Raw genomic sequence first — 123,334 nt, forward strand, 5'->3', positions numbered from 1 at the left:
TTTGCTTCCGGACAAGGTCTTCTGGTTTTAAGGAATACATCCAAATTAAAAAGCATATTGAAAAGTCGTTGGTTGCTAGACTTTTTCTTTGGAGTACATGGGTTATTGTCAATAGGTTGCGCCAGAGGGAAGAGGATCCTCTTCTGAGCATAAAATGGGGATCCTCTTGACCACGAAATCAGGGCCGTTTAATTTTAATCCAATGGTTGCAATTATTATAATTTTTTAGGAGATCCCCTGTTTAGAGCCGTTGGATTAAAATTAAACGGTCCGGATTTCGTGATCAGGAGGATCCTCTTCCGTGCCAGAGGACCCACAAATTCAGGATTGAAAAAGTAAGGCTTAAGACGTATACGACAAATAACTTCACGTACAACTTACTTACAATGTACATGACTATTGAAGGGTTAAATAATACCACGTTTTAAGTGAAGGTAACAATACCATCGTGATGTTGACATGACTTGCTTTTAACTCTTTACTCCACTATTTATTGTAAGAAAAGTTTCTTACGTGATAGTAGGGTTAAGGGTGATTTTCAGACGGATCGGAATAAAGTTCTAATTTTCATTCCAAAACTTGTGGATCTGATCGAAAGTTTTGAATTATTCAAACAACAAAAATTTATTAGGTGTTAAACTATCCAAACTAATTATTCATTACATGACCACTTGTGATTGCGCATGTCAATCTGGAGGAGTTGTGTTAGAACCAAGAAATTTGCAAAGAACTTCTGTAAAGCAAGGTTCGAAAGCTCATGTAAACAAGGGAGAATTCTTATTAAATGAAAAACAACTACTATGGCTATTAAATAGCCTTACACTTGAACTAGAAGAAAGAGCAACTGCCCACGATTTTACAAGTCTTATAATCGTGGTAAAGACTACGTCAAAAACAGAAAATGCAAGCTTTTCCCTCAAGTATAGGGATTATTGGACTCCTACGTGACTAACAACCCTAAAAACTAGGAACCTTGGCAGTAACGGCTAGAAATCCTAACAACTTCAACATCCTCCCTTAAACTGAATACCACAGATATTCAGTCTACTCCTGGAAACTTGCAAACACCCAGTAAACCTCACATCTTCAAAAAAAATCAACCTTCAATGGTTTTGTTAAGACATCTGCAATTTGTTATTGAGTTGAACACTGCACCAGCTCCAAAACTCCACTTTTGACCAAAGCTCGAAGAAAATGAAACCTTACATCAATATGCTTGTTACGACCATGCATCACAGGATTCCTTGAGAGTTTGATCATCGAAACATTATCACAATATACCAAGGTTGTACTACACTACCCCTGATTAAGACTCTTCAAGATCCTTCTTAACCATACAACTTGGCATGCACTCGATGATGCTGCTATGAATTCCACTTTAGTGGCGGATAAAGTAACAACTGGTCGTTTCTTTCAGGACCAAGAAACAACACCTGAACTCATTATAAACACGTAACCCGAGGTACTTTTCCTGTCATCTTGATCACTAACATAGTCACTATCCGTATATCCAATAAGCTCCTCAGTTCCTCCCTTCTTGTAGAACATCCCCAAGTCAACAGTCCATTTAACGTGCGGTTGTTAGATACATAAGGCTTCCCACCATTTGTTTGTAAACAGTGCTATCAAGTTCGACTCCTTGTGAGTTTAAAACTAGGGACCACATGATTGAGAATTGAGTTACAATGATCCATGTTAAATCTCTCCAAGACCCCTTGTGCATACTTTTGTTGACTAATAAAGATCCCATCAGAACTTTGTATCACTTCAATACCAAGGAAATATCTCATTTTTCCAGAGTCAATCATGTCGAACTCTACCATCATAGACTTCTTAAATTGTTCGAACATTGTTTCATCATTGCTAGTAAAAATGAGATCATCAACATATAGACACACTATTAAAATTTTACCTCATTCTGCTATCTTAATGAACAAGGTATGCTCATAAGGACACTTGTTGAATCCCTCCTTAATGAAGTAGGACTCTATATGACTATACCAGGCTCGGGGAGCATGTTTAAGTCCATATAAAGCCTTTTTAAGTCGACATACCTTAGACTCATGCCCCTTCTGTTCATATCTAGGTGGCTAATCGACAAACACCTCTTTATTGATCTCCCTATGCAGAAATACAGATTTGACATCAAGCTGGTAGATCACCCAATTCTTTTGAGCAGCAAAGGAAATGACAATTCGAATGGTGTCTAGACGAGCCACCGGTGCGAATACCTCTGTATAATTGATCCCATATTGTTGACAGAATCCCTTAGCAACTAGTTTTGTTTTGTACTTGTCCATTTCCCCATTCTCATTGAGCTTTGTCTTAAACACCCACTTTACTCCAATTGTTTTCCCTTATGGTGGCAACTCCATCAATTCCCATGTATTGTTCTTATCTATGGCTTGTATCTCTCGATCCATAGCTTACCTCCATTTTTCAAATTTCACATCTTCTTCAAAGGTTGTGGGATCTTGATTAGTAAATAACGCCAAGTGAGCCATGCTAGTATTCTCCTCATCAGATAAACCCTGACCTGTTTCATAATCTCTCATCCAAATTGGTGGTCTTCGAGTTCATCCTATACGAGGTGAGATCTCATCATTTTGAATGTCGAATTCAACTAATAAGTCACTTTAATCAAACTTGGATTCAATCTCTCCCACAACTTCATCAATTTCAGACTCGGGGTCACTTTCATCCCTTAATGTGCTATTTTCTTCATCAGTATCCCACTCGAGATATGCCAATATAGCCTCCTTGTGACTGTCATCCCAACTCTATTGTTGATCCTCTTCAAACACAATATCTCAGCTTATAACTATTTTCTGTAAAACAAGATCAAATAGTCAATAAGTCTTAGATTCCTCACTTACCACAAGCAATATGCACTTACAATTCTTGGCATCGAGCTTCACCCTTTTGTTGTCAGGTACATGAACATGAGCAATGCAACCAAAAATCCTGAAATGATCCATAGATGATTTGTGTCCATTCCAAGCCTCCTTAGGTGTCTTGTTCTTCACAACAAGAGTAGGGCATCGATTCAACACATGCATTGTCCAATTCACTGCTTCAGGCCTGAAAGTTTTGGGAATTTGCTTGGCTGACAACATGATTCGCACCATATTATGGTGCGATTCTTTCTTTCTACAACATCGTTCTGTTGGGAGTGTAAGTTGCAGTTAGCTGCCTATGAATCTCATTCTCATGATAGAAATTTGTAAACTCATGTGAGGTGAACTCTTTTTCTCGATCTGTCCTCAAACTTCTTATAAATGCCCCAATTTCTTTTTCAACCCGTGCTTTGAAGGATTTTAATGTGCCAAATGCTTTTGACTTCTCCACTAAGAAATAGACCCATGTTTTTCTGCTGAAATCATCAATAAAGGTGATGAGATACCTTTTGTTGCTGTTCGAGGTAAGGTTAATTGGTCCGCATATATCAGCATGCACCAACTGAAGAATCTTGGAGGCTCTCCATAAGCTTTCTTTGGGAAATGGATCTTGGTAATGTTTTCCTACCAAGCAATCTTCACACACCTTTTGAGAGGCTATGAACTGAGGAAATCCTTCCACCATTTGCTTATGTTGAAGCACTTTAAGCCTATTCCAGCTAAGATACCCATAGCGACAGTGCCAAAGTTTTGCTTTATCTATAGGTCAACAAGGAGAAACACTTTTGTTCCTTTGGTGGACAATGAGCCAGCATTGCAAACATTCTATTATGGCTCATCTTGGTCTCCATGATTAAACCTCTCTCAGAGTGAAAGATCTTGCATCTTCCATGTTGGATGAGTACTATAAGCCCATTCTCTTCCGACTGACCAATGCTTAACAAATTATTTTTCAAATCTGGCACGTAGAAAACACCTGTGATCACATGTACAATGTCATTCAACTTCATTCGCACATTTCCCTTGCCTTGCACAGTCAAACTCGAATCATTTCCCAGCTTCACTGATTCTCTGAAATTGCTATCAAGCTCACAAAACATGTCTTTCTTGCCACATATATGATTGCTGCACCCAGAATCAAGAAACCATATGTGCTCCATTGTTGCCTCCTTAAACTCCACAAGTGCCATCAACAACATCTCTTCCTTTGTCTACACATAGTTTGCTTTGTCTTCCTTAGGTTTCTTAGGACACTTCCACTGAAAGTGCCATAGTTCATGGCAGTTATAGCATTCTAGGGTTGACTTGTCGAACCCTAGATTACCCTATCCTCTTCCTCTGCCTCGATAAGTTCCTTGACCTCGTCTTCCTTGCTAGACTCCATGACTGACTTGGAGTGCTTGTTTATCCAACACATGTCGACTTATCCTTTGCTCATGGACCAAAAGGCTACTCTGAAGTTCATCTATGGACAGGGTGTCCAGATCATTAGATTCCTCAATTGAACAGACAACATAATCATATTTCGAAGTCATGGACCTCAAAATTTTCTCAATGATCACCACATCATCCATCTTCTCCCTATGAGTTCTCATATTGTTGGCTATGGCAAGTGTTCTCTCAAAATAATCATTGACTGTTTCTCCATTCTTCATGTGCTGCTCCTCGAACTCCTTGCGAAGAGCCTGCAATTGAGCACGCTTTACACGTGCAGTCCCTTGATATTTTTGTTTCAAGGAATCCCATATATCCTTCGCAATATCTTTCTTCAGAATGGTCTCCAATATTGGCCGATCAATGGCTTGGAACAAATAGTTCTTAGCCTACAAAACCTTCAGGTTTAGTTCATCCAAAGTCTTCTTCTGTACTTCACTGGAATTCGATCCCCCTGCTGCAGCTGTGATCCCCATCTCCACCAAGTTCCAATACTCTTTAGAACGAAGAAAATTCTCCATTAGCATGCTCCAGTGGTCGTAGTGTCCATCAAACCTTGGAATGGATGGTTGCACGAAATTGTTCTTAGACGCCATGTCTTGTTTCTTCACTCTAGCACCTAGGTTGCAAGCTTTTTAATTAGGCTCGTAGCAGGGTTCTAATACCAGATGTTAGAACCAAGAAATTTGCAAAGAACTTATGTAAATCAAGGTTTGAAAGCTCACGTAAACAAGGGAGAATTCTTATAAATGAAAAACAACTACTATGGCTATTAAATAGCATTACGCTTGAACTAGAAGAAAGAGCAACTGCCCTCGATTTTACAGGTCCTATAATTGTGGCAAAGACTATGTTAAAAACAGGAAATGCAAGCTTGTCCCACAAGTACAGGGATTATTGAACTCCTATGTGACTAACAACCCTTAAAACTAGGAACCCTAGCAGTACGGCTAGAAATCCTAACAACTTCAACAAGCTGTACTAGACCGTCTAGACTCATGAGTCATGAGGCAGAGAAAAATATAAGAAAGAACGATCAGAGAAACGATAGAAACGAAACATAAAGTCATCTGTATGTATATTGAGCATTGAACACTCAACCTTCCTTAATTACGTCTTCAGTCATCTAAGTATTGAGTATCATATTTGACAGCTAACCCCTGTATTTTTTAAATACGTCAAACTATTCATTTTATAAATAAAATCTAATGGGCCTTAGAAGAAGCAACTTGGAAAATATATTATGCGTGTTGATTTGGCGCACTCTGATCTGATCTACATAAAATCTTCTATATATATTTGGGTAAAGAATATGTTTTCTTAATGTGAGCAAATGTCTAAGCCTGTTTTTTAATGTAAATAAGAAATCGTTCAAATTGGTGTAAGCCTAAAACTAGGATTAAGGCTTTTGTTTTCTTTTCATTGAGAAATTTATTAAGATCACCACAGTGGTGGAAATGTATAGAGTTATTGCGTGACGGGGTGGGTTAGAATTGATGAGTAGATTTTTCATTACATATTTTACCCTAATCTTAGTTTATTTTGGTTATTATTTTAGAAGAAATTTGATGCTTTAAAATGTATTTTCAATATATGACTTCCGACTTCTTCTGGGGAAAAACGTGACCAAATGGATGAATTTTAGAGTAATTCTAGTTGGAGGACGTTCGTGAGTCACTTAGCTTGATCGTGTCAAAATATCAAATTTTTCCACCAAGCGATTATTTTTTGGCAATAGAATAAAAGAACAGTGCACGATGCTTGAAAAGTGACGTTTTGGGCTTGATTACGAGCTTTGGAGCTCAAGATGACCTATTTTGGAGTCGACCCCTTCTGAAGATCTTTTCAGAATGTTCTGATCTTTGAAAAGAGCTGTCATGGGCTGGATTTGGATGAGATTTGAGGCTAAAACATAGCTAGACAGTTTTCTTGCAGATTCTCCTAGCTTAATTAGGATTTTATTCTCTATAATATTTTATTTTTATTTGGTTTCCTAGTTTGATAAAAGGACTTTATTAGGGATTATGCGATAGCTGATGAGAGGGATATAAGGCTTTGGCTGGCCTTAGTCTTTTGACGACTTCTTCTTTTAGACGACTTTGGAGATAGGAAATTGGCCAAGGTTCTTGAAGATTTTTAGACTTTTACTTTAAGGTGTTTTCAATCATTTTTTTTTATAAGAATATTTTTAATTATGAATATGTGTAACTAATTCATTTTGTTAGGGCGAAGCCTTGAGCCACAACATGAATATATAATTTTTATTTAATTGCTTATGATTGATTGCCTGCATGCTTTGAATTATTGATTACCATTTTAAACTATCTAATTGTCTTAATACTTGATCACCAATACACGCAACTAGGAATTTTTCACCGGGTGGGCTAACTTAAAGATTTAAATCTTTATAAACAAAAAAACATGATACGGTATTTTTACAATATCAGCTAGCTAAACAAAATTTTGACAAGGTGAGCCATGAATTTTTGTAATTAAACAAATTAATATTTGTTTAAATTCAAATAATTCCAAACTTGTACATATACAAAAATTAATGAGAAAAAAAAAAGAATGTAAGAAAAAGAGATGGTTTGTAAATTGTATTATATTATTTTATATAATCAAACCAAGAGAATTTGGATTAGTGACTAAATTTATGGTAGGCTACATTCGAAAATCAATAAAAATTGCATGTCAAATTTTATTTTTCACCAAAAGCTACCTGGGCTATAGCCCAAGGTAGCCCTTAAAGTGGCTCCGCCAATGACCAATAAGATCTTTAGAAAAGTAATTTGATGCAATTTTGGTCGGAAGGTTTCCTGAAATTGACGCTGGCTTCTTGTGGTTAGTAATTGTAATTTCACTTAGGATGAACACCACGTCTTAAGGGTTCCATGGTTTTTCAAAAGGTTTTCATAAAACTTAATGAATCTTTCATGTTCATATTTGATCCGAACGTCTGAACGCGTTGCATGTTAGATATATGTTCAATGTTGGAGATTTCAAGTAGGATATATATTAGGAAAACCTAACCTTCAAAATATGCATGGGTAATTCATAAAATGATTGGAAAAACTATGTAGGATTGTTAAAGTGACAGCGAAACTCTATTGTCTCTTTAAATTGATTTTCTTTAAATTGTTTTCTAGTCAATTTATTTCACTATTTTTATTTTAAATTCGTTTTTAATATTTTAAATTCCAAAATCAACATTTTTCAAACTTTGTTTTAAATAATTAATTAAGAGTAGGTTTTAAATACAAATTATTCATTCAATTCATGTGGAAAACGATCTTACTTGAGCTATTATAATATGACAACCTTGTACTCTTGCAAGTATTTTAAAATGTTTTTATCCCTACTTTTGTAAGTGGTAAAAATCATATCAAAAGTCTTGTCGTTAGCTAATCTAACACCTAATCTAACATAATTTATAAATAAATTAGCATGTGGAGCAATAGAATCGGAATCGTTTCACTTCAAAAAAAAAAAAAAAAACTAAATTGAAATAAGCTAAGATATCAAAAAGCATGCGGAGCTAATGAAAAGAAAAAAAAGGTAAATTACAATTTACCATCTCAGGTTTTAGGTCAATTGCAATCTCATATAATATTTTTAAAATATTTCAATTTCATACATTCACTACTATTTCATTTCAATTTCATACAACCGTTACTTAATCTGTTAAATTGACCGTTAAAATAGTGATGTGGCAAATACATGGTCCACGTTTTTATGGCGTGTCAAATAAAAATAATTGAATATTATTTAAAAATAAACCTAAATTAAAATAAAGTGGACCCCACCCCACCCAGAAATTTGTTCTTGTCGGCCACCGCCATCGCCGATTAGAGCCTTGCACCCTGTACTCCTCATCCTCAGATTCCACGGCCTCGCCACGGCAGCTCCGGCGATGTGACCTATGGCGCTATCAGCTGCATAGCCGTTTGACGGCGGAGCTCGTCGACATTAGTGGGAACCATTCTTCCATATCCACGCCGCCAGCTTCGTTGAGCCATCCTTCCTCGTTAATACTTCGATTCCTCCCACCCCCGTCTATCTGTAACCCCACCCATCCTCGTTAGAAATCAAACAGCTAAAATCACTTTTCTCCCAACTAACCTAAACCCTCGCCTTCGCCCTTTGAAAACTCGTCAGCAAAACCCAGATGCAAATCTGCTTCCCAAATCCCAATCTTAAAATCCTCACTTCCCTAATCCCAAAACATGTTGAAAACCACGATGAACCCAACGCCCCTCACTTCCCAAATCTCACACACCACATACAACCACCATCACATCCACTTTATCCATCAACAATCCCTCATCCTTATTCGTCGGATTTGAATCGGACCTCGAGCAGAGTGGTGGATGTGGTCCGGGGAACCAGCTGGAGGACAGCGTGAAGAAGCTCAAGAGCCCCAAACTTTACCTGGGTAGGGGAATTTGGAAGCCGCCACCGAAGCCGCATCCACACCTTCGTGCACCTCCGCCTCTTCAGCTGGGTTGAGTGGTCCGGGTTGTTCAAGCACGACCGGGAGAAGGGGATTTTTGGGGGTGGGTGATGGGGTATGGGAGAAAGGGGTGGACTCCGGTGAGATTTTTGGGGGTGGGTGATGGGTGGGGAAGACGAAGGGGATTTCTGGATTTTTTTTTTTAATTTTTTTTATTAATTTTCTTTAATTAATTCTTTTAATATTTTAAATTTTTTATTAAGTGTTTAGTTACGTGGCACAAATATGATAGCCACGTCAACACAAATGGGAATCTTATATTTGTCATGTTATCATTTAACAGGTTGCTTAATAGATTTTCTAACGAATGTATAAAATTGAAATAAAATGATAAATAAATGTATGAAATTAAAATGTTTTAAAGATATTGTAAAAAGTTAAAATCGATCAAAGATAAAATATAATTTACTCAAAAAAAAAATTAACAAAACCGAAAGTTAAAAAGCACATCCATACATTTATTTGTCATCATGTGCTCATAGTATCAATCGTCCATGACACGGACCCTACCTACTTATCTCTCCATGATCATGTCCCTCTTGTTATTTGACTTTTGGATCATTACTAACAAGGCGCAATCTCTTCGAAAATATCAATTAACTTTAACAAGGCTAATTTTTTTAAAATTTGTTATTCATTGGGATTACGAAGGAGATCATATATTTGTACCATTTATGTGAAGTGATGCATATAATTAATTGATGTAACATGTACAAATGATATATTAATATGGTACATGTGATCTCCTTAGCGTTGAATATGCAATCCCTCATTAGTCTCAATGTGGTCGTGAAAAAAAAACTGTATGTATGAACTTATGGATATCCTTAACCAAATTAAGATGTGTTATTTGGTCATTTGCTAACTATTTTGTTTTGTTTTGTTTTATTTTATTTTTTTTGAAAATTGAAAACTTGTTTAGTAATTAATTTTAGTAGTAAAAAAAATATAAAAATCAAAATTGAAAGTTACTTTTATGAGATTTCAAATTTTGACTTGGCTTTTAATGTCATTTAGTACTATGGTCTAACAATATTATTCTTTTTCTGTAAGTGAGAGGTCTTAGACTCGGATCTCCTTGATAGTGAGTTCGAAACCAATTTATCTCATCACTAAGTGTAAATATATATAGTGTGTTTTCTTTTACAAATGATAGCGTTAGTGAATTAAGTTGTTGAAAGGAGAAAAACTAGTGGAGGTTGAACCCGTACCATGATGCATAAGCATGATTGATTTTTGTCATAGTGGTAAAACACGGTATGTGTAAATATTTTCGTTATTTAAAAAAAACAAAAAATTTGGCAGGCAATATTCAAAGTAGTAACTAAACAATTTTTCGTTTTAAAAACTAAAATAATTATCAAATAGACCCTAAAAAAACATTTCATTAAAAAAAAAAAAAAAAAACCCTCATTAAGAGGCAGCTGGAAACGCCTCATGCGTTGTGTCATTTCAATAAGGTATCCCAAGGCACAAATTTGTTCTTCGAAAAAAAAAAAATTTCTTTTCTTTTGTCTTTCCTGTAGCGGATTGGGAAATCGACCTTGGAAATACCGCCCCTTATGTTAGACATAAATCGTCAACATACTTAACTTCATCGTTATATATATTATCCCCCTGACCTTTTTTTTCCAAAAACAAGCCATTTGCTTATTCATTTCATTTTTGTAAATTCCAGCATGGGTGTCTTCACTCGTACAGATGAGTACACTTCCCCAATCCCTCCGGACAGGTTGTTCAAGGCCTTGGTTCTTGATGCTCACATCCTGATTCCAGAGCTCATGCCAGAGGCTATTAAGAGCATTGACAACCTCAAGGGTGACGGAAGAGCAGGAAGCATTAAGAAGATCAACTACGCTGAAGGCATGTAAATAATACCTAACTACCATATAACACTGCGAGTGAAATATTCTCGTACTAGACTATCAATCCAAAGATTCTATACCACTATTTGAGTAGACACTTTCATTTTTTTTTTTTCATAAAAGAGAAGATTAGGCGATATTAGCTCGTTGAATCAGGATGATGCAAAGCATCCACTCTTAGACTAGCTAAGGTGAAGGATGTTTTGGTTCCCCTTGTCCGTCCCTCTAAATAAATATACACTTGAATATGTGGTATCAGATTGATAGTTTGGCCGGCAACATAATATATATGCCGGAGAACACACCCCACATGTTGATCATTTTATAATGTACAAAGTTGTTGAATACACGTAATAATTTTTTCATGTAGGTAGCCAGCTCAAATCTGTGATAAACCGGGTTGACGACGTCGACGAAGAGAACTTTGTATATGCTTACACTTTGGTTGAAGGAGAACCATTAGTAGTGGAGAAACTTGAATACATCACTTATAAGGCTAAGTTTGAAGCTGCATCAGATGGGGGTAGTAAGAACCGGTTGGTAAGCAATTACTACACCAAGGGTGACGTTGTGCTGAAAGAGGAAGAAATAAAAGCCGGCAGGGAAAGGGCCTTGGGGATGTACAGAGTTGTGGAAGCCTATCTCCTCCAAAATCCTGATGCCTATGCTTAAATCTTATGTAGAAAGAGGCCCTAAAGAATTTTCTTTTACGGGTGGGGTGGGGGTTTTGCCTTCACTAGCTTGTGGGGATTGATAAATGGAAATATGCTTGACAATGCCTGTAACTATGGCCATTGGAATATACCTTCTCCATGTATTGACTTCAATAAAAATAATTTTTCCATGATTTTGACACACTCATTTTCATCTCTTACAAACTTTCTGTTAATTTCCGTCTTTTGACCCTCCTCCTTCAACAATTTAATAGTCATAAATAAATAAAAATGTATAGAGAATAACATGGGTGCGGGAAAATTATTACCGTTTTCTTCTTATTTATTTATTATTTATAAAGCCTATAACCAAGGTTTAGAATGGGCTCAGCTTGAAAGGAACATAAACTATGGGGCCACAATCTCCCAATAACCAATCCATGACTGATGGGGTCAGGAATGGCCATTTGACCCATGGGTACTTGTATCCATGGATTTTTTTTTTCTTTTTTATTCTAATAGGATCATAAATAAATGAATTAGATGGGTTTGGGTATTTTGTTGAGATCAAATCTTCTGCATCCAAAATGAGTATGGTTTTTTTGTGATTTTAATAAGTGTTCGACATATTAAATTTATGACAATAAAATTAAAAAAATTTAAGATAATAAATACGTGTCAATCATTTATTAAAGTCACAAAAAGATCATACCTATTTTGAGTGCACAAAATTGTCTCCTTTTTGTTGGGGTCTATTACACCCATTCATTAGATAATAAACACTCCTCTCATGGTTTCTCCTCCATGTCTGCTTCCTCTTTTCTTCATCGTCGTCTCTGTCTGTCTCCTTCACCGACACCGGCAAACCTTCCATAGCTGGCGTCTCATATCCACCTCCTCCTTTGCCCTTTTCTGTACCTTTCTCTGTCTCTTTCTCTTTTGTTTTTTGGTTTTTCGGTTTTTGCTTTTTTTTTTTTGTTTTTTTGTTTTGTGTCTTGCTCTCTCTAGCATTTCAGATCCGCAAGGAAGGGATTAATGTCAACCAAAATTTTAGGTCATCTTTTGTAGACCACATGGCTGTTGATGATTAGGTTCTTTTTTTAATGATTTAAAAAAATAATCTAACCATCAATCGCCACATCATGTGATACACCAAGTGTTATAATATTAGTAGTTGGAAATTATTTTTTACACAGTATTTTATAATGTTAGCACTGGAATAAGAGAAATGCTAAGGGATACTCTCAAAAATATTAGTAGTTGGAAATTATTTTTTACACAGTATTTTATAATGTTAGCACTGGAATAAGAGAAATGCTAAGGGATACTCTCAAAAGTGAGACTCTCCATGTACTCTCTACCACCTCATGTACTCTCTAGCACTGGAATAGGAGAAATGCTAAGGCTGAAAACCATGTGTTGAGGGATCATTGATACAATTTTTCTTATTTGATTTTTTTATATGTGTCCTTTAATTTAGCCTCATATGCATGACACATGACTCATTTTAACATAAATTCTAATGAAGTTGATGAAATGACCATAGCTACCCGTTTTGATGAGTTGAGGGACCAATGGTAATGAATTTTTAGTTGAAAGGCCATTACTCCAATTTGATTAAAGTTGAGGGACCATTGCTCCAATTTGATTAAAGTTGAAGCACTATTACTACAATTTACTTAATAATAATAATTGTACTGTAAGCTCTTATTATAGGTCAATATTGTTTTTATTTTATCTTTTGGTCAAGGTCAATATTGTTATAGTGAGCGAAACAAAAAGCTAAATCATATATGATTTGATCTTATAATTCATGTAATGAGGTTCGAATGTTTTTTTGGTTAATAAATAAGATTTAAACATATTCATTTTCGATCTTTACAGTAATGAAAGGGTATAAAAGTATTTTGATCTAATATTTACAGTGGAAGAATACAGTTGATCTCCTTCCACGTATTTTTGTTTGAGCTATTTTGATCTTATAGGCTTGCACGTACAGTGCTTGATGGCATTTAAGTTATGGTTTTGACACTAATCAATCTTAGTACTAATTTTTGGTGTTGCTCTCTATTTAAAATAGTTTAGGCTATCTTATTTGAGCGACTCAATCTGAAATAATAGTCAATCAATTGCGCCATAACATTCAAGCTTCCTCCCTGTGAAAAAAGGAATAGAATTTTATTCAAATCTTGCCTATTTAAGACATAGTAACCTGCCTCGTAAAATTCCTAGTTCCACCCTTATAAATGGAGGTAAATGGTAATAATATAGATTGTTGCATCACAACAGGTGTTACAAAATTTGAAGAGGTGATGGTGGTGACTTAACATCAGTAGGGAAACATAATTGGTCAGTGGTGGTCGGTACCAAATTGTTTCCAAAGCTTGAACAAACTCTACTAGCACCAAAACTTGAACATTGCATGGAAATTCATTTAGTCTTGACAAAGTTAGATTTGATTATTGCTTAATATAGGGATAATTTGATATAGATCCAATTTTGTGAGCCATTACTATAATTAGTTCACTGCATTGAAATAGGTCCAATAATTGATATTCTACGTAAGCTTATTTATAATTTGTACCATATTTATCCCTTAGACTTATAAATTGTAGTAAATATTCAAAATTTCTTAATTATATGATTATTTGTGGTTTAACTAATCCCTTAATTGTAGGATTAGTTATAGCAATAAAATTTCAACCCCCAGTCTGTTTTATCCCTCCTTTTTTTTCCTTCTTCTAAACAATTCCCCTTGTTAGATCATGGAATCAATCATTGTCACATCCCGGCCCGAGGCGGATCACTTCCCGGGCCCGCTCCACCACCTTAGCACGATATTGTCCGCTTTGGGCTTACCATTCCCTCACGGTTTTGTTTTTGGGAACTCACGAGCAACTTCCCAGTGGGTCACCCATCATAGGATTGCTCTAGCCCCCTTCTCGCTTAACTTCGGAGTTCCTACGGAACCCGAAGCCAGTGAGCTCCCAAAAGGCCTCGTGCTAGGTAGGGATGAGAATATACATATAAGGATCACACCCCTGGGCAATGTGGGATGTCACAATCATCCTCTTTCTTCTCTCATCTTTCATGAGTGATATTTTGTGTTCCTCCCTCCAAATTCCTTCATGACAATTTCAGTTTTTACATAGCTTTCACAATTTTTTTACATATTCGTTCGGCAATACAGTATCAATTGCAAGCAATAATACAGTATCATGCATTTATATTTGCTCTATTATATTTTTGTGCGTATCAAAAGGGTAAACTGAAACTTAGTATTTGTTCCTTTTTTTTGTTTAGTATTTGTTCCTTTAATGGAGGTATATTATATCATATTTCTATTCTAATGTTATGCCATGAAGGTTCAGCATTTTTCTTCCTATACAATAGGTAGTTTATTTTTATTTTGTTGGTAGATTATATCTATTTTGTAGGTATAAAGCATTTTTCTTCCTATACAATAGGTAGTTTATTTTTGTTTTGCAGTAGATTACATATGTTTTGTTGGTATAAAGTATTTTTCTTCCTATACAATAGGTAGATACTAAATTATATCGGTTTTGTAGGTAAACATCATTAGGTGGTTACTAGATAATATTTTAGTTAGTATTTAAATATTCAAAATTAAAAACTGAATAAATGATACAAAAATTAAAGAATTTAAATATTTTTATCTAAAAGGGCAAAATTGGTATAAAAATATGTAATTGGATAACTGGACTTAGTTAAAAAACTACCTATGTTTTTGGACTTAGATTGAAAAGCCCCCTTAATATAAGATGAGTTAGATCTTCTCCCAGAGCATGAAAATTTCCTGTGTCACCACAAGTCTAACATTTCAAGCAACTTTGAAAATTCCATGTCACTAGAAGCCTAACATTTCAAGCAATCTTCCTCCTAAATATAAAACATACCATGTACCTTTCAGAGCAAGAAGATTTCATGTGACTACAAGTCATCCAGTTTGTCATTTTTCAAAAGGGACCATCGGATTCCCTCCCCTTGTTGAAAAGTCCACATTAGGATACAGTTAGTCCAACTTGTACATCGCATTCCATTACATATTGCATATTGAATTTATTTGCTTTAAAAAAAAATATTATGCATACCAACAACTTCCCAGCAAAGCAGCAGCAGCCCACCACCTAAAGTTCGGTCTTCATCATCCACATTCAAAAATAATTAATCGGATAACCTTTGCTCCTCCCTCCCTCTTGATATTTTCACAAATCAAAACCTTTTTTTTCTTTGATCCCAACTCCCAAGTGTTGTTCATCAAGCAAAGCAAGCATGGGTGTCACCAAGATCAGCCAGAAGTTTGTGACTCAGGTGACGCCACAGAGGATGTTCAACGCCTTGATCTTGGATGCCCACAACATCTGCCCCAAGCTCATGTTCTCATCAATTAAAAGTATTGAATTCCTTAGCGGTTCAGGAGAAGTTGGAACCATCAAACAGATCAACTTCACTGAAGGTAAATTGTTAGGCAAATTAAAAGTCAACCCTCTTTTTCTTGGAAAATTGGATAATAAATCAAATCTCAATTGTTGAACCGATCAAAATCAAACCAAAGATTAACGATGTAGCAATCAGATAAAGATAATATACTGAAAAACAAAATCATTTTGGTCAATTTTCCATTTTTCTTTCTCTATGTTTTTACATGAAATTCCATATCTAATTTTTGTGTTGGTTTTGTTGGGGATGTGCAGCTAGTCCTATGAAATATGCTAAGCACAGGATTGATGCTTTGGACAAGGAGGCACTCAGCTGCACCTACACCTTCATCGAAAGCGATGCAACGGATCACTTGTTGGACAAGCTTGAATACATAACATATGAAGTCAAGTTTGAGGGGTATGGAAGAGGAGGATGCATCTGTCATTTGACCAGCACATACAAAACCAAAGATGATATGCAGATCAAAGAAGAAGACATTGAGCTTGGCAAGGATAGAGCTATTGGGATGTATGAAGTTTTGGAAGCCTACCTCATGGCGCACCCTCGCGCCTACGTCTGAAAATTTTTAAGAAAACTTTCAGTAGTCGTATAAATTTTGGGGAATTCTGCTGTGTACAATATATCTAACATATTGTTCATGTTGTTTTCCTTTTTTTCCATAAGTCCTTTTCTTCTTGTTCTTTCCTAAACTTTCTTCTTGTTGTACAAGATTGTGATTAAGAAATATTTAGTTTCGGTTCTAATTTACTTAATCAGGGGATCTGTTGTGTAGAAGTAGTTTATCCAATTTTTTTTTATCAGATAGTTCCTCCAAATATCTCAGCAGCATCCATCTTAAGTAAAGTGGAAGGGCAAATCTCAGATGATTAACAGATTGAAATTCTAGCCGGAAATTCTTAATTGGCCTCTGTCAACTGTTTTATTTTAGTAAATCACTTCTTTTGATTCACTGGAGTGGAAATGATTTAAACTCCCGCAAAATAAGAAACTAGTTGCAGAAACACCATAAATTTGCAGCTGATTTAAGAATTACGAAAGAGATGAAATTGAATACAAAGCGGTATCAGAACCGATATGAGACGAGGCCTAGAAACACTTGGTAAATTGTCATAAAAAAGGACCTGATACAGTCTTGAGCGCCATGAAACACACTAAAGTCCCAACTCAAGGCTACTTCCGAGATTAGCGAGGCAGTCCATGACCACTTTACACTCTCTATAAATATGACAATTGCCTCAGGTGTAACATTTTTCAATTGTGTGTTGTGTGTATTTTCTGTACTACAATTCTGCCTTGTCCAAACCCAAAACATGTTTTCTACCAAACACCAATTGATCATCCAAGTTAATCAACCACAACATGGGAAAGAATTAACACGGCCCATATATATGCTTAAACTTTGTTCTAACATATAAAAGTTACAAAGCACAGAGACCTTGGACCTTGTAAGGATCCAAAGGATGCTACAGTTATTGACAAATTTTGTAAGCGCCCACCCATATGTTTAAGACAATAAATCTGTAGTGACGGGAATCCAGGAACGAATTGGGATCCCTATCAATATAAAAGCTAAAGGAAATTTTTTTTTTAGGCCCAACATATATTTTATCTGTTGAATAGGTGAAGTTTGAAACCCAAGAACCAAAAGTCTTTTTTTTTTATTGACAATAGAAATGTTTAAGTACGTTTAATATGCAAAAGACAAAAGAATCAAAATGATTGATCATTAACAATTTCAAGAATCATTTTTATTGATTTTAAATCACAAAAACCAAAGTTAGGTGCTATAACAATCTCATAACCATTTTGGCTAAAAAGTCCTTTTTTATTAAGGAAAACTAATGAAAATGACTTGAAAACTTTGAGTTTTAATGGTAAGGACAAAATAAAGGATAAAGTGAATAGTATCAGGATTGACTTTTTAATGTAAAAATATGGTTTTTAGTTAAAGTGAAAAGTACTATGAACATTTCGTTAAAATTCTCTTTTTATTTATAATATGTTTAATGTGCAAAGGGCGTGGATCATTTTCTATTCGGACCGCATGAATAAGTAGGAATTAATTTTTTAAATCATATTTGTTTAATCATTGTAAAATGTCAATTAAATGGTAACAAGTAACAATATATTGTACAAACTACCTTCTAAACCAATCTGATCGTCCAATCGGTAGCCCAAAACCAATCTGATACATCAAACAAGCTGATTGTCCTCAAAACCCGTCCATGTTCAACATACATAATCACCCAACCATGTGTTTTACTTGGTCTGACATAAAACAGATACCCGATAAAAAGAAAAATATATATATAATACTATCTACATTTAATTAATATTCCTATACTAAAGTATTAAAAGATGTTAGTTGGACGGCGGACAAAGGTCTAACGTGTAGACGTTTATGCGGATTTTTTAATTTTATTTAACTTTATTCTATAACATATATAATTATACTATAATACATAAATTTTACATGTAAAATATATGAAGTACTATAATATATTGAAAACTTGGAAACTTGGTTACAAGCACATAATGATTGTTCATCCAAGTTTTTTTTTTATTTTACATAGCTAACACATTTTTAGATGGATGAATCCTTTTTTATGTTATGTAAAAAATTTCACAATCAATAGTCTACGATACCTTTTTTAAAAAAAAATAAAATAAAGGGTATTGATAGCTATAATTAAACGATATTTTTGTAATGTAATCACGTATTATACTTTGATAGTTTAATATGATGTCCACAACGTAAATATCATCATTATACAGTATTAAGGAGCCCAAAAGTTGAATTTTAACGTCATGTTGTAACTGTTGGATGTTAGACCCTAATCCAATCGTTAAATAGGTCACTACAGTTAATAAGGATTGGTTTGGAATGTAAGTAGGGTTAGGGTTTAGTTAACATGCTATAACTTGGACTCCAAGTAAAGTTAATATTCCAGTTAATCTGGGAGAATAAGGGTTCTTGATTCTATCTTATTTGGACGGTATTTGGAGATTAATATCTTTTACAATAAGAAACCTTACTGTCATCATTATGGGAAGATACATTAGAGTTAAGTTAGTATAAATACTAAGCAAAAGTCCCTGCACATACTGTTGAAACAAACTCCAAAGAATTCCCTTAGGTTCGAGTTCTATAGTGGTGGTGAGTGTGCTGAAAGCCATTGCTAAAGTTCTAGGTGCTGCTCGAAGTTGTTGTGTGCTCGTGATTGCTACGCTGCTAAGAATGACTTCTCAAGGTCAGTGTCTTATGGTGTTTTAATCTCCATGAACTTGCAAGGTTGAAAGTAACACCAGTAAAACATAAAAGTAAGGAACCTAAACAGCCCACCGACATTGTAAGGTTGTCTTTATGTCGAATATAATACTCAGCATTTCTTCCTTCTCTTGTATTATTAACCTTCAATTCTTGCACATCTCCATTGGATTTCTGAATTGATTGGTGGTCTTAGACAATAGAAATGAAAATATTATTTATTATTTTGTTTTTGGAAAATTAAAATATTAATAAGTTAGCCCACCAGTAGAAATAAGTTGATTTTTCTTTTCTAATCAAGTTCTAGAATTTTATTGGTGGCTTTCTTTGACTAATATATTTATGCATTGATTTTTATTTTTTATTTTTTTATGCCATGCAATTGAAAATTAATATTTTATTTTCATTTCACATGGACAGCATCCATTGAAAACTTCAAATTTTGTCCCCACTCCAGATATAGGGGGTTATTTTATTCATGTACCCTCCCTCCCGAATCTATAAATAACACCCTCTGGAGAGAGCATTTTCTCACATCAACACCGATCATCCTCTTTGCCTTCTCGTTTCATTCTTAATTTCCTTGATCATTTTCTAAGCTCTTAAAAATCATCATCATGGGTGTCCTCACATACGAAACCGAATACGCATCTGTCATTCCCCCTGCTAGGTTGTACAATGCCCTTGTTCTTGATGCTGACAACCTCATTCCCAAGATTGCTCCACAAGCGGTTAAAACTGTTGAAATTCTCGAGGGAGATGGCGGTGTTGGAACCATCAAGAAAGTTAGCTTTGGCGAAGGTTTGTTTAGTTTCCACCATTTTTCTCCATTAACTTGTTAATTTTACTTATTTAATATATATGGAATAAGGCTTTGTTGTTGGTGGTGGTGTAATATATATCTCGAAAACACTAGCTAATATCTTAATTTTTGTTTCATTTTTCCATTTGACAGGGAGTGAATACAGCTATGTGAAGCACAAGGTTGAGGGAATTGACAAAGATAACTTTGTGTACAGCTACAGTTTGATTGAAGGAGATGCCATTTCTGACAAAATTGAGAAGATCTCTTATGAGATTAAGTTGGTGGCTTCTGGCAGTGGTTCCATCATCAAGAACATCAGTCATTACCACACCAAGGGAGATGTTGAGATCAAGGAAGAGCATGTTAAGGCTGGCAAAGAAAGGGCACATGGTCTGTTCAAGCTCATTGAGAACCACCTTGTGGCCAATCCTGATGCCTACAACTAAAACCTTCCATATGGGAACAATCTTATCTCTTGCTTTCTCTGTTTATTCAGTTGTGTGGTTCAATTTATTATCGTACCAAAGCAATTCTTTGACTTGCACTTTGGATATGATTAAGGAGTAATATGTTATATTTGATTTTCAATCTCAATAAATAAAACGTATACTAGTTATACGTAAATTATCCCATGATATTTAACTTGAAGTATTATTTTTCCCTTCCAATTTTGTGAATTTCACATCCGATCTGTTACGAGGTAAACTCAATTACACATAGAAAGGAAAAGAAAAGCTATTCCACTAAAGTTAGACCAATTAACTCAAAAGTTAACTTTGGGTTGTTGTTGGGATGGAAGATTCTTATGACGAAAAGATGAAAGACCTTAAATTCCTTGTAAAAAAAATAAAATAAAATAAATAAATAAATAAACTTGCTGCCATTGCGTACTGGTAACCATTATATCCATCTTCACATCCCACAAATTACCATTTCAGTTGGGCTATTCTTCCAGCTCATGAACAAAATACCTTGGCTAGGGGGCAATTTGTCATGTTTGAATTTCAGAAAGAAATAAAAAATTCCAAAAGCTTATTCAAATTGCCATGGCTTATTGAAGGGGAAGAATAGCGCCACACCACCACCCTAGTGAGTAGTGAAAGTGTTTAGTGTCCATCCAAATTTATATGAATAAAATATCTTCTTAAGAAAAACACTCCCTCTCCAACCACAAACCCCAAACTCTACAAAATTTTCAACCATCGGTCCCTTGCTTTGGCTTGGGGCCGACGGTAGCCTCTCCCGCCTCTTTCGAGTGTCCCCTCCTCCTAGCCTTTCCAATCCTCACTCCTTAACCCTTCCCCCCTCCGTTCCTCCCGCGACCCTCACTTTCCTTTACTGTCCTTCTGTGATCCCTCCCCCCTCCCCCTTCACACTTTTCACTCTAGTACTTGGTGCTGCCTAGCACCTTCTTCCCCCACTTTTCTGTGGGCAACCAATTTGCCCGACTCTGTTGCAGTCCTCATACCGATTCTCGAGATCTATTGCCATACAGGGATTCCTCCCTTGTTTGGGGCTAGATCTGCAAGTTTGGGTTGTTGTTTGTTTGGTTGATTGGTGGGTCGGACCCTCCTTCTATGGCTTGCACTTTCGGGTTTTGTGGCTCTCGTTGACTATGTTGTGGTGGCACTGCCTTGCGATAAAGTTGCTAATGGTGAGGGTAATGCGATGGAGTCATGCTAATGGCAAGGTTTAGAGCAGTTCCAACATGGGAACCCTTCAGGCAATACACTATGCTATTCATCCAGTGAACAGTAACTGTCCTTAATGAACAGTAATCGCCTTTTGCATCTCCACTGTTGCACTTCAATAACCCTAGCAATAGGCAATAAAATATTAGTATTTTTTATTTATAAAATAATACAAAATAATTTTATTTGTAATTTCGGATAAGATTTTTAATCGTTCTCGTTGCGCCACATGTCATTATCCGAAAAGTTATAAAATAATACAAAATAATTTTATTTGTAATTTCGGATAAGATTTTTAATCGTTCTCGTTGAGAAAATAGGAATGTGATTGAAGGTAGTTGAGAAAATATGAAATTATGGTGTAAGGTAGATGATAATGAGAAGGTATTTATAGAAAAGTAAAACAATTTTTTTTTTTTTAAATTTCAAATTTTTTATTGGATTTTTATTCATTTTTTACAATTTTTTAAATTTTTTTATTCAACTAATTAAGCTGTTGGATTTTAAAAAAAATTGAATTCCAACACTCCAGATTGTGTTATGTGGCACAACGGTAACATTTTTGAATTTAAAACTATTTTTTTTATTTATAAAGGAGTATCAACCGTTGATCTTAGATCCAACAGTTGATATTAAATAAGATTTTTTTTTTTTTTTTTTACCGTTGCAAATCGGACGGTCCACATTATATAGCCGTTGACGGACCATGGGAAGCCATGTGGAGCTGAAACCGTGTCGGGTGACGTGCCCCCACGCTCCTGACAGAAAAAAATAAAAAATTGGGCTGACGCTCCACTTCGGGCTCGTGGGCTAGCAATTCCTCATAGGCCTAGTGTTCGGGCCTCCACTATCCCTCGGGCTCCACACGCTTGAGCAATCACGCCGGGCTCTCGGGCTCTTTTTCCTGGCTTGTCCCCCGAGCAAACTCCAACGCTGGAGTTGCTCTTATGGATTGTGGTGGCATTTTGATGACGATGGCAGTTCTAACTAGATATCCCCTCCCGCCCCACCCTTCTAAATGTCATCACGGCTACAGCTAGCGTCTCATGCCTCCTGCCAATTATGCATTTGCTTCTCCATTGTGGACATGTCGGTTCTTTAGCCTAGGCCCTTTTGTTTTTTTTGTTTTTAGTTTTTTGTTTTTTTTTGTCTGTATTGCTTCGTCAAGTTGTGCCGCTACGGCATTTTTGTAGCCTCACTGGTTGCGATGGCTTTTGTGAGGGTTTAGGTGCTTGGTATGTCACGTCTCATCTATGTGGCATATCTACCTCAAACTCTTTGTTCTAGTGGTGTAGTTTGTGGGGTGGCCGCTTAGGAGTTTTAATTATTTGCTTTGGTGCTAATTACCTCTAGATCAAGAAATTGATCACTAGAGCATATGTACCCATCTGGCACCCTTGTAATATATATATATATATATATATATATATATATATGAATTGTAGAGAGAGAAAAAAAGGATGGGAGCAGTTGACAAAGTTGGTGGGAGAAGGTATGGTCATCCGAGTTAGAGCCAGGGTCGGCCCTGAGAATTTGGGGGCCCTAAGCGAGCTTTCGCAATGAGGCCTAGAGTTCTCTGACCTCTAAAAATATCATTAAAAATTTAATATCGAAATAAAAAAGATATACACAAATTACTTAAATGTTACACATCGCATTTTTAGATGCAAATATCATTATCCGAGAGGCATTCTTTCCTTGTTTGATACTTAGCATCAAGTTTTCTTTCTTTTTTGGTCCAAGACTGAATAATACTCAGCATTTGGACCTCAGATTTTTTTCATTGCACATGTATTGGGAACTTTCCATCAGATTTTCGGACATAATTGGTGTGCTATTCAATATTTATTTCAAAACTGACATGTGCATTCCACATAATTACTTGGCATTCAGAATAATTAGTTGAATTTTTCTAAACGAATTATATTCTACTGGTGGCCTAATTTCTTTGACCAATATACATTGTTGTACGGAATTTGAATATTATACGTTTCCCTTTTCACATGGACAACAAATATTGAAAAATTGAAAATTTGTCTGAACTCCTTTTGTTATAGGGCCCACTTTCCACATTTACCCTTTGGCTCTAATCTATAAGGATTTTTAACCAAAATGGTCCCTAAGATTTGCATAACACTTCACTTTGGTCCTTGAGATTGAAAATAAATAGAAATGGTCCCTAAGATTGTCCACCATCCATTATTTTGGTCATTCCGTTAAAAAGTATGATTTTTGTTTTTGAATCACTCGATTTCGTTGAGTATTGAAGATGTTATGAATGTTTAAAGTTTACTCAGCTTCCGGCGAGTTTTCCAATTTTCTCGTAGACCGGTCACCTTTCAAGCTATTTTCCAGTCATCTCCGGCAACCATTGAGCTTCCAAATAAGTATAATATTGTTCTACACTTTCCTATCTTCATTTTGATATACTATGAGTCGAATTTGGTTAATAAACGATTGAGTTACGAAGCTTTGAAAATTGCCCAAACTTCCGACCAAGAGCTCTGGGACACTTAACAGAGTTTTTAACGGAATAACCAAAATAATGAATGGTGGACAATCTCAGGGACCATTTCTATTAATTTTCATTCTCAGGGACCAAAGTGATGTGTTATGCAAATCTCATGGACCATTTTGGCTAAAAAGCCAATCTATAAATACCGTCTCTGATGATCACATTTTGCACACCAATATCAATCTTCCTCTTTGCTTCCCCTCATTTCATTCTTAATTTTTCATAATTTTTTTGGATCATTTTTCTAAGCTCATAGAAATCATCACCATGGGTGTCTTCACATACGAAACCAAATATGCCTCTGTCATCCCTCCTACTAGGTTGTACAATGCCCTTGTTCTTGATGCTGACAATCTCATTCCAAAAATTGCTCCACAAGCAATCAAAACTGCTGAAATTCTTGAAGATGGAGGTGTTGCAACGATGAAGAAGATTAGCTTTGATGAAGGAAGTGAATACAGCTATGCGAAGCACAAGTTGGATGGGATTGACAAATATAACTTTGTCTACAACTACAGTTTGACTGAAGGAGATGCTATTTTTGAGACAATTGTAATTATTTTTAATTCTTATTTTGAATTAAAAATAATTATATACAGAATTTGACAACTTATACTATTAGCATATAATTGAAAAAGTACAGAATTATTAAATAATATTTACTATACATAGTTAATCGCATTTTGATTGTGAACACATTGACACTTATGTTCATGCGAGTTTCAAATTGTTTTCAAAATTGCCACCATTGGAAAGAACAAAATAATACTAACCAATTACAAATTTCATGTAAATAAGTATCTTTTTATACTTAAAAAATATATAATTTCATCATAAACTACAAAATAAAATGACATATATATATAAGTATTAGACATAATGAAAATAAGGGAAACAAGCATATAATGTGTGTCAATTCAAGTATTCAACAAGTTTTTACAATTTATTGAAAAATAAATAAAATGAAAAATGAAAGTTATCTATTTTCTATCTAAGTAAGTTGCAACCTAGTCGATGCCTAGACGGGTCTAGGCGGGTAGGTAGGTTCCTAGGTGGTTTAGGCGGGTGCCTTAGCAGGTCTAGGCGCCCTTTCTTAATTTTCAAATACCTAGCCATTAATCGGGGTAGTGGTCAGCCGCCTAGCGCCTAGGCCGAGCCTAGGCGGAGATTTTTAGAACAGTGCAATGAAGACGTGTGGTTGAAGGAAGTTAATGTTCCACCTCAAATGTGGAATAAGGTTGGGATATGCAAAAGTCCCTTGAGTTTTCAATGTGCGGCAAAATTCTGCATCTTTACAAGCACCCTCACATGTGAAGATACTCAAATAAAACACGTAGACAACACATATCAAATAAACATGTGTGGTCGTTATACTTTTATACATAAGCCAAATATGTTTGAATTTACAAATGATAATACAATTGACACATGAATCTAGCATCAAACATACCATATTCAGATCCATGAAGATTAAGAAATTAAGAAATAAATAAAGTAGTTAGGTTTTAAAAGAAAACATGCAAACACAACACACACACACTACAAGAAAAAGGCCCATTTTGCGACAGATAACATAGCCGTCGCAAATAAAAGAAAATTTGAACTCTAAATGTTAGCTCAAAAGTATCCCCGATTCTTAAATAAATAACATCGCAAATAATATCGTAAATAACAATATAAGCGACGCTGAGTAAAGATTGTGACACCCATAAACAGACAAAATAAAATTTAGCGCCTAAATTTGTTAATTTTTCAATTAGGCGATTTATTTTCAGATGAAAACAATCCAAAGCGCCTTCATTTTCATTCTCTAGAATCATCCTTCTCTTCCTGCACCTTTTCCACTTTCCTATTCGACTGAAAAATAAGAGGCTTAATCTATCCAATCAGAGATTTTGGGGAATCATCGGAAACTTTGGAGCAAAATTGGAGATCCTGAAGCACAATCGGAGATTTTGTAAGACACTACAACCATCTTCCCTCTTTTCTGATTCAGTAAGTTAAGTAATTTTTAGGGTTTTCTTTTTTAATTGATTATTATGCTCGCTGAATCGGGCTGACACTCAGCCATCCAAGCTTGAGCGCCGTTGTTGGTGTGCAAGGCTTGGTTCGAGGCGCAGCAGCAGCTGAGGCATGTGATGATGTACATGCGGTGGAGGAAGCGGCTCAAGCACAACCGCAGATGAGTCAGTCCGAATACGGACAAGGCGCTCGACGTGTTTCTGAGGGGTACGGCTTCTGGGTCCCCCATGGCTATGGTGGACGCCAGGCTCATATACTGGGGATGGTTCTCAAGGAGAAGATCATCGCTTTGTATCAGAAAGTTGCGAAATTGGGAGATCATGCTAGGCAGTGGAATTTGAGAATTTTCTATTTGCAAGGTATTAATTTTACCAATTATCTTCGATTTTAGTATTTAAATTATGAAAATATGTGATAGAATTTGATTATTATGGAACTGAAATTTGCCAGTATAATCTGTTTGCGATTGTACTTCTTTCAATCAGTGCATTAGTTCGATTATACTGAGAAAACTAGTTGTCCTTAAGTTGGGTAGAACGGCAAAATAGGGTCAATATTAGTGTACTACTGTTTGGGATTAGGAAAATTGATTTTGAACTATTAGAACATTTGGACCAGAAAGAAGTTCGGGGGAAATTGAATTCTCCATTTAATTAGTGCTTGGGTAGAATTCTCTTTTCTTCATTGTGAAAATATGATCAATTTTTGGTCCCTGAGTTAGATGAAATGTGCAATTTCAACTAGGTTTCCAATTCATTCAGGGTATGGTGGAGAGTTTGGTTAATCACTCTGCTTTGAGGATGTCCCTGTGTAGGTAAACACTATTATATGTGAGCATGCCTCTGTATAGTACTGTCCAAGGTCCCAAAGATGAATTATATTCAAAACATTTGAATATTCTTATATTTGGATATGTTTTTTTTTCTTGTGTTGTGGTGATGGTATTGAAAGTTGAGCTCCCAAATCATTACCTTCGAGCATGAGGGAAACTGGAGTAAGGCCCTTGAGTACTATGGATTTTGGTTCCAGAAGTTTGTCGGTGTGAAGAGACTCAATCAACATATCGTTTATCCACACCCACATTGGAAAATGCAATGAGGCAGAGGAAACCATATAAAGGTTTGATTGGGTCATTGCAGCAAACTGGTTGTATGCATGTTCTGGATTTGTATTGCCAAGGATTGCCAAGGATTTATATGCAATGGACATGTTTGACATTCTGGTTAGCCATTTTTCTTGCTAGTTTAATTCTACAAGTACCAGTTTTCCTGATATATCTGATATACTATTTGCAATAGGAATATCCCATATAGGTGAAGAAATCGTAATATATGTTGGTCTTTAAGTATATTAGAAAATGTTGTGTTTCCTCTTGTAAAAATTCAGTTGTTTGAGGGCACTTAAAGAGGGAGATTACAATGAATTCCATGGAAATCTGAAATATTCAAAGCAGGTGATATGAGTGTCAACTTTGTCTCCCCTACAAGTTGGACATGTATAATTTTACTTATGCTATGAGTTCATATGTTTCAGGAGCTTCGCGATCTGTTTCTAGTTTTGTGTGTTCATATGTGTTAGGAGCTTCGCTATCTATTTCTAGCGATGTAGTTCATGTGTCAAGAGCTTCGCAATTTGTTTCAAAAATGTCACTTGTTGCAGGTTCTAGATAAAGACATGATGCTGTTAGTGAATAATACTATAATCGATACGACCATTCAACTAACTTTAAGTACAAGTGTAGTGTTGATTTCATACTTTTGTTGGTACTTCTATATGATAATACATTGTATTATAATTTACCTAATTTATAGTTCATTATTAATAACAATTCATATGTAGTTTATAGAAATTTAGGGGGTGTGTTCAATTAGGATTTTGAGGGATTTTAATTCTTTTAATGAATCTAGGGGTATTCAATTAGGATTTTAAGTGATTCTCTGAAATTCAATGTGTATTCAATCAGGATTTTAAGATAGTTTATTAAAATCCTTATAAATCCGGTTGCATTCAATTAGAATTTTAAAAAAGTTTATAAGAACATGTTTGGTACTCTACTTGAATCCAATTTTTTTAACTCAAAAACAATTTTCAAGTTTTAGGCCTTAAAAATTTGTTTGGTAGGACTATTTTCAAAAACTGAACTCAAGACTAACTTAAAAATATAATATATTCTCTAAAAACACAAAAAGTGAGTTTTTAGAGTTTATAAACATTAAACTCACTCCTTTCTTTTTTCTCCTTCCTCCCCACTCACTCCAAATATATTTCTCTTTTATTCTTTCTCTCGCCCTTCTCTTTCTTTCTTTTTTACCTTTTTCGTCTTTCCTCCAATCCGCTCTCTTCATTCTCTCATTTCTTTTTCTCACTCCTCTGATCCTTTCACTTCTTTTTCTTTCCTCCAATCATCTCTTACTTTCTTTCCTCCTAATCCTCTTTCTCTCTCAAACCCCCTCTTTTTGGATCTCTTTGTCCAGTTTAAGTTTTAAGATTTAGAATTTTTAAATCGCATACCAAAAAAGTTTTTGAGTTTTAAAGAAAATTATTTTTAAGAAAAATTCTTAAGAAATGTTATGAGAAATTATAAAAAAATTTACATAGGATACCAAACAAGCTCTAACATTTCAGGTGTATTCAATTAGAATTAGAATTTAGATAATTTGGAAAAGTTGAGGAATTAGAGGGAATTTGATAGATTTTGTAGTGTATTTTAAGCATCCACAAATCTCACCTCTTCCCATGACATTTCGAAGGAATTGAATCAAAATTTTACATGGAATCTATAGAAAGCAGTTAAACTCCATAAAAATCTATTAGGGCCTATTTGGTATTCTATTTGAAATTTTTTATCATTTCTTAAAACATTTTTTAAGAACATTTCTTGAAAATAATTTTCTTTAAGACTCAAAAACTTGATTGGTTTGCGATTTAAAAATTTTAAATCTTACGACTTAAACTAGACAAAGAGATCTAAAAAAATGGAATCACATGAGAGGGGGAAAGAGAAGAGAGGAGGAAAGAGAAAGAAGGGAGAGGATCCGAAGATAAAGAGGAAGATGAGTGAGAAAAAGAATCCAAAGAATGAAGAGGATTGGAGGAGAGACGAAAAAGGTAAAAGGAAAAAAAAAAAAGGGAAAGAGAAAGAAGAAAGGAGTCAAATATAGATTTGGAGTGAGAAGGGAGGATGGAGAAAAAAAGGAAAAGAGTGAGTTTAATTTTACAAACTCAACAAACTTACTTTTTATGTTTTTAGAGAATAAGCTATATTTTTTAGTTAGTCTTAAGTTCAATTTTTTAAAATAGTCCTACCAAACAAGTTTTTAAGGTTTAAAACTTGAAAATTGTTTTTTAGTTTAAAAAGTTGGATTTAAGTAGAGTATCAAATAAGCCTTTAAAATCTTTTAAATTCTAATTGAATACACCCCGCCTTCCATAATTTATTTTAATTTGGAAACTGTAGTAAATTTCACATAAAATAATTTTAGTGAAGTTGTTAAAATAATGTCATTGTTGCGTCCCATTTGACGCCCGATTTTTTTTAAAACCCGAGGTCATTTATTTGCAACGCGTAGGTAGCAGTTGCAAGCCTGTAGTAAATGGTACTTGCGACGTGCTCAAAACGTCTTATATAATAGACCAAACATTTACGACACCATTGATGATGCGTTATTGGCCGTTGCAAATCCATTACAATGCTTTCGCGACGCGTTTTGACCGTCCCAAAAGGCCCATTTTTTTTGTAGTGACACCAAAACTGAAAAGCAATGCATCTGCAAGTGCAGGGAGAATCAGTCATGACTAGGAAATGTGAGAGCAAACAATATAGGCCAAGGAAGCCTTACCCTGATAACTGGCCCCCGCCAAGGAGACGTGTCGAGAGGGGGAAGCGGGTTGAGAATACGGTAACTGGTGGGAAAGTAAAAGCTGGACACAGAGAGCAACAGCGCAGCACAGCAGAGAATTACACCTGTTAACTCAACGGAGGTAAAAAAAATTAATAACTCAACGAAGCAGCTTTTTGAGTAAAGAAACAAAAACTCATTGAACGGGGAATCATGTTCGCCTTTGCACTAATGGATTTGGACCTCATTTTCGTTTGTTTTTTTTTTTTTGCTTTTTTTTTTCTGGCTTTTTTTTCCTTAATATTGAAAATTTTCTAGACAGAATTGTTCGATCATGTCATTTATTGAGCATAGTTTCAAAATGTATAGAATTTCGTGTAATTTATAATAATCTGACTTCATATTACGTAGAATTAGTGTGAGAATTGACCTACTTAGTCTGCTAATCGAAATTTTATCATGAATTAAAATTATTTTTTTTAATTGGCATTATAAAATTTGCAAGTTGATTGTATGACTACTATTGGTGAATTGAAAGTGGAAAACCTAAACCACCCCTACAATGTATGGAAGTAGTTGTTTACTTTGGCAACATGGTTTCCAAGTTTTGGACAAACGAATATTATGTTGGTGTAAAACATTAATCGATCAAAAGAGCAAAAGTTATCCTCTACCATCGTCATGAAAACGGTTTTTTGTTTTTGTACTTATATATGTACTTAAGGTTGTCTTAGGTGTACCGATGCTTATTCATGATTCCATTTTCAAGAATTTATCTAGTTGAACATGTGTTTTACATTTTTGACGTTGTAGTTATTTTCATAATCGTAAAACTTTCCCGTATAGTCAACATTTTCGAAAAAAAAAGAAGTTTGTTTGTATTTTAACTTTTGTTTCCTTTTCTAATGATAGAGTGCTAGTGACCCAAATTGAATCTCCTACAAGTAAATGAAACACACAATAAACTCAAAGGTAAATCAAAATTTGGACAACTTTATTATTTTTCTAACTTTAATATTTTTCTTTAACTAAGAATCATTGGTTGCATGATTAAATTAGTAAAGAAGTATGATTCTCTTCCCTTAAAATGTCTTTCCTTTCTAATCTGTTCTTATTTGAACGGTTATAATAAAATGATTTGACTTCATGTTCAAAATTTATTTTCTGCCTTTTTGCGTCTTCATGTTCAAAATTAATAAAAATTTGAACAATTTTTTTTTTTAATTTTAGATTAAATGATTTGACTTTGATTCAAACATTAGATAATTTGAAAGGTCAAACCGCAGGAAACAGATAAAACGGGAAGGTGAATAGCAGAGTTAAAAAGGAAAATATTATACAAAATTACAAGCAGTAAATTAAGGAAGGACCTTGTTAGTTAATCAAGTTAATTTTTTTTATTTATTTTTATTTGTATATGAGCTGGATCCACTCTTCCAGGAGTGACCCACCTCTGAATAAAATATTCAATTATTAAAAAAAGGTGACAAATAAATAATTAAATTCATAAAATAAACCCAAACACAGACAATTAGAGCTTGGAAGTAGACATACACGTCCAAGCTCTTTCAACCTCAATCCGAAGAATATATGTACACACACACACACATAATAAAAAAAATTCTCAGCAGAAAATCAATTATCTTTTTCGATTCTGTTGCTTTTGCTCAACTGGGTTCTTTGAGTTTTGAATTGGGTATGAATCAAAACCGGAGCTTAAGCATGTAATTCGGGTTATCTGGTAGGGGATTTTTATATATAAGTATATATAGATAGAGAGATATCTTGCAGTTTATTCGGTTTCCGAGATTTAGGTTTTTTGAAGCTATGCATATGAGCAACGGCATGGGATCGATGTCAACAGCTAGTTCGAGTGGAGCTTGGAAATCGGGGGATGTGGTCACTGACCAGTTTCCTGCGGGACTAAGAGTCCTTGTGGTCGACGATGATCCTACTTGCCTTATGATCTTGGAGAGGATGCTCAGAACTTGCCTCTATGAAGGTACTCTTTTCTGAGTGTCTCTCTCCCTCTCTCTCCCTCTCTAGAGACTTTGTTTCATGGGTTTTCTTCAATCCTTCTGTAGATGTCAATTACCTGTCTCCCAACATGGATTTATCTTTCTTGTGGGTGATTTACTGCAAGTTTTAGCACTTGGGTTATAATTACATGTGTTTTTCATGCTGTTGTTTAAGGGATTTGGAGCCTGTGGTAGAAGTTAAGAATTGGATAATTTGATATCTTTTACTGCTTAAGTTGTGATTTTGTTTAGATTTGAATCATGGGTTGTGTTAAATTTTGTTACTTGCTCTACATGGTTTGAAATTGTACAGTGTTAATTTTTTGTTTTTAAAATGGTTAATCGTCTTGTTCCAGAAGTAAGATTTGAGTTTTGGTTTGTGTCTTTGTAGATTCACAGCCCTGTTTTATTAATTTTGTTCTATAGTTTGTTTATTTACTAAATTTGTGTATTGATTGAGTTGGTTTGTTTGGGATTTTTTAGTGACAAAATGTAATCGTGCGGAGATCGCACTTTCGCTGCTTCGAGAGAACCAGAACGGATTCGATATTGTTATCAGTGATGTGCACATGCCAGACATGGATGGATTCAAACTCCTAGAGCACGTTGGACTGGAGATGGACCTGCCTGTTATCAGTGAGTTCCTCGTTTGACTAATTTTGTGTAGATTTAACTGTTGTTAACCGAAATCGTATGTGTTGATTTGGAGCTGACACCTGATATGTGTAATTCCACAGTGATGTCTGCCGATGATGGAAAAAGTGTTGTTATGAAGGGTGTGACTCATGGTGCTTGTGATTACCTAATCAAACCGGTTCGCATTGAGGCGCTGAAGAACATATGGCAGCATGTAGTGCGGAAGAAAAAGAATGAGTGGAAGGATGTGGAGCAATCTGGAAGTGTGGAAGAAGCGGGGATCGGCAGCAGAAACCATCCGAAGATTCAGATTACTCGTCCTCGGCAAATGAAGGGACTTGGAAGAACTCAAAGAGGAGGAAGGATGAGGATGAAGAGACGGATGAGAGGGATGAATTCGAATTTTTTTCTGCGGTCTCGCATATAAAAGAAGAAAAACCGCCACTATTAAGTTGAGCTAATGTCAATGAAGCAAGTCTCTAAAAGGCGTTAAGCGCTAGTCGGGTCGGACTAGACAAATTTAAATAAATCTATTATATTTTGTATAAATAAGTGTCTGTTTATATTAAAAATATATATAATTTTATCATATAAACTATAAAATAGAATGACATATATATTATGAAGTATTAGACATAATGAAAACATAGGGAACAAACATATAATGTGTGTTCATTTAAGTATTCAATAAGTTTTTACAGTTTATTGAAAACAAAAATAAAGGGAATTGTTATTAACACTTTAAAAATCTCATTCTACGCTTCAAACTTTTTATATTAGGAAAGAAAAATACACTTGTGAGAAATGTAGAATGAAATTTTTGGAGTGCCAATAACACTTCTAAAATAAAATGCAAAATGAAAGCTACAATTAAACTTGATTTCTTATTTTAGGGTACCATAGAATTTTCCATCAGTTAATATCTTTCATTCTTGGAAACAAAGTGAGAGAATAAACTTCATGTATTTTTTTATTGATATGCATTAAAAATTTAAAAAAAAGTTACACCTAATTTGTCTTCAGAGACGAAGTTCTTGCATGATATACCGTATATACTGTACGTATTGATCATGATACTTCTGTTCTGTATTTCTCCCCCCCACCCATGCCATTATCCAAATTATGATTTGTAAGCATCCTATCATTAAACAGCCCACCGACATTGTAAAGGTGTCTTTTATGCCGAAGATAATACGACTTAGCATCTTCTTCCTTCCCTCGTATGATTAACCCTCACTCCTTGCACATTTCCATCGGATTGATGAATGAATTGGTGGTGTTAGTCAATAGAAATGAAGATATCATTGAGTTTGCCTTTGGACAAATAAAATATTAATAAGTTAGCCCACCAGTAGAAATAAGTTGATTTTTTTCTGGTTTTCTAATCAAGTTCTAGAATTTTATAGGTGGCTTTCTTTGACTAATATATTAATGCACTGATTTTATTTTATTTTTTTAATTTTATGCCATGCAATTGAAAATTAGTATTTCATTTTCCTTTCACATGGACAGCATCCATTGAAAACTTCAAATTTTGTCCCAACTCCTTTAGATATAGGGGGTTATTTTACACATGTACCCTCCCTCCCAAATCTATAAATAACACCCTCTGGAGAGAACATTTTCTCACATCAACATTGATCATCCTCTTTGCTTCCTCATTTCATTCTTAATTTCCTTGATCACTTTCTAAGCTCTTAAAAATCATCATCATGGGTGTCCTCACATACGAAACTGAATACGCCTCCGTCATCCCCCCAGCTAGGTTGTACAATGCTCTTGTCCTTGATGCTGACAACCTCATCCCCAAGATTGCTCCACAAGCAGTCAAAACTGTTGAAATTCTAGAGGGAGATGGCGGTGTTGGAACCATCAAGAAAGTTAGCTTTGGCGAAGGTTTGTTTAGTTTCAACTATTTTCTCCATTAACTTGTTAATTTTACCTATTTAATATATATACACACACATATATCTCGACAGCACTAGCTAGTATCTTAATTTCTATTTCATTTTTCTATTTGACAGGGAGTGAATATAGCTATGTGAAGCACAAGGTTGAGGGAATTGACAAAGATAACTTTGTGTACAGCTACAGTTTGATTGAAGGAGATGCCATTTCTGACAAAATTGAGAAGATCTCTTATGAGATTAAGTTGGTGGCATCTGGTAGTGGTTCCATCATCAAGAACATCAGCCATTACCACACCAAAGGAGATGTTGAGATCAAGGAAGAACATATCAAGGCTGGCAAAGAAAGGGCCCATGGTTTGTTCAAGCTTATTGAGAACCACCTTGTGGCCAATCCTGATGCCTACAACTAAAACCACCGCTTTGGCAACAATCTTGTGCCTTGCTTTTTCTGTTTACTCAGTTGTGTGGTTCAATTTACTATGGTACCAAAACAATTCTTTGACTTGCACTTCGGACATGATTAAAGAATAATGTTGTATTTGATTTTTAATCTGAATAATAAAACATATACTAGTTATATGTAAATCATTTGATGGCACATTTAACTTGGAGTAATATTTTTCCCTTGCAATATCATGAATTTCACATTCAATCTGTTACTGGGTAAACTCAATTACACATCGAAAGGAAAAGAAAAGTTACACGACTAACATTAGACCAATTAACTCAAAAGTCAACTGTTTGGGTTGTTGGGATGCAAGGTTCTTATGACAAAAGAATAAAAGACCACCAAATTCCTTGGATTAAAAAAATAATAATAATAAATAAATAAAAAACCCCTCAAATTAACAAATGAGCAAATGTGGTCTCTTATATGTATGAGTGTGTAAACTTGACTTCAACTTGTTAAGAACAAGAACTTTGGTCAAATGACTAAGAGAAGAAAAGATAAAAAGTCTAATTTTGGATAACCATATACTTGATATAACATGAATAAACTTAAATATTAATGCCGAGAAATTTTGAATTTTTCTCTTCCCTTCTTTACCATTATTATAAGTGTAGCAAATTAAAAATAAGTAAGTAGTCCTTTAACACAGTGGTGGAAAGAAGTTGAACTCTTGCATGACGGCGTGAGCTCAAATATCGTATGTGGCTAATCTAACAAAATCTACCATTTAACAAAAAAATAAACAAATTAATAATTAAAATATAATTAAAATGGGCCCGCCCGCCTATCTCTCTCTACCACCTTTTAATTTGTGCTATTGTCATTTTACACTATTAAAAAAAAAATTAATGGGTCACACGGCTTTACCAAAAATAATAGGACAAAAAATCTGTAACTGCCGGAAATTGATCATTAATAGATCCAATGGTATTTTGTGATAAAACATATAATAAAAATTAATAATAAGCAATAAAATAAAAAGAAGAAAAAAAGAAATTAACTTTCAAAGAAAAGAAAACGTGCAACTAGAGTCCAAACTAAAGAAGTCTTGTGAAACGAGAGATAATCGCAAACGTGGATTCAAACCTAGGATAAAAAAAATCCACTTTCTATAAACGTTGATTCAAATCCTTTCACATATTTCGTTCCTCGAAATACTGGTATGGAAACTCATAGCACGATCAATTGTGACAAGAAACTGATGGCGTGTTTGTGAATGTAGGGAAGAGGAATTCTCGGAATTTGATTTTGCGTGGGCGAAGTGTGGGCTTTGAGAGCAAGCCGAAACTAGCAAGTGATTTGATGGAATCGGAGAAGGAACTTCCGAAGTTGAACCGGGACTTGTTATTTAATAAATCTATACCTGTTTCAATTATATGATAAATAGTATAAGTTGTAATATTATATTTATAATTATTTGTAATTCAGTTTGTATTGTGATTACTCCAAATATTTCTTTTTTGAGTACAATATTCGTTAATAATAGAGGAATACGTACAAACAAAGAAAACGGTGCGTATAAAGGGTCTTGATAAAAGCCTTGTTAAAGATTTCAATCCGGTCTAAGGAAAAAAAATATATAAAAAAAAAGTCTCACCATTTCATGGTTGTATGATGTATCAAAAATATTAGCATTTTTCTCTTTCTGCTTTTTTGTCCGAGACTGAATGATAGTGAGCATTTGGACCTCACATTTTTTTCATTATCAGACTTTTGGACATAATTGGTATGCAACTCAATATTCATTTGAAAATGACATATGCAATCCACATATTACTTGGCATTCAGAATAACTAGTTGAATTTTTATATGTTCTACTGGTGGCTGAATTTCTTTGACTAATAAATTGTTGTACGGAATTTGAAAATTATGTTTCCCTTTTCACGTGGACAGAAAAATTGGAAATTTGTCCGAACTCCTTTGTTACAGGGGCCACTTTAGTTTCCACACATACCCTTCAGCCTAATCTGTAAATACCGTCTGTGGTGCTCACATTTTGTCACACCAATATCAATCTTCCTCTTTGCTTCCCCTCATTTCATTCTTAATTTTTTGGATCATTTTTCTAAGCTCTTAGAAATCATCACCATGGCTGTCTTCACATACGAAACCTAATACGCCTCTGTCATCCCTCCTGCTAGGTTGTACAATGGCCTTGTTCTTGATGCTAACAATCTCATTCCAAAGATTGCTCCACAAGCAATCAAAACTGCTGAAATTCTTGAGGGAGATGGAGGTGTTGGAACCATCAAGAAGATTGGTTTTGGTGAAGGAAGTGAATACAGCTTTGTGAAGCACAAGGTCGATGGGATAGACAAAGATAACTTTGTGTATAGCTACAGTTTAATGTTGGATTTATCCAATATAAATCAACCTTTAAGTGGTCTACTACATGTAATAGGAATGTAATATTGGAGAATAATGTTAATTGTGATTTGATCTCTTGAAGATATCAATCCTATATAAGGTGTCTTATATTGGAAATATGATTGATGGAATCCTTAATTGAATATAATTATGATACTTGACTTGGAGGCTAATAAAGTAAGTTTAGGTTTCCTTTATGGATGGAAACCCTAACTTTTAGCCTATATAAAACATCAGTCCCTATAAGCCCTAGAACACGCAACATAATGCTTCCCGTATAGTAGTTGTATTCGGCTAGGTGTTTATAGAAGATCTTGGTGTTGCCGTGCTCTGTTACTTTTGTTTTCAACTTCCATGGCCACCGTTAGAATCATGTCAGTCACTCCTTCATTGTGTTTTAATTGTATAACCTTTTAAGGCTAACAGTTGGTATCAGAACCTCTGGTTATATAATTAAAACCTATTAAGTTCGACGATACATAGAGTCGTTTTGCAAAATACATAAACTGAATTTTGGTCTTAAGTTCAAGTGTGATTCCATATCCTTGGCGTACTAATATGATATGTTCAGATATATTCTATGATCAGTTCCTTTTGATCCTAAATTCAAGTGTTAGTTAAATATTAAAAATCAAAGATGGAGGTCGGTTAAAGAGCACAGGCCGAGGGGGCTTACGATTGTGTTGTTCATGGTATCAAGATTATTTCTTACTAATTAATCTTATGGCACGAATTTGGAAATTTTTATCAGAAATATCTATAAACCATGTTTCAATCCTATAATCATATTGGAATTTGGAAAAGCATATATATATATATATATATATATATATGTGTATATATATATATATGTATATATATATATGTGTATATATATATATATATGTATATATGTATGTATGTATGTATGTATGTATGTATGTATATCGTGCTAATTAATCTTATGGCACGAATTTGGAAATTTTTATCAGAAATATCTATAAACCATGTTTCAATCCTATAATCATATTGGAATTTGGAAAAGCATATATATATATATATATATATGTGTATATATATATATGTATATATGTATGTATGTATGTATGTATGTATGTATATCGTGCTAATATGTAAATATTTTGCAGTGGGATCCAAACATGGATTGAAGTATAAAATTTATATGGTGATGATTGCTTCGAATTCCAACAGTTTTCCAGATTATACCTATTATAATTACATATAATATATGGTCAGGTTGATGGCATTTTTATGCAGGCCCCTTTGCATATAATTTGTTTTAGTTGAACCACCCAAGTCTAAGTCTGGAAGTTGCTAGTATTTTGCTCAAGCAAGCGCGTGTAATTTTTAAAAGGCAATATGATTAGTCAAATTTGATTACCACCAATAGTTCTAATAAAGGAATGATAAAGAAAATTTGATTAGTCAATTCATTGGATTAACTAGGATTGAAAACCATGGAATATTTCAGAGTTTTGATTCCAATTTTAATGCTAATATTTTGGTTGATCATGTACTGCTTATGTATAAGTTGAAGCCATGAGGTTGGGGTTCCTCTTTACACAGCCAGCAGTTGCGGCTTACCGCCTCAAGGGTTTCAAGGCGGGCTCTATTATATTAACCACGTGATAGACCTCCTATGTTAGTTGTGTCCAAGGTGGACAACGACAACAGCCCAATACGGGTCAATGCGTAACGTCACAAGTTCACATGACATAACTCGGCAAAAGTATAGGTTATATATATAAATTTGTAATCTCAAGTTTTTATAAGCATGTGTATGTATTTATATTTGTTATAACCTTGCATTGGAGAATTTCTTAAGATCCCTCAGTCGAACAAGCCCAATGAAGAGGTTCGTATTACATCAGTATATGAAATTCTGGTATGATCTTTCCTTTTGATCTTCATGATAAATTATATAAGGAATGGTTATGTTGGATTCATAAAGTGTTATATTGTTCTAGCAAAATCCAACCATATCGTGGCATCTTTTTTATTGTAGGAGACGGAATCAGTCATATCCTATAATTTATCAATATTATTGAGATATGTTGTGCCTACCTATGATTGTGATAATATATGTTAAAGTTGTGTTGCAGGCATGCATGCATATGCTAAGTTTATATATGTCTATATTTGAAAGCAGGTCAATATAAATTTTGGCAACTTTTTGTTATTGCATCACGGATATGGCTATTTGTTTTAAGGATGTGTAAGGTGACACAATTTCTTCTAATTTTTCCGTGACCGTGGCATATGATAAATTGTAACTAATTTGCTTGAACCAAATTTTTAATATTGTTAAGCAAGTAGCGTGTATGGTGTTACTTGTATGGCTAATTTGGTTCAAGCATGAGATGATATATTTTTAATATTGCCGTGGGTTTTGGACTATAGTGAATTGTAGTTTTTGGTTTCCACTAATTTTCACGAGATATGAATGAACTTTTATGCCATTAATAGCACAAAAAATATGCGTGACTAATCAATCAGGTTTATCTATAATTTGCTTTCCTATCTCAATAGTCATTTAAATTATACATAACTAGTTAACTATGAAAAATTGATGTATAATTTGTGGATTAACTAAGAATGACAGAAAGCATCCGGTGACAAGAACAAGGGTATTATACAAATGAATAAGGTTTATAGTAATTATGTGACAATTTTCATTTGTATTCTATTTATTCTTATATGAGAATTGTGGTTGGTCATGTGATTATAAATATGTTTATATAGAAGTGGTGAACATATGAAGGCATAAGGTATGTATTTCATTCAGAGCATGTGACTAAATTGAAACTTGTATATAGTTTGTTAGTTTTTCCTATGCCTAAAGAATTTAAACAATGTTTTGATCAGTCAATTGTTTTGTGCCATAAGGGGGAGAAGAAAAGAAATTATTCAAGGCTAATGTATGGCATGTATTGGAGATGTTTCTTTTGGAAGAAAAGAATTTTGGTAGTTCCTTTATTTAATTTTGGTATTTACAAGGCTAATGCATGATTTTGATGCTAATGTTTTAGGAGCCTTGTACTATGGAAAGAAAGGTACAAAAGAAAAGGAACCCGTTTGACTTAAGAAAACATTTGAGCAATTTAGCTTTCAAATTAAAGGAATGTATTGTTCTTTTGCATTACATAAAGTCTTCTATTTTAAGCAATTGACTCCATAATGATAAGTATTGACATTCTTGTGGTGGAATAAAACTTGTTCTATATGTAATCAATCTCTTTCAAGTATGCTGTCAGGTTTCTTGAGATTAATTTAATGTCAAAGGGACTCATGAAGGAATTAGTGCCATTTGTTGGCAAGACTCGAAGCTCGAATTAGGTTATCATAATTTTGTCACTTACAGTTAATTAATCCATTTGACTTTTGTATTGTTTCAGGGCGGAGTTGATAAATGTCTTTTCAACTAAAGCAAGCCGCAACGGCTTAGTTGATGATGGGACTGTGTTTTTGAGTTACTTCCGTCAACTTTGCATCTTAATTAGAATAAAAGGGATAATCTTCTTGCCTACAGGTGTGGATTACTTCTTTTAGTTTAATTAAGATGAAATAGTATGGGTTTTATTTCACAAAAGTTGAGAAAATCTTCATCTTGCCTAAGGTGTTGAAGTTTTTCATGAAGGTACTTTTGTGGCATAAAATCTAGTACTAGAAACTAGTTAATTTTCTTGCCTACATGTGTAAATTAATTTAGTTTAATAAAGTTTATTGGGCATAAAGTTCAATTATCAGACGAGTGAAAACTATGTGTTCTCTGGCCTGTTTTTCACAGTGACCAAAGTCAAGCAACTTTCAAAACTGGTAGGTCTTGACCGTTTTGGTGTCATACCCCCTAAGATTCTTATCAATTCTAAAAAACAAATTCATGAGTTATAATATAGTTGAATGACGGTTTTATGATGAAGCAAATAGTGTTAATAACCATTTCACATGTTATAACATATGAATTGACTAGTTATACTAAGTACCACATAATAATCTTTCCCAAAATGGGATAAAAAATGTTTAGTCAGAATAGAAGATGGTTAAGCTCATTCAGACTAGGATGACATTCGATTAAGTAGCATTAGAAAAATTAATGTATGCTACCAAAACACAACCGCATGTATAATCAATTCACGTGTTGTAATACTGGTTCATTCTTTTTGCAATTATAGAGGCCATTTGACATTATTAACTCCGAGAAGAACATAAAACTTATTTTATCCTACTAAAACACAGTTATGTACGTAGTATAACTAATCTCCCACGAATGGGGTCCAAATATCTTTATCTAAAATATAATATAAGATGGTTAAGCTCATCCAGAACCAAGCTGGCACACTCAAGTAAGTAGCATTAGGGAAAGAAAAAAAGACTCAAAATTAGTTTATTAAAGTTTTGGAGTACACACTTTAAAATCTTCCTGTGAAAGAATCTGCAACTCCAATCTCCATCAACCTTTACGACTAAAATGAAAGAAGGTTCATGCTTTCCAACCCTAATTTTTGGTGATTTGTATGTGTGAAAACACCCATCTTTGCTTGTGCCAAAAGGATTCCACAATATTAGTGGAACTCGAAAATGTAAACAAAATCATCTGATCATCTCCTTTTAATTCTTTATCCACGGACGGTGGATATCCTAATAATCTCGAAAGACAGACGTCCCTCAATCGCACACAGCCATCAATTCCATCGCACAGAAAGCAAATTCTTTTTGGCGCAGCATTCCATCGTCCATATAAAAGCGACCCCTTTCTTCCATCCTTTTAACACATTTGACATTGATTTTTGCAGGTTAAGCTAATCAATTCGAAAAGGAGATTCCTTGCATGTCCCACATCTTTTGCCTTTCTATTATTCCTTGCCAATTTTTTTTTTTTTTTTTTTGCAGTGTGTATAAATAAAATGCCACCTATTAATCCATTGCCCCTCCCTCCACCCTCATCATTGCCTCTCATGGAGGTATGGCCCTAAATTAATGGCAATCACATACTTCCACATTACATGTATTAGTCCATGCTTACGTTAATTTTTTCGTATCTCGAATGCAGAAACCTCGGGTGACGGAGATTCATGTCCGGATGGATTGTAACGGATGCGTGCAGAAGATCAAGAAAGCGCTACATGGCATCAATGGTAAGAAATTAAAAATCCATGTTTTTTTGTTTTTTGGTTTTTGGTATGTTTCTTACACTACGAACCCAGCTTTTATAAGCTTGTAGTTTTTTTTTTTGAGTGAAGAATTGTTTTTTTTCCTTCTGCAGGTATATATGATCTTTACATTGACTTCCCTCAACAAAAGTTGACAATAATTGGGTGGGCGGATCCGGAGAAGATAGTAAAAGCGATTAAGAAGACGAGGAAGATTGCCACCATATGTTCCCACACAGAACAACAAACGGAACCTGCTCCACCACCGCCAGAACAAGCGCCGGAGAATGGTTCTCCAGCTCCTGAGGCAGCAAACCCCCCTCCTTCAGAAGCACCACCACCGGCTGAAGCAGCTCCGCCGGCTGAAGTGGCCCCGCCGCATGAAAATCCAACACCCGAGCCAACAGGACCAACACTTGTGTCTGCTGAGACCAACCCCGGCCAACAAATACACCACCAGAGACCAAGAGACGTTGGAGAAGTTCATACCATATACCACCACCCACCTGATTATGGCTACAGATATGGCTACTCCCAAGGCTACAATGGCTACTGGAACAGATACCATAACAGCCAAGGACCTCCACAGGAGCCTGCCCATACCCCCGCCCCGATGGGACCTCCTCCAATGAGCCACTCCCCAATGGACCCTCCTCCAATGAGCCACGCCCCAATGGGTCCTCCCCCGATGAGCCACGCCCCAATGGGTCCTCCCCCTATGAGCCACGCCCCGATGTGTGCAACCCCACCTCCGCCTATGCATGTGACACACAGCTACAACACATACAGACCATCACCTTATATCACAGAATTTGAATATATCCAGCCACCCCCACAACCCTCACATTTCAGCAGGACGAACCATTACAACGAGCATTTCAGCAGGGCGAACCATTACAACGAGGAGCAGCACTACGTCAACGGCAACGGAAACATCACATCAATGTTTAGTGACGAAAATCCGAATGCGTGTACCGTAATGTAGAGAGAGAGAGAGAGAGAGAGAGAGAGAGAGAGAGAGAGAGAGAGAGAGAATGGTGCAAAAGGAGGGGTACTGTTTATCCCCAAAAGAATCACGGCAAGAACGTTAATGGAGAATATGTTAGCAGGAAAATATAATTTAATGGAATTATATTTTTCTTAATCATGTGATGTTATGGAAAGAAAGAATGAGATTCCAAGCTTGTAAGTGAAGAAAGAATTGATCCTAAATCCTCTCCAACAGGGCAATACATACTGCCGGCAACCTGGATCACAGAGTCTACAACACCACGTTCCAAGATCAAACTTGTGCTCTGGAGAGGAGCTTCCTGGCTTAATATTCATCGGAGAAATCTTACTCGGGATTTTCTAATTTATAGATATACGGAAACATTTCAATTACGACCAAAGACCCTTTGGACAAAATGCGATGCGCCCAATCTGAACGAACCGAACGCCTAACATACAATTACCAGCAAGATAAATAGTACGCGGTAACACAATTTATACAAAATCGCTTGTGCTTTTTGCAAGTCACAGAATATACACACTGATGCACTTGTGTTTATGCTATTACAGAGAAACCGTTAGAAGAAAGAAAATTATAATTGATATCTTGGAGAAATCTAAATTTCTTCACCATGGTAATGGGTAGAGGGGTAACCCCAGAGGAAAACAAAACTGTGGGTGTTGAACTTGGACAGGGCCAGAAACCGAGCACTAAAAGTTGCCAGATTAACGGACGGGGATGTTGAACAGACTGCACCGCATCGAGCCTTTCTGTCCTAAATCCACAACAAGGTGTACAGGAAATGCAACTTATGAGCAGAAAAATGCAAAATAAAACCATAAGCCATGAAATCCAATAACACAACCGTGTTCCATGTCATCATATATTCAGTATCAACTAAAATGTTCCAAATCCTTGAGAAAAACTAAGCATGGACCAGCTGGACCGTAATTAGACACCCAATTCAAAAGAATACATCTACTCCGCAACGTAGCAGAAACCAAAGGATGAGACGTCGTAGACCTAATTCTGGTGGTATTTAAACTCAACCAATCTAGTGTGATAATCAATCAAACAGTAGACAAATAGTGTAGGTACACTAAGTCATCTCCATGCACATTTTTTTCTACAAAGGAATGCAAGCATCATCACAAGTAAATCAGGAGGCAAAAGAATGAATGTCACTACGGCAAAGTTTGACTACCTCCTCTCACAAAATCCTACTGATCATCATCACTGCTTATGTCAGAATCATCGTTTTCTTCCCCATAGTGAATTTCGTTTACATCTTCATCGTCATCTTCGCTTTCATCCATTTCGTGCTTGTGTGATGACATTTGAGTTTTTGCGTGGGTTGCCTTGTCAATCTATTCATCCAGAGCAAAAACAAATATTAAAGATCAAAAGACTAAAATATTTGGTCAACTAAATTACTGAATTCAAGTTAGAATATGAGGTTGTATATACCTGTGCCATCACAAGTTGCAAACGACCTGATAATTGTAACAAGGGCTGAATAGCTGCCCCTCTGGATTTGGTAACCTGCAAGGAGAACAACATCAATTAAGTGCTTCATCAAATATATTATTACCTAGGATCAAATCTGGTTTCTTTAGGAGGTATAGAGAGTTTTGGATGATGTCCCACTATAAGGCAGATAATAAATCCAAAAACTGTTGATATCTAGGTGGAATTTGTGTGAAAATTCATTTTGTTAGAGGTAACACTATAAGACATTGACGGTAGTCTAACCAAAGAATCATCTAAGCATTGGCTTTGCCTATCAAGGGGTAATGGGTAATGGTATACCATATGTATAGGCCTAAAGCAGGCACCTAGCAGCACTGTAAACTGCAAGTCAAACACAAATCTTCATAGGCTACCGTATTCCTTCACGGACAATATTCAAAGGAAGATCTTCATCAACCACCAATCTTATACTGAAACTGTAAGTCGAGTTTTCCATATTGTTTTTCAGAATAATTGGATTACAACTTATACAAACTGAAAGAGGACAGAGGGCATAAAAATTGCTTACCAAGCAACATGTCATTTTTTTTAGAAGAAACGATAAAATTTATTAAAACAATAACATGAATTACAAAATAGTGGATAAGAAACCATCCAGCAAAACTAGCTAAGACCTCTCAAGTAGTCTATTGACAAGCAACTAAAACTGAACCAAAATCATTTTACAGCTGCTAACATATCCCACAGTATGTGAGAAAGAGAATGATCCCTGAAATAAGGGAGCCAATAGTGACCTGGTAATAAACTAGTATTAATTGGTCACAAAATTTTACCTTCAACAAGGAGCTAAGCATCTGGGTTTCAGACTTTTGGGACATGATATCATGACTGTGATTTACCAATATGCTGTAAATCCATGGAAGAACGTTATTCCCACTGCTAGACCTGTTAATCATAATCAAAGATTAAAACTCAAGTCATATCTAACTTATACTGTAATGCTTTCCAAATGGATTAAAAAACATAAGCATAAAGTGTCAATAATAGTCTTTATAAAAACCAAATCATGGACCAGATTCGGATACACATTAGCGCACCAGATAGTATGGAATTCAGAATTCTACCATCCTCTCAAAAACACACACGGAGGAAAAACATATATTCATGATACATGCATAAGTTAACTGGTAGTATTTAAGGTACAATTTGTCTGTATAAAACCATACTAACAATTCATTGGTCTAAAAAGTGCATATATAAAGAAATCTACACCCTCAAAAGGACATATATAACTCTACGTTCATGCATGCATGAAATGAAAACCTGAAGAAGATCAAAACAGCAAGAACAAACCTTGTTTGCCACATGGCCACCAGAACCCCCAATAATTTGCATGCGTCACTAGGTTCTAATGACAGCACAGCTTCCCTCATCTGGCAGATGATACGTATAGATCAGAACAAAATCAAATCAGGAAGTGCACAAATAATATATAAGTACAACATCATGCCACAGTTCATACATAAGTAAATAACTAAACAAACCAACCTTCTTATGCGGCATATTTGTCTGAAGATCAATACTCTTAAATGTTGCAGAATTGAGTGTCGAGTGGAACGTACGGTCATCTACTTTACTAAGTATCCCTAATGCTCTCAGTCTGTCCTCCATGCAAATTGCTGCTGTGTCAGCTTCAAGTTCTACCATGTCATCTGCACATACCAGCATAACGTATGAAACAAGTAAAACCAGCATCAGGATACGAGAGGTCAAATAACATATAGTAAGCCAGTTTGAAGCTCAAAAAAGAGTATTGTATGGTGGAAACAGATATGCAGCCATCACTAAATAAGCCTAAGTAGTTATATAGGATTACTTATGTTACATGCAGAAAAGTTTCAAATGCATTCCTGAGTGACTAGAACGCCCACCTTTGCTCTTCACAAGGCCAGCATGACCCCTGCTGTCATCCAAATCAGCCATTTCTTCATCTTGGTCAAAACTCAATTTATCATGTCTTTTCTTTTTCTCGTGTGAATCAAATATCTTTGGCATTGGATGCAACGCCTCTTCTGCATTTGCTCGATCTAATGCAATAACTGTTGAATCATTGCACAAATAATCAGCTGACCGTCAAAAATCAAGAACCGGAACAATAACGTCAATGCAAGGTGCATCATCTAAAGTAAGTAAAATAAAATTTTGGTTTTGATTCCTCTCAGAAGGTCCCTAATGCATCAGTATCTCATGCTATATAGCCCAGGGAATCAACAACAAATGCGACTAAATGTGGTTGAGCGGGGAAAACTTGTTGTGAGAAATCTTACCTCTATTTTGTACATTTTGTCCTTTCTTAGATTTGACAAGAGACTGACTCATTGGTAGAAGAACCCCGTCATGGAAGCTACTCAACTTTATGTCTGTTCCAGAATGCACCAAAATTTTCTGGAATGAAGGTTTCACTGGCGACCCATAAGCAACAAATACCTGCCCAGAAGCAGCTTTCACAATTCCTTGAATAACCGCAGCAAATATTGTGGGTAATGCACCCTTGTATGTTGTAGACAAAATGTCTTCAGAAGATAGTGAAATTTTTGTAGGCTTCGCACTCCGTAATTCTTCAATATTCTGTCCAAACCAAAAGTAACACATACCAACTTCTGAAATCGCTAATACGTAAAGACCTACATCACCAACTTCCCCACTGTCTATGCACCTGCTATCTACGAAGACGGCAGGGTGCTCCATTTTGAGAACAACACTTGCTGACTGCTTTTTTCCACCATCTATACTCCATACTGCAATATACCTTTCACCAACTGCAGATGAGAGGATATACTTCCCATCTTCAGTGAAGATCATACAGCGAACAGCACCCTAATGAATGGTTGAGAAAATATTAACTCAAAAAAATCACGGTTAAAAAAATGTTAAAACATAAAATGAAGGTTAGCCCTCCTGGTAGCTGGAACTTTTGTACACAATGGTAAACCAAAATATTTGCCCAGGCATCAAACATCTTAAATTAAAATTCATATAAATGCAGTCTCTAAATATGTTGAATTACTATGTTGGCCTCTCTAATGGTGGAAAGAGGCCCACATGTGAGGAGGAAGTGTCAAATTACAGGAAAATAGTTGCCTAACAAATGACATTCTAACAGTGGTAAACCAACAAAGATTATTTGAAGATAAGCAGACTGTAAACATGTACACATGTTTAAGCACCCAAAGAGGCAAAAAAGTGTAAAAGAAAAAGGAGAATGTAAATGCTTAACACTCACAGGATGGCCAGAAAACTTCTGTATCTTTTTGTGGTCAGACAAATTGAAGATCTTCATTTGTGCAGCCGCAGTTGCTAATATATTCCCATCTGGTGCGGATAAAAAGCCATCCCCAACGTAATATCAGCAAAATACTAAATGGAACAATCTATCAATACAGTTTAATTTGGATGCACACAAAGCTGGTCCTACAAATATTGCAAAATTTAACCCTTTTTTTAAGCATTAGCTCTTCAACAATCTAACTGAAACCTAATCATCCGGGTCTCTCTACCTATACACAGGAACTGCAACTAGAATTATCACTAATTTCACCATCGAAATTCCATTCTTCTTTTTATGAATTATGACAAATCAGTTCTTGGACAGCATTACCTACCAACTTGCCATTCATCATCATCATAAGTTATCATTTCTCAACTTAATTAGTTATTAAGACAACATAAAGGCATAGCTAATAATACAATAAAGACAGGTTTCAGTGATGATGATCCAATTACAAAAGCGACCCCATATACTTTAACTTTCACATCTCCTTAAAACTACTGTCCTGGTAAAATCTTGGTTTATGCAGGAGAATGCTCATTGACTTGGAATAAATTTTGCAGCCAATCACGAAAACTTGAATCCAGATAGTATTATTCGTGATGTAATTTTCACAGAGCAGTACAAACACAAATTTAAGCAGAATGATGCATATGCTGTAAGCAAAAGTAGAACAAAAGACGTAGGGTGATGGACATATACATATGTAACATACTTGATGAAACAGACATAGAGGAGATTGCCTTTGTGGAAGCTTTGAACTTCCCTGACAGGTTTCCTGTCAACGAATCAATTTGACAAATCATCCCATCAGCACCGGCTGTGTAAAGACATGATGCATTTCTTGCAAATGATATGGAGCTAACACCGCTGCAACGACAGAACATGCAACAGAAAGATTAATTAGGCAGCCCGAGAAGTCAAAAACATACATTAACACAAGGCAGTATTAACATTAACATAATATTTTGACAAGAAAGAAAGTTTAAGCAGGGAGCTAACCCTGCATGGCAATCGTTAACTCTCCACTTCAAATGACCCGCAGCCACGTCAAGCGCCAAAACATCACCGCCACCAGTTCCTAAAACTAAAAATGAGGAACCACGCTTCCTCTTCTTCTGCAACAATGAACAGTATAGCATAAAAATAAATTTAATTTAAAAAATAAAAATTGCTACAGCCTACTTGTTAAGCTAAAAACAAAGCAAATTCGCAACCTTTCGTTCGGAAGAGAACCATTTCATGCAAGTGTAATCAACTGAGAGGTGCCCTCTTTCTCGTTTAGCATATATGCTTGTATCTTCGGATGCTACAATGTCTGTAAACTCAGTCTGGACCTGGCCCTTCACAGTATCCCAAATCTAACACATACCCCAGTAATTGAAAATTAGGGTTTCATAAGAAATAGAGAAATAAATCAACCAAATTTCATAAAATTACATTACCTTGATTCGACCGTCGCCGGAGCTCATGGCGAACAAGTCCAGAGATGGACTGAACGCCGTCAGGAGATCTCTGATGTTTGAAGAGGCCATTCCGGAAGTTAGGGTTTGGTAGGAGAGGACAAAGGATGAGGTGCGTGCAGATGCAGAGCTAAAACCCTAAACCCTAGAACGAGGAGAAGAGGGTTGGGGCAGCTGAAGTGATGGCGGCAACGGCTCTGCTTTTAGTTTAGGGCGTTATTGATCCTTAATGTGGGCTGTTTTCAAATGTTGGGCTTTATTTGTCTAGGCCCAATATTTTTCCTTTTTGTCAATTTGGATCCAATGTTTACTCTTTTAATATTTTTCTTTGATAATGATATCCACCCACTCATTTTTACTTCTCACACACTCTTTTTTATTTTTTGCCGTCCGATTGAATGAGTTGAAGAAGATCAATGGGAAAAAAAATAACAAGGGTGTAGAGGTAAAAATACGTGTGTAAATAGTGTTATCCATTTTGTTTAGGAAGAGCATATTTTATTCTCTAAAATACAGAGACAATAATTAAGGATGGAATTATTGCATAGTTCACAATGTCGACTCCCAATTGCATTCATGTGTTGGTCATGTGATCAGTTATTATTAGACAATGATTGAATGTAAAAATTTCTCTAATATTAAACAACGTCCAAAAATAAGAGGTAATGCTTTTCAAACGGTTAAAATAACATAATATACATGTAATTTACTATCACGAATGCATACTAGTATGTATTCAATTAGCATACCCTAATTCACACTCCCTAAAAAGAAGACGAAGATCTTTTGTGTTATGAACTTGTAATTATTATGGCTTCGGACCAAATCATATTGCTAAAACATGTTACGTTCTTTGTAAATTAATTTTGTTGGTAGGTAGGTATTATGGTTGTTACTTGTGACTTAAGGCAAACAATCATAACTTAAAACTTGTTTTTCTTTTTCCAAGAGTGAAAAGAGTATGGACAAATTCTCTATGACATCTTCATATGTTATGAATTCATGTAACATGGAAAGCTTGTGATGATAAAGTTTAAACGTCCAGATTTAGTGATTAAAATCTAGGAGTTACGAAAAATTTAGATCATGAAACATAACTAAGAGATTTTATTAGAAAACAAGCACAACTAGACTTAACGCTTATGAAATTATGAAGATTCAAACTAATTTTTTTAAATATTAAAAATAAAAATTTAAACCTTCTTTTTTCGAACAAGCGATATTATATACACTAAGGGATGGGGGTGAGCTTAACCTCACAATGAGTGCAATAATGTGGTTCAAATTCTCCTTTGACGAGAATTAAACATAAGATCTCTTACTTACAAGTGACGAGGAATATCACTAGACCATAGTACTAAGTGACAAATTAAAACCTTTTAAACGTTGAAAAAAGAAGTATCACAAGAGATAATATATTTCACGCAACGTTATTTGTTCTTGGCTGGATTCCTTTCCACCAAATCCATCTAGTTTAGAATCTAGACCGTTGTAATTTGATCTAACGACTACAGTTATTATAACTTTTAAAGAAGTCTCATGTTTGTAGCTGTTAAATCAAATTTAAACAGCTCTGATTCCGGATTAAGTGGATTTGGTGGAAAGGGATCCCTTTCCCTTGCGGAAGTATAACTGGTCAACCCTCCCTCACTCCGACAATCGAAGTGCATGATCGAGACCCTAAACCATGAACCTCCATATGAAATTAGTTCACTAACAAGGACACACGCCCATAGGCATTCCTTTCTGTCTTAACTTTAGCGACAGATACCCTTTGTATAATTTAATCCCGTTCGTCCACTTCTCACCGGACACGTTTAACAATTTCACAATAACTTTAGCGACAGATACCCTTTGTAAAATCTACAGATTTTCCTGTAGATTTTTTACTATTAAAGCCATTAAATCCCGATGTACCGGAGGATAGTAGAACTTTTGCACAAGGACACTACACACACCGGAATTTTCAGGTAAAACGGAATAAAATTTGAACAGAAAATACGAACAATAACCCAAGTTGTCTTACATCATCGCTACCAAAAATTTGCTTACACATGAATGAAGAAATGAAGCTGTACAAATAATGTGCGGGATATGGAAGAAGAGCATGCGGGACTGCAAATCTACAGGATGAAGAAGAAGAAACAAATAATCTGAACATGTGTCTTATTGAAAAGAATGTGGTCTAATTTTTATGGTGGAAAATCTTTAGTTCTTTCCCTCACTCTAGATTTTGGCCGTTTTGTATAACTGGGTTTTGGAGGAATTGGTATTATAAGACCGCGGCTTTTCCATTCAAGGTGAGTAGCGAAAAGCGGGCGGATGAAGGATTTGAATACGAGGTATTGAGGTCGGAACATGGTTCTGGGAAGACAGACTCAGAAGAGCCGGAAACATATGAACAATCCCAAGTGGTGGGAGATCCAGAATTCAATGACAATGAGATGTTGGATAGAAAGAAAGAAGTGAATGGCGATTCTTTGATCCCGGTGAAGCATCCGGCAATTGTGATGTTTGTGCCAACCACATCTTGCAATGTGATATGATCCAAAACAGGGAGAGCATTAGGATCATATTTGTCGTCGGGATGGGAACCAAACTGGCCAGAGGCACCAAATGCCATGTAGATGTTTTCCATTTCGACATCTGATATGATGACGTCTTTGATGTAACCGCCTCTACCCTTCGTTGTTCGAAACTGAATGCCGCTAAATGAGTTGTTGAGGCGGACCTTCTCAACAAGTACGTTAGAAATGCCACCGGACATCTCACTACCAAAGGCAAGAGAAGAACCAGTAGCTGATTGTAAGGTGACACGCCTGATGTGTACATTTGTGGTCGGTCTTCCATAGGCAATCCCGTACTCGTCCCAACCACTCTTGAGGGCAATGGCATCATACCCCATGCCAATGCTGCAATCTTCTATGCACACAATATCAGAAGAATCTGAAAGCACAGAGAAAATTAGTACGAATTTCGCCAAAAAGGCGAAAAGTTTCTCTCATTCAATTATTTCAAACAAGAAGGGAAAAATCAGGATGCACATAGAAAATAACTTTGTAAAAGTGGGCAGGAAGCTCAAATTTTAGCCAACATTTCTACTTCCATTCATTCGGGATAAGAACAATACTTAAACGTAAATTCATAGCAGGAAGTCAAGAGATGTCACAAACCTGGGACTATGCCGACAGTATGAGGGGAGTCTGGAGGAGCAGATACAGAGATGTTGTGAACATGTACATTACTGCATTGTATTCGATTATAAATAAATAAAAATATCTTCTTTAACCTAGAAATGAATGCAAACGAAAGAACAAGCACTCGCTCATCAGCGGCCTTAGCTAACACACCTGCAATAGACAGGATGGATGTTGTAAGCGGGAGCATCCATGAATGTGAGGTTCGAAACCACCACGTATTTAGACATAACGAATTCCACAAGATGCGGGCGGCTGTAGTTGAGAGATTGGGAGCTAAACCAATCCCACCAAACCGATCCCTGGCCATCGATGGTTCCATTATCACCTATGCATTCAAGAGCGAATGAGAATCAGACCGTGCAGATAAAGAACATGTTAAAGCAGCAAACGAAATTCGGAGAGATTCTTCACACCAGTTATGACCACATCTTGTAACATATATCCATTTATCAAGCTACCATATCTCCTCCCGGGGAGTTCAATCCCTCGACCATACGAGGGTAAAGGCTCAACAATCTCCCAATGAGACGGATCCTAAACAAGCAATCGCACAAACATTTCAACAAAGCGAAAAACGAAAACATCTCCAACTGAACTCGCAGCATCAAAAGTGTTCACCGGCATCTCATTGCAGTGTAAAGAATTACCTGAGATCCAAGAATGACAGCACCCTTTTCCAAAAACAGCGTGAGGTGGCTGGTGAGGTTGAAGCTTCCGGTAAGCCACCTCCCCGGTGGCACATAGAGCTGAGCACCGCCTTTATCGGCGAAAGACTTGAGGTAGAAGATGGCATTCTGGAAGGCATGAGTGTTCAATGTTTTGCCATCTCCGACAGCACCAAATTCCGAAATGGACACACTGTGTGGCCTTTGCTTTAATGTCAGTTTAGAATCGCACGGTGTCTCATCGTCTTCTCCGTTAAGTTTGACGGCATTACTCACGGCCAGCAGCAAGAAAAACACCGCCTGAAAACAGTGGAAATTTAGAAAAAGCCACTGATTTCTCAGAAAATTTTGAAAGAAATACAAATTCATTGAACATACTAACAAATTAAATTAAATACAAGTACAAATAGAAAATATTTGAACAATTCAGCCACAATCAGAGGATTTTTCAAGAATATTTGACATATTACGATTTGATCAATGCAAGCTATAGAGTGAACTAAAAGTTAAACACAAAAGCAGATAAAAAAAAAAAAAAAAAACCCAATTGAAAACCAAATCCAAATATCACAAAGATCAACTATTTTTAATCAGACAGAAAAAAAAAACCCAGAGAAAATAGAGAAAACCCACCCAATGAAATGAAGAAATGAGAACTGAATCAGAAAAATCAAGACTTTGGATTCGAAATAGGCAGAGAAGGGTAAAAGTAAAAAACCCAGAAAAAAGAAACGTACTTACTAGCATCTTCATGAGTCAAAGCTCGGTCTCTGTGCAGCAGGAGTGGCCAAAAAGTAGCAGACTTGCAGAGAAAAAAAAAGGAAGAAGAAGCAGCCAGCAGAGAGCAAGGCCTGCCTTAATGTTGTAAGTATGTGTGTGGTGGAATAATGGAGGCATTAATTGTGTAAATGACACAAAGCATAAATACTTATATATATGGTAACCAAAACAAAAATTAAAATTAAAATTGGAAAATGGAAAATTAATATTTGGTAATAATACAGAAGAAGGGGAATTAGAGATCCTGTTGCCGCTATTGAAATGCCAGTTCTATCCTGGCAGAGTGCAACTTTGCTCAATCCCTTCCACTGGCTCTGGCCGTGATGTTCACTGCTCATTGTTTCTCGTTAGATTAAATTAGTTTAATCGATTTACGATTACGATTTTAAATTTAAAAATTTATTAAAAAATTAAACCAAATTAACCTACTTCACCTCTCCTTTCTTTTTTATTTTTTGACAAGAATATGACAAAGTTGCACTCCTCCTAAAATAATCTCATTTATTGCCACTAATTGGTAATTACCCTCCTTAATCAATTATCATTATTGGCATCTATCGCCGACAAAATTGTTTGAAACGGCCCTCCATTTGTGACACTGTTATTTTCACAAAACAAACAAAAATAAGAGGAAAAAAAACTATAAATTTCCTTCCTGCAATGATTGTCCTAGTAAATACTAATAAGACTTTCTCAAAAGTATAACTCTCTATGTACTTTTTACTACTTTATATTTTTTACACAAGGTTTTATAATGTTAGATGAGAATTAACGTTAAATTATGAGGTGATAGAGAGTTCATAGAAATCTATGCTGAGAGAATCTTTTTGGCAATAGCTTTAAGATTAAAAAAACAAAAAAACTAACAAGAATTGCCACGGTGATTCTCTCAAAATAGAATTTTCTATGATCTTTTTATTATCTCATAGTTTAATACTAATTTTAATACTAATATTATAAAATATTATGTGAAAAATATAAGATCAGAAAATCGATGAAAGCTCCCATTTCTGAAAGAGTCATTTATCAAAGAATAATACTAATACTAAGAAACTGAAGCACTAGTGGGAAGAAAACTAGAATTTTGATAAGCAAGGGTTGTGTAATAGTGTCCTTGTTTGCTTACATTTGTTGACAAATCATTGGTTAAAAGTCGAAAAGAAGATCGACGGTAATAAAGTTACCGGGAATGTTGCGGCGAATGGGTGCCACGTAAGCGAGATTGGGAGGGTGGTGCGGGATGAACGGTGAGACGGCTGGTGAGATTGAATAAAATAAGCGAAGGAGTGCATGGGGCATTGAGACCGCATGTGGGTTGACAGAGCGGAGAGAGGGAAGCGGAGGGGGAGTGGGACCCGCAAGTCAATCATGGCAAAGATGCTAGCCTGGCGTCAATCACTGGACAGAACATAACCCAACTCATGTGTGACACGTCATTTTATTAATTTGATTTTTTTTTTTTTTTGTAACGTGTACTTTTTATTTTGTTTTTGTTTTTCTGAAATATCTTCAATTTGAGATGAGCATTAATTTTTTTCTTAAAGTATAAAATTATATGGATGGTATATATACAATTTTTTTTTACTTTTACACGTCTCATTTTAACTGTTTTATTTGATATTCTTCAATTCATTTAATTAGACGAATGAAAATTGAAAAAGATAGGTAGAAGGTAAAAAGAGAGGTGTAGAGCCACTTAGTATTATGGTCTAGTGGTATTCCTCTTCACTTGTAAGTGATAGATATGAGATTCGATTTTTGCCAAACACAAATTTGAACCACATTATTGCTAGCTTATTGTGAGGCTAAGCTCACCCATTCCCCTTTAATATAGATAATATCGTTTGTTCAAAAAAAAGAAAGAAAAAAAAGAGGGGTAGATAACAACACCGAATTATATTATGTAAGGAATCTTCAACCCAATTATATTATGAAAGTATAAAATTATATGGATGGGGTTATATGCACAAATTTTTTTACTTCGTACACACCTCATATTAATTGTGTCATTTTATCTTCTCCAATTTATTTGATCAAACCAGCAAAAAGAGAGGTGTAGAGCCACTTAGTACTATGATCTAGTGGTATTCCTCTTCACTTGTAAGTGAGAGGTGTTAGGTTCGATTCTTGCCAAAAGCGAATTTGAACCAAATTATTGCTAACTTCGTACACACCTCATATTAGTTGTGTCATTGGAACTTCACCAATTCATTTGATCAAACGAGCAAAAATTGAAAAAAGAAATTGTAGAAGGTAAAAAGATAGGTGTATATAACAGCACCCAATTATATTATGTAAAGAATCTTCAATTTCCAGGTCACATAGATATGGGCATAATTTTTAAGGGTAGTGTCATCCACACACTATTTTTACTCGCACGCTCCTCGCAATTTTTTATCATCAAATCGAATAAATAGTAAAAGATTAAGGGCTCAATGGCCAAATTGGTAAGGATTTGTAGAAATAAAAATGGGTATGTAGATACACCATTATCCAATTTTCAAATCATGCCTATGAAATTGTGTGTGTTCATACTTTATGTTTGTTGATAGTCGTTAACTTAAACGCTAATATCTTTTACTTATAAATAAATATTATACTTCTAATAATTTTTACTTATAAATGAATATTAATGAACCATAATTCTTGTAAAAATAACTATTTTAAATCTAGCTTATTTGTGTAATACTTTTATATCACGACACAAGTACATGATCTCCTAATTGTGTTTACCACCTACTTATGCGTTACTTTAATCATTTCAAAATTTCAAGCTTGTTTATTTGTTATTATATAAGCTTCACAACCCAAATACATCACCTAATTCGACATGTTATTCATGTCTAACAAAACATAACATGATCCAACAAACAATGTCGTGTTTAGTAACATAATTATGATTCGAATAGTTAGATGGGGTGAAGAGGTGTGGTTGACTAGATCGTTAATTAACTTCGGCCTTACTACGATTAGGGTTGAGATGTTTAGCCGGAAAACTCAATAGTTTTTGTCGAACCATATGTCCCACGTCAGAAACCTCGTAAAGCTAAATCACTTTTATATTGCATGGTTCAATTACTAAGTGTACCGAGACATTTTATGATAAAATCAACATCAGTTGATTGTGTAGATGGTTTAGTTGGCATAGTATGAGTGTGGCTAATAATAGGTCACTAAACCGTCTCTGAGCTCAAACAAATTCTAGGTAGGAACTTTTCATCCTTTGTGTGTGTGTGTGTGTGTGTGTGTGTTAAACTTCTTGCAACTCACTTAAATCATGCAGCTAAAACTTCATTCCTTCACTACATTTCATAAGGGATAGTGTTGTATTCAAACACTCATTTACTTCCCACACACTTTTGTTAATTTTTTGTCATTGATCTTCATCAATCAATTTAATCTGACGACTGAAAATTGAAAGGAATGTGTGAGAAGTTAAAATGAGTGTGTGAATAGCACTACCCTTTATTAAAAAAAAATGGTGGTTAAATGACTCAAATGTTTCTAATTAAGGTACAAAAATATCAGAGAAGCTTCATTGGGAAGCATCTAATTAATGTAAAAGTTTGGTTATGGTGATCATTCTTTTTCTCTTGTGCTATGAGGATGCTCTTCCTTCTGCAAACCAGTAGCATTTGTAAAACATATTGTAATAAAGATCAAATTACTTCAAGGTACTAATATTGTTCCTTCTTTAGGGTTTCTCTATAACCCAGAGACCACTTTTTTGCATTTGCCTCTTTTGATCATCCAACTTTTTGACCTTTGAGTTTTGTCATCTATTTTTTTGCTCAAATCTTCCATCTCTGAACTGATAAATAAAATAATAATCTAAAAAGCACGCCAAAGTTTCCAACTTGAAAGAAGAAGAAAAAGAACATGCATATGTACAATCCTCTAGCTGCTTTGCTTTACTAGATCGTCAAAAGCAATACATATATATTCTTCTTCGCCCTAAAGTTGAGCTTAGCAAATCTCGATGTGGGGCAGTATGAATATCCTCATGCACATATATATATATATATATATAAATTCAGATCATATTTTTCAGGGTAAATTCAGATCGTATCTAAATTTAGGTTTTTGTTTGTAAAATTGTGTGTGTTTATTTTCTTCACTACAAATGAATATATTAATGTTTTTGGATTTATCTAATTTTTTACAAGGATAATTTATGGATAATGAACTCAAATATAAACGGTTCGGATCATTGAAAAACAATATAAAATGGGCCCTACAAAATGTGTCAAAATGTATCAAAAACGTGTGTTCTAGAATCCTAACATATATATATATATATATATATATTCTATATATGTGCCCCCATATTTACGAATATATGTGCCCCCGTATATATTTACGTATATGCATGAAAGCACATGCAGCCGTAGGATTTTTAGGTTAAGAATTGAAATGTATAAATTGAACAAAGAAAAAGGAAGACTTTGAAATGTAATTCACAATTGGCAACATAAAAAGGTTGTCGATGTTAAGAGAAGAAGAAAGTTAACTCAATATGATCATTACTGTCGAGGTAAGTGTTTTATCGTTATGACTATAAATTTTCATGATATATATTAGTATTTATGTCATACCACCCTTTTGGCATGCAACATATGCATGTCATTGTGTTGTACTTAAATAAGTCAACTGATATAAAACCAATTTATCCATATAATACAAGGATTTATTTTTGTAATTTTAGTATAGGGGCATTTTGATGCAGCATGAAGCTAGAGGGATACGAACGTAAACTCTTGAAGAACACGATTTATGTAATCCACCAGATTTGGGTTGAAAATCAAAAGTTGTTTTGTTTAATTGAAAACTTGATGCTTACAAATAAACAGCCAAATAGATTAAATAAACGTAATACATCTGTTGGGACAATTCAAAGGACTACAGACATAAATTCAGCTGACAAACGAAAAGTTTGAATTTTATGAAAAACTTAAAATTGTATTTTGTAGGCTGAAACGACCTGGATGACCAAAATCCATCATACTCGTGGCGTCGTTCCTTTCTTAAAAGTATCACGGGCCCAAATCAGAACTCGGAAGCCAAAATTTGCAAATTCCCGCTGCGTTCGGACACTCCATTTCCTCTTCAATCCATTTTGCTATTTGTTTTACATCACCTTTGTATATAATTAAGGTATTTTCTCTTTAGCACTCTTTTAAATTATAAAAGGTAGTGTTACGGTTAGTTATCCATGCAATAAGTTCTACAAAATATCAACAACTAACAATTATTCATGTGTTTGAGAGCCACTGATGTTAATACAACTCAAATCTAAAATCGCAAAATGCTAACTCTAAGCTAATTGTGATGATCAAGCTATACGCCATCTCACATCATATAATACTTGGCGTGTAAGTTTTGTACACATATGATATAACTCCAACGACTAAGCAATACACAGTAGTCAAATCGAATGGGAACTCAGATAAATTCCCATGCATGACAAATGACAAACATCCCAACATGCACCGCATCCCTCTACAGTTCCAAATATAAACCCTAGCTAGCCCTGCAACTTGGATTTTTGTCCATGTCAAATGTTCATTATATTTGGTCAATACCCACATGGCATGATGGGAACACATCGCTGGCCACAATACGATCACTACCCCCCAAACAGTGCACCCTTTGGTGAGGTGCGCCGACCTGTTCAAGTCCCAATCCCCACAACGTTGCCTGTCTTTTGTTTTTTCTTCAACTATATGTTAACTGGTTGCTGCTTCTTCCTAAGAAATTGACATGACACTAGATCTAGCAAGTTTTGCCTTTTATGGATAAATTTTATACGGCACACAGTGACCTAATAGTACAAATAATACAGTTAAACTATGTTCCAACCACCAGGGTAAGTTTATGTCGTTGTAGTTTGTAGATTACTTCCATTCTCTCGTATTCGAGTCGGTTGAAGGTCTCAGATTCAACTCATGCGTACTATGACCACATATATATTAGTGGCGAGTTCAATATAGGGCTTAGTGTAAAGTGTCTATAGCTCATGCACATGAAGTACTGTGCTCGAACTCCTCGCTCCGCTTGTATAAAAAAGAAACAGCGGAAGTCGACAGATCGTGCTCAAAAACTCATCTGCATTTTTCAATCTGAGCCCTGTTTTCTTGAACGAGTTTGATATGAATACAAAATATACAAGTTTCCAGTTTTTATTTATCGGGCATTGATAAGTGGGCAAAAACAATGCAAACAGAAAATTGCAGCAGAGGGATAAGGAACTATTATTTGAAGAAATAATTAAACACATTTATCTGATAAACATATAAATATACATGAAATTTTGCTATACCCCTTACTAGTCTGATGTAGCAGTACGTGAATACAACACAAACCAACTCTAGGAAATGGACATAGAAATTGCTAGATGGAGCTGCTAAGATGCTGGATTGTTACTCGAAGATGTTGCTGTCCACCCGTTCTGTGTTCCGTTATCAACAGGCACCAAAACTCCCCACTTCCCCTCAGATTCCGAGGGTTCTATAACTTTAACAGATCCATCTGTCAGTCCAACAGCGAATTGGTACGGCTCCTGCAGATGTGCTGTTAGAGCCAGCGGGTACACGGTTGGGCTGTTGAAGGGCAAAATAGTTTAGATAATCAATAACTATACAATGGACGGTTCTAGCAGTAACAGGAGACAAATCTTTCTTCTTTTTCGTTTTTCAACTTAATCAATAGGTGATACACAACTTTGAATTCCTTTTACTTCAACTAATTCCTTTTTTCATACTAACACGGGGGGAATCTAGGTAAATTAATCAGATATAATTCGTTGATAGACCACCTCATAAACCAGTCATGGTTAAATGCCGTAATACCTGTTTGATGATGCTTGTGGTAAGTACACCGACATGGCAATACGGCATCTTAGTTTCAGACTATCAGCATCAAATACTCCAATATTACCATCAGTAAAAGCCGCATAAACTAGTTGACTACTGGAGGAATATGCTGCACAAGATATTGGCGCAGGCAGTACATCTTGTGGCATCCACTGCAATTTAAAGAAAAACAAATGAGGGGATTTGTTGTACACATAAACAAAAGTAACTCATCCAAGTAGTTTAATTACCTGCCGAATGCACTCTGACTTGGCCGCATCATATAGTGCTAGTTGAGTCTCATGGTATACCAACAATCGGACTTGATCAGAATAGAATTGCACATGCGTGTCACCAACAGGAGCCTTTCCAGCTGGCAACTGAAGTGGAACCGATTTCCTCTTATCCCATGTATCCATGTTCCAAAAGCATAGCTGCAAAATCATTTTCTTTATAAATCCAATAACTTGTAAACATCAAGTTGCACAGTAAAAGTATAAGAAGAGCTGTCACATACTTGAGCGTCGGCACCTGATGAAACCATGAGTTTAAGGCTGACAGAAAATGCTAAACCAGTAATGTGCTTCTGGTGGCCTTTCAGCTTTGCTTTGACCTAACAGAAGAGCAGCACGATTTACATTGGCAATCAACAAGAGCAATACAATCACTTGTCAACATATATAGAGATTCTTAAATCAATCACCTCATCAAGTCGAACATTGTAAATGTGGATAGTTGAATCTTCCATTCCTATTGCTATGATGTTATTATCCAGAGGATGAAATGACAGGTAGGTTGAGACTGGTGGAGGTGGCATGAAAGTTGTCATCACCTGCAAACCAAGAATTTTTCAACTCAAACATGCTTGTCAATTCAATACATGCAGAATCATGCAAACTGTAGCAGTTGATAGAAACTGTCATAGGATAGATCTGCACTATATCCGTATCAAATTACCTTAAAAGTCATCATATTGAACAGAGACACTTTTCCTCCACAGGCTGACATCACATAAGAATCATTTTTTGAGAGTGCAATGCATGGAACCGCTTCTTCAACATTTTCTGAGACATCATTGGTCATTAAAAGACCACTGTTGGGTTGCCAATGTTGGGGAACAACACTTGCTGTGGCCTTTTAACCCACAAAAAAGTCAGATAAGTTTTATGAAAGTTGTTAAACACATTATATGTTCATGCAATCGAATACATGCAGCTGAGCAAAGAGAGAAATATGTATTCATTTGTGTATTGACCATCACCTTCCCACTTGGATTTTGTTCATTGCGGCTCCACTTCCATAGCTTCTGCACCCCATTTGAACCGAGTGCCAGAATGCCAGAACCAGAATTTGTGTAAAGAAGTCGAGCAACCTTAACAAAAATTAAGACCATATTAATAAAATTATCTACAAACAACAAAAGAGGGAACTACAAAAAAAAAAACCAACCTTGTTAGCGGGATCTTTACTTTCTGGCATAGTAGCCACCCGACACTGAACCGGATCAACAATCTCCGCCAGTTCCCAACGTTTAATTTTGTCAGATACATCATCTAAACTTCTTCTCTTTTCCAGGCTTCTTGCCATAGAATCGGCCCTTGCCATAGAATCGGCCCTTGCCATAGAATCAGCTCTTGCCATAGAATCAGCTCCATTCTACAACAAATATGCAGCAGAATGAGATTCTAGAGCAGAACTACAGATAAAATATAATACAACTAGTTAATTTATTAAACTGAGTTTGGTGACAATGGCTACCAAATTTCAGTACTAACAAGATTCAATTGTACATTGGTTTTTCAAGATGATGCCAACCAGTCAATCAAAATTAAGTTCTCAAAAAAAAAACATGACAAGACAATTTGAATGTGAATTGCATAATTTATATGACGTACAAGAATATGAGTCGGTCTGGCAGGAGAGCTTGTATCCATACGTTCCACTTTATTAATGGTTGGGTTGATGTTCGGAACCATAGAAGAACCAGATACCTGATTAATGTACATGAATACATCAAACTCTCAACAAAGAGCAAATCTATTTTTCAAGAAACAGGAATGTACAAACGAATGAAAGGGTTATCATGGAATCAGAAATAAAAACCTTCATCTCAATAGGTGCTCTGGATACTTCATAAGATCGAGTTTCAATTGCTCTTAAGGATCTGAAACCCTCAGCATTAGCAAGAACTTTGATTCCGTTGTCAGCCGTGGTAGCAGCAAGCAAATTTCCTTCCTTATTGAATCTCAAACGGGGAAGAGTCTGAAGCAATCCCAACGTTCACAATCAATGAATAAAATCTCAAAACAAGGGAATCTTTTAATCAAGAGTATAAATAATGAGGAGTTTCACCAGAAGTCCACCCTCAGCATCTGTAGTAGTAAGGACATTTGTACTATCCATATCCCAAAACTTTATCTGGTTATCTTCACCAACAGCCAAAAAGTGATTTTTTGTTGTATCAAACTGCACTATCCTAGAAGATTTTTTTCGGAATCCGTTATATGTCCTCTTTATTGCCCCTTCACTTTCATTCCATTCAACGAGGAAAGAATCACCATCTTTACTAGTCCCACAAGAGAATAATCTGAGATTTAGGAGGATCAGTTATAACTCATACATCTTCACATGAACAGAAAAGTATGCGACAAAGGTACTTTACAGCATAAACCATGTGGATCTTTATAGCATAAACCATGTGGATAGTCCTATGTACCTATTTCCGTCATCACTGTATAGCATTGTGGTGCAACAGTGCCCAGGAGCATCATAGTCAACCCTGGAGCCCACATTGTCATAAAGCCAAGCTTTTATTTTCCCATCAACAGCAGTTGAAAATATGAACTGCAAAGATAAAAAGGTGGAATCAGGACATCAGTAGGATGCATCTTCACTGCAACCGCAAGAACAGCTTGATGCGACAACATTGTCTCTCATTTGTTGTTAGTTATTATAATAACAGTAAATGTAATAATTAGTTATCTTCTAATGACAACTTTTGTGAAATTCCACGCACATAACAAGATATATAACAATTGAATGTACAAGTAGCAAGGAATTCAAGGTAAACAAAGCAATCTGATATAAATAAGAAAGTATACCACTTCGAGCTATTTAGTTCTTTGAACAGTCACAAATGAACTCTAGTGCCACTGAACAGGCCATTTAACATATAAATAAAATTAGAGTACCCACATTCAATCAGTCATTTGAGAACTAGTAACATTAAGTGGCCATAACACATATGCAGACTTCAGCAAATGGACATGGCTTACCTGAATATTCTCCTTCTGGTGGGGGCAAATCGAGTAAACAGGTGCTTCATGACCTTCAAAGCAGAATAGTTTTGTTCCAGCCAAATCCCAAACCTATTAATGTTTTTAAACAAATAATCCATTTAATATTGATCAAGTTAAAACAAAAATAGAAGGCTGCGATATTTCATCCCCCACCTTTATCAGCTTGTCCTCCCCACACGTTATAAGACATAATTGCTTGTTTGGAAGAGAAAAGGCTAAGTCATTCACACTACCACTGTGAGCGTCAATCTATAAGAAAAACAAATCCAAACATCAGTCCAAACTAAAGTGGCAAATAATATATTCTTGATCTTGAATTAGCACAAAGTGAATCAAACATACCTCCAAATGTTGCCGTAGATCAGTAGGTCCTTGATAAGCGTACAAATGAACCAAGTGTTTGGTAAATGCAACACCTGTACAACAAATATACCCAGAATTATATCCAAATTTGCATTCAAAATATGCTAGAGATGCGCTGTAGTTGCACATACCGATTAAGCTTCCATCTTGATTCCATGATACACGGCTTACAGATATCGCTGTATCTTTGACCATAGCAACCTACAAGGGGCTAAAAGTTAACTGACAGAAGTGATCAATGCTCAATAATCAATTAATCATACATAGCGCAGGCCTCTTATAAAAACCATTAACTAAATATCATGACGACACCAATACTTTGAAAACAGATCGAACCTTCTAAGCACACATAAATATGATGGTTTTAAAGACGGGATAGAGAATACTGAGAGGATGTATAAGGTTCTGACTTAGTAATGAGATACACACCTGAAATGCATTAGAATAAGTAGTCATATTCCATACTTTGAATGGCTTTGACACTAGCCTCTCTCGCATCCCAACTTCCCATAGTGCAATTTCGCCATTACTACAGCCAACTATTTATAAACATAATTCTTAAGTAAGCTATGAATAGAAGTTGCATAAAAACAAAAAGTACAATTTATGTTAGGCGGTAAATAAAACCTACCAGCAAGTAATGTGTGGTGAGAAGGGTGGAAATCCATGCTTATCACAGTGAACCCTTGATGAAGAGTGCATGCTACAGTTCTCGGTAGGTCATCTAGTGACCAGGAAGCATGTTGGGGAGGGGGAGGATAACTGACCTGAATAAATGAAGTAGGAAGCTCCATAATAATTTGCAACAGTGGACTATCTAGATACAGAACCACAAAATGCAAGAAAGAGGGCATCCATAAATTATGCAGAAAATTTAATCTGTTCAATAATACCTCATCAACAGGTTGTGCAGATCGTAGGCGTTTCATTAGTTGCTCGTGATCTGAGTTTGGATAATCACCCATTCCAAGAGCATTTGACGGTGTTCTTGGATGCTTTAAACCAGAAACTGTTCAGGCAGCAAAGTTGTTTTCAATTACCAAATAGCTTGAAAAATATGAACTATATTCTGTTATCTGATACTTTAAGCAAGCAAAACAATGACAAGCAAGCTCAACAGTAAATACTTCTGGTGATAAATGAATTACTTATTCTTACTATGCTCAATAAACAAGCGGAATGACCAAGCACAAAAGAACTAATCTAGAAGAGTTTGTTTAACCTCCTTACTCCTTACTGACACAAATTTGTGACTATATTTTCTTCTTAAGTCTACATTATCACCTTATTAACATTGTGTTTCAAAACAAAGAATGAAAGTGAAATAAACATGGATCCAAAAAAATATTCTTCAACTTTTGTTAAGCTGTAGCCTAAATTTCAGAAGAATGAAAAACACACCTTGACTGGGCTGAACAGGGAAGGGTGAAGCAGCAACAACAGCTGATTGCACAGACAAGGAAGGATTAGCATTTGACATCCATCCTGCTAAATTTGCATTAGCTGCAGCCGCAGCAGCCGGCGGAAAAGGCTGTACATGACAGCAGCGGAAAAAAAACATATTGAAACATCACAACGTCAGCTTAGTTGAAAGAAATTTCAACATCTATAAAATTATGACGAAGGATATGAACATACTCCACCAGGTGCTCCTAGAGGAGCATAAGTTGGCTTCGCAAGAGCTGCAACCGGAAGAGTAACCGGCGTGGATGCACGAGCCCCATTTGTCGGAGAACACGAGTGATCCATGAATAAGGTTTTAATGTCAGGATTTGGCCTTGGGTTCTTGCACAGCTGGTGCTGCCAATTTAGACTGCAATAACCATAATTTAATGCTTCACAACTTTTACAAACTGTAATCAATGATATTGACTGCGAGATCTACCTTCATACAAAATACAAAAGTGGAAAGGCATTACAAACACCAAAGTACCTTTGATTAATTAGAGTTCGCAAGCGTGAAGCCTTTAGAGTGGGTAAACCAAGCTTCTCTCGGAAAAGAGGATTTGCTTCTATCAACTTTTTAAGCTCTACTAGCATTATGCTTCTAGCTGACTTAGTATCACCATATTTCGATAACTGCTCATTTTCTCTGCATCAGATTAAAATTAAGAGTTTTAAATCCCCAATTTGCATCTTCCTCAAATTGCACAAGTTTTAACCCACAGATAAACCCTTTAACATGTTATAAAACCCAACCTACATACGCATTCAAAATAACCTAAAACATGATTCACCTGAAGTTTTCGAGAGTCAAAAGATGCGTAATTTCCTTGTACAATTCTTCATTAAACGTTGAGAACACTTTCAAATCCTTCACCAGTATCTCAACTGCCTTAGCTCTGTCATTCCTGACATCATTCCCAACACAAAAAAACCCATCACCAAAACACAAACAATTAACACATTCCACAAAACAATCATACATGCATACACACAGAGAAAAACAGAAATGATCAAAATCGAAACCTGTCAAGCGCCTCGAGATACTTCTGCTTTCGAACCTCAAAGAAAATCTTCATCGAATAGCGATTCTCATCGACCTTGGTGAACCCAGAGAGGTACTTCTCGACCTCATCCCACTCTCCCGCCAGCGCCTTCTCCTCGAAGTACTTCATGTTGAAGAAGTATCCCGATTCCTGCTCCAGCCTGAGCTCCCAACCAATTCAAATTTTAAACCATAAACCGCTAAAATTAAATCAAAACCCCCAAAAATTGAAAAGTATAAAAAAAAAAAATGCCCACCTGTGTACGGACTCCTTGAATTTCTCTTCCTCCAGAAATTGCAGGATCAGGAACACCAGTTCTCTGCTCAAAGACGACATCTTTGTTTCTTCGGCCGTCGATTTCAAATCTCAAGCTCGAAACTTTCGGTTCGCGGGGGAGGAGGCGGCGGAGGAGAAATGGGTGGAAACAGCGGCGTCTTGGGTGGAGGTGGGCGGTTTTTCAATCGGTTTTTAGGGCAAGTGAAAAGGGTCTAGGGTTTCAGGTTCCATGATTTGGCGTTCAACGACAACAGTGCAGAAGCACAACGAGAGAAAAGGAGAAAAAGATAAAGAGGAGAGAGAGAGGGAGAGTGAGAAATTAGGAGTTGCTCGCACTTTCTTCGATGCGGTTTGCAGGGTCTTTGTTTTGCACCCACCTATCAGCCATCACTGATAACTTATCACTGAAAGTGCGCGATTGATAAGCAGGTTGATAATAAGCAGAGTAGCTTATCTACAGAGTGGGGAACCAAGAACTGTGAGGCGCAGCGCAGTGGGTCATCATTTCGTAAAAGGAGATTCCACTTGGTTAGGGGCGGTTATTGGGTGCGGCGCTGTAACCGTGAGGACCGTTGAAGCTGTGGTTGTTGTGTAGACGTGTCAGAATTTGATGGGTTGGAGAGATGTGGTAGGTGGGAGGGGACAGTAGATGATTGGTGTCCTGAAAAGGAGGTTTCGGTTCCGGAATCGAAGCTGAAAAATCAAATGGGATTGAATATACGGGGTCACGTCCACCACTTCCCATTTCATTGTCGGGTGTCTACGTGTCAAGCTCTCCACTTGATGTCCTACCAGCGACACACGATTGCAACCTTTGTTAAATGTCAAATATAAAGCGTCAAATTTTTATTTAATCGTGGATACAAATGTTAAATCCTTTTTTTTTTTTACACCAACTCCAATTTTTGGGGTAAGTTTATTTTTCTCTTCTATTCCCTCCTCATTTCTCTCCAACTTTTGTTTTAAAGTGGGTTAAATGTTAGAACCTAATAAAAACTCAAATTTCCCTCAAAATTTATCCCAAAATTAGTGGTGAAGCCAACAAGTGAGGGTGAAATTTGGCATTTAAAGCCCAAATGCCAAGCTTTGACGTGTGCACGCTCGGCACGCGCCAAGCCCAGTAACAGAAAAGTTGCGCCCATGTGGGCTGGTCGTCCACTTGTATGATGGCAATCATGAGCCTAATGGCTCTTTTTCTGATTGTGCGGCCACAATCAAATGGGCCATTAGTTCATCCAATGGTCCACATTCAAACTTTTTTTTTAGTTTTATATTTATATATTTATTGAATCTAACGGCTAAGATCGAACATAATTAAATCCAACGGTAAAAAAAATTTAACGACCCAAATTTTAATTCAAAAGCTAAAATAATTAAAAAAATTATTTAACTCAAAATCTCCCAAATTTAGTGATTTTTCAATATTTATTGGAATCTAAATATTTTTTAAGTTAAAATGTTCATAAAATTAAATTAGGATAGTGTACATAATTTTTTTTTTAAATGCTTAAAAAAATTAGCCTAAATTTATTTCTTAATAATCTCAGGCTAAAAAATTTAGGCCTGAAGGATTGGAGTAGAAAAACTGTTTCTGGGTTAAAACTTAAATTTTCTGAGTTAAAAATTTTAGATTTTAATCCAAGGGTTGGAAATGGGGTTAATGCATGTGTATTTATTTTGTAATTAACATTGGGCCTCATAGTTACTATAACTATTAAAATATAATTAGAATTATTTTATATTTTATATTTTATTAGTCAATGAGAGCCGTACGTTAAAAATTTTAATTATATATATTTGATGTCTTCTTTCTTTAAATATATTGCATTAAAAGTTTGCTCATAGTAGGATTCTCTTATCTCGAGATTCTCTCCCCAACCCATCCTTCTCTCTCATTTTTCTCTTTTGTCTTTCCGTTTCTATGAAGTCAACACAAGATGTTGATGTTCCATCATAAGTGTTTGAATATAAAAGGACTGAAAAGAAAAAGAAAAAAAAAAAAAGATAGAATCCGGATCCATCTTGCAGATATGCCGTTTAGGTCCGCAACTCTCCAACAAAAACCACCTATGCCATTGCCGAAATTCATCCTTTGATGCAGTGACTTCTTAACGGGCTGAATACGATTTGTCAACTAAAAAGCAAAAGAGCTAATATGAAATCCAAACAAGAATAATTCCATTTCAAAAAATTATTTTATCTTCCATGAAAATAAAACAAAACCCTAATTCTTCTTGAATAAATCTGCATCCTTCATGTACTTGGTTTTGAATTTGTAATTTGGCGATCGTTCTCCAGATGAACACTCCTTGGCTCTAAGTCTTATATTTGGGGCTGCACTACTTTTGTTTGTGTCATCCCTTTGGAACTGGTTGCTCTTGTGACCTTTTTATTTTAATATTTTTTTCTGATAAATATATAATCACATCCGCATCCATGTTATTTGATGAATTAATCAAGACAGTTGGATGTCATATAACCTAAAAACTCAAAAACAGTAAAAATATTTGCCCACAACCCAAAGAAATGTTTCAAACTTTATGCTTTTGAACAAATTGTGGCTCAAGTCTTCGGCCTTGCTTGCCTCAAGCTTGGCCCAGCCCTGATGGGCAGGTTTGGTTGAAAGAGAAAAATGAATTGTAAACATATAAGGTCATCTCCAACTAAGGGTTGGGCAGATGGCTCGTTTTAACCCTCTGGCCTTCTAAGAAATTAATATTTTAATGAACAATATAGGGCCATATTTACCTCCGTCTCCAACCGAGGGCCGAACATAATTTATTATTTAAAAACTACAAATTAAATTCAAATCCAATAGCTAAGTGACGTCAACTAGCCGTTGGATTTGAATTTTTCTTTTGCTATAAATAAGGTGGATATTGGGCTATAATTCACACAACTTTAAATTCAATCTATTTAAATTCAATCTCTTTCAATTCAATCTTTTTTAATTCAAGTTTGCAATGAATTCCAACTTTGAATCCTCTTCAGATTCCAACTGGAGGTCCTCATCCAATTCCAAATTGGAAGCAAAATGGGCGCAAATGAGACGAGAAGATGAGGAGTCTGATGAAGAAGTTCAAGTAAGGCGCAACAAACAAAACAGAGCAGCAGTCATGGCTGCGACCATGATGTGTTAGCCAACTGAGGAACAACCTCAATGGGGTGGCCCTATTGTTGGTCACTCTTACAAACCACGAAACAGAGCGATGTCGCATGCCAATCTGATGAACAACTACTTCGACCCCAACTCGGTGTACACATAAGAGGATTTCAGACGTCGCTTCCGGATGAGGCGTCATGTCTTCAAGCATTTACTTCGTGATGTCCAACACGTCAATCCATACTTTCGACAAAAGCGAGACAGAGCAGGTCGCCTTGGTTTCTCACTTCATCAGAAGGTTACTGTTGCACTCCGAATGATGGCATATGGCTCCCCAGCTGATTCGATGGATGAAACTTATGGTATGTTTGAGTCTACATACCTTGATACTCTTGAACAATTATGTGACACAATTATTCAGGTTTACAACGACGAGTACCTCCGCAAGCCAAATCAAGAAGATCTGAAGCGGCTCATTCGCAAAGCTGAAGACCGCAGGTTTCCGGGCATGATAAAGTCATTAGATTGCATGCATTGGGATTGGAAGAACTGTCCCACCGGATGGCAATGAGGCTTTAGCGGAAGGTTGAGAAAGCCAATTATTATGTTAGAGACGGTTGCCTTATATGACACATGAATCTGGCATGCTTTCTTTAGAGTCCCTAGATCCCAAAATGACATTACAGTTCTTGGGTATTCACCCCTCTTCAATAACTTGACAGAAGGTAAAGCATCCCAAATTGACTGCTACATCAACAACTGTCAATACAATATGGGGTATTACTTGGCAAATGACATCTACCCAAAGTGGGCGACACTTGTTCAAGCAATTCCAAACCCTAGGAATGACACAAAAAAGTTGTTTACCTTACACCAAGAGGCATACCGGAAAGATGTTGAGAGAGCTTTCAGTATTCTACAAGCACAGTAGAAGATCATTAGCGAACCGGCAAGAGGGTGGAGTTGATAAAATTTGGACTCCATCATGATGTCTTGCATCATAGTACACAATATGATAGTGGAGGATGAGCGAGATGGGTATATTGATGGAGAGTCAGATGACGACCAAGAAGATCCAAATAGGTCAAGAAGAGTTCGTACAAAAATATATGATGGGCATAATTTGCCTTTCAATCCAAGAATTGGTAGTATCTCTATAAATGAGTACATGAGGCGCTATAGAATGATATGTTTTCATGCCACAAACAAGTACCTACAATAGGATCTTGTTGCACATCTTTGGCCCAAAAGAAGTATGGAGGAGTAGGCGTTTAAGTTTTATGTTGTTAAATGTTTTTAAAAATATTGTTTAAGTTTCATGTTGTTAAATGTTTTTTTTTTTATGTTGTATAATTTGTATGTTGGTTAATGTTATTTAATGTTGTTTCATGTTACTTAATTTAATTTAATGTTGTATAATGGCTTAGGAAGTTATAGGAAAAAAATATAATTTTAAAAAAATAAGAAACAAATTTTGTGAAATAGAAGTTATAGGAAAAAAAATAGAATTTAAAATAAAATGAATCAGATTTTGTGAAATAAAAGTTATAAGAAACTTTTTCTAAATAAAAAATAATAATAAAACTGTAAAAATAAAATAAAATCAAATGCAACGGCTAGCTGACATTAGCTAGCCGTTGCATTTAAATTTTAGCTAATCGACAGGAATGCAGCCAGCCTTCCAACCCTTTCAGATTCTGTGGGACCCTTTCAGATTCTACGAGCCATCTAGCCTAATCTTCGGTTGGAGATGGTTTTCAGACTATTTTCAGCACTCTGGCCTTCTGGATCCTTTGGTTGGAGATGGCCTAAGGTAGTGTAAGCATAGTGGTATTTCGAAAATAATAGGACATGGCAACATCATGCTTGTGTTGGTTTCGCTGTATTTCAATCATTGAACTGAATTTGAGTTTACGTTGTTGTTTAATGTTATTTCTAAGGATGTAATCGTTTCCGTTAACACTAATAAAATTATATATCTTTTGGTGGAAAGAAAAACGTAAATTCAGGTAACTAATTTTATTTTAGGTGTAATTGAATTAATAGTTTCCATGGTGTAAAGGTAGTTGGAAGATAGCCAATGTTGTAAAAAATTAGGATTTTAAACCCATACCATGAAGTTTTTTAAAATTTATGTTCAAAATTAAAAATTTCGTCTAACTCTCGGTTTTTTTACCACAGAGCAATCCAATTAAGCCTTTATTTTATTTAACTTACCGGTATACCCATATTTGGGCCGCGGGCCGGGAAACCCATATGCTTTTCAAGCAAACCCGTATCAGCCCATACCCGAAATCTAAAACCCTGGAAAAACCCTTCGATAGAACAGGACAGTCCTCTTCTAAACAGATAAGAGAACTCCAGTCTTACTCCAATGGCGGCGAAGAAGCGGGAGAAGAGCTCGCCAAAGAAGAGGAAGCAAATCCCAGGCAATAAGCCGGAGACCAACAGCTCGACTTCCAAGAAGCCCAAGCTCCTCGTCTCCAAGCCCTCAAATCCTCGAAGCACCGACTTCAAGAAACCCCCCAAACCTTTCAAGCCCCGAGAACCGGGACTCGATCATGAGAAACAAGTTCCGCTTTCGAAGCAAGAGGGCCGCCTCCGTGCCAAGGTCGATATCTGATCAACGTGAACGAAATAATTGGGTTTTTTTTTTTGTTTCCAGCAATAAGAATGTGCTGCTGAGTTTTGTTTTTTAATGATAAATCGGCAATTTTGATTTGTGGGTTTTTGTTGCAGGAGCTTGCAGAGGCTAGGAAGAAGAAGCGGAAGCGTCATTACAATTTAGAGCAAGTGAGTGTTTGTTCCCCCTTTTTTCTTTCTTTTTTATTCTAAATTGTTTGGATATGCATTTGAATTTGCAAATGATTAACACTATGTTTGGACGAGGGAAACAAACTTGGAATTTGGGTAAAAGTCAGAATTTATAAATTGACATGCACCAATTCTTTTGTTCGGATTCATAAACATAGAAATTTTGAATTTTGAAAAAAAAAAACTTGGAATTTGGGATCTCCAATTCCCAAGTTTAAATTCCAGGTAAATAGGTGTTATTTCCCAAATTCTATGATTGAGAGTTTAAAAATAACAAATTCCATATTCAATTCTATTGTTCTTTTAGGTTAACCAAACAAGAAAATTCACAAATTCTAGTAAATAAAATCCTGTCATTTCAACTACCGTCATTTTAAAGTTCCTTAGTAATCTTAAATTTCTTCATCCAAACATAGCGTAATAGGAAAAGGAAAACATCAATAGGTATTGGTTGTGCTTGTTTGTCATAATTCGAATGTTAATCAGTAGATGAAACTTGGCCTTTTCTTATAACATGCAAAAATGTGCACCAGGCTTGGTACTCACTCCAAATTACTTCATTTTTTAGCTCAAAACAACTAGCACCGCCTCGTTAAATTCACGCTTCATCTCAAGCTATCATTCATTGTGTTACATGTGCAAAGACAACCCCTTAACTTAACCACATTTAAATCCTCAAACTACGAGCTTATTGTGAAAATGGGGTGAACCTTGTTTTACCCCTTATTTTAATAGGAGCTGGCACATCTGTGGGAAAAGATGCGGCAACGAAATATTTCCAAAGAAGATCGATCCAAGTATGTAGTTATAATGCAATTCTACCTCAATCAGCCCTCCTTATAGCTACATTCTTCATTTGCTTATTCTTGTTATCTATGAACCTTGGTAAGGTTGGTGAGTGAAGCGGTAGAGAAAATGAAGGGGAAAATTCCTGAAATCGCAAGCTCCCATGTGTCTTCTCGTGTTCTGCAGGTTTTTATCTTCATGTATCAAATACTTTGAAGTTTGAAGTTTTTGTTTTCTTTTAGTAGCCTGTATTTATGTTCTCCTTTTACCTTAGACTTGCGTTAAGTACTGTTCACAAGCGGAAAAGGATGCAGTTTTTGAGGAGCTTCAGCCACATCTTCTTACTCTTGCATGCAACACGTATGCTGTTCATCTGGTGACCAAAATGTTAGACAATGGTATGGTTCAGCTTAGAAGTATATGTGTATAAACTATAGTCTTTGACTTTCATACATATTTATTATAGTTTGAATATCGTTGGTAGTGCACAACCTTTTAGTTTCTGAGAAATTATTAAGTTGTTACCATTTCTTTATTTGGAAGCCTCCAAAATGCAGCTAGCGGCATTTATCTCATCTCTCCGAGGACATGTTGCTTCCCTTCTTCGTCACATGGTTGGTTCTGTAGGTATGTTAGATGCTCTCTGCAGTACTTGGAGATATATCTCACAATATCCAACCAACCATTTTTGTTTCCTTTCTCAAACTCTAAGCAGTTATAATATTATTGCTATTTTCTAAATCCTCTTATAGTCGTTGAGCATGCATACCAATTGGGAAATGCAACTCAAAAGCATGAACTTTTGGTGGAACTATATTCTACGGAGCTTCAGTTGTTTAAGGACTTGATCTCGAAGAATGAGGGCAGGTAAAGGAACAGCTGTAGAATCATTTTACACAAATGTAATGTTATCACATTCTCATTGCACTTTGTATCAAATTTCAGGTTACTAGATATAATTTCAAAGCTAGATCTGCAGAAATCTTCGGTGTTGCGGCACATGACCTCAGTGATTCAACCAATTTTAGAGAAAGGAATAATTGATCACTCTATAGTACACAGGGTGTTGATAGAGTACTTCACAATAGCTGAACAGGTGTGATTGAGATAGTAATTGCAGATTATCATTTCCTGAACATTCCAATTCCTTGGCCTACGATATAGGCGTTTACTTTTAATTTTGTCTCCCCTTTCTAAATATCAAGTTTTTGGTTTTAAGTTCTCTGCCACAGATGTAATTAAACAGTTGTCGGGCCCACTTCTTGTTCGGGTGATCCACACAAAGGATGGATCTAAGGTTGGGATGCTCTGTGTCAAGCATGGCAGTTCAAAGGTTGATTGTTTTCATATCAAGTGCAAATTGATGTCAGTTGACTATATGTGTTGGAATTTTGGCTACTAATCTACATTATCATTTAATTTCATGACTTGTATTTAGGAAAGAAAGAAGATAATCAAAGGAATGAAAGGCCACGTTCATAAAATAGCTCTTGATCAAGGTGGAAGTATGGTAAAGCTTTAGGAGACTTTATTTATTTTTTTCCTTTTTCATTATTTTAGCGTTAAATTTGTGATTTCCTGCATTCATTTTTTTATTTCTATACTTCTTTCTGTATTGTTGCAGTTGTCTTCGTAAAGCTTACTATAATATTGTGCATATCTGAAATTAATACACTCTATACTTCCCAGGTGCTTGTTTGCCTCGTTTCAACTGTTGATGATACGAAGCTTACTACAAAGGTCTGCTTTTCTTGTGATGTTTGTTGCAGATAAGGTTTTATTGTTATTATTAATATTTTCACAGCGGGGGGTGGTGGAGGGAGAGGAGGGGGGTTGTGGTATAAACAGATTTCTGGTGAACCTTTCTAATTCAGTTACTACTTTTTACAGGTTGTCATTCATGAGCTTCAAGAAAATCTAAAGGATCTTGTTCTTGATAAGGTTGTCATTTCTATCTACCGCCTAAAGGCTTGATCATGTTTTCATATCTACAATCTGTAGTAACCCTATTTCAACTTACTCTCTACATTCCTAAGAGATGTTTTTCTGTTTGCAATCTTTCAGAACGGAAGGCGCCCATTACTGCAGTTACTTCATCCAAATTGTTCACGGTATTTGACTCCCGATGACCTGGCTTCCCTCAGTTTGTCTATCCCTTCTCTTTCCAACAAGGTAGATCTTTTATTCTCTTTTTGTAGAAATTAGAAATGTATTTGGCTAGTGATTCATATGCGCGAGAACTTACTCTATTTCCATCTATTCCTAGGTTGAACATGACAATTCCGAGACAAAATCTTCAAAGGTTAACAACTCTGGTGAAGAGGGCAGTAGTGATTTGGAATTAGATGAAGCGGATACGAATGCTGAGGATGGCCTCCACTCGGTTGAAGGGGGAAAAAAGGATCCTGCCATTCGAAGGCAGGAGTTGTTAGTCCAGAGTGGGCTGGCTGAGGTTTATTGCCTTAACACAAAACAGTTTAACCAGAGATATTATTAGTGAAGTTGATTTGAAATTCAGCTCGACCGTTTTTTATACTAAGACTTGGACTTTGATGGGGTATGCATTGCAGAAGCTAGTTGATGTATGCATTACAAGTGCCGGGGAATTGCTTAGATCAAATTTTGGCAAAGAAGTCATATATGAGGTACATATTTCACTAGTTCCGTTTAATGCAGATACTTTAAACAGTGAAAAAATTTTAGCGTTCAACCCAATTTCCTGGCTCCGGTTCTCAAATGTGCAGCTTGAAATGTTGGAGAAATTTCGACACCGTTTGATTTTCGTGTGTTTTTAACTTTTGAATGTTTTGCAGGTTGCAACTGGGGGTGCCGGTGGAATTCTCCACCCAACTTTGGATGACAAGTTGAGTGAGTTATATGAAACTATAGCATCTCTTGTAGCAGAACCGAAATCCCAAGAATCCAAAGAGGACTCAAAAGAGGAACACATCCTTGAAAATTTCCATTCCAGTCGGACCATAAGAAAATTAATCCTGGACTGCCCCACATTTGCTTCCACTTTGTGGAACAAAGCACTCAAAGGAAAGTGTGAGTTGTGGGCCCAAGGTCACAGGTCAGCCTCGTTGTCTTGTTTCCCAGTATTATGATGCTTGTGACTGAGCATAAGAAAGCATGTGATTCTTTCTTTTGTACTTTTTTGTAATTTTCTTTTCGTCTTTTCACATGCAAGTTCTCGATAACATTACTCTTTAGAGAATAACACTTCAAACCCAATAGTTTAGAGAAAATACTCAACGGACTTGATAATGGGCGAAACATTTCACAATAATAATCAATCAGAGCACGACAAGTGGATATATGAGTTGTTTTTTCTTCAATTGAGCTACTGAATTGTTTTTGTACTATACTTATAGTTGTCGGGGTGTTTTTTTTTTTTTTTTTTTTTTTTTTTTTTTTTTTTTTTCTAATTTGTTATTTTTTTTCTCCGTGATTGCAGCGGAAAGGTAATTGCTGCATTCTTAGAATCATCAGACTCTAAGGTAAATCAACTGGCAAAGAAAGAGTTGAAGAAGTTGATAGACGGTGGCATTCTCAAAATGCCCGATCCAAAAGTAGCCACCGGAAAGAAGGAATGAGGAAGTTGTGGTCTTCTATAGTCCCCGAGCTAAAACACAAAGTGACCCCAGCTCCACCTCCACGCCACCTGCCGGCATAGCTCTTTTGACTGAATGTAGCTAAAGGCCAGCTTAAAAATTTTGTATTGAGTGTATCTCTTTATATTTATACAATTTTGTAATGTGGTTGGTACAATCTAGGAAAATTATACATTTTGGTTTTGGTTAGCAAGATTCTGCGCATTCTAGCCAAAATGATCCATGAGATTAGCGTAACTATTCACTTTGGTCTAGATTTGAAATCAATAAAAGTGGTCTTTGAGTTTGTCCATCATTAATCATTTTGTCATTCGGCTAAAAATTCTGTTAAATAAGGATTAAATTGACAAAAATACTTTCAATTTTTATCAAACAATGGGCTAAAATGATTGGATAAAAATAAGGGTGTTTTTGTCTTTTTATTTTATTTAACGCATATTACCAAAATGATTGATAGTGGACAAATTCAGGAACTAATTTTGTTTATTTTAAATTCCAAGTACCAAAGTGAGGAGTTATGCAAATTTCAAGAACTATTTTAGTTAAAAAGCCTTCAACATATTTATGCAAATCCTACTTACTATGATGTTATTTACTTAGGGCTAGTTTGATATTGTTGTGCTTTTTAAAAATATTGTTTCTGCTGTACTGTGAGAATAAACAGCCGTAAAATAAAGTTGTAATGTAGGGATAATGGTTGTAATTTTGTAAAATATGTTTGGTTATACTTGCCATTTGAAAATTTCATTGAATGCGAACTGATTACTATGCTTTGAAATAAAAAGCATTTTTTTAGAAGCATAGTAGACTCTGGTTATACTTTCCTATGTTTTTCTACTATTACTGACAGCAGTTAAAAAAAAAAAAATTGTTTTACCAAACACATTTGATGTTCTAGATTTTTTTAATAAGCTGTCTTTTTTTTTTTTTTTTAAAGCATCACAATCCCAAACCAATTACTTAAAATGAGTAGTGGAATTATTCCAGTTTTGGGCCTGTTATGCATTTATTGACAAATACAGAAAATATATGGGTACGTGATAATCTGTAATTCAATACTTAAAAATAAGGAATAAAATCCGATTAATTTCAAGTAAACTTGTCACTTTCTCAAGACATCCATGAATAATCGTATAAAAAGACGTTTCATTTTTTCAATTAATCAATGGAACAATCTACTTGCCTACAAGTCATGAACGAACACAAGTAGACCTACTCTTAAACATTCCTCTATCTGATCCGACCTCAAACACTGGAGAATCGTAACCAGCTCTCCCCTGCTCATAATTCACCACGTGATGCCCTGCTCTCAGCTGCCAAAACTTCTTCGGTTTTTCGTATATTCGAGCCCGAAGATGAGGGTATCCCTGAACGTTATGTTCAGATGGATTGAAAACAGGTGATTCTTTTGGGAACCTGCAATGAAACACATCAAAAGCAGCAGCAGCGGGACTAAACAGTGAGGAGGATTGTTTTCCTGCAGCTGCATTGGCCTTCAAGCAGTTTTCTATCACTCTTGCCTCCTCTCTGAATCTGCTGCTGATAACTTTCAGTCCCTTGATTACTTTGCAAGGCCTTGGATTAGTGGGATTGCAATGCTTGTGGTGTGAAGAAGGACCGGGATTGGCAGTGCTGGGAGAGTTGTGGTGGGTTGTCGTGTAGGGGATTGTGCCACAATCAAAGCAGAACTTCCTCCATCTCTCCAAGTCAAAAACTCTTCTTTTTGCAGTATCTGAGAGACATGAATATGCCTGCAAAAAATTTAAAAAAAAAAAACAGAAATTTGAGTTAGGTTCATAAGTTGAAATTGAATGCAGTCACATCATAACACATGAAGATGTTGTTGGGTGTCCAATCTGTGCTGTCAGGTTGTCACATGGGACTGAACCTTCACCAAAGCACTTGTACCCCACTTAAGATGAGGCATAATATTTACTAAAATAAAGCTTTAGGGACTCAACCTTATATTAATACCATCTCGATATGTTGTTTACACTGTCGCATTATATCGGTAACAAATATGCTTAAACTGTCAATTTGCTAAAATTAATTGCTATTTGAGAAGAGTGATGTAATAATATTATAATAGTGTTATTTGGGAGATGATTTCACCACTCCGTTTGCTTCTTTTGCACTTCTCCTTTTTCGCCCCTCTATTCCTCTTTGATTTATTCAGTCTAAAGACTAAAAGAACATAGAAGAGTACATTACAAGGAAAAGAGAGTTCGGAAATCACTATCCAAGGTCCCAAAGTTTACATCATTGTAGTGGACAGAGGTGCAACTGAAATTTGTGTTGAATATGGTTGTAATGGGTATGGTGAAGGAACAACCTCACCAAACTCCATGAAAATTTCAATTTTCCTCCACATGCATTGACCATTGTCAACTTGTGGCATGGAGAAAATAGAGCAACAACACACAACCAAAATGGTGGACAATGGGAAGAGAAGAGAACAATTCTAACCTCAGAAACAAGCTTGAATGCAATTTCAGCTTTTGGGTGCTTGTTTTTATCTGGATGAAGTTGTAAAGCTGCACACACAAAAATAAATAAATAAAAGATCCCAACCATAAATAATCACCAATCAATCAAACCTATGTAAAATGGCAATGTTTTACCCAAAACCTACCAAGTTCATGATATCTCTTCCTTATAACATCTGCCCCAGCATTTTCCTCCACCTATGAATGTCAAATTTTCACGAACATCCATAAGCAATGTTGAAATTTTACAAAATGGGTTTGCATTTTAAACCAAGATGGTGCAAGAAAACGTACTCTAAGAAGGCGATACCAATCGACGAAAGACGGCGAATGAACGGGGCTGCTGCTGCTGCTGCTGCTGCCGCTGCCATGCCTGTGAGAGCAGGCAATGGCAAGCGTGGAAATGGAGCAAATCTCAGTCACAAGCTGGAATTTCAAATCGGAATCCTGCCCCATTTTTCTCTCCAACCGAGAAAACGGAAAAGAATGAGAAAAATGTTTGAAAATTGAATTGTTGGATTTGGTTTGGAGAGAGAGAGAGAGGGAGGGAGGGAGGGAGGGAGGGGGGCAGTGGTAACACAGAGGTGGAGCGGTTTAGAAAAGAGCTCCCTTGGACTTGGTGGGAAAACGGGGGAATAAGAAGGGGTCGTCCCTTAATCTTGCCACGTGGAGGAAGTTGAGGAGTTCTAGCCATACATTTTTGTTTTTTTGTTTTTTTTTTTCACTTGCCTTGGATTTTAAGGTTCGAATTTAAACAAAAAGCAATTGGTAGGGTCGCTCCACAGATTTCAAGCAATTCATCTTTTATGACATAGAGGCAGATTGACTGTTTGGGTTTTTTTTCCATCCCTTCTTATTTTGTGCGATCACGGTTAAATCATGTCAATATTTTATATTGATTTTTTTTATAAAGATAATAAGACGAAAAGCAAGAGAAATATAAAATTTTGACGTGGCTTAACCGTGACTGCACAAATAAGAGGGAATGAGAACGACACCTAAACAGGAGGGCAGACAATCTATTTCCTTTATGACATCAGCAAATCTCAACATACTTAAGTTGGCACAATGTGTGTAATCTCTTTTTATTCAAGTTCGAAATCTCATCTCTATCTGCATATGATTGGTTTGTTTTGATTTTTATTTAATTTTCAACTTGAGTCATATATCATTCTATAAAAAACTCTGTTTTGTAGAAAATTTAAAAGGAAAACTAACGAAAAGGACTTGAAAACTTTGAGTTTTAACGATAAGGATAAAATAAAGGGTACAATGAATAGTACCAAGATTGACTTTTTAGTGTAAAAATGTGGTTTTTCGTTAAAGTAAACAATACCGCTGGTTTTTCGTTAAAAATCCCAAATTTAAATCTATTTTTACTATATATTGGTCCTTGTTTCCAATTAAATGGTATACTTGTTTCCAATAATGTATTGAATTTTTGGGAGAAGAAGCAAATCATAGTATTGAACATTGATTAAATATTTGAATACTACCACTTTAAATTAATTGTGTATGCAATTAAAATCAATAACAAAAGAAAAAAAAAAAGATGTTTAATGAACATGTAGGACGTATAATCCATGTAGCTTCCCCTTAAAAAAAAATTAGTTGAGAAGACGAGCATCACTAGATTAAGAGCCACGTAATGACTAATAATATGACACAAATGTTAATAATAACATGGTCCTGATATATATACCCTTCCCAAACAAAAATATATATAAGACTGATAAAGATACTTATCAAGGTTCCTTCGAGAACATCTGATAAAATTGTAACGATCGTGATACTTACTAACATATGATACAAGAATTTGAAAACCAAACATTTTCCCAAGCAAGAATTTAAGATGAAGAATATGGTGGGTGAATATTTTGGCTGCAATGAAACTATTTTGTTAATTGAAACATGTTGGCTTCTTGGGAAGAACTTAGCGATGAGAGGTCATTGTACACACGTCAGTGTCCAGATTAACTGCCTTAAACTCATCGAACCAAAAGGGCTATTTATAAATGGAGGGTCCCGAAAATTGAATGTTTGCAGTTGGAGATAGCAACACCAACAAAGGCATCCAAATAAAGTTGAAGCTCATGATGAACAGTCCCACTGAGTGAATGAATTATCACTTTAAATTATTAGACTAACAGTGAGGGATTTATACTTAGCTCGGTTAGTTAAGAATATTTATTTTTGTATTTGATGTCTCGAGTTTGATTTTTCCTTTCCATACCACTTATTTATTTGCTTTAGAAATATAAGAGATCAGATTCGTTCATCAGTTGGACTATTGTTATCATCAATAGCTATACATTGATGTACTATGTGATGTGACAAATAATGTGTACAACTAACATTTAATAAGATAAACTCATTATTAATTGACATATACACGTCATATGATACAAATACGTGATATCTGTAACATTTTTATTTCTCAATATATAAGAACCAAGCAAATTAATATTGATATTGATTCTCATAAGAAGTTAGACGTAAAGAAAGAAGGCTAGTAGGTGGGAAAATACGGTCAGCTGCATATATAATGCCCAGTTGAAACTTTGGCATAAATTGGCAATCAAGAGGTAGGTGAAAAAGAGCTTCCTAGCACTACTCCACCTATAGGGTCCTTAATTCAATCAAAATCCTGTGCTGTTTTTCTTAGATTTTAATCTGAATTTTCTTTTCAATTATTATGAGTTTTAAAGAAAAGCTAGGCTCATCTATGTTGCAACTCGATCGAAAAATTTTGCCCACGCATGCATGGCTTCAAGCGGCAAATGTATATTTATATACGTGTGCATGGATACCTTCTACACATAGATATTTGTAGTTGTTATATGCATCAACGGTTGACAGTCATGCTGCATGCAATTACGTTGAAGACAAATTTTAGTGCTAACTAAACTATTACATGAATAATTAGGGTTTAAGCATTGGTTTAAGAATTTAATAAAGAGTAGGTTATGGTGGTTGTAGGGTATGAAAGGTATGATTAGCATATGATATGATGATGGAACCCTGAATACAAGGGAAGGCAGCTTTTGAAAAGGCACCCTATTTACATTGCCCGATGCCAAATTGCCAATGATCTCTCTTTCTCCACCCTGTCTCCTAGAATTTTTCTTAATACGAGCAATCTTGGCGTCTGGAATTTGACCTTTGCCATTCTTCATTTGCAAATTAAAGCATCAAAAGTCCTGGATTTGGAGCTTTTGTTTTGAGATTGTCGAGCCTCTTCGTGAATTGGTTGGATCGTGTAGTTGTTTTATTTGGAGGAAATTCAAATTTTAATGCCCAAATCCCATTAGGGCTAATACATAGATCAATACCAAGTGCATTGGTTTTATCTTTTTGGGAAAATTTCAATGCATTTTATGTTGCTCAATGTAATATTTCAAGATTGGCAGCGCACAATTGATATATCAATTCATATAGGATTGACATATCGATTAAAATTTCTATCTATCTTTAAATTTTGTTACATGACTTTTCACTTAAAATTTGGTATGAAGTAATTGGAGAGAGATCCAAAATTTGACCAACACTTTGGGCTGCATGGCTTTACTAGAAACGATGTATAATTAAATTGTTTTTAGTGTGCCAAGAACACGGTTTGGTAAAACAATTATCATAATACAAGTGGTTATAATTTTTTTTCAAGTATTCATTCACTTGTATTATAACACTTGGTGTACGAGCTGTATTCTTGACACACTGAAAAATCTCTCCATTTAGCTTCTTTTGTTTTGAGGGAAATAGAATCTTGGATAAAAAAAGGTTTCCTAGGACACAAGTTATGCGCAGAATGTTATAATATTTTGAAGTTTTGAAGTTTTGAATACACTTGCTTAAAATTTGAAAGTTTGTATTAGTTAAACCGCATATATGAATTTTTCATTGACAAGCTCATGCACTGACAAAGTTCCTTATAGTGATATTTTTTTATTTTCAAGATTGATAACCAAAAGTATTTGGACGATGTAATATTGGGTTAATTTCGTCCTTCAAATAACTGAGCTTCTTCCCCAACTTGGCTAAACTTATGTACAGTACCAAATTAGGTAAAAGGGACAACAAACTTAAATAGACATTATTAAAACCGACCAAGTAGCTCTCCGGTTGGTAAAATTGGCTGTAAACAACGTAAAATACTTATACCGTTAGTATGTGAATCTAGACCAATGATACTGAAGTGACTATATATACAAATGTACCAATTTATGTGTAGCAAGTTATGGATTTTCTTTTTTATCGTATAAACTTGCACAAGTAAAATGTCGCCCTTACCCACACCGTAGCAATACATTGGACACCGTTTACAATCAGTAACTAATGTTCTGTCCTTAAAAGCACAAAATGTTGGTTGACTGGGTCCTAATGTTGATTCAGTCATTCTTTTTAGAATGCACTAAACTAACACAAAAAGTTTTAGGCCTTGATTTTTGTTTGTTTGCTTAGGTTAGCTGAAACTTGAATTTGGAGGGCATGCGAGTGGTATATCACCTCACCACAATGAAGCCATGATGAGCACCGTGCGGCGACAACCAAGACTCGTCGTATAAGAATATGCAACTCGGTGTATTGGAGATGCTCTAACGATATATAATGAAATCTTGAAGCCATTGAACATAGCAATGTAATATGTAAGTCGGTGAACTTTGAAATTTAGTGACGTGTTGAATTGTAAGATGATTATTTCTTATGTTCAAATGCAAAATATGCGTAGCAGGTATGATTTTTCTTTTTGTTCGTAGGGCTAATAAAGTGAAAAAAATGCAAAAGAAAAAAGAATTGTTCGAACCAAACCGTCTATAATTTGATTTGATATGGTATATTATGGTTCGGTTTCCTCAATGATTTTTTATTTGATACGGTATGGTCTATCAAAAGTAAAATCAAATTTGCTGACCAACCTAGGAACATTTGGGCCTTGTCAACTCATTAAACAAACATTCACATCCATGGCCCACCATATTACACACTCATGAGAATTGAGATGGGTTGGATCCAGCCGGCTCTTTCCTCCGACCCCGTGGGCCCCATTATCCTTTTGTCCCTACCCCCGCCCATTTTAATGAGCGATTTTTTTCCGAATTCTATTTTTTAAACAAACGGTATTATTTATATTAAGTAAAACAAATGTGCTTAATTTTACAATCAGTTAGCAATAAAGTGATTCAAACTCATCAATGTCGAAATTTTAAGCATGACTGTACATATCATAATATAAGTAAAGGAAAAAAAAGAATATTTTCATTTTCCTCTCCCTCTAATTATATATATATTTTAAACAAACGATATTATCTATATTACGAAATGAGAATATAGGTTAAAACATATCGAATAATAATATTATTCAAATTCATTTTAATAAGAATCAAACATAATCTCTCTATTTATAATTAGACTCTTTAAATTGTTTTTCCGTCTTGATCCACACGGACTGTCCTAATTGCTAAATCTACCCGCCCCAGACAAAACCAAATTACTCCATTATCCCTAACGTGCGCGCCCTTCACTACGCCCAAAAACGTCAAACTGATGGTGACCAAAATAACCTTTTTCAAAAGAAAAGGTTACCCCCAATTATTGCACGGGGAGTGCCTATAATCGTAATTTGAATGTCCCAGTTCTTTCTTTATTCGCGCACATTCCTCTGTTGCTCTACCTCCCTCACACGTCAAAGAAACACGCAAATCCACATTCTCAATCTTCCCTGATTTGATTTCTTCTGATTCTTTTCAATTTAATTGAACAGTTTATATCTCATTTTTTTTCATCCGAACTTTAGAAATTTTTGGTTTTTCCGGAATTAATTTTCTAGTGCTGTCATTCTTCTGAGGTTTCGATCTCGACCGTTGGATTCCAATGGCGGCGGGATCAGTGGTGACCGCCGCCGGAGCCGCCGTGATTCTTTACTACTTGTTCAGTCGAAGGGGAGCAAAGAAAGAGGGCGGCGTTGAAGACGGGGACGACGACGGCGATCGGAGCGGAAATCTCTCGAAGATGAGATTGGCGAAGAAACGGCTTTCTCGGCGACCGGCTCAAGCGCCCGCCACGTGGGTCGAGTCGCTCACCACCTTGTCCGACACGCTCCGGTTCACCTACTCCGAAACGCTCGGGAAGTGGCCGATCGGCGACTTGGCCTTCGGCATTAAGTACCTAATGCGTCGGCAGGTGAGTAATTCGCTCAAAATTGGAGTCCTTTTCTGCAAACTTCTCTCATTTGGGGGTTTTGCCTATGAAAGTTTCGTTATTTGCGTTTAAGTCCTTGCATTTTTGGTTAATTCGCAGGGTAACCTACAGGTTGCGAGTGTGTATGCTGGTAGTGATAGTGTGCAGCTTGAAGGGTCTGGAATTATTGAGGAGTTGAAATATTACTTGAAGTTGCTGACGCTTTGTATGCTGTTCTCGAAGAAACCGTTTCCGGTGTTTTTAGAGTCAGGGGGTTTCTCTCAGGAAGATGTCCTTCTTCAGAAGCCCAAGGCCGGGGTTAGCAAGCTCTTAACTTACCTGCATTTGCCTACGGTTTATATGAAATTGTTCTACGGGTAATTGGATTGATGTAGATATTAAGAACCGCAGATTAGTGTCAAGGAACTGTCTAAGTACGCAAATTTGTAGCTAAGCAAATAATACATACAAATAAATAAATCCATGGATTCCAGAAATCCAAAATATCATACTCAACCAATCCATAGATTCACACTAGAGCTGCCCATATCCCCAGATCCACCATTTACCCACTTCTTCCTTCAAATCCGTGACGAGAAAATCATATTCACAAGCCTTCAGTTCCATCACAACCAAAGTTCGCAAGGAAGCATCAATGGAATAGCTTCAAGAATCTAAATTGATGCAGAAAATGAGAGATGAATATCTATGTTAATGGAATGATGATAGTAAAAACTTGCGAAAGATGAACATTTATTTTATTGGACGATTTATGAGAAGTGAAATACGTTCAATTTATTTTGTAATTTTTTTACTAACCTCTGTGTTTTGAGTAATTTATAGTCATGTCGGATACAATGGTCCTCACAATTCTATGTTCCTGTGAAAACCAGCTTTTAGTTTATTATTTTCTGTAAAGTTTTGATTGATTGCTCTATTAATTAGAACAATTATTCTTGCAGCTTCTGAAGCCTGCCTTCACAATTATACGTGATAGGAATTCAAAATGCTTCCTTCTATTAATACGTGGTACACATAGCATCAAAGATACACTAACTGCTGCAACTGGTGCAGTGGCCCCTTTCCACCATTCGGTTTTGGATGATGGTGGAATAAGCAACTTAATCCTAGGGTATGCTCACTGTGGGATGGTTGCTGCAGCCCGTTGGATTGCTAAGATCAGTACTCCTTGCTTGCTGAAGGCTATTGGTGAATATCCTGACTACAAAATAAAGGTAAATGTCATTTCTTTAATTTAAAACAGCATGCCACTTTGTTCGCTTATCTGTCGTTTCAAAACTGATCGTATGCTGTCTTGTTGCTTTTCCTGCTTATACGTGTTTTATGCCTGCTAATGTTGATATTTTCATATCAGGTTGTTGGGCATTCACTGGGTGGCGGTACAGCTGCGTTGTTAACATATATTCTTCGAGAACGGAAAGAATTCTCTTCAAGCAATTGCATTACCTTTGCCCCTGGTATGTCTGCTGAATTTCTTTTTGTTAATGGTTCTGCATTCCTTATCCAAATGTTCATGGAAATGCACCTATAAATTATCCATTTGTTCATGGAAATGCGCATATAAATCACATAGATATAAGGTATTAAATATGAGTCGTTACTTTAAAAAAAACAGTGTGTGTGTGGGCGGGAATGTCATTTTAAGCTTGTAGGTTCTGTGCTTTAAAACCGTGTTTCCTGAAATCTTCTTAAGTCTTCTTTGTTAGAAAATGCTCATGTGCCTGTACCTAATTTTCATTTTGCAGCTGCCTGTATAACACTGGAGTTGGCAGAATCTGGAAAGCACTTCATCACTACTATAATCAATGGCTCCGACCTGGTGCCTACTTTCTCAGCAGCTTCTGTTGATGACCTCCGCTCTGAGGTACTGTATGCTCTCCAGATTTGACTGGATGCGTATATCGTTCATTCTTTCTAGTCGTGAATATAGTGCAGTTCTCATCTGTTAGACATTTCCAGAATTCTCATTGGAATTTGCCGTAATCAGGTTATAGCTTCATCTTGGTTAAATGATTTGCGGGATCAAGTTGAGCGCACACGAGTTTTGAATGTTGTTTATCGCTCTGCAAATGCTCTGGGTTCTCGTCTACCATCTATAGCTAGTGCAAAAGCGAGGGTTGCCGGTGCAGGTGCACTATTGCGGCCAGTATCCAGCAGCACGCAGGTAATATAATTTTTCACTTATTTGATTGACTGTTGACGGTTGACTTGTAGTAATTTGGACGATGTCTTATGAAAAACTATTACTTAAGTGCTGCTACTTGACTCATTTGGTTGAACTAAATTATGCTGGTCCATCTGTTTAAAATTTAGGTTGTCACAGTCCTCACGGATTATCAATTATTTCGGGGCACCCTGCATCATTTTGCAATCTTGCGTCTACTTTTATCTGTATTATGATTATGCTTCTGCTTGGTAACTTGCAGGTTGTGATGAAGCGTGCACAAAATGTTGTTGTGAGAACCCATTCATCTATCTCATCGTGGTCTTGCATGGGTGCACGTCGACGTAATGTGAGCCCATTACTGAACTCTAAAGCAGACGATTTGCATGAAGATTCTCTCATATGTGAAAAGGATTCTGAATCTCGGGCTGAAGGAGTAATTGTAGACCCAATGCTGAATAACTTGGAATCTAGTTCTAGTGGTGGATTGGGTCATGATGACACCGACGAAGAGGAGCAGCTTTTGGCAGTGAATAGAAATACCGCAACATCTACCGTTGAAGACATTACTGAAGGCGAGTTGTGGTATGAATTGGAGAAGGAGCTCAAGAGGCAGGAGAATGAAGTCAATGTGGAGGCCCGAGAGGAAGAGGCTGCTGCAGTGAAAGAAATAACCGAGGAAGAAGATATGCTGGTTGGTGTTGCAGAAAGCAATACGCCAATCTCTTCCTCGGATGTTTCAGAGAACCACCGCTTCTTTCCCCCTGGCAGAATCATGCACATCATATCAGCCCCTTCATGTGATGATACAAATTTAGATAATGACGGGCCACCAGCTGAAGAACGCGTGGGTATATACGAGACACGTAGAGAACTGTACAGTAAGCTCCGACTTTCTAGAACGATGATTAATGATCACTACATGCCTATGTATAAGAAGATGATGGAATTGTTGATCAGGGAACTGGAAAATGACGAATCCAGTAATTGTATCATGTGAAAATATTAAAATCCTTTATGTTGCATGCCCCCTATCTGAGTGCGCGCTGTACAGTTAGATAACTTAAGATTTTATATCTCTGTTGGAACTGCTTATACCCACGTCCTTGATAAGTTAAGATGACAGAAGCACTTTTGGAATGAGCCATTTTACTTGAAGCTGTTGATTCCGCATGCTTGGTTTAGAGCCAACTTGGATGCTTATTCGGTGCAAAAGTTGCAAGTTGGACAGCATCTGGATTCAACTTTCATCCCAAGTCAATACAACGACGTCGTTTGTAGAACGACACGATTTCCTGTTTTCCGATTATACCCCCTTAAAACGACGTCATTTCTGTAGTTCTCTGTCCCTCCGCCTGCGTAATGATCACCACCACTCTCCATCTCTCGTTCCCTCGTCCTCCGTCTTTTCACTCCCTGGCGTGCGGCGCGTGCTCCCACCGCCAACCTCTCTTCCTATCTCACCTCACCTTCCCGACCTTACATATCTCAAAAAACCCTCCACTTCATCGGCTCCGACGATCATCTCCGATCGCCATGTCCTCCGATTCCGGACGATCAAGCTCGCCGGCGACCCAACCGCCGCCAATGGAACTCAACGACGAGTCGGATTTCGAAACCATCGTCTCACCCGACGGCTACATCTCCATCTGTGGCTTCGGTTCCCTCCTTTCCGGTACGTACAATCTTCCCCATCGCCGTCGTTGTGTTGATGAGTTTTTTGTCGTTTTGATGAGTTTGATGTTTGCGGGAAGCAGAGAGAAGCGCGAGGAGTACGTTTCCGGAGCTGATCAACTTCAGAGAGTCGCGGTTGAACGGCTTCCGGCGAGTGTATGCTCACATGGCTCCCATTTTCTTCGAGCGTGGCATTGCCAAGCCTGAGACCAAGGTAAAAAACAAAAATCAAAGAGAAATTATGAAGAAATTTTTACCCCTTTTTTTTTGTTTTTTTTTTACTTTGTAAAGGAAATGCTGGGTAAATTCTAGTTGTTGAGTCTGTTTTTACTAATTTATAAATTTGTTAACACATTGCAGGAGATTGCGAGCTTGAGTGTAGAGCCATTTGAAGGGGAAAGCCTTATAGTAACAGTGTTTGAGATTAAAAAATCAGAGGTATAGTTATGAAATTAGAGTTAAATTAATATGAAATTAGAGTTAAAATTAATATGAAATCCTTGAAAATTACAAGGAAACTTTGGTAATTCACTCCCAACTCATATGCTAAATCTTACATTGTTAACTTCAGATTCCAGCTTTTATCAAAAGGGAGCCGGAATTTCGATTCCTAGCTGTAAGTTGCTGCGTTGTTTCTTGCTGTATCTGGTTGTTGATAAGAAGAGCCTTAAAAAGAGAATAAGGGAAAGCTTAATTTGGATTTATTTGTTCCTGCTGTAGGTTGTGCCTGAATCACTTGATGGGAAGCCATATGATAACCGAGGGGTGAGAGTACAACGTCTATATGTGATAGCAATAGCTTCAGTTTGTTAAGGCTTTTTGCCCTTCTCGTTTTGGGTTTAGTTTAGTAATTGGTGACGGTGGTTTGTTGATGTGGCAGGTTCTTTGTGCTCGTTATAGTGATGAAGAATTTTTCAGAGTTAGATGTAAAGGTAAACCTTCTATAATTCATCATGCTTACCTATCCAATCTATAATTCATCATGACGTAGTGCGGTTTTGATGCTAATTTGTGCTCTGGTTTTTGTTTTGCTAGACTTCAGGAAGTAAACAATAACGTCTATATAGTTAACTATTAATTTTCGGATTGCATTGTTAGATATAAAGAAATATCCTTTATGCTTTGGTTTTAGCTCAATGATCGTGCTTACCTATCCAATCTATAATTCATCATGACGTAGTGCGGTTTTGATGCTAATTTGTGCTCTGGTTTTTGTTTTGCTGGACTTCAGGAAGTAAGGAGATGTATTATGAACTATTTGGACGATATAACATTGATAAGATTTGGCGAGATGACATCTTACCTTGTCGCACTTACCTTCGGCATTGGTAAGTACTAAGTTTAATAATGTGACATGTAATCTTATCAATAAAAGAAATCAGCTCATAGACCGGCTTAATTGCACATGAATGGACATTGGAGTATATTTGAGTGATTTGATTCATTATATGGTTTCTTTGGCTTTTCTCGGTTTCATTTGTACGAATGTGTGATCCTATTCAGTACAAATTTTGTTAGAAGCTTCCTTTTCGGAATTTGCATTTGGCTCTAAAATGAGCGTGAAAAGCATGCTTATACTCTGCTTTTAGAATATGGTTTCTTTGCCAGCTTCTCCTTGTATGAACTAAACTGTTTGAAACATGCCTTTGTAGTGTGTTAGCAGCAAAGAATCTGAGCGAGGTAGCATACAACAACTTCTTGGATCATACTTTTCTTGGAGACCGTAAAACGACTATCCGTGAGTACTTGGCTACAACAGGTTCGGGCATCATGGAAGAAGAGCCTCCAGAATCCCTCAAGACCCGTTATGGCGGTTAATATTAATTAATCAGACGAGACCATGTGTTTGCAAAGCCTTGTCTAATGTTTCTGAACTTGAAACTGATACATCGATTCTTCGAAAGCAGTAATTTGTGTCAATTCGTATCTGAAAGAAGCAGAAGGGATTTAATGCTATGCGTTTGCCTTGTGACTTTTCTGGTAAGTTGTGTCATATGAATTTCATGGCTTAGAATGAGCAACATTTTTGTTGCACTTCCACCCTTTTAAAAATGGTACCCCAAATCCCTAAGGATTTCAGGGATAAAGATTGAGGAATCTTTTTACATAATTTGATTTTGTTGTTCAATTGGGAGAATTAGAAAACGGAAGGGTCTCGAGACATCTACTAACATTGAGACGAGAAATAGTACTAGACAAAGAGCGACTTGGTCAGTCAATGAGACCCTTTCCGAAGGATTTGCCTCATTTCTTGGACATGCTTGTACTTCACTTTTATTGGTTTGGCATCACACGTTGCATTTTTTTCTATAATGCAATGGACCATTGAGTACCTGAAAAATGAATTACCACATTTGAACATTGAGATCTAATTCCTAGCATGCGATACTACGAAACATTGTAGCCACATCCCAGACTTCATACTAGTTTGGTTTAGCTGAAATTATTGGAAAAAAAAAAAACTGGGACCATAAAAGGTCTTTCATAAACACCAATAAACGGCTTTTTCATAATTTTATGTGAAAAAAGCTAAAAAGCTGAAGCAGCAAAAATGAGCTTCAAGAAACTGTTCCTCCAAAACACAGATGAATAGTGTCGTTAAATGAATCAAATTTCCAAACCTACCCTTCCTCTTTCTCTCTTTTATTGTATGAGAGCAAAATTTCAGATTTGAAAATTCAGCTTTGGTTCGGCGTCCTTCGACCTCACACCTCCTTCCTCCCACCTTTTGATTGTTGCTCTTTCATCTCCATATCGCGTTCTCCCTCGGCCTCCCGTACTTCGTTTAAAACAATCACAACTCTTCCTAACGGTTTTTCTTTGAAGTGTACAAAAAGGCTCAAAACAGATACAGTTGTAACTCCAATTTCCCAAAGGTTAGACAAACTTATTGACCAGAGAAAAAAAAAAAAAAAAAAAAAAAAAGGATAAACTTTGTCCCACATCGATGAGCGAAGTGGTGGAAGGTTAGAAGCTGGCTATAAGTAAAACGATACGGCACGTGTTTCGAACTAACCTATCCTGTCAGGGGTGAAGGATGACTCGTCAATGATCGCCAAAGTGACGGCGGGTCGTGCCAACACCTATTTGAACACACAGCGATTCGTACGTGCTAGATCCACCCTACTCCGGTGGACGTGCACGTCAATTTTTGAAAGCCTCGCTCTCTATGGTGGGGCTCCAATAACTCTGAATGGGTATCTTAACCAAGAAAAATACTAGTAGCCACTTCCTTTTTACGTGTATTTCAACCTATATATTTTCATTAGGAATCAAAACATGTAATTATATTAAAATTTATTAAGAATCAAAACTAATATTGTAATTATATTAAAATTTATATATTATGTGTATTTCATTAGTTCTCAAACTATAATTCGTATTAAAATTTAAAGTTTTGAAGCACATTAGTTGGGTGTTGGGTTGGGATTTAGCATTTAGGTGATTACGTCAGGGGTTTAGATAAACTAAGCGGATTTAAGTAAATTTTGATTTATCATAAATAAGTGCATTTATACTTGAAAATGTGCATAATTGTATTGAGATATATAAATTAAAAAATAAAATGATATATAAATTATTATGTATTGAAAATTATTGAGAACATGAGGAGCAATCATATAATGAATATTCAACAAGTCTCTTACATCTTATTGGAAAAATAAAGGTTAAACAATTTTCTATATAAGTGAAAGTCACCACCTAGGCGGGTTAGGCAGACGCTTAGGAGGGCTAAGCAAACGCCTAAGTAGGTATAGGCGTTTTTTTTTAATTTTCAAACGCTTAGGGATTAATCAGGATGGACCATTGCCACCTAGTGCCTAGCCAAGGCATAAGCGGCACCGGCGTGGGTTTTTAGAACAGTAATATTTAACTAGTAATTATATTAAATTTAACTTTTTTTGTAATTATTTTAAGAATTTAACTATTTTTTGTCATTATATTAAAATTTAACTAGTTTTGTCCTTTTGTTAGTATAATTAAAATTAAAAATTTCCAATAAAAAATAATCAAATATTTACTTTTGCATGCTAGTGAAATAATGTGACGTCCATAAAAATGATAAAGTTGCTATGTAATAAGGAAGTCCTCCACAACTATTCTGACATTCCATTGGAACAATACAATGCCATAAGTTGGATTTGGATCCCATCCGGATCCAAATTGCAAGGATCTCTAGCCATTCATCCGGCATTATGTAGTAAAAAATTATTTAATTTTTTTATTAAAATTAAACACAAATAGTACCTGACGAAAATTGATCGTACAATGTACGATGAATAGCTAGGATGTGAGGATCCTCTTCCCCACAAGTTATCCACAAGAGAACCTTGTGCAGGCATGCCAACTTTTAAACAGTGACATACGGAGGGCTTGAGCCCTCCTCTCTCTATAATTTTGATCTACGAATTCGACGGACAAATATTTTCCTCTCTTAATACAATATGTGCAGAATAATATATCCAATGCTGGAAGGCGGCTGGAGATAGTAAGCTCGAATTACTTCAAAATCGTGTTCAATGAAAAACTTGAGGAGACGCGTAATACTCGCTCTCGTTGAACACAGGTCTCAGATCTTCTTTCAACATGAAATCCAAAGGGAAACAAACAAGATGGCCCTTCACAGAGACTAACCTCTCCATGGGATTTGCTCTCTTCACATCTCCATTTTGAAATGATTCTATCTGGTCAGGACCAATTCCCAAGTCGATAGTTGTGTGTCCAATTCTCTCCTTCCAGCAGGCCATGCTTTGCCTGAACGCAGCTCTGCGCGACCATGGTGGGATTGGGCAAACAACTTGTTAGCAAAATGAGAAAAACGCAAGGGATTATAGGAAGGTTAGAGATGCATATACCTGGACTGTATAAAATCGTTTGGTATGCAAGAAAACACATCTTGGTAGATTGCGGTATTTGTCTGTCAAAAGGAATAAAAAAAAGCGTATATTTGTTAGATACAAGGCAGCGTATTCATCAAGACATTTTTCTCCTTGTTTTTGTCACCTTTGCAGTTGCCATCCAGATGTCCTTGTAAGTTGAATCAACAATTGGGTCGAGTATTTGACTCATCTGACAACAAAATGAAAAATGTACAAAGACAATCAGGATAAGTGACACCGGGTTTTTTGAGATTCCAAGTATCATAGTCAGTACAACTGCGAATTAAAAATCGACAAAAAAGAAAAAGAGGAATGAACAAAACTAGATTTACTAACCTCCGTAGCACGAATACCAAGGTGTTCAGACCACAGTGACAAGCGAAGACTCAATGAAAACTTTCCAGCCTTCCATGGCTTTCCTCCCATAACTGAATTAATCATCTCTTTATCTTCAATCAGTAGACCAATCTAAGATGCAGAATAACAACAATTAATGAAAGCAACCATGCATGTAGAAGAGAAGCACTAGGAAAGTCATGTTTACGCAGGAGACAATATATACTGAAACCGTACTACATTTACAATTCTGTGCTTATACGCTCAGTCAACATTCTGTTGCATTTTATTCAGTGCAAATGCTTTACCAAGTCATTTTGTACACTTCGGCCATGCATAACTTCTGTAGTATATAAAGCAAACACACTTTCCAACTTCAAGATTTTAAGGGTAAACTGCCGTTTGACCACCTGAACTATTACCCCATTTGAAATTGACCCCTTAACAATATTTTTGGTAAATTAACCCCCTGAACTATTTGAAATCAGCCAATTAACCACTCACCATCAGATTCGATGAAATCTCATCCACTTTGCCGTCAAATATTGCATGACTTTACGCTCAAGAGTGAATGACGTGTTGGTCACGTGCCAGCATTTGACAAAAAGTGGATGAAAATTCATCGAATCTGGCGATGAGGGGTTAAATTGGCTTATTTCAAATAGTTCAGGGGGTCAAATTCAACTGGGGTAATAGTTCGGTAAACGGCACTTTACTCAAATTCTAAGGCACCATCAAATTTATGGTAAGATGATACAGGAGAAACCACAGCAGGAGAAATACCTCAGAGTCTCTTGAACCAAGCAAACTCCTATCATTGATGTTAGCTGATCCAATTAAAGTTGTGCAATCATCGACAATCATGATTTTACTATGCACATAGACCTGCAGTGCCAATAATAATATAACGATGACGTATTCATGAGGTGGAAGCTATAAAATTTGACAAACATATTACTAATGTCTTACATTGGAAAGAGATACACAGGCAGACAAGAAGTTACATTGATGCTAGGGAAATACCTGACTACAGGCCACAGGACCACCTTCATAGAGTTTACCATATGATCTAAGGCCATAGAAGGAAATGTAATCATGCATCTTTGGACCAAGAATTTCATTAAGATTGTGCAATATTGAATTCTGTCCTCTGCAAATGGTTCGATATTGCCAATGCATAACAGCTCTCACAGATGCTGCACCAGCATCATCCATACCTCCCTGTTGCACCACTAAATCAGTAAGAGGAATACATGGGCAGATATATTCAAGATGTTATAGATTTGGACAAGATCTGGAACCTGGAAGCCGGGTATGAGCGGAATGACAATTATAACTCTAAAAGGCTTCTTATCATTGTATGCTCGCATAATACGTCGAAATAAAGCTTCTAAAACACGATTCCGTATAATTTCATCTCCTGAAAGACCTGATATAAAAAATTGATTCTGGGAAGAAGTTGGCAAAAAGTAAAAGGACGTCAGAAAAATAGTTATACCAAAGTCCCTTGCAGGATACCCAGAAAGATCAGAAAGCACAGACTGCATGGTGCAAAAAGCATCGACAAATAATTAGAACAGTCATCCTGGCCTGTCCCCTTGGGATTGGGAAAAAGGAAAGAGATGTTCTCATCATAGACTCAATGCTGACGAAATTGACAAGAAATTTCATATATGACTACTAGCAAATTCAACTCATGCAGCAATATTTTTTTTTTTTGGAATCAAAATCTCATGCAGCAATAATGCTTGTCAAAATGTCGATAAAGTTTTGAAATACTCTTTATTTTTAGCATATGCTTCCTGAAATATCAGTAAGTCTAAATTATCACATAAGACATACTTACATAACAACATTGAAATACATTAGGTAGGGGTTTCCTATATTCGCAAAGTAAAGAAGATTGAGAAACATATTTACCTCAATGTAAATGAAGTGTTCGGACTTATCGATTAGTGAGCAATAAGCATTGTGAATGCTCTCTTCAACTTGGCTTGTTCCTGCTGACCACTGACTGACACTTCTAATAACCTGAAGGTGAGATGTTTGTTAGGAACATACAGGATGCAAGGTCCATTATCACAATCAAACAGTAAGAAACAGAAACATTTACTACACACTAAATGATTAAACACTCTGACACTTCTGAATATCACCTCCTCCGGAGGTTTATTGAGTACACATCCCCTTGGAATCTTAACTTTGTTTAAAATTCTATAGGCACTTCTTTTCCCCTGTTCAATTCCTAAGACATTGTTCTAAGCAGTAGGTTCCTCAAGAAGGTTATTGATACTTAAGACACAGCTATCACCAAATAAATAACATCAAAATAGGAAGATGGCAAATAAGAAATTAGAAGCCAAGTAGAAATGGCATTTGCAATAATATTGAATTTCAAAAAGACAAAGGAGTTTTGTTCACCTGGCATCGACATGAGCAACAAGGGCCAACTTGTCCTGATTCATCTGTGAAACCACCCTTGTTGCCCCTTTCTTGTGTTTCCCACCAGTCTGGATCCTTCATGCCAGGCTGTGCCACCCCGTCAGAAGCCATTTTTCCATGTCGAGCCAGAGAATCAAGGTCATCTACAAAGCCTCTCATTGGCATATCAGGACCCACTGGTGCAATTTTTAACTTCCGGAAAGGGAAAGCAAGATTGTTGCTAACCCAGCTTGGCTGATAAAGGAGATCATGAGGAGAGTCTGTCACACCTAGTTTTGTGTCTTCATTTGGACAATCCAGCCCATCAGCTTCTTGGGGTATAAGAAGCGGAATATCTTGACAGGATGATATCGACGACAAGGAATCTGTCCTTTTATGCTCTTTGTGATTATTAGCATTCTTACTTTCAATCTCCATCTCTTGGCTTCTTCCCATGTAATGAGGAATGACCATGTGGTGCTGCGGCATAAGTAGTGGAATTGCTTGTTCGTTTGGAGCCTTATTTCTCTGAAAAAATACATGACTTAGGAATAGCACATAACCTATTATAAACCAAAAATATAACATCCTAGCAGAATATCAACCTTTGCATAGTTCCAGCGCTGAACAAAATGTCTAGCCACGTCTCGGCAAGGTGGTCCCCAAAGGGCACAGTGAACGTCATGCCAAGGCATACGAGGATATTTTCCACGATCCAACTCATCTTTCATTGTATCCTCCCACGAATTTGGTTCAGATTCCCTGACAAGATTATATTACAAAAAACATATTTCACGACAATGGAATCATTTCAGAAAAACAAAGAAAAGATAAAATGAAAAACAAACATATTTTCACGACGAGGTTTCTGTCATTATCTGAGGATAGTTGTCAATGCATAATCCCAGTGTAGACAAGAAGCTCACCTCGGGTTGTAATAGTCCTTTCCAGGCCATATCGAAGGAGGACAATCACCCACTTTATGCTCAGCAGTATCGTAACGACCAAAGCATAAATCCAGTCCTCCAAGAAAGCAAATCTGGTAATCAACAATGACAAGTTTTTCATGGTGCGACCTATACATAACAAATATTTAACATCAGAAGCAGAAAAAGATTACATGATAGGGGAGTTCCAAGAGACTTTCTGAATAAGTGACACAAAATCTACAAATTGATTTGCAAGTACAGCACATACCATAAGTAAACACCACTTGAAAAGTGGTCAGGATAACGTAGTACTCTCACATTCTCATGAATCCCAAGCAGTTTTCTCTTGCTATAAACACTGTTGATTTTCAGAGCAAGAGCTACCTCTTTATAGAGAAGAATGTATATCTGCAGACATGTTTCAGTGTCAAAAAATTAGAAAAAACATTTAAATCTTATTTCAATGAACTGTGTTTAAGTCAATTCATAGATGATGAACATGCAAAGAATTCGAGTCTTAAGTCAATTTATAGATGACAATCATGTAAAGAATTGGAGTTAAAGATTGCTTAAAAGTAAGTTCACCTGAACCCCTTCCTTAGCTTTTGCTTCCAGCAAGGAATCAAGTCTAGAAGAAGCATGAGCATGAAATGGACGCCGCAGGTACAATTCTGGACACAGCCACCAGCCACAAATAAATATCTGCATGGGGCTTCATTAATCAAACAGAAGAAAATGTAACAATCATCTGAAAAGTACCCAGAAACTGAAAGGAACATACCTCTGATTTTGCATCCTCAATTGCAGACGCAATAGCTTCAAATGCTGACTGACCATCTATAAACCATTGAACCCGACTACCATCTTCAGTCAAACCTCTCGGAGGTGCAAAAGAGCCAAAGCGGTGAGGATGACACCAGCCCTCTGGAGGCCTGAGTCCAGCATCATTGATTGAGGCGACCCAATCTTTTACTTTGGCACTACTCTTAACTCTCAAATTAATGCTCCGGTTTCCACAAGCCACCTTTTCAAATTTCACTTTATTTATCAGAAATTGTCTGGACATTGTCATTTATTAAGCAGATAGTGCCCGCGACAACAATACAAATGAGGGAAAGGTCTTCTTGAAAACATAGAAATTTGTCAGCCACCAGCAAATTGTGCATGTTATTTATTATTGACTAAGAAATGCAATATTGGCTAACAGGGGTGAAGTTAGTAGTCAGAATTCTGCCTGGTTTAAAATTTTAAAGTATTAACAATAACTCACACGGTTGCATCCTAATAGTGAATGCACATCCAAATGAACATAAACCATAATATCTAGACTGCCCAGTGTAAAATAAATATGCACAACCATCTGATAGATTCAGTTATACGCAGACCTACTTAACTGGAAATTCAGGAAGAATTCACAGAAAGTGTAGTTTTACAAATCTGAAGCATCAGATATAACCCCGGAAAAACATAAGGCCCAAGTAACACTAACCTTAAATGCATGACGTAAAGGATTCCGCTCTTTTATTTCTTTTGCCAGTGATACCCGGCCATCCCCATTTCCATCTGAGGCTGGTAGTACATCAAATACTATTATATCCAAAGGTTGGGTATCAAAAGGATGCGCCAGCAAGGCCAAGAATCCTGGTTTTAATACAGCCCAAACCTGCAGAAAATCAGTTAGGGGGTAATGCAAAAATAACGGGTGATAAACATACCTTAATCTAAAGAACTTAAAAGGATGAGGAGGTTATGCATAAGATATCTCTCAATTGGTATACCAATTGTCCAAAAATAATTAAATCTTCTGTCACTTGATTCAAATCTACATTTTGACTCCCACCAACAAAAAGCCTATATTTTGCTGAGTATCTAAGAACTCACAGGTCTCTTTGGGTTAATTAAACTTTACTAGACAGATTACTAATATTACTGGAGAGTTGACCACCATAACTTTGTCACCAATGTGCTCAATTTTCAAGTGAATATAAAAGAGAACTTATCAAAAGGAGGACTTCTTACCTTTTGCCAATTGTCATTACAGCAATTAAACCAACCACATGCACAACATTTCCTGGTACTATCATCCTTAAGAATTTTTGGAAGATGCTTCACCATCACATAGTCTTCTTTTAGCTTAGGGCCATATTCTGGAGAAAATGATAACATCGAGACCTCCAAGAACTTGCAGACCTACAATACAATAATTATTGAAGCTTAGACATTTAATAAGCAAACTGAAAAAAGCTAAAAGCAGTGGATGTTCATTCAAAGAACACCGTTGATTGTAGATAATTTAAATTCAAAAACTAGTTATTTACATTGACACATGTGATTGGCATTTAGAGAACAAGCACCAAGCACACCTCTCGAGAGTTCACAATGTCCATGTTTCCAAGAAAGTGATTTAGATACCCTTGCATTGCAACCTTTGATCTCTCCGCAATGGATTGATCCCTACCCAGCGCTGGCCGGATGATTGGAAGAGCGGCGCTAGATGGAACATCTCTGAACAAAAGATGCAACTATAAGATTTATGAAAGTAATTCCAGAAAAGGTACACAGCACATATAAATTTAACACGTAGTGACCTGTTTTTAGCACTTTCATCGTGCTGCAGGGGAACAGTCTCATCATCCTCATGATCATGCACCACATCTGTGTGATCTCCTATTCCTAGATTTTGAAGCCATTCTTTAACCTTTAATATAATGTTGCAAACGGGATTAATCTCCTAAACATTCCGAAATATGCAGCGAACTGCCAAAGTGCATACAATAGTGAAAATACAAACTGGCATTACACTTACAAACTCAAACGATAAAAAAAAGAAAAGAAAAAAAAAAGAAAAACAAAGACCTGTTCTTGCTTCTCCTGAATTTCCTCGAAAAATGCACGTTTCTTCAATGCGAAATGCAAGTAGAATACATGTGACGGTTTCTTCACTAATCGCCACTTAAACTAATCAAGGTAGAAAAGCGAAGAAAAACACATAATTAGGCCATGATAAATCTTAAATAGTAATCTGCAGAGCAAACTTCACAAGTTGATATTATATAGAAAATTCGAAATGAGTGAACCCAATTAGGAAATAACGGCCCAATTTTTACAGTCAACAGAAATGCAATGATTCTAGAAGATTCTATCAACTTAAAGTTGACGACTTTCTTCTTTTTCTTTCTTAACATCCAGATATTGAATTCTCTCTGGTCTTATCTCAATTTTCTCGGCAGCCAAACACACAATTCAGATTGAAAACTGAAATTGAAGCAGGCGATCTCAGGCGAACAGAAACAGAGAATTGGACAAAAGCATGAAGAGATTGATTGATAGAGAGAGAGATCGGAGTTGCGTGCCTGCTTGTATTGGAACTCGATGGTGTAAGAGAGAAGCACGGGGCTAATATCGCCGGCGTCGGGACGGGAGACGGAGACGATGGTGGCGCTCGGCAACTCATCGAAAATCCGAGCGGGCTCGAAGGACGAAAGACGGCAGAAAAAGGAGGAGGGCGACATGGCCGACTCCGATCGCATTTGGAGGTAGCGAGACCCGCCGCCCGAGATTAACTGATCCGATTCCATTTTCCGGTTTCGATCACTCGGAGATTGATCTCAAAATTTGATCCACTTTTGTTGTAATTTGTTTGCGTAGGATATGATTTGAATAAAAATTAGAGGTAGAAGAAAATGCAATGACATTAATAAAAAAATGGAGAAATAATAAAAGATTTTGGGGAGGGAGGGGGACGGAATTAGTGGGGAGTCACCGCTCGCCACATGCAACGACGTCAAAAGGAGGGAGGGGAATCCTCTTCAAAAGTGGAAACTTTATTTGGTTTATCTTTTTTTTTTTTGGATAAAGTACAAAAAATTACCTTAATTATTGGTGTCACGACATTTTCATACTTCATTTTTTAGAATTTGATCAAATGTTATCCCTTTCGTTATTTAACCATTTACTTTTCAGTTAAATGCTAATGTGACTTGATTCGAGACCCACTTTCTATTAAAAAAATCATTAAAATATTATTAAAAATTAAAAAAATTATTTAATATTTTTAAATATTAAAATAATAATAAAAAGTAAAAAAAAAAAACCCTCATTTCGTCCCTCTCCTCCCCCTCCCCCCCCCCTCTCTTCTTCCCATCTTCATCTTCTTCCCCCACACCCACACTCAATTTCCTCCCTCCCCACCCCCTCTTCTCCCTCCTACAACTCAAAAAAAAAAAAAAAAAAAAACTCCGATCGGTAGAAAGATGGGTGCGCAGAGAAGGTGGAGGATGCGTGCGGAAGAGGATGTGGAGAATGGATACGACTGGTGGATTTGGGGTTTGATGGGTTTTCAAAATTTTTTTTTTTTCTTTTCTTCCTCCTTCTCCTTTTTTTTCCTCTTCTTCTTCTTCCTCCTTCTCCTTCTTGTTCTCCTTCTCCTTTTCCGCAAGGGGGGTTAATGGTTTTCAAAATTTTTTTTTTTTTTTTCCTTCCTCCTTCTCCTTTTTTTTTCCTCTTCTTCTTCTTCCTCCTTCTCCTTCTCCTTCTCCCGCAGGGGGGGGTTTGATGGGTTTTCAAAACTTTTTTTTTTAATTTTTTTTTGGGATTTGCAGGTGGTGGGAAGAAGATGAAGATGGGGAGAAAAGAGAGGAAGGGGGAGGGACGAACTGACGGTTTTTTTTCTTCACTTTTTATTATTATTTTAATATTTTAAAAATATTAAATAATTTTTTTTTAATTTTTAATAATATTTTAATAGAAAATGGGCCCCGAATCAAGTCATTTCAGCATTTAACTGAAAAGTAAACGGCCAAGTAACGGAAGGTATAACATTGGACCAAATTCTAAAGATGAGGTATGACATTGTCCATTTTAAAAGATGAGGTACGAAAGTGTCGTAATACCAATAGTTGAGGTAGTTTTTTGTACTTTACCCTTTTTTTTTATTTTTTTATTTTTTTGAAACCTTATTTGGTTTATCAAGGTTGTAAAATACACTAGGTGCTAGACGTTCGGCGGGTTGGGACCTAGAGCGGTTGGGACCCAGCGCTTAGTCGGTTAGGTGAAGCCTAGACGAATTTAAGTAAATTTATTGTATTTTCGTGTAAATAAATGTCTGTTTATATTTAAAATATATATAATTTCATCATAAATTAGAAAATACAATAACATATATATTATGAAGTATGGGAACATAATCAAAACATGGAAGCAAACATATAATGTGTGTTTATTTAAGTGTTCAATAAGCCTATTACAATTTATTGGAAATAATAAAATGCAAAAGGAAAGTTATCTATTTTCTATCTAAGTGAGTCGCAACTTAGGCAGATATCTAGGTGGGTCTAGGCAGGTTAGGCGGGTGCCTAGGCGGTTTAGGCGGGTGTCTTAGCAGGTCTATGCACCTTTTCTTAATTTTCAAACGTCTAGGCATTAATCGAGACAGTGACCAACTGCCTAACCTAGATGGGACCTAGGTGGAGCCTAAGTGGGAATTTTTAAAACAGTGTGGTTTATACATGGAGTTGTAGGAAGACCGGGTTTCAAATCAGACAATTAGAAGCAGGTTTCAAATTAGGGAATTGTTGTTGACACTCCAAAAATCTCATTCTACACTCCAAACTTTCTATATTTGGAAAGAAAAACATACTTGTGAGGAGTGTAGAATGAGATTTTTGGAGTGTTAATAACACTTCCTTTAAATTAACTTCCAACAATACCAACTCATGTGTGTCATGTCCCATCTACTATTTCATTTTAAAATTTTTAAATCTTATTATCTTGTTACGATCTAATGTGATATTTATTTTCACTAATAGGTTTTAAATTTGATTCACATCCAACAAGAATCTGCGCTTTTTAAAATAATTGAAATCGCTTTTCGATCATCAAAATTGCTTCTTACCATGTTTGAAAAAAAAAAAAATTGGAAGAAAGTTGAGATGTTACCATAAAATCAGTTGGCAATATAGGGAGTAGCCCAACCTCTTATAAGTCATTGCAACGTTTCTCCTTTTATTAGTAGATGACTCTTTTATCTTCACATCCTCACATAAGTGTTATGAGTTCTTAAACACTTAAATCCTTTTTAAAAGAAGCACTTCAAATCATTTTTCAGTGAGCACTTGAATTATTTATTTTTATTTATTTTTAATTTGGGTGAATTACATAAAACTGCCTCAATTATTGGGTAAGTTACAGTTTCATACCTCATCTTTAAAAAATGTCAATGTCATACCTCATCTTACGAATTTGTTACAATTTCATACATTCCGTCAGTTTGTCTGTTAATTCTTCTGTTAAATAGTGACGTGACTTGAAACATGGTCCACTCTTTATTAAAAACTAAAAACATAAAAGCATTTAATAATTTAATATATTTTTTTACATGGGGGACCCACCCCTTATCCCCCTTACACCTTCTTCCACATTCACCCGTGGCCCCTCCCTTCTTCCCTATCCACCCATGTCCCCCCACCCCTTAGCAATCTTTGCAACCTTCAACCCAAAATCATAGCAAGCTTTGAACTTGCTGCGTCTTGGAAATCAAAGCAGCCATTCACTTCAACCTCCAACTCTTAACCTCGCCATCAAAACCCAGAACTTCAAATTCCTTCGATGACTTCATGACATCCAAATGCCTACAGATCGGCAACAGTCTCAGCTCCCTCCACCACCACCACCAAAGTTCCTACTTGCAGCCACCCTTGCATAAACCCGTCTCTGCAACCCAACTACAGCCACCCACCGACGACCTGCACAACCCCCGCTAAGCTGCGATCTTAAAGAAAAATTTGCACTCCTTTCGAAAATAATGCAGACTCGCGCCCTCAACCTGTTCGCGCTCTTCTGTGTCACGGCCCAGTCGCGTGGGGGAGATGCAGAAGCTTCTTTTTTTTTCTTTTTTTTTTTTGAAATAGGCGAATTCAAAATTTAGGGTTTGGGTTTGGGTGGAGTTAGGGTATTTTGTTTGAACTTGGTTACAGGGATTAATTTGGTGAGGGTGATGGGTGTGTAGGAAGAGGGGGAGGAGCGCCATGTAAGGGAGGTGGAGATGGAGGAAGAGAGGGCGGGGGCGGGGGTGGGGGTGGGGGCGGGGGTGGGGGGGGTGTTGGGGGAAGGGGGGGTTTGATTTTGGCGTTAAAGGTAGGTTGGGGGGGGGGGGGACACATGTGGATGGGGAGGAAAGGGTGAGAGAGATAAGGGGTGGGTCCCCATGCCAAAAAAAAAATTGATTTGATTTTTTTAGTTTATAATGTTTAATTAATTTTTTAATAGAAAGTGGGCCCGTCTTAAGCCACTTCACTATTTAACGGAAGAATTGACAGACAAATTGATGAAATGTATGAAATTGTAACAAATTTGTAAAATGAGGTATGACATTGACATTTTTTAAAGATGGGTTATGGAATTGTCACTGGTTAAATAGTTGAGGTAGTTTTATGTAATTTACCCTAAAAAATTTCGATGTGCTTTCTAATAGAAGCGTTTTGACTAAAATTGCTATTGAATAGAAAAGGTGTTTTTGAGAAAATTGTAGCAATGGTCCCTCGGTTTTAACCTAATTGAAGTAATAGTCTCTCAACTAAAAATCCATAATCAATGGTCCCTTGACTCATCAAAACGTGTAGTTGAAGTCCTTTTCGTCAACTTCGTTAGAACTTCTGTCAAAATGAGTCACCTGTCATGCATGTGAGGCTGAATAAAGGGGCAAATATGAAAAAAAATATTGTAGCAATGGGCCTTCAACTTTAACAGAATTGGAGAAAGAGTCCCTTGACTTTAACCCAATTGCAGCAATAGTCTTTTTAACTTTAACCCAATTGTAGGAATAGTCCTTCCAACATAACTCATTTTGACGAAATTCTGACAGTTGACGAAAATGATCATAGATGCACGTTTTGATGAGTTAAAGGACCAATGATCATAAATTTTTAGTTGAAAGACCATTGTTCCAATTAGGTTAAAATTGAGGAACCATTGCTACAATTTTCTCAAGTGTTTAAAAAAAAAACAATTCCAAACAAGCTTAACTTATGTTCATAGTGAGTCTTAAGTCTAATTTCCTCCCTAGAAAAAAAAAAAAATAATGAATGCCTTTAACATCATCTGATATGGTGAATATCGTCATGATTTGGATTATCCATCTAGCAGTCTAAAAGGAAAGGAATTTCAAAAGACTGGTTGAAATTTGGATTAAGCAGTCCCATCAATGTTCAACCTTTTTAAAGATATGGTAAGGGCCAGAAGTGGCAATAGCCGAGAAATTGAAGGCGAATTAATTTAGCAATGAACCAAAAAGGACCTGTTCTGTACTCAGAAGCACACAAACATCAATTTTCAACCCAAAACACATTCAACAGTTTAAACACCGTCGAAACCACAGCTCCGGCATCGCCCCTTCGGCGCCTCCACCCCCTTTAATCAACTCACGAGATATGACCCTGTAACTAGATCGTTTAAAGTAACTAGAAGGAACGACAACAAGAAACAAAGATGCGTTGTCTTGCAGAATGAGCAAGTGATAAGCATGGATGCGATATACCCATTTATTCTTCGCCCGAAAGAATGATCATTCTCAATCAAACTGCATTCTCACATTTAGCATGAACATACAGACTGATATATTCAACAACGTTACCAACACAGTATTAAACATTCAAGAAAATATACTACTGGATCCCAAAAAGTTATACGGCTTAGATCGGAAATCGGAAAATATAGATTAAAGTAGCTCACAAAATAGAACTTGTATATGGAAATAACACTTAGGAGCAATAATGTCTAGAGTTCTGGTTCTTCAGTGCTCGGAGCAAAGGCCTGCCGCTACTCACTTCTTTGCCTTCTTCTGTCAATACTCACTTTTTTGCTTTCTTGGCACCTCCCCTGCATAAACGAACAGAAATGTTTCATTTCATGATCCTTGTGCCCAACAAATGTATAAGGGTTAACACACCAATTCAAGTAAACTTACTCAGACTGTTGGGGTGCAGCTGCTGGTGCTGCCTTCTCTACAGGTCCCTGCAACGTTAGGACACGAAACAGAAAATTAAAGTCTGAAAACTGGAGTTACGAACTATCAACATGAATTCAGCACGACAATTTCCTAACCATCTATAGATTACTGTTGGTTAAAAAAAAAAAAAAAAGGCACTTCAAATGATTTTCTTAATGTCTAAACCTACCTGTGCCAATCGTTCTTCACGGCGAGCATGCTTCCTCTCTCTGCTAGCCTTGTTCTTCGCACGCTTGGCCTCAAACTGGTCAGCCAGAGTCTTTTCTCTTGCTCTCTCAGCCTTTGACTTATGGATACTCTCCATCAGCACACGCTTGTTCTTGAAGACGTTACCCTTCACCCTCATGTACATGTCATGGTACATGTGCTTGTCAATTTTCTTGGACTCTCGGTACTTACGGAGCAAGCGCCTCAACACTCGCATTCTCCTCATCCAGAGGATTTTGGTGGGCAGCCTTGCCTCCCTGGTACCCTTGCGCTTACCTGGAAACATTAATAAATACATGATCTTCACAATGTCCTTCAAGTAGCAATATGGGAAAAAGAAATCCACCTAAACTAAGATGGTTTGAGGAATCAAATATGACAATAACATGTCAACAATACCCTGAAACAACTTAAAAATAAATCGAACTGCGCAGCTATTTCAATCCCACATACCATAACCAGAGTGACGACCCTTCCTCTTGGCCTCTTTCATTCTCCGAGCACGAGAACGTGAGTGGATCTTTGTTGGTTTCCTGATGATGAACCCATCCTTAACCAATTTCCTGATGTTTTGCCCTGTATGACATTTATCGTCATCATCATCACATCAAAGTCTAAATTAAACACGGGGGCAAACAAAGACTAGTCTGAAATGGAAAAACAAGCAAGGATAAAGCCCTACTTCGGTTGCATAAACTACGGTGAAAAAAAGGCAATTGCAAAAAAGCAGAACAATTGCAGCCGGGACATTAACTTAGCAAGCAATTTCATGAACTTACTTTCCTATCATTCGACCTTTCAAAACTATAAAATGCAGTGCTTTCGGGACATTAAAGCTAAGTAGTTCCGCACATTTATGTTGCCCATAACAAATATACCAGCTGAAGAGCTCAACAGTTTAACCTAAAACTGACTAGATGACAATAAGAATCCGAACTGCGACCAGGAGGACCGCAACGCAAACTTTTACCACAAACCAAATGAAAGCATACTTAAATCATTTCTTTCGATAAACCTAATCAATTGGTTACACACTAATCAATTGAGTAAATTAATCGACTACACACCGTGCTTACAACATGCATACTCTCCATATAGATCAATAGCGTATTAAACCCAATCGAAATCAACTAAGTAAAATAATCCAAATTCACAAAAATAAGATTTCTCGTATTCCAAAATGTTAAGATCGAAACCCAATAAATAAGCAAAAAATCGAATTGAAAAGAATTGGATGAACCCCTAAGAAAAAAAAGAGAGGGGTACGTACTGGAGTTGGCCATGGAGATCTCGCTGACCTCATTGGGGTCGAGCCAGACCTTTCCTTGGCCGCACTTGAGGACGCTGGCAGAAAGCCGCTTCTGGAGCTTCAGCGACACCATTGTTGTTACCTCTAGGGTTTTACGGGGAAAGAGCAAGCTTGGAGGCTGTTACAGAGGTCGGGGATGAGCATATAAGGTTAGGGTTTTTACGAGTTTGGAAATGTGGGCTACCTTCGACCCAGCACGATGTCCCCAGAAGCCCACTTTAAAATTGTTAATAAGAGAGTTGTAAATTAAAAAATAGGGTAGATTACATTTTACCCTCTCACGTTTGGGCTCGATTTCAATTCCTTACAAAATCTTTAAACATTTCAATTTCATACATTTACTATCATTTTATTTCAATTTCATACATCCGTTACATTTTTCATCCATTGTTCCGTTAAGAGCTGATGTGGCAGCCACATTTGTGCCACGTGGCTACCAAATTTGTGCCACATGGTGAAAAAAAAAAAAAAATTTATACATTAAACAATAATTAATTAAAGAAAGGTTTATAAATTAAAAAAAAATGCAGAAACCCATCCCTTCCCCTCCCTTTCCCCGCAACCCCCCACCCCTATCCTCTACTCTGTTCACCTCCCCCAACCTATCCATGCCGTCAAGTTCCCTCTCTTCAAACCTTGCGCCCCCAAATCCCCAAAACCCTCAAAAAACCTTATTCCTGCCGCAACTGCCACACCCTTCACCCCTAACCTCCAAATCGAAATATCCACAAATCCTAACCCTCACTCCACCGCCACATTCACCCCGAAATCCTAGCAGGTTGGGACATGCTGGGCATCGGCCAGACTGGCAACGGCAATCTGAGAACCGCTTAGGGCTTTTTGTGATCTCCCTTTTCTCTCCATGCCCAACGCCTAGAAGAACTCACACCTAGATCCCACAGAGCAGCCGTCTGCCTCACCTCCATTGGCTCCGCAATGTTGGGCCTTGCATCCGCAGTCTACCGCTACATCACCTCCGGCAAGATGGACACCGATGCCAATGTCTAGCTTGTGCGCACTGCATCTGCAGTTGGAGTATTTGTGGGCATCGCCATTGGGGGTTAAGGGCGCATTCAATTAGGTTTATTTGAAATGGGTTTTGATCCTGGTCGGGGAGGGACAAAGGGGGTGGGGGTGATGAGGTAAGAGACTAGTCGGTTTTGGGTGGGTGGAGGGTTGCGAGGGAGGTGGGGGTGGGGGTGGGATGTGGTGTTTGGGTTGTAGGGAAAAGGAAGGGCTCGGGAAGAAGATGGGTTTTTTTATTTTTTATTATTTTTATAAGTAGGGTAAATTATTATATTATTTTAAATGTATAAAAAAAATTTTTTTGCCATGTGGCACAAAATTGGCAACCACGTGGCACAAATATGGCTGCCACATCAGCTCTTAATGGAACAATGGACGGAAAATGTAACGGATGTTTGAAATTAAAATAAAATGATAGTAAATGTATGAAATTGAAATATTTTAAAGATGTTGTAAGGAATTAAAATCGAGCTCAAATTTGAGGGGATAAAATGTAATTTACCCAAAAAAATAAGAGGCTTTTTGCAACATTAAAGGACAAACGCCATTGATCAATAGAAAACAGAGTCATGAAGGGATCAGAATGGACCGATACTCATCTTGACATTTTTTCTCATGTAAAAAAATTTAGTGTTATGTTTATGATTTTTAAAATTTTTCGTAGGAGTGGCTCCTATAGAGTTCAGGCAATCCGTTGCTTACGAGTTTTGAGGAGGACTTTGATATGGAGGATCAGTGGAGGAACAGAGGAAGAAAGTCAGAGAGATCTGTGGTTTAAGTTTTAAGAAAGAGAATGATAAGGATGATACTAAACTAGACCCACCACACGATAGAGTAATTTTTTTAAGTTTCAGATTGAGAAATTGAGACCCAGGATAAACATATGGCTCCAACACTGGATCAAGAACTAGTTGATATCATGAAAAACTAGTATTCTTTTAGTTAATTTTTATGGTAATGAAACTAGAAATTTCAAAGACAGATTATACCTTTAAAAAAAAAAAAAAAAAAAAAAAAGAAAAAAAAAGAGGGGGATCCGTACAATATCCCGAATCATGAACTCCCCGACGATACGACGCTACCAGCGACCGCGGAACCAGTCCAAATTGTTCGCGTCGGGTCATCAAAAGCCGAAACCAGGTTGGAGGCGAAGGCAAATCTACTCCGACATGTCAAAATTGTACGGTAGCCACCCGCCAACGGGTAACACGTGGCCTTTTAACAGCTGTCACCAATTCCCACCACTCTTCCGCATTTTCCTGTCGTTTCCCGTCTGCCCTCCTTATTTTCCCGCACTTTCCCGGAAAATTTCCCAACCAAAATTCACCCCCTTTTAGTTTTAGACTCCAAAATTCCCAACCGGTTCCGACGATTTACTTTACCCACAATTCGAATTCGGCGGCCATGGACATCTCTCTCCTATATGACACCGTTACAGTCGCCACCACCGCCCAGGGCCTAGGGTTCGCCAAGTTCCTAATCCGTCACCATGACCTCACCTCCAACAACCAAATTTCCGTCACCGACAATCATACCGATCAATCCTCGCCGTCCATTGGAGTCCCCCAGATCTCTGCCGGTGTTTTCCCCTTCGACGCTGTTGCTCCGCCGCGTGCCCGGCCCAACTCTACCAAAACCTCAACCCGAACCCTCCTTCGCAAAAAACGTCGCGCCAGACGGAGATCGTCGGGCGGCGACGATTCTAACGATGGAGGCGAGGAAGATGGCGGGTTTTTCGGCGGAGATGGTCCCTTTTTCAATGGAGGGTGGGGCGGCAGTGGAGGCGGGGGCGGGGGTTGGAATTTCGATAGGTTTGGAGGGAATAGTTGGGATGAGTCTTCGTCGTCCTCTCCGTCCGATCCGGCTTTTGATTTCGTGTACGAGGTTTTGTGTTGGATTGCGCTTTCGAATTGCGTGCACTTCGCTTTCAAGAGGGTGATTCAAATTGTGGTGGATGGGTTGGGGGATGCTGACCGAGAGAAGGTGCCCATGAGGTTGACTTCGGTCTGCTGATTCGGTACCGTCTCGTTCTCAATGCTTAATGTATGAAATGGGGAAGAATTCGGGTCTAATTTGTGCGTTTGGTTGGGTTTTCGTTTGATGATCGAATTTGTATATATTGTATATATTTATTGCCATTGCTGTTATGAATAGATGGTCTTATTCTGTTAATAATTCAACTGTTATGAATAGATGGTCATAATTTGTTAATAATTCAATCTTCCTTTGAATAAGATCTGTGTTTTCGAAATTGGTGATTGTGTAAGAATGAGTTAATGCTAACTTCTACGAATACGAAATGGAGTTCTTTGTTCGAAATAGGTGGAAACATACTGATTTGTACAATATAAGAGGATTCGGACAATTGGTGATTATGTAAGAATGAGTTAATGCTAACTTCTAGGAATACGAAATGGAGTTCTTTGTTCGAAATAGGTGGAAACATACTGATTTGTACAATATAAGAGGATTCGGACAATTGGTGATTATGTAAGAATGAGTTAATGCTAACTTCTAGGAATACGAAATGGAGTTCTTTGTTCGAAATAGGTGGAAACATACTGATTTGTACAATATAAGAGGATTCGGACAATTGGTGATTATGTAAGAATGAGCTAATGCTAACTTCTAGGAATACGAAATGGAGTTCTTTGTTTGAAATAGGTGGAAACATACTGACTTGTACAATATAAGAGGATTCGGACAATAGATTACGCAGATTTTCTCGGAAAACATCGATTCATTGTAGGCATTGTGAAATGTGAATTTTAAGAGTAAAATACCGATGTTTAGACCTTTAGCTGGTGGTGGAGTTATAAGAAGTTGGCGATGCTTTTGTTTGGATTTACATTAGAAGCATACTGAGCTGTATAATGCCGGAGGATTGTGAGGATAATTTATGCAGATTTGCTTGGAAGTGTTGAGTGTAAGCATTTCAAAATGTGATAGTTTAGTATGAAAAGACTATTTAGATCATTATTCAGAGTTGGAGATAGAAGAAGCTACTGCACTTACGAAAAAGTGCATTCCAGTCTCGGTGATGCAAGATTTATTTAAGTCTGTGATAGCAGTTCCCTGGAACTTGTTTTTTTTTTTTTTTTTTTTGGTAAATTCACTGGAACTTGTTTCAATAAATAAAGTTGAACGCGAAATCTTGTTGAGAGTAGTTTTGTTTCACTGGTATATTGCCTTTGTTGTTATAAATAGATGGCTTCTGTTAAGAATTCGTTTTCCTGTGAAATACATCTATGTTGATGGTTGTGTGATTGTGAGCTAATGCCAACTTTTAGGATTACAGCATGAAGTTCTTTGTAAAACATAGTCGGAAGCCTGCTGAGTATAAAGTCAGAGGATGTGACCATAATTTATGCAGATTCTCTTGGAAAACATTGATCTTAGGCATTTCAAAATGTGACTTTTCAGAGTAAAACATTGATGTTGAGACTTTAGATCATTATCCAGAGGTGGAGTTATACGTAGTTACTGTGCTTGTATTTTAGAGTATAGATTTATACAAAGCATGCTTAGTTGTATAATGTCGGAGGATTCTGATGATAATTTATGCAGAGTTTCTTGGAAAGTATCGAGTGTAAGCATTTCAAAGTGACTTTTTTGGGGTAAAAAGCTGATGAATTTAGACCCCTATCCAGAGGTGGAGATAGAAGAAGCTTACTTTGCTTGTGGTAAATTTAGTCCAGTCTTGGAGAGGCATTTGTATAGATTTAGTTCTTCCGTTATATTCTCTATGATAGTAGTTCGCTGGAACCTCTTTCTTTGACGTTTAACGTGCTAGTCTTGGCTAGAGCAGTTTTGTGGTATCAGTATATTCGGTCTCATATGCACTATATGAGGTGACTTTTTCTAATGGATTGATTTAAATATCTACTATCATATTGATTTGAAAGTGTGTGTCGTATTGGAGTGAACTGTTCTTCTATCTGATTTTATATATGGCTTTTGATATTGAAAATGCTTACTCTTCCGGTGTACTATTGTTGCTGTGTTTTAGAACGATGGAGATATTAAATAGCAGCACAGGATCTTGTATAAGTTAGAGCTTAATCGAGTCAAGTTGTAGGGTACCGAGCAATAAATAAAGTAAGCCAATGAATTGCTTAGTTATATCAACTTTGGAAGCATGAGATTGATCGCACACTCTGTTGATAGGTCATTAAAGTCAAAAGAAGAGTGGGGGGAAGGGGGAGGGGGGGGTGGGGGGGGGGGGGTGGGGTGTGGGGGGATGAACGGGAGGCAAGTTGACATTACCTTCTCGTCTTTATTTCTTTGTTTGGTCCCCTGTCTTGTTTGTGTGATTGGTTTGCCTTGTCATTGGAGCTTTCCTCGATGAAATGGCACCCTGCTTTTGTTCTGTTTACTAGGAAAAGTCCAAATAAAAAGCACTACAGAAATGATGCGCTAAATAGTTGAATAGTTTGTGTAATGTCTTATGTCAGAGTTTTGATATCTTGAATAGTTTCTGATCAGTTTCGTTCTTTTGTGTTTATATAGTTGGATGACCAAGCGATTTTAGTTTTAACTGAATTTTTGCAGAGGCGATCGATACATAGTGATTTATTAATGGTTCTGATCACATATACTTTGATGGTATTATATATTTGTAAGAATGCATATACAGATAGGGTGGTGATAGAAAGAATCCTCAGGTGACATCCTTGTATATGATAAACAAAAAACTGAGAACAAAAAATAATGGTTGTAGAATCATAGAATCGTAGCTTAAGGACCCCACGTGGATTTTATTTGCTCTGGTTCATGCATCTTTCCCTGGGAGTCGCACATTATTCAATGTTTTTGTCAAATTGCTTCACCAACTTGCTTATATATGAATTGACCTTGAATAGTTTTTGGGGAGTTTAATCCCACACTTTCTTTTTAACTTTTATACACTTTTTTTATTTGACATTCGACTTGAATAAATCAACGAAAAACGTCTGCTTGATCGGTGCCAAAAACTCCATTTCCATGAGTTCTGGGTTTGGGCGCTTTGTAGCCCCGTTCTTGAGAAATGACACGGTCTAGCTCATTCCTCGAGCAAAGTTTTTACGAGATCTTTATCTACCAAAATTCTAACTTCCGGCGAACGAATAATCATCAAGTGATCTTCTTTCCAGACAACACATACAAAGAGACCCGTCCGCTAATAAATAGTTAAGTAATTGAATAATGTTAAATAGAGATGCGCAAAAGAAGGAAAAAAAAGTGTAATATTTTCCTAGTGTTTTTATATATTTACTAATTAATAAAATACTCATTGTCAACCAAAATCCTATAAAATTACCAGTTTAACCCTCTAATTAAAACAGAACATAAATAAGAAATATGGGGCAGAAATGTAATTTCACACAATCAAATTTTGTTTTTTTTCTTTCAAAACTTTATGTACGTGTATTCCTAACATATCTCTTAAAAAATAATAATAAAAAAAAAAAAAACAAAAGACAAAAACATTCCACCCCACATTCTCTATCACTCTCTTCATCTCTTCTTCTATTTCAAAAACAAAATAAAAAATTTTCTCACACATACTTTATGTATGCCCATATGCTAGTATATTACTAATATAAGGTATGAGTGGTGCCAAATTAATTGAGTCGTGATATAATTTGATAGTTACCATTAATAATTATTAAGTCCTTTTCTTTGTTTTATTGTCTCAGGTTCTAAGTTTTCTTGTGTTTGGGAGCAATTGTCTAATCTTATTACTTCCCATACTTTGTTTTTGGCGTTGACCAATAAATACATTTTTTTTTACTGATTTAAGACTGACAAGTTCTTACCAACCACTTACTGCTCTCTCAGAATCTATCTCAGAAAAAACCCTAAATCTGCAAAAGCTTTAGCTGCCGGTCCTTTGCTTCCGTTCCACTTTACTCCCAATCTTCTCTGCCCTTTCTTTCCAGTTATTGGTGGGCAACTAATTTTCTCGACGTTGTTACACGGAACGAGTTTTGGATGAATTTTCGTTCCACCTCATCCCCTGGAACGACTCGTTCCACATTTGTGAAACACAAAATTATAACCTCTCAATCTCCTTCTTCTTCCTCCTTGTTTCCATCCGAGGGCATCTTTGCTCCCGCTCCGTTCCGTTCCGTCCCGTTCCGTCTCGTCCCATCCCGTCCCGTCTGCATACCAAACGATACCTAAGGGAAAGATGTGTGGGTTTGGGTGAGTTTTGGTTGTTGGGGTTGGATCCCCCTTTTTTAGTTTGTTTTTCAGGGCTTCGTGACTCCTCTTGATGGATTGGTGCCGGCTCCGTCTTCCTTGTCCAGATCAGTGGTGGCTGGATGGTTTTATAACGGATGTTGGGGTCTTCGATTGAGGCGTTCTGGCTTTAGTCAAATTTCTACGTTAAAAAAAAGACTAACAAGTCTAAACATGCGACCTTGTGTTTTTCTAACATTTTAAATTAATAGTTTCGTTTAACGATATAGATATTAATCGGCACTCGTGATTATGAGATACAGTTAGGATTCGTTTGTTAACTAATTGCGTTTTTAGCTAGTGTTTATAGCAAAGGTACGATAATCATTAGGCAAATCAGAATTCGTACAAACTGAGGATAGTGTGCATAATGGGCCTTGATAAAAACCTTGTCGGGGATTTCAATCCGATCGAAGGAAAAAAGCGTTCCGCACAACAAAAGCCTACCCTCAAATAAACAATAGAAATGAGTTTACAATCCCTCATCTAAAAGAACATCTTGGATCAAATCTGGAGGCTCCTCGAACCACACTATCTTCTTAGCACTATTAATCCCCATCCGAGCAAGTCAACGGATTGTCGAGTTCCCTTCCTTTTGGACATGACTCACCACTAACTATGACCACTCCATGAGCAGACATCTTAGATCATTGATTAGAGGACCAAAGGCAGAGCTGTCTTCCCCACGCCCCTGCATGGCTGCTAACACTAACGTAGAGTCGCCTTCAAACTGAATCTTCCCCTCCACCGTATCTAGAGTGCCAACCAATATTGTAGCTCTTTGAACTACAAAGAATTCAGCATGCAATACAGAGTTTGCCCTTTCAATTGGACCAATAATAGCGGCAAGACACTCCCCCAAATGGTTTCGAACCACTACCCCAAAACCTCCCATGTTACTTCTATGGCTCTAAGGTCCATCAAAGTTGCACTTAACCAACATTCCGCATGTCTTCTCTACTTCTGAATCTCTCGGCTTGCCTTCTTAGCCATCGGCTTATGCCACTTATGAAACTCTTGCATCCAGCCCTCAGTTCGAAGCACAATCTCAAGCGGCGGTAATGCCGTGCCATTCCATATAATCTCATTCATATGCTTCCACAAAGACCAAATCAACATTAGACATAGATCAAACCCTGAAGTAGGTCTCTGGAACTGTAAATTGGCTAACCAATTCATAAAGCACCCTCTTTGCCCACCATCTACCCACAAGCCCAAACCTCGAAACCACACCGCTCTAGCCACATTAAAATCTCTGAATACATGCTCCGTTGATTCCACCCAACCTCCACAAACAACAGACATCTCCTCAGTCATCACTCTTCGTTTACAAAGGTTTAACCTCGTAGGGAGAGAATCCAAACAAGCACGCCACACATATATCTTCACCTTCCCAGGAACACAAGCACCCCACAATTTATTCCATAACTTCTCTCTAATGGTACTGGAAGAAGAACATGAGTCAGCTGCCCCTTCGCCAATAGCTATACTTAACCCATGTGCAACATGATATGCATTCTGGACAATAAATTTCCCATGCCGTTCATAATGCCAAATCTTATGGTCATCATTATCTCGTAGATTTAGGGGAATCCCACGAATGAGATCCACTTCTTCTTGAGAAAAAAGTTCATTCAGCATTTGAACGTTCCACTGCTTTGACTCCATCCAAAATAAACCCTTTATCTTTTACATACGCGAACGTTTCTTTCTTCAACTTCCGAACTAACACCGGCAGTCCCAAATATTTATCATGAAAATCCACTCTCCACATATCGAGACAATCTGCTAACAACTGCTTATCATAAACAGTAAGGTTGGAACTGAATGAAACACAACTCTTCTCAAAGTTGACCGCTTGTCCAGAAACCCTTTCATACTTGCTCAACACTTGTTTAATATTCTGACACTCACTAATGGTACCTCGAGCGAATAGAAAGCTATCATCAGCGAAAAATAAAGGGTGGATGCTAGGCGTAGCACAACAAACTTTGATCCCTTGCAAGTTTCCATCAAGTTCAACCCTTATCAATAGTGTCGAGAGGCATTCTCCACACATAACAAACAAATAAGGGGATAGAGGATCTCCTTGCCGTATTCCTCTTTCCGGATGCACATAACCCACATGATCGCCATTCAACTTAAGAGAATAAGACACCGTTGTGACACACAACATGACCATACTGATCCACCTATCAAAGAACCCCAACAGATGCATCACAACCTTAAGAAACTTTCACTCTACACGATCATACGCCTTACTAATGTCCAACTTCACCGCCATTAAACCATTTGACCTCGAGGACCATTTATGCATATAATGAGCAACTTCAACAGCTATCAAATAATTATCAGAGATCAGCCTTCCTAGCACAAAGGCACTTTGTGTAGTGGAAATGACATGTGGAAGAATAAGCTTCAACCTATTCGTCAAAACTTTTGCCACTATTTTGTACGACACATTGCACAAACTAATAGGGCGAAGTTATGTCATCAATGTAGCATCCTTGACTTTGGGAATTAACGTGACATAGGTATAATTGATTTTCCAGATAATTTGACCAGAGAGAAGCATAAACCAAACCCCATTACAAATGTCCCCACCTACCACCCCCCAATGCTTTTGGTAGAAACCCGGAGACATACCGTCAGGTCCCAGAGCTTTCGTAGGATGCATTTGAAAAACAACACATTTAATCTCCTCATCCGTGAACGGGTTCTCCAAGGAGTTATTCATCTCATCTGTCACCTTGGGCATGATATGGCACAAAATATCATCAAAATTCTCCACGCCATTTAAACTAAAGAGCTTTGTGAAGTACGATACCACAATCTCCTCCATCCCCCTACGGTCCTTTTATCAGTACCCATTATCATCCATCAACCCATATAAACAATTATGCTTTTGCCTCATATTCGCCTTATGATGAAAATATTTGGTATTATGATCTCCCAGCTTAACCCAATTTTCCTTCGACCTCTGTCTCCAAAACTGCTCTTCTTGTTCGAGCAATCTGTTTAACTTTCCAATAAGCTCTTTTTTTCTGCTAAATAGACTCATCAGTGAATGGTTGACCCAACAAGCAAGTAAGTTTATCCTCCACCTCCTTTATTTCATGTGGACCCAACCTTTCATTATTGCGGACCTAGTTATTGAGCTTCATCCATGTCATCTTAATTTTCTCAGTAACTTGGTACAATGGCGAGCCCACCACATCATGGTTCCACCCATCCCTTACAGCTTCAACACATGCTTCCTGCATATGCCAACTTTTCTCATAACGAAATTGATTCTTACCTCGAATCGGATTGCGTCCCGACCAATTAAGGAGGATCGGCACATGGTCAGACAAAGTCTTGTTTAAATGTTGCACTTTAGAACGAGGGAACAACTCTATCCATTCTAAATTACCCAAAGCTCTATCTAACCTTACCTTTATTCCACCCCCTTTCGTAATAAACCACGTAAATTTATTCCTTGTAAAACCAAGATCCAGTAGCCGACAAACCACATTTTTACACTAAAAAGTCAAACTTGATACTATTCACTTTACCCTTTATTTTGTCATTATCATTAAAACTCAAAGTTTTCCAATCATTTTCATTACTTTTCCTTTCCTTTTAAATCTAGAAGACGTAGGAAAAGTAAAAGGTGTCCCTTGATGTGTAGGAAAAATGGGGAAAATCATTTGACTAATGTTACCATTGGGAACGATGAATCTTATCGACTAACTGACCTATGGTAATTAGGGTGTCAACTTTTTATTGGGTCCCGGGTCCCGGGTCCCGGGTCCAAATTGGTCACTTGGATTGCAACGGGCATTAAATTAAGCGTAGCCAAGTAAAGTAAAAGTCCAAGAGCTTCTCCTTCCTGCTTCTAGATTAGGAATGATGGATTTACTTCTCTGTATGTAATGATTATTTAATAATTTATGTTATCACTTTTGTAGGGATGACGTGGATGTGAAATACTGAAAGAATTATGATTTTCCCTTATTTTCTTCTTCCCAAAACTGTGTCTGAACTATGAAGTACTAATAGAATGATGCTTTCATGGCTTTTTCAACCATTCAATATCTACTAATCTAAATTACGAAGATAGAATTCAAACTAAGTGCGAGGCCAACTAGCTTACTCCACACCCATTTCATTATAAATGAAACCAAGTAGAGAGTACAGTACACAGTTGTGTTAATAGATATATGTTAACAAAGTAGGAACCTTTGTTTTCAAAGATTTATCGTGCGTAATTTATTATAACGTGATACTATTATTGACACTTCATAAACGTATATGTCACCAAAATTTATTAGATACTGTTGAAGTAGGTTACGTTCAAGGTTCAAAACCCTCTCATATGAGAAAAGACGTTATACGGTTGTATTATATAACAAATAAGTCATATAGTGAAATGATCTTTAGATGAAAGATTAAAATATAAATTGTACATTTTCAATCATAAATTTTTTTGTATAAAAACACATTATTTATTGAATGAGCAGATACCCGGAACCGGAAGAATACGACAAAAGTTTATCCCGCGATCTAGTAATTAGTATCACACTATTCTAAAAATTCCCGACTAGCCACCGTCCTGATTAATGCCTATGCGTTTGAAAATTAAGAAAAGATGCCTAGACCAGCTGAGGCATCCGACTAGACCGTCGAGACACCTACCTAACCCACCCAGACCCGCCTAGGCACCTGTGTAGATTGTGACTCACTTAGACAAAAAATAGATAACTTTCAATTTCCATTTAATTTTTTTAATAAATTGTAAGAGACTTGTTGAATACTTAAATGAATACACACTATATGCTTGTTCCCCATGTTTTCATTATATTCTAATACTTCATAATACATATATCATTCTATTTGGTAGTTTATGATGAAATTACATATATTTTAAGTATAAACATATATTTATTTACACTAAATATAATGGATTTACTTAAATCCGCCTAGTCCGCCTAGACGCTAAACCTCAACCCACTGCCCGACTAGCGCTTAGCGTCTTTTATAACCATCACCTTCCTGCCATATTATTATTATTATTTATTTGTGCCGGCTTGAATTAATTTATTGATTCTCCTTAATTTCATTCCAAATATTTTATAATTGCACGTATATTCGTAAGTGCTGCCATTAAATAATAATCATCACTAACAAGAATTATGAGTATAATAATGTATTTTTAATGTATTATATTACATATATTAATCAGATACATGAACCGACATGGATGGGAGCATAACCACTTTAATTTTGCGATTCGCGAAACAAACACAGTCGCTCGCCCACGGATTTGAATCCCATCCATCCTGATTTAAATTGTGAAGATCATATAGATCATCATATTTTAGTCATTTATCTTACATCGTGTGATTAGAAATTATTTAATTTTTAAAATTAAACATAAATAGTACCTAAAATAATTGACCTTATAATATACGATAAACGATTAGAATATGATTATTCTAGAGAGGATCCTCTTCCCTCACCCACAACAAGAACGACGATGTATCATGCATGTAATCTAAACACCACCCTTACTATCTTTTCAACGTATTATCTATTAGGAATTGTTATTAGCATTTCAAAAATCTCATTTTACACTCCTCACAAATGTATTTTTCTTTCTAATAATAAAAAGTTTGAAGTGACAAATGAGATTTTTGTAGTGATAATAACAATTCCCTATCTATTTTTATAGTATTGTCGGTAAATCTAACAAAACGTGTTAACAACAATATAACATAATAGCCAACAAATAGGTGGTGTATTGAACTTGGTGGTTTGGGTTTTTTTTTCTTTAACATACTGCGTTTCATATTTAAGTTTTTCTTTTCTTCTTAATGTAGATTAGTGTAAAATATCGCTTGTAATGAATAATATTATAGCTAACAAAATATACTGACATCTTTTTGTAGTTTTTAATGCATCCTAGTGTAAACACTCCTTTTTGTTAAGTGATTTCTTCACGAATTTGTAAAAATTATTATGTGACATCCCGTCCTGGGATTATTAGAACGCACGTGTGAAATTACATAATTGCCCCTAGTTCGTTTTTGTCACGTTTTTGGTTGTTTTGTGTGGTGTGGCATGTGTTGGACCACACACACACTGTCACACTCTCCCTCTCCCTCTGTCATTTTCCCTGTCTCTATCTCTCTCTCCCCCGAGCTCCCTTTCTCTTCTCATCCACCATTAACGTACGGACACACACCAAGAACCCTCAAACCTTTGCAGATCGAGGGAACCAACTATACCATTGAACTCGTGAGGTCGAGGCGAGCACAGCCATACCATTTTCAGGTGAGAAATCCTTCGTTTTCACGTCGATTCGACAATGTCCGATTCGAGTACTGTTCATGCAAAGATTATTCCTTGAGTTTTTGGGATTTCTAAGCTCGTAGGTGTCTTAGTGAGGTCCTAAGGAGCATCGGAGTAGCTCGTTGGACGAAATTGGACGTCGGAATCGTGGGTTT

The 123,334-nt window shown here is 36.5% G+C and overlaps 20 protein-coding genes across 26 annotated transcripts; 12 read left to right on the forward strand and 8 right to left on the reverse strand.

The window, feature by feature from the left end:
* Positions 1–4,270: 4,270 nt before the first annotated feature.
* Positions 4,271–4,927, reverse strand: LOC148689939 (uncharacterized). Its single transcript, XM_088687142.1, has 2 exons — positions 4,766–4,927; positions 4,271–4,720 (listed from the first exon to the last, which is right to left on the reverse strand). The coding sequence occupies exons 1-2, from the start codon at positions 4,925–4,927 to the stop codon at positions 4,271–4,273; spliced, it is 612 nt and encodes a 203-aa protein (XP_088543268.1).
* A 5,569-nt stretch (positions 4,928–10,496) lies between these two features.
* LOC137730842 (major strawberry allergen Fra a 1.06-like) lies at positions 10,497–11,557 on the forward strand. The gene is made up of 2 exons (XM_088688306.1): positions 10,497–10,711; positions 11,084–11,557. The coding sequence occupies exons 1-2, from the start codon at positions 10,524–10,526 to the stop codon at positions 11,379–11,381; spliced, it is 486 nt and encodes a 161-aa protein (XP_088544432.1). The 5' UTR covers positions 10,497–10,523; the 3' UTR covers positions 11,382–11,557.
* Positions 11,558–15,402: 3,845 nt separating this feature from the next.
* Positions 15,403–16,578, forward strand: LOC137731783 (major allergen Pru ar 1). The gene is made up of 2 exons (XM_068471002.2): positions 15,403–15,839; positions 16,078–16,578. The coding sequence occupies exons 1-2, from the start codon at positions 15,656–15,658 to the stop codon at positions 16,383–16,385; spliced, it is 492 nt and encodes a 163-aa protein (XP_068327103.1). The 5' UTR covers positions 15,403–15,655; the 3' UTR covers positions 16,386–16,578.
* A 3,039-nt stretch (positions 16,579–19,617) lies between these two features.
* Positions 19,618–20,531, forward strand: LOC137730994 (major strawberry allergen Fra a 1-3-like). Its single transcript, XM_068470027.2, has 2 exons — positions 19,618–19,895; positions 20,050–20,531. The coding sequence occupies exons 1-2, from the start codon at positions 19,712–19,714 to the stop codon at positions 20,343–20,345; spliced, it is 480 nt and encodes a 159-aa protein (XP_068326128.1). The 5' UTR covers positions 19,618–19,711; the 3' UTR covers positions 20,346–20,531.
* Positions 20,532–25,890: 5,359 nt separating this feature from the next.
* LOC148689940 (uncharacterized) lies at positions 25,891–30,212 on the forward strand. Its single transcript, XM_088687076.1, has 3 exons — positions 25,891–26,062; positions 26,208–26,486; positions 29,902–30,212. The coding sequence occupies exons 2-3, from the start codon at positions 26,288–26,290 to the stop codon at positions 30,096–30,098; spliced, it is 396 nt and encodes a 131-aa protein (XP_088543202.1). The 5' UTR covers positions 25,891–26,062; positions 26,208–26,287; the 3' UTR covers positions 30,099–30,212.
* Positions 30,213–31,485: 1,273 nt separating this feature from the next.
* On the forward strand, positions 31,486–33,169 carry LOC137732129 (two-component response regulator ARR1). The gene is made up of 3 exons (XM_068471429.2): positions 31,486–31,968; positions 32,468–32,620; positions 32,722–33,169. Exons 1-3 carry the CDS (start codon positions 31,794–31,796, stop codon positions 33,045–33,047), a joined length of 654 nt encoding a protein of 217 aa, XP_068327530.2. The 5' UTR covers positions 31,486–31,793; the 3' UTR covers positions 33,048–33,169.
* Positions 33,170–34,232: 1,063 nt separating this feature from the next.
* LOC137731325 (major strawberry allergen Fra a 1-3-like) lies at positions 34,233–35,128 on the forward strand. Its single transcript, XM_068470428.2, has 2 exons — positions 34,233–34,516; positions 34,645–35,128. Exons 1-2 carry the CDS (start codon positions 34,333–34,335, stop codon positions 34,938–34,940), a joined length of 480 nt encoding a protein of 159 aa, XP_068326529.2. The 5' UTR covers positions 34,233–34,332; the 3' UTR covers positions 34,941–35,128.
* A 7,117-nt stretch (positions 35,129–42,245) lies between these two features.
* LOC137732498 (uncharacterized) lies at positions 42,246–43,643 on the forward strand. Of its 2 annotated transcripts, XM_068471816.2 has the most exons (3): positions 42,246–42,309; positions 42,399–42,483; positions 42,612–43,643. In XM_068471816.2, the coding sequence occupies exons 1-3, from the start codon at positions 42,253–42,255 to the stop codon at positions 43,481–43,483; spliced, it is 1,014 nt and encodes a 337-aa protein (XP_068327917.2). In that variant the 5' UTR covers positions 42,246–42,252; the 3' UTR covers positions 43,484–43,643. The 2 variants fall into 2 exon arrangements, with proteins under 2 accessions (XP_068327917.2, XP_068327918.2); XM_068471817.2 differs by lacking the exon at positions 42,246–42,309 and having other exon boundaries at positions 42,393–42,483.
* Positions 43,644–43,921: 278 nt separating this feature from the next.
* LOC137731097 (uncharacterized) lies at positions 43,922–49,952 on the reverse strand. 4 transcript variants are annotated; one of them, XM_088687769.1, is made up of 13 exons: positions 49,733–49,952; positions 49,505–49,648; positions 49,290–49,405; positions 49,003–49,157; positions 48,243–48,331; positions 47,287–47,836; positions 46,891–47,058; positions 46,508–46,671; positions 46,313–46,392; positions 45,793–45,904; positions 44,957–45,031; positions 44,694–44,856; positions 43,922–44,255 (listed from the first exon to the last, which is right to left on the reverse strand). In XM_088687769.1, exons 1-12 carry the CDS (start codon positions 49,820–49,822, stop codon positions 44,710–44,712), a joined length of 1,890 nt encoding a protein of 629 aa, XP_088543895.1. In that variant the 5' UTR covers positions 49,823–49,952; the 3' UTR covers positions 43,922–44,255; positions 44,694–44,709. The 4 variants fall into 4 exon arrangements, 3 of the variants coding, with proteins under 3 accessions (XP_088543895.1, XP_068326275.2, XP_068326274.2); XM_068470174.2 differs by having other exon boundaries at positions 43,922–44,259; XM_068470173.2 differs by having other exon boundaries at positions 43,922–44,264.
* A 1,761-nt stretch (positions 49,953–51,713) lies between these two features.
* Positions 51,714–54,876, reverse strand: LOC137731957 (putative polygalacturonase). Its single transcript, XM_068471228.2, has 6 exons — positions 54,357–54,876; positions 53,598–53,915; positions 53,364–53,484; positions 53,101–53,275; positions 52,924–52,994; positions 51,714–52,696 (listed from the first exon to the last, which is right to left on the reverse strand). The coding sequence occupies exons 1-6, from the start codon at positions 54,366–54,368 to the stop codon at positions 52,023–52,025; spliced, it is 1,371 nt and encodes a 456-aa protein (XP_068327329.2). The 5' UTR covers positions 54,369–54,876; the 3' UTR covers positions 51,714–52,022.
* Positions 54,877–60,622: 5,746 nt separating this feature from the next.
* Positions 60,623–68,049, reverse strand: LOC137730876 (topless-related protein 2). Of its 2 annotated transcripts, XM_068469869.2 has the most exons (25): positions 67,654–68,049; positions 67,378–67,557; positions 67,146–67,259; positions 66,842–67,000; positions 66,547–66,721; positions 66,310–66,439; positions 65,802–65,917; positions 65,540–65,675; positions 65,338–65,447; positions 65,040–65,109; positions 64,888–64,961; positions 64,699–64,794; positions 64,522–64,614; positions 63,963–64,090; positions 63,599–63,833; positions 63,350–63,508; positions 63,142–63,237; positions 62,696–62,902; positions 62,508–62,618; positions 62,204–62,380; positions 61,950–62,078; positions 61,764–61,859; positions 61,498–61,680; positions 61,244–61,419; positions 60,623–60,994 (listed from the first exon to the last, which is right to left on the reverse strand). In XM_068469869.2, the coding sequence occupies exons 1-25, from the start codon at positions 67,731–67,733 to the stop codon at positions 60,799–60,801; spliced, it is 3,426 nt and encodes a 1,141-aa protein (XP_068325970.2). In that variant the 5' UTR covers positions 67,734–68,049; the 3' UTR covers positions 60,623–60,798. The 2 variants fall into 2 exon arrangements, with proteins under 2 accessions (XP_068325970.2, XP_068325968.2); XM_068469867.2 differs by having other exon boundaries at positions 64,888–65,109; positions 67,654–68,007.
* A 2,914-nt stretch (positions 68,050–70,963) lies between these two features.
* LOC137732658 (uncharacterized) lies at positions 70,964–71,347 on the forward strand. Its single transcript, XM_068471958.2, has one exon. The coding sequence runs from the start codon at positions 70,964–70,966 to the stop codon at positions 71,345–71,347; it is 384 nt and encodes a 127-aa protein (XP_068328059.2).
* Positions 71,348–73,101: 1,754 nt separating this feature from the next.
* On the forward strand, positions 73,102–78,285 carry LOC137731851 (pumilio homolog 24). The gene is made up of 17 exons (XM_068471094.2): positions 73,102–73,387; positions 73,516–73,569; positions 74,326–74,387; positions 74,481–74,562; positions 74,651–74,774; positions 74,920–75,003; positions 75,129–75,243; positions 75,322–75,472; positions 75,596–75,709; positions 75,815–75,886; positions 76,066–76,116; positions 76,267–76,317; positions 76,441–76,548; positions 76,643–76,828; positions 76,947–77,021; positions 77,190–77,449; positions 77,834–78,285. Exons 1-17 carry the CDS (start codon positions 73,151–73,153, stop codon positions 77,970–77,972), a joined length of 1,965 nt encoding a protein of 654 aa, XP_068327195.2. The 5' UTR covers positions 73,102–73,150; the 3' UTR covers positions 77,973–78,285.
* A 764-nt stretch (positions 78,286–79,049) lies between these two features.
* Positions 79,050–81,088, reverse strand: LOC137732659 (uncharacterized). The gene is made up of 4 exons (XM_088687397.1): positions 80,771–81,088; positions 80,623–80,674; positions 80,457–80,524; positions 79,050–79,741 (listed from the first exon to the last, which is right to left on the reverse strand). The coding sequence occupies exons 1-4, from the start codon at positions 80,930–80,932 to the stop codon at positions 79,181–79,183; spliced, it is 843 nt and encodes a 280-aa protein (XP_088543523.1). The 5' UTR covers positions 80,933–81,088; the 3' UTR covers positions 79,050–79,180.
* Positions 81,089–85,985: 4,897 nt separating this feature from the next.
* LOC137731026 (uncharacterized) lies at positions 85,986–89,872 on the forward strand. The gene is made up of 7 exons (XM_068470074.2): positions 85,986–86,656; positions 86,774–86,971; positions 87,616–87,888; positions 88,029–88,131; positions 88,420–88,538; positions 88,662–88,838; positions 89,101–89,872. The coding sequence occupies exons 1-7, from the start codon at positions 86,348–86,350 to the stop codon at positions 89,836–89,838; spliced, it is 1,917 nt and encodes a 638-aa protein (XP_068326175.2). The 5' UTR covers positions 85,986–86,347; the 3' UTR covers positions 89,839–89,872.
* Positions 89,873–90,167: 295 nt separating this feature from the next.
* Positions 90,168–92,468, forward strand: LOC137731027 (uncharacterized). The gene is made up of 8 exons (XM_068470077.2): positions 90,168–90,513; positions 90,596–90,726; positions 90,873–90,950; positions 91,084–91,128; positions 91,233–91,277; positions 91,393–91,444; positions 91,744–91,840; positions 92,165–92,468. The coding sequence occupies exons 1-8, from the start codon at positions 90,201–90,203 to the stop codon at positions 92,328–92,330; spliced, it is 927 nt and encodes a 308-aa protein (XP_068326178.2). The 5' UTR covers positions 90,168–90,200; the 3' UTR covers positions 92,331–92,468.
* A 2,246-nt stretch (positions 92,469–94,714) lies between these two features.
* On the reverse strand, positions 94,715–102,875 carry LOC137732497 (phospholipase D zeta 1). Of its 2 annotated transcripts, none has more exons than XM_068471815.2 (20): positions 102,432–102,875; positions 101,935–102,036; positions 101,667–101,776; positions 101,442–101,583; positions 101,098–101,268; positions 100,568–100,741; positions 99,860–100,102; positions 99,664–99,780; positions 99,347–99,486; positions 99,076–99,225; positions 98,755–98,911; positions 98,150–98,677; positions 97,649–97,759; positions 97,030–97,176; positions 96,752–96,949; positions 96,512–96,613; positions 95,729–95,860; positions 95,517–95,582; positions 95,369–95,430; positions 94,715–95,279 (listed from the first exon to the last, which is right to left on the reverse strand). In XM_068471815.2, the coding sequence occupies exons 1-20, from the start codon at positions 102,654–102,656 to the stop codon at positions 95,030–95,032; spliced, it is 3,327 nt and encodes a 1,108-aa protein (XP_068327916.2). In that variant the 5' UTR covers positions 102,657–102,875; the 3' UTR covers positions 94,715–95,029. The 2 variants fall into 2 exon arrangements, with proteins under 2 accessions (XP_068327916.2, XP_068327915.2); XM_068471814.2 differs by having other exon boundaries at positions 101,397–101,583; positions 102,432–102,711.
* A 4,766-nt stretch (positions 102,876–107,641) lies between these two features.
* On the reverse strand, positions 107,642–110,849 carry LOC137730785 (large ribosomal subunit protein eL19x). Its single transcript, XM_068469745.2, has 5 exons — positions 109,560–110,849; positions 108,743–108,865; positions 108,252–108,565; positions 108,041–108,087; positions 107,642–107,952 (listed from the first exon to the last, which is right to left on the reverse strand). The coding sequence occupies exons 1-5, from the start codon at positions 109,669–109,671 to the stop codon at positions 107,925–107,927; spliced, it is 624 nt and encodes a 207-aa protein (XP_068325846.2). The 5' UTR covers positions 109,672–110,849; the 3' UTR covers positions 107,642–107,924.
* A 694-nt stretch (positions 110,850–111,543) lies between these two features.
* On the forward strand, positions 111,544–112,799 carry LOC137732660 (glycine-rich protein). The gene has a single exon (XM_068471960.2). The coding sequence runs from the start codon at positions 112,029–112,031 to the stop codon at positions 112,635–112,637; it is 609 nt and encodes a 202-aa protein (XP_068328061.2). The 5' UTR covers positions 111,544–112,028; the 3' UTR covers positions 112,638–112,799.
* Positions 112,800–117,803: 5,004 nt separating this feature from the next.
* Positions 117,804–118,514, reverse strand: LOC148689941 (uncharacterized). The gene has a single exon (XM_088687143.1). It carries the CDS (start codon positions 118,512–118,514, stop codon positions 117,804–117,806), a length of 711 nt encoding a protein of 236 aa, XP_088543269.1.
* Between the last annotated feature and the right edge of the window lie 4,820 nt (positions 118,515–123,334).

Source organism: Pyrus communis, chromosome 16 (genome assembly GCF_041283825.1).
Source record: "Pyrus communis isolate YQ-2024b chromosome 16, ASM4128382v1, whole genome shotgun sequence".
Lineage (NCBI taxonomy): Eukaryota > Viridiplantae > Streptophyta > Magnoliopsida > Rosales > Rosaceae > Pyrus > Pyrus communis.

Bases quoted from the DNA above. Each gene is read 5' to 3' on its own strand.
- LOC137732129 (XM_068471429.2), top strand. From the start codon at position 31,794: ATGCATATGAGCAACGGCATGGGATCGATGTCAACAGCTAGTTCGAGT. The intron at 31,969-32,467 runs GTACTCTTTTCT...GGGATTTTTTAG, and splicing joins CAGAACTTGCCTCTATGAAG to TGACAAAATGTAATCGTGCG. The intron at 32,621-32,721 runs GTGAGTTCCTCG...GTAATTCCACAG, and splicing joins GATGGACCTGCCTGTTATCA to TGATGTCTGCCGATGATGGA.
- LOC137732497 (XM_068471815.2), bottom strand. From the start codon at position 102,656: ATGGAATCGGATCAGTTAATCTCGGGCGGCGGGTCTCGCTACCTCCAA. The intron at 99,226-99,346 runs GTATGTGCTGTA...TGTTATGTATAG, and splicing joins TCAAGTGGTGTTTACTTATG to GTCGCACCATGAAAAACTTG. The intron at 95,861-96,511 runs GTATTTCTCCTG...TCTGCATCTTAG, and splicing joins TTGGTTCAAGAGACTCTGAG to ATTGGTCTACTGATTGAAGA.
- LOC137732498 (XM_068471816.2), top strand. From the start codon at position 42,253: ATGCCACCTATTAATCCATTGCCCCTCCCTCCACCCTCATCATTGCCT. The intron at 42,310-42,398 runs GTATGGCCCTAA...TCTCGAATGCAG, and splicing joins CATCATTGCCTCTCATGGAG to AAACCTCGGGTGACGGAGAT. The intron at 42,484-42,611 runs GTAAGAAATTAA...TTCCTTCTGCAG, and splicing joins AGCGCTACATGGCATCAATG to GTATATATGATCTTTACATT.
- LOC137731957 (XM_068471228.2), bottom strand. The intron at 53,276-53,363 runs GTGTGAAGAATC...TTGAATGCATAG, and splicing joins ACAAGATGTGGTCATAACTG to GTGATAATGGAACCATCGAT. The intron at 52,995-53,100 runs GTGTGTTAGCTA...AATACAATGCAG, and splicing joins ATCCATCCTGTCTATTGCAG to TAATGTACATGTTCACAACA.
- LOC148689941 (XM_088687143.1), bottom strand. From the start codon at position 118,514: ATGGAGTCAAAGCAGTGGAACGTTCAAATGCTGAATGAACTTTTTTCT.
- LOC137731027 (XM_068470077.2), top strand. From the start codon at position 90,201: ATGATCACCACCACTCTCCATCTCTCGTTCCCTCGTCCTCCGTCTTTT. The intron at 90,951-91,083 runs GTATAGTTATGA...TGTTAACTTCAG, and splicing joins TTGAGATTAAAAAATCAGAG to ATTCCAGCTTTTATCAAAAG. The intron at 91,278-91,392 runs GTGAGAGTACAA...TTGATGTGGCAG, and splicing joins AGCCATATGATAACCGAGGG to GTTCTTTGTGCTCGTTATAG.
- LOC148689939 (XM_088687142.1), bottom strand. From the start codon at position 4,927: ATGGCGTCTAAGAACAATTTCGTGCAACCATCCATTCCAAGGTTTGAT. The intron at 4,721-4,765 runs GTACAGAAGAAG...AAGGTTTTGTAG, and splicing joins GGGGATCGAATTCCAGTGAA to GCTAAGAACTATTTGTTCCA.
- LOC137730785 (XM_068469745.2), bottom strand. From the start codon at position 109,671: ATGGTGTCGCTGAAGCTCCAGAAGCGGCTTTCTGCCAGCGTCCTCAAG. The intron at 108,866-109,559 runs GTACGTACCCCT...AATGTCATACAG, and splicing joins GATCTCCATGGCCAACTCCA to GGCAAAACATCAGGAAATTG. The intron at 107,953-108,040 runs GTAAGTTTACTT...TCGTTTATGCAG, and splicing joins GCTGCACCCCAACAGTCTGA to GGGAGGTGCCAAGAAAGCAA.
- LOC148689940 (XM_088687076.1), top strand. From the start codon at position 26,288: ATGAGTCAGTCCGAATACGGACAAGGCGCTCGACGTGTTTCTGAGGGG. The intron at 26,487-29,901 runs GTATTAATTTTA...TGCATCTGCAAG, and splicing joins GAGAATTTTCTATTTGCAAG to TGCAGGGAGAATCAGTCATG.
- LOC137730876 (XM_068469867.2), bottom strand. From the start codon at position 67,733: ATGTCGTCTTTGAGCAGAGAACTGGTGTTCCTGATCCTGCAATTTCTG. The intron at 64,795-64,887 runs GTATGTTTGATT...TTTTTCTTATAG, and splicing joins ATCTACGGCAACATTTGGAG to ATTGACGCTCACAGTGGTAG. The intron at 61,681-61,763 runs GTATGTGACAGC...ATGATTTTGCAG, and splicing joins CATCAGGTGCCGACGCTCAA to CTATGCTTTTGGAACATGGA.
- LOC137731783 (XM_068471002.2), top strand. From the start codon at position 15,656: ATGGGTGTCACCAAGATCAGCCAGAAGTTTGTGACTCAGGTGACGCCA. The intron at 15,840-16,077 runs GTAAATTGTTAG...GGGGATGTGCAG, and splicing joins ACAGATCAACTTCACTGAAG to CTAGTCCTATGAAATATGCT.
- LOC137731097 (XM_088687769.1), bottom strand. From the start codon at position 49,822: ATGGCCTCTTCAAACATCAGAGATCTCCTGACGGCGTTCAGTCCATCT. The intron at 49,406-49,504 runs GTTGCGAATTTG...TCATTGTTGCAG, and splicing joins GGTTCTCTTCCGAACGAAAG to AAGAAGAGGAAGCGTGGTTC. The intron at 45,032-45,792 runs GTAAAATTTTGT...TTCTCCTTGCAG, and splicing joins TGCTTAGCTCCTTGTTGAAG to GTTACCAAATCCAGAGGGGC.
- LOC137731026 (XM_068470074.2), top strand. From the start codon at position 86,348: ATGGCGGCGGGATCAGTGGTGACCGCCGCCGGAGCCGCCGTGATTCTT. The intron at 87,889-88,028 runs GTAAATGTCATT...TTTTCATATCAG, and splicing joins ATCCTGACTACAAAATAAAG to GTTGTTGGGCATTCACTGGG. The intron at 88,132-88,419 runs GTATGTCTGCTG...TTCATTTTGCAG, and splicing joins TTGCATTACCTTTGCCCCTG to CTGCCTGTATAACACTGGAG.
- LOC137731851 (XM_068471094.2), top strand. From the start codon at position 73,151: ATGGCGGCGAAGAAGCGGGAGAAGAGCTCGCCAAAGAAGAGGAAGCAA. The intron at 73,570-74,325 runs GTGAGTGTTTGT...TTATTTTAATAG, and splicing joins GTCATTACAATTTAGAGCAA to GAGCTGGCACATCTGTGGGA. The intron at 75,004-75,128 runs GTATGTTAGATG...ATCCTCTTATAG, and splicing joins TCACATGGTTGGTTCTGTAG to TCGTTGAGCATGCATACCAA.
- LOC137732660 (XM_068471960.2), top strand. From the start codon at position 112,029: ATGGACATCTCTCTCCTATATGACACCGTTACAGTCGCCACCACCGCC.
- LOC137730994 (XM_068470027.2), top strand. From the start codon at position 19,712: ATGGGTGTCCTCACATACGAAACCGAATACGCATCTGTCATTCCCCCT. The intron at 19,896-20,049 runs GTTTGTTTAGTT...TCCATTTGACAG, and splicing joins GAAAGTTAGCTTTGGCGAAG to GGAGTGAATACAGCTATGTG.
- LOC137730842 (XM_088688306.1), top strand. From the start codon at position 10,524: ATGGGTGTCTTCACTCGTACAGATGAGTACACTTCCCCAATCCCTCCG. The intron at 10,712-11,083 runs GTAAATAATACC...TCATGTAGGTAG, and splicing joins ATCAACTACGCTGAAGGCAT to CCAGCTCAAATCTGTGATAA.
- LOC137731325 (XM_068470428.2), top strand. From the start codon at position 34,333: ATGGGTGTCCTCACATACGAAACTGAATACGCCTCCGTCATCCCCCCA. The intron at 34,517-34,644 runs GTTTGTTTAGTT...TCTATTTGACAG, and splicing joins GAAAGTTAGCTTTGGCGAAG to GGAGTGAATATAGCTATGTG.
- LOC137732658 (XM_068471958.2), top strand. From the start codon at position 70,964: ATGAGGCGTCATGTCTTCAAGCATTTACTTCGTGATGTCCAACACGTC.
- LOC137732659 (XM_088687397.1), bottom strand. From the start codon at position 80,932: ATGGGGCAGGATTCCGATTTGAAATTCCAGCTTGTGACTGAGATTTGC. The intron at 80,675-80,770 runs GTACGTTTTCTT...TGACATTCATAG, and splicing joins ATTGGTATCGCCTTCTTAGA to GTGGAGGAAAATGCTGGGGC. The intron at 79,742-80,456 runs GTTAGAATTGTT...AATTTTTTGCAG, and splicing joins CATTCAAGCTTGTTTCTGAG to GCATATTCATGTCTCTCAGA.